Source organism: Camellia sinensis, chromosome 7 (genome assembly GCF_055761805.1).
Source record: "Camellia sinensis isolate YWXY chromosome 7, ASM5576180v1, whole genome shotgun sequence".
NCBI lineage: Eukaryota > Viridiplantae > Streptophyta > Magnoliopsida > Ericales > Theaceae > Camellia > Camellia sinensis.
Window position 1 is genome coordinate 189,705,671 of NC_138967.1, and position 133,769 is coordinate 189,839,439.

Sequence of the window (133,769 nt, forward strand, 5' to 3'; positions counted from 1 at the left end):
TGTACTAAATGTAAGGTTTGTGGTTATGGATTGGTACGCATTTGCTTTAAAATGAGGGTTTTGGAGATTCAGTTGAATATTTTATGGTTTTATACATTGTTTGTGAAGTGAATTGCTTGTAACTATGACTGTTGTGTTGTTAACCCGGAGATCTTGTGCTTAATGGTGCTTTTTTTGTTAATGGAAGTTTAATTTTGGATTTAATGCTATTTCTTGGTAAATTTAGTGGGATTGGGTGCACATGAGTATATTACTGTAGTGTGGCTTTAAGTCCGGTGTCTCTTGATTCAAGTTAAGAATAATGTTTGAGATCTGAAATGGATTTGAATCTTTACATGAGAAAGTATGAGCATGTTTGGTTGTGTTTTCGTTTTTAGTTAAAAGATTAATAAACTTGTTTGGTGAATTGTTTCTGAAAACAAATTTTGAATTTTTTTTCTGGAAACGACCAATTTTTTGGAAGCCAAAAAAGGGTTGTTTTCAAATTTTTTAAAATTGTTTTTGCACAAAATTTAAAAGGATAAATGGTGTTGATGATGTCGCCTATTTAATGGAAAATGTTTTGTTTTGTTTTCGTTTTTGTCCTGCTTGAAGTTAGGTTGCTCTAATAGATCAGCAAATGTGACCATATCCACGTTGAATTATATTTGTATATTCTTTATTTCTTTTCCCATTTATTTAGTTGTATTTTCTAAGCACATATGAGATGAGACAATTAATTAAGATTGACTTTTTGAATACCATGTGTGGTGCAGAGTAGGTTCTGGCAATAGCGTGAATGGCGGAAGTGGATGCACAGAATCCTCTTCTTGGTGAAACTACCTGTGGTTCTCTGCTGCAGCAATTGCAGGCAATCCATTTTAAATTCCTTGATTTTCTGTATTCTGTTCAGTTTTAGTTTATTAGACATCTTGTTAGTTGTTCTATTGTTATAAGCAGAACTAATAAGTTGTGATTTGTGAACGGTATAACTGGCTAATAGTAAAGTAATCCGTGTTTTTAATGCAGCAAATTTGGGATGAGGTCGGGGAATGTGATGTGGAACGGGACAAGATGCTTCTTCAGTTAGAGCAGGAGTGCTTGGATGTCTACAAGAGGAAGGTTGACCTGGCTGCAAAGTCGAGGTCACAACTTCTTCAGGCCTTGGCAGATGCCAAAGTTGAACTGTCCAGTCTTCTATCTGCTCTCGGGGAGAAAACTTTTGTAGGAATTGTTAGTAGCCACTTTTCTTTAATGTGGAACAGTATAAAAGAAGTTCTTAATGTCGTGTAGATATAAGTACAGCTTTCTCAAGTCTTTTGTGGGAGTTTTTGAACTGGGTCCTCATAGTTTTCGTTGCCTTGTTTTGCAGCCCGAGAAGACTTCGGGAACGATAAAGGAGCAACTTGCGTCCATTGCACCAGCACTGGAACAGCTGTGGAAACAGAAAGAGGAGAGGATAAATGAGTTTTTTGATGTACAATCACAGATACAAAAGATATGTGGAGAAATAATGGGGACTAACGAGCAGGTGGGAAATCCTGTAGTTGATGAGACTGACCTATCACTGAAGAAGTTGGATGAGTTTCAATCTCAACTCCAAGAACTGCAAAAGGAAAAGGTAAATTCTTTACCTCATAAAAAGTTGTTCAGTTAATAGGAGTTTGACTATCTTCTATCACTCACTGGATGATTGTTGATTGTTTCTTTGGTCTGGCAGAGTGAGAGATTGCACAAAGTCCTTGAATTTGTAAGTACTGTGCATGATCTCTGTGCTGTCCTGGGGATGGACTTCTTCAGTACAGTTACTGAAGTCCATCCAAGCTTAAATGACTCAACTGGTGTGCAATCCAAAAGCATTAGCAATGACACCCTATCTAGACTTGCTAAGACGGTCTTAGCACTAAAAGAAGATAAAAAGCGGAGGTTGCATAAGGTATTTGTTTGTTTTATTTTTATTTTTAACAATTCAGCCCTTGATACTTGTAAGAGAAGTTCAAGAAAAAAAAATCACTATGTTCGTTTCCAGTTTTTTGAAAACACATTTCAGAAAATTCTACTTTTTTGTTTTTTTTATTTTTTTGTTTTTACTGAATTTGTTTAATATTTTAAGTATTTTTTTTTAATTTTTAGACACACCTAACATAAATACACTTAAAAAATATAATTTTTATGAAAAAAATCTTTAAAAATTCACTAAATACCAAAAATACGAAAAAAATACAAAAAATAGTATATTTTTCGTATTTTTGTGTATTTATTATTTTTTTAAAATATTTTTTTCACAAATATTTTATTTTTTAGATATATCTAAGTAAGGTGCATCTAAAAAAGTAAAAAAAATGCTTAAAATTTTAAAAATATTCACTAAAAACAAAAAAAACACGAAAAACAAAAAAATCAATATTCAGAAAACTGAATTTAGAAAACTGAAACCAAACAAACTGAAGGACTTTTTCCCCCTACACTTTTGCTGCACGTAGTGTACATATGCTGCTTTGAATCACAGGCTTTAGACTGTGTGCCTGCTGTTGTTTTGTCATGCATATTACATGCTGTTAGAATATACGAGCTTTTTATGTAACTTCTTAAGCACCATCTCTTGGAAAGTATCTTTTCCATTCTCCATGTATCCTGCTAGCTTTTCTTGCCACTTCTCCAATTAACAAGTTTTTATTTCAATTCATCATTGTTTTAAAATTTGAGCATTTTTCTTTTACTTTCTTTATATATGTCTCTTCCGTGCACTATCTTATGTTAAAACATGAATTGGTGCATATAGCGAGGACAACTTATTGATTGAAGTTATTTAGTTATTTGTCTACAGTATGTTACTTTGAGCATTGCCTATATCTGCTATATGTTCCAACAACCTGAATAGTCTTCTAATTTGCATCTTGCCTCAACAGCTTCAAGAGTTAGCGACTCAGCTAATTGACCTTTGGAACTTAATGGATACGCCCGAAGAAGACCGGAGTTTGTTTGATCATGTTACCTGTAACATATCGGCTTCGGTAGATGAAGTGACCATCCCTGGGGCTCTTGCTCTGGATTTGATAGAACAGGTACTTGAAGTCCACTACCTCACAGAAATTTAATTAGTTTAATATACCGTGCTGTTTATTGATTAACTTGGTTTTTGTTGTCAAGGCTGAGGTGGAAGTTGAAAGACTTGATCAGCTAAAAGCTAGCAGGATGAAGGAAATTGCTTTCAAAAAGCAAGCTGAGCTTGAAGATATTTTTGCTCACGCCCATATTGAGATTGATCCAGAGGCTGCTCGAGAGAAGATTATGGGTCTGATTGATTCTGGGAATGTTGAGCCTTCTGAATTACTTGCTGACATGGATAACCAGATAGTAAACGCAAAGGAAGAGGCTCTCAGCAGGAAAGACATATTGGATAAGGTTGAGAAATGGATGTCAGCTTGTGAAGAAGAGAGTTGGCTTGAAGACTACAATAGGGTATTTTTGCTTTCACTTTCTCCTTGTGTGTTTGTTATTCTGTTTTTCAGTGAAAGTGTAGCATGTGTTGTCTGCGGTATTACTCTTCTTCCACCAACTTGAGACAACGATATTCTTTGCCCACCTTCAATTCAGTCATGCAACTGATTCCAGTGTCTCATTGTTAAAGAAATTTTTGATTACGTAATTGGCTTAGCCCTATTTTTGCTAAAAATATGATTCGTCATGCTTCTGATAATGCACTTGGAACTCATACCCCCCTAATCTCTTTGTTACCTGTCAACATGAATGTTAGTTGGACATACTGACTGGGTACAGTATAGCCCATATATATCAATATTATGGTTTGGGGGTTACTTTTTGGGAAGTTTTGTGCCAGAAGTTTCCAATAGCTATTTTGTAATTTACCCTCTGCTTGCTTGTCAAAGTATTGTACATGTATGGGATTTAGACCAAGTTTGGGGACTTCAAAAAAAGCCAAAAAGTTACTCAAAAAGTTAAAAAGTTAACACTATTCACCAAAAGTAAACAATTACGGCTGCACAACTCCCAATTCAAATTTTTCCCTACAAATCAATTTTTACAATTTTTTATTACACATTTTTCAATAAAAAGTCAAAAAGTTAACCCAAACATCCATATTTTCAACCTCAATTTTTTAGTCCAAAAATACAAAAAGTGCACTTTTTTAGTCTTCCCAAACTTGGCCTTAGTGGGTGTTTGGGAAGTTGCTGTTTTAGTAGGCTAAAATTTGTGTATTTGAAAAGATAGTTGGATTTTTTTGTAGTTGGATATGATGTTTGTGAGAGAAAAAGTGAAATGATTTTGGGTTTGATGTGACATTTTGTCTTATTGGCTATTTTAGTCTATTTTGTCATCTTGTGAATTTTAGCCCAAACAGCCAAAAAAAAGCCTTTACCAAACACCCCTTTAGTTAGAATAATCCTGTCAAACCATCATATGATAGCCATTGGCCACACCATGGATTGTTCTGTTTGTGTTATACATAAAAATACATTGATGAGTAGATTGTTCTGTTCATGATATTGCATGCAAACTGTGTATTACATTAGTAAGTTGCATGCATGGACTTTCCAATGCATATAGTCCTCTTCTTCCTTATGTGATTTTCTTCTGCATATCATTTAGTTGTCAAGGAACCAGATTGAAAATTGTAAAAATGAATCCAGAACAAGAAGGAAATATAAATCTAAGCATGAGTATTGGAAAAAAGGAGTAGTTTTTGGTAAGGGAGGGCATGAAATTTATAATTGTCTGATCCATCTATATACCTCTTCTTGGTAGTGAATAACTGGGGGCACCCTTCTGCTCTCTTTCTACATCTACTGGCACCATTCTGTTGCAGCATTGATCAGACATGATTCTGTGTTATCTATGGTCCTCTCTGTCAATTATCAACTGTTAATCTCTTGCAATTTAACATGCTTTACATAGTTCATTGATCTGTTTTTGCCTAACAAATCTTTTCTTTAATTTCATCATGTCAACTGCCAGCACAAAATTCTTCTTATTTGGTCATTTTGTTTCTCCTAACTTTGTATGTATACAATATGCATACATCCCACCATTTCCTATTGATCTGTGAAGATTTGATCTCTGCATTGGAAATGGGTATGTAAATCATCAAAACAATATGCTTTGTGGCAGTGTCTTCCCTTTATGTTACCATGTCTGATATTATGTCTATGAATCAGGATGATAACAGGTATAACGCGAGTAGAGGTGCACACTTAAATCTCAAGCGGGCTGAAAAAGCCCGTATTCTAGTAAGCAAAATTCCAGGTATGTCCAGAATCTGAGGACAACCATCGTATACAATTTTATATTGGTACAGCACTTCACATGCACACATCAAAGGTGACATATGTATGCTATGCTTGCTTACTTTCACATGTTAGGATCTCTATTTTTGCAATTCTCTCTTTACAACGTTTATATTAAATTACCTTGGTCTTAGAGCTATCTTGTGATTTACATTAATGTGACTTTCTTTTGAGGACTTCATCATTCTGTTCACTCTTCTTTAAAACCCATTGTATGGATCACAAATGACTTTTGCTTGTAGAGGAGGTTTTAATTTTGTTTTTATAGTTTCTTATGCGTAAACAGACTTCAATTTGACATCAAATCAGTAGGTAATGGGCTTCACTGTTGGTTGGTTTCAATAATCATTTCCTTTTATTGAAGGGGGACTTACTTGTAGGTCCTACTAAGTGGACTTATTGTCCAATAGGTCCTATGATAATTAATGATATTTTCATACATTATTAAAAAACGTCACTAATTGTTAATTTTCAACGATAGTTTGAAAATTGTCACAAAAAATGTCACTAATTTTAAGTTTTTGCGATGTCAGAAAAAGTCACTAATTTTTAACTTTTAACGACAGGTTGAAAAATTCGTCATAGAAAAATGTCACTAATTGTAAGTTTTGCGACAATTTATAAAAACCGTGACACAAATTGTCAATTTTTAGCGACATGTAAAAAAGCGTTACAAAAAATTATTTTTAGCGACGATCGTATTAGGACTTATTTTTAAGTCTTACTATTAAGACCTATTTGGTAGGTTGCTCTTTATTAAGTACTCATATTTTAAAGGCCATTAAGGTTATGTCACGGAGTTTGAACTAGTATTAATGTATGTACTCCGACAATTTGTGGAAATAGTTGTGAACTTGAAGATGCAAATAACTATTGCTAGTTGTCTTATGCAAAGATCTGTTGTAAATAATAGCTATTAATTGGTTTTCATGTCATGTAGCTCTGTGGACACACATTGGTTGCCAAAACTATAAACAGAGTTCAGTCTAAAGTAAAGTCAGTAGGTAATGCATTACCCAAAAAATCAGTAGGTAAATGGCCTTCGATGGTGGTCATGGTTTCAGTTTTTATCGACTACCATTTAATTACTCATATTTTAAAGGTCATGAAGGTTATGTAATGGAGTTTCAACTAGAAGATACAACCTTAGCCATTTTTTGCTTATTGGGATAAATATCATTTATGGAAATTTTGAGCTAATAGATTCAAACAACTATTGGGCTAATTACAAATTAACAGCTATTAATTGGCTTTGTGTCATGTAGCTCTTGTGGACACATTGGTTGCCAAAACTCGGGCGTGGGAAGAAGATCGTGGCGGATCATTTACTTATGACGGTGTTCCTCTACTTGCAATGCTGGATGAATATGCAATGCTCAGGCATGACAGAGAAGAAGAGAAGCGAAGGATGAGAGTAAGTCCAAATTGATTGCAAGTGATGATTACATACTTAATAGTGCATGTGATAATTGCCCTCTGTTTGTTTGGATGGATCATGTTTTCTGTAGTTTATAGTGTTTGGACAACAAAAAACAAAAATCAATGGAAAACATTTTTCATGATTAACAAAGACAAGCTTATTTTTATGAATAATGTTTTCCACTTTTGAGAAGTGGAAAATATTTTTTTGACTAAAGTTTTACCAATGCCACCATACTACACTACCGTTACCCTTACCATACCGCCACTACCACTACTACTACCACCTCCACCTGTACTACGGCACCGCCACTACCACCATCACCCACCACTATCACCACCACCAATACAATTGCTAATACATTAATTGCAAGGATGTAACCAAACATTGGAAAAAGTTCTCTATCAGAAAATGTTTTCTGCTGAAACAAATGGAGCATTAGTCATCTGGCACAGCCTCAATTTTGTTTGAGCTAAGCGCTAGCTGGTTGCTAGTTTGGGAAATCTTTCTTATCCTAAACATGGATTCGCATCTTTGGACTTGACAGGACCAGAAAAAGTTCCATGAACAGTTCAACACAGAACAAGAATCCATCTTTGGTTCAAGGCCAAGCCCGAGCCCTGGTCGACCGAGTCTCGGTAACAAAAAGGTGGTGGGCCCACGTGCAAATGGAGGTGCCAATGGGACTCCCAACCGACGGTTGTCTCTTAATGTTCATCAAAACGGTGGGAAGTCTGTAAGCAAGGAGGGGAAGAGGGACAATACAAGGCCTGTTGCTCCGGTGAACTATGTTGCCATATCAAAAGAGGATGCTGCCTCCCATGTTTCTGGCACTGAGCCTGTTCCAACTTCACCGTGACACAATTGAATCCGATCCGTAGGTTTTAACTCTCCTGTGATATTAATACTGTTATATTACTAACTTAGTTGCTGCAGTAGGGACACTTGTTTGAACAGTGAGTGATGGAAAGTCGAGACGGGATTGTTTGCGTGTTGTATTGGCATTCATAAGTTTTCTTTTTTAATTATTATTTTATTTATATTGCTTTTGTAGCATTTTGCTTGAGATCTATGTTTGTATGCACGGGGTCTTGTTCCAAGTATTAAGTTTTTATACCATTGTGAGATTTATCAAGAAAAGTGAAGCAACATCTATATATGTCATTGTACTATGTCTAGTAGGGTAAATTACACTTTTAAATATTGTAGTTTGATTTAAATCTTTTTTTTTGCTCTTATTGTTTTAAATTGAATAACTTGATATTTACATTTTAAAGTTAGTTTGAATTTGGTCTTTTTGTTGAAGTTGAGGTTAAAGTTAACAATTTTAGGTACTTGCCAGTCTCACTTTCATTAGTCGCTAGCTAGTGTTTAAGGCTGCACGTTTCTTATAAAATATTTTCATTTGAGATCCTAGCCTATTGAAGGGGATCATGTAGGTCGTCTCAAATCATTGACATTGTAGTGAGGTGTAGGAAGGGGGATGAGTAGATTTTTCAGATCTTTTATGCTATATTTGGTTGGGGGATTTGGGGGAGGGATTTGGAAAGGGAAAAGGAAAAGGTGTGTGAAATTATGTGAAATATAGGTATATTTATTCACATTTCACTTAGCTTTTTTATTTTCCTTTCTAAATCTCTCTTCAAATCTCTCAACCATACACCGCATTAAAGTTGCTCATCTTATTAATCAGAATATTAGTTCGTGGAGAGACCTATTTGTTCGGACTTTTTTTCCAGAACATATGGTTAATCATATGTTGAGGCTTCATTTGAGAACAGACTAATTTAGTAATTTTTTGATTAGGTTAAAATATGAGTTAAAAAAAATTAGTATGTGGGATGATTTTTTGGCTTTTTACGAAAAGATGTGCAAAAAATAGAGAGAAAAGAGAATCTTTGACTTTTTGATATGAGTTATTGACTTTTTAACTAATTTAATAACTTTTTGATTTTTTGATTAAAAGAAAGGGTTCCCAAACGAGACCTGAATATACATCTCTCCCAAGTTAGTAAATCAGTTAGTGTGGACGCTGACTAAGGATGGACAATATTCGATTTAGTTTGGATTATTTCTAGATATGAAAGGGGGACAGATGGTGCATCTTTCGGGTATTTGGGACTCTAGTGGGTGTTGGAAGAAGCTATGGAAATTAAAGGTGCCTCCAAAATGAATTCTTTTTATTTGAAAGCTTTTACATAGAATCTTATTTGTTAAAAATCTTATTGTGCGTTGGGGCGTTCTGTTAGACCCTGTGTGTTCAAGGTGTGGTGTGGAAGAGGAACCATTAGAATATTTTTGTTTTCAATGTATTTTCTCTAGGCATGTGTGGAGGGGGTCTGGTCTTGGGCTTAATTTTGATGACGAAGAGGAATGTATGATTCATGAATGGTTGGGGCAATGGTTCTAAAAAGCGCCAGATGATGATGCAATCATCGAATCCATTTAGGTTTTGTGGGGAATTTGGCATGACAGAAATAAAGCAACATCTGAGTATGGGGTGGAAGACCCTGTTTATGTATTGAGATATATTAACTCTCTCCATGTGGTGACTGAGCAAATTTGGATATTTACTATTAATGATGTGCCATTGGACAGCAGAAATGTGGGTGGTGATCCTTCTGAAAATTAATTTGTAATATCTAATTCTGTAAATTGGTGTCCACATGACAGGTTTGTCATTGATGGAGCATAGAAGGAAAATACATCCAAGGCGGGAGCAGCATGGGTTGGAATGGATAACAAAGGAAATCAAATTTTATGGAAGAAGTTCGCCTTTGTTGCATTGTCTGCTTTGGTTGCTGAAGTCCGAGCTTGTTTAGAAGTAGAGAAGTGGTGTGCGAAGATTAATGTGAGAGTAGTTTATATTCTCATGAACTCTTTATTGCTCATTCAAAGATTATAGAATAGTGTGGGTACTTGTATCAAGCTCAATACGTGGCAAGCCCACATCACCAAAACCCCACCCACGTGGCAGACCAATAAGGCACCACGTCGGGCATGTCGTATGTTTACTACATGGCGAGCCCTACGGGCGTCATGTGCCAAGGCAACCAAAACTATATGCTTAGCCTAAGCGGGAGCATATATACAAGCCCAAATATATCTAGATATGAAGAGCCCTGCAACAGGCAGCACCATGGCCCCGCAGGGCCCATGGTCCTTCATACCTAGCTCCAAGGCCAAACAACAATACAATCAGCCCCCGGCTCACTTGTACTTGGATTGATAAACAATAGCCCCTCTCTTAAACATTGAGCTAAGCCCGCGGCCCATTCTCCTACTTGGTCACTTGGAAGCGAGCCCTTGGCTCTCTTAAACACTAAGGTGGGCCCTGGCCCATTTATCTACTTGGATGCCTGGGTTGGGAGCAGGACCCAGGCACTACTGCTCGGGATCATCAGAGGATACTGGACTGGCGGCTGAGGTCATGGGATCGTCGAGATAGTTGTCTTCTTGCTAAGACAACTCTATCTTGACCAGGCTTGGAGAAGAGGTAACAATGACCTTACGTTCATGTCATCTGATGCATATACGAAACGTTACTTTCTGCCTGCCACGAAACGTTGCTCTCCGCCTGCCGGCAAGCCACAGACGGCAGAAGGGCTTATATCAGTTCTGGCAGAGTTGAGGAGAACGAGCCACCTGTCCAACAGTTTGCTTGGGCTCCAATACTCCTGCGGCCTATATAACGTATCGTATATGCAGCGAGACACAACAACAACAATACAACCAAGTTCCATGCTAAAACACTCCCTCATACTTTATATTAGTGTTCAAAGGTCTATCACTGCCAACCTCTCCCTCTCCAAGCTTGCCTTGACCTCCTCCTCTCCACCTCCGGTGATCCCAAGCCATCGAAGTGCCCGCCATCTTCCCGGACTACCTCTAACCACACCTCTCACCCACATTATACTCTGCTGGGGAAGAGTGGTGCTCGCTTCGCATGGCACCCAAAAAGAACACTGGAACTGGAGTAGCGACGTCCCAAGGTGGCGGTAGGGAGATCCTGGCGGAGACCTCGGAACACAACTCCGGTGGCTCTCCGGAAGAACAATCCTCCCAACCGGTTATAACAAATCAGCTACGTGTATTGACTGAGAGCGTCACCTCCCTTCAACAGAACCAACAACTCTTAATGGACGCCCTGCTGGCCTTACAAAGGGCACCTACGCTCCCATCATCATCTAACCCTCCTACATCATCTCAAAATGGCGTTCTGCCATTACCCCAAAATGGCTCAGAAGCCAACCTCGCTACGCAAAACGACTCGCGAACCCAAGCGGGAGGACAAACAGCCCCCCCGCTCCCTCCATTAGCTCCCAGCCAGACATCCCCACCACAAGTTGGGTCCATTAGTGGAGCTCCCATCGCGGTGGCTTCGACTGGCTTTCCAGCTCTTCCGGCAAATCAGAACCCTTCCCAGCCATTAACATTGGAGGTCGTAAAAGAGCACATACATAGCCTACTTCAGACAAACAAAGGTCACATCCCTGCCTCCCCAGAATTGGATCTCCGTCCTCCTTACCCTATTCACATCGCAAGTCTTCCATATCCGGCGGGATATACAGTACCCAAGTTTGTTCGCTTCGACGGACGAAAAGGGAACGCCAGGGAGCATGTTTCACGCTTTCTTGACGCCCTTGGAGCTCACCGAGAAGACCGAAACCTCCGCATGAGAGAATTCTCCAAATCTCTCACAGATCGAGCATTCTCGTGGTATGCTAACCTCGCTGCTGGCTCTATTTCTTCATGGGAAGACTTGGTAAAAAAGTTTTACATCAAGTTCTTCTATGTTGAAGAGAGGTTAACCACCCTTCATCTTATGAGGGAAACACAACGACTTGGGGAGGACATCCTCGTTTACGTGCGCCGTTTCAGGGAAAAAGCAGTAGACATTCAAGACCCAATGGAAGAACACCAGCTGGTATCATTGTGCATTGAAGGAATGATCACGACTTATAAACTCCAGCTGGTTAACCACCACTTCCCTGACTTTTCCGCTTTATGTGCTGCGGCCCGAAACATAAGTGAAACAGTAAGAGCAGGGGCACGAATGACAGCACCGCAACCCCACTCATGGCGACCAACAGTACCTCAACCTTCCTCATGGAGGCCTAACCGACGCAACCACGCTGTGTATGCAGCCAAGGGCTCCTCTTGGGGAAGAGAAGACCCGCAGGCAAAAAAGAGAAAGTTCGATCAAATTCCCCCACCATTACCTATCTCAGTGAATGAGGCACAGGCACTCCTCAATGCTTGGGTGGAAGATGGAAAAGTTCACCTTCCCGAGCCAAGGCAACCTGTTAACAAAAAGGATCAAGCGCGGGCAGACTATTGCATATACCATCGTTCTGTTAAACATCCTACTACGGAATGCTGGGCACTCAGATCCTTAGTTCGAAAGATGATGTCTGAAGACGCTTTGGAGTTACCTCGCCAAACAGAAGATGTCTTGAAAGATCCTCTCCCGCGCCATAAGGATAATGGCAAGACAGTCATGATGCTTTCGCATTATGACGAGATGGAAGAGCCAATGGTGTGCGAGCTCTCTGAACTCCCAGCTCCCACTTGTCCGGATTTTGAGACTAGACGTGTGATAGCACTTAAGAAATCGACAAAGTTCAAATGGTTCTTCGACCAATTCGGCCTGTCTGAAGCAACACGCTTTGAAGCCACCAAGGCCTTTTTAAGACTTGCAGAGCAGAATGGTGAAACGTGCATGAGCGTAAGCGGATCAGTGAGAAAAGCATTTCGGGATAACTCCTTGGCAATAACCTTTACCGAGGCCGACAAACAAGTACCATTTCCACATAACCGTCCCCTATACGTCCCAGTATTCATCAATGGGATGGAGTTTCAAAGAGGATTCATGGATGGAGGAGCTTCACTCAATGTGATGCCTTATTCTACTTTCCAGACGGCCGGGATCCCACAAAAGCACTTAGTCAGACAACCCATCTCCATCACCGGTTTTGGAAGCCAAAAAATTAAAACCATGGGTCATGTCCAGTTAGACTTAGTAGTGGGACCGATTCGCTCTACTACTAAGTTTCATGTTATAGAAGCAGAGACGACCTATCAGGCTCTCCTAGGGAGAACTTGGCTTCATAGATATGCTGCGATTCCGTCCACCTACCATCAATGTGTCAAAGCAATCTACAACAATGAAGTAGTAGCCGTAACTGGCTCTCAAAAGCCTTTTCGAGTAGATGAAGCTCACATGGCAGATGCAGTATTTTACAATCATGTCGACGAAAACGAACCTCCCCTGCCACTTCGAGGAACTCCTGTACCTGACTGGGATGACTTCTCTGAAGAAGGTTCATCACCACCTCGTAGAAAGACGTTCACCAAATCAGAGCCCTCAAGAAAGCTCCCTAGAGTCACCAGGATTCAAACAAAAGATGGTAGAGTGATATACCGTTTATGACGGTGCGAGGGGTTGGCAACTGTTACCAATGCCGACCCCCAATGACGAAGTAGCAATTGTCCATCGTGAACTAAGTGGAGAAGATCACTGTTGCTACACCTTGTCTGCGCTGGCCCAACGCTCGCCAATGGAAAAGAAGAAAAAAAGTAAAGACAAGAAGAGCAGAAAGAGAAAAAAAGTTGTGGCTTTCCCAGCAACGGATAAACACTCTGACAAATCCCATTGTCCTGCGGTAACTCATTTGGATGGAGCCGAAGGCTCAAAAGTTAAACCCCTCAAGGCAGCCATTTCATCTCCTAACCAAGTCCCCGCCAAGCAAGATGGATTGCAAGAAGTCCGACCTGCTCCAGAGTGTTTACAGGATGGCCCTAGGCCCCAAAAACAAGAACTGGAAGAAATCAACATAGCCTCTGAAGGAGAACCCAGGCGTCCCATCTTCATTTGCAAAGATCTCCCAGCAGAACAGAGGGGGCCCCTCATCGAGTTGATTAGAAAATATTCGGACGTTTTCGCATGGACATATAAAGAAATGCCAGGATTAGACAAAGATGTTACCATGCACCGTCTGAACGTCATCCCCCTGGCTCGCCCAGTCAAGCAAGGAGTAAGATTTTATAAGCCCGAGGTGGAGCTCAACATCAAGGACGAAGTGGTGAAGCTGCTTGGAGCAGGGTTCATCAAACCCATCCAACATCCCACTTGGCTTTCTAGTATCGTCCCAGTTATCAAAAAGAACGGTCAAATTCGAGTGTGTGTCGATTTCAGAGATCTAAACAAATCTTGCCCCAAAGATGAGTTCCCACTCCCAAACATAGACACCTTGATTGATTCAGCGGCGGGTCATCATATGTTCTCATTCATGGATGGCTTCAGCGGCTATAACCAGATCAAGATGGCTCCAGAGGATGCCCCAAAGACAGCATTTCGCACTCCTATAGGCAACTTTTTCTATACTGTAATGCCTTTTGGGCTGAAAAATGCGGGAGCAACATACCAGAGAGCTATGACAGCCATTTTCCATGATATGTTGCACAAGTCCTTGGAATGTTACATTGATGATTTGGTGGTGAAATCCAAAGAGGAGACTAGTCACCTCAAAGACCTCCAAAGAGTTTTTGAACGTTGTAAGAAATACAGACTCAGAATGAATCCGCTTAAGTGCGCATTCGGAGTCACCGCCGGCAAGTTCCTTGGCTGTATCGTTCATCGCCATGGGATAGACCCCGACCCAGCAAAGGTCGCCGCCATCAAAAATATGCCACGGCCAACCAGTCTAGACGAGTTGAGAACCTTCTTTGGTCGGGCATCCTACTTGAGACGGTTTATCCCAGCTATGGCCGAAATAACACAACCCTTCAATTCATTACTGAAGAAGGATGTCAGGTTCATTTGGAATGAGGAACACCAACAAGCATTCGAGGGAGTGAAATCAGCCTTAACATCCCCTCTCTCCATGACTCCTCCTCAGCCGGCGAGGCCCTTACTCCTCTACATCACTTCCACGCCGAAATCAGTCGGCGCTCTGCTCGCCCAGGAAATTGACGGACTTGAACGGCCCGTGTACTACATAAGCAGAGTCATCCAAGGGGCTGAGGTCCGATATTCCCCCATTGAACGACACTGCCTCGCCCTAGTGTTCGCAGCCAAGAAGCTCCGTCATTACCTTCTTTCTTACCCCATCCATCTCATGACCAGGAGTGATCCTATCCGCTTTCTCCTCACTAGACCAGCGCTTTCCGGCAGGCCAGCTCGCTGGCTCCTATCATTAGCAGAATACGACATCACTTGCAAAGCTCCCAAGGCCATCAAGAGTCAAGCGCTTGCCGACCTCTTAGCTCACTTCCCTAGTGGAGAACATGAACCGCCTTCGGACGAATTGCCAGGTGATGAGTTCCAAGCAGCTGAAGTAAACACCGAAGGAGAATGGAGTTTGAGTTTCGATGGATCGTCCACCTCTAAAGGGGGAGGAGCTGGAATAGTCCTTGTTTCCCCAAATCAAACCGAAGTCAATTTGTCATATAAACTAGATTTTAAATGCTCTAACAACGAAGCAGAATACGAAGCCTTGATATTAGGACTTATGGCAGCACTCGACCTAGAAGTAAGTCTTTTATGTATCAAAGGCGACTCTAATTTGGTGGTCAAGCAGACCAATGGAGACTATTCTATCAAAGAGCCGCCTTTAGCTTCGTACAGAACCATTGTCCAAAGGTTGACAGACAAATTCGACAGGGTAAGGATAGAACACGCTCCTCGCTCCAACAATCGACACCCAGACGCCCTCGCTACCTTGGCTTCTAAAGTAGAATTTGCGGAAGAGTCAACTAAGATAGAAGTACTGAAGCGCTCCATGCCGTGCTCGGTAACAACTATTTTTCCTGAAAAAGAACCCGCCGACTGGAGAGCCCCAATCATCGATGAGCTCCGCGCCCCCTCAGGTAAATTACCTTTGTGCGAAATCAAACACTTCACAATTTACCAAGGAGTCCTCTACTACAGAGGGCCTGGGGGTCTGCTAGCACGATGCATCGACCTTGCCGAAGCCAAGTCTAAGCTAGAAGGGGTTCACGATCGTTCTTGCGGAACAGGAGACGTGAGCCTCTATAGGAGGCTACAACGACAGGGATATTATTGGCCTACTATGGCCAAAGAAGCAAACGACCTTCAGGGAAAATGCACCAAATGCCAGGAATTCCCTCCAAAAGCTGAATGCAATTTCGCAGAAATCACCTCCGACTGGCGTCAGGTGTATATAGATTACCTCAAAGAAGCATCATTGCCGCCAGATCGCTCTGCAGCTGCAATAATCAAGAAGCGAGCCTCGAAATTCTTTTTGCAAGAAGGGCAACTTTTCAGGCATGGATTTGACGGGAAGCCTTTACGTTGCTTATCGGGAGCAGAAATCCATAAAGTTTTAGAACTTGCTCATGGGCCGGAGCACCAAGGCGGAGCCAAGCTATTCCAACATCTTTTGCATATAGGCTATTATTGGCCTACCATGGAAGCAGACGCCAAAATATATGCCAAACGCTGCAAACCCTGTCAACTCCATGGTAACCTTATTCATGCACCAGCCACCGATCTGCATAGTTCGAGCTCACCATGGCCTTTCCACACATGGGCTATGGATCTTATTGGCCCCATCTCTCCACCGTCAAAGGGACACATATGGATCGTAGCGGCCACGGAGACTTACACTAAGTGGGTAGAAGCCATCCCCCTGAAGAAGGCAACAGGAGCCGCCGTCTCCAATTTCATTCGAGAATTCATTATATGTCGTTTTGGTATTCCTAGAGTAATCCTGTCAGATAACGGGACCCCTTTTGTCAACTGCCAAGTGGGGAAACTCTTAGTCTCCTACGACATCACACACCACAAATCAACGCCTTACTACCCCCAGGGCAATGGACAAGCTGAAGCAACCAACAAAACACTCCTTAGAATCCTTTCAAGGACTCTCAAGGATTATCAAAGGGACTGGGCACATGTGCTTCCAATGGCGCTCTGGGCGTACAGAACATCCAAAAGAAGACCAACTCAAATGACCCCATTTTCGTTGGTATATGGCACGGAAGCCATCCTTCCAGTGGAAATTACCATACCATCAGCTCGCATGGCCCTCCGAAGCGGAATTAGCCCGTACTCCAGGCCGTCAGAACTGGAAGTCCTTGATGAAAGAAGGGACAAGGCCCAAACTAATCTTAGAGTTTACCAGAGCCGTATAGCTAAAGCTTATGATACTCTGGTACGACCAAGACAGTTCCAAGAAGGTGATTTAGTGTTGCGGGCTGCACCTCACGTCATGAGGGGAACATCAACTCACAAGTTCACACCCAAGTGGCAAGGTCCTTTTATAGTAAGGGAAGCCAATGAAAATGGCTATTACAGAATTTCCGAGCCTGATTCTCAAACCCTCTTAAGCCCCATCAATGCGAAATGGTTGAAGGCTTACTATCCTTAGAAATTACCCATATAATGTACTACACCAAGATGTATTATTTGGGCTTCTTCAATGAATATCGTCCTTTTTCACACTTATTCTAACTATAATCACAAATAATAAAAGATGACGCTTTAACTCGAAAGTCAGCTCCATTAAGTAGTCGAAGATTTTCAATTACAAAAAAAAGGGAGGCCCAAATCTCCAACATACAAAAAAAAGTTTTAGGCTATAAAGCTATCATATGCTACAAAGCTATGATCCAACTAAATCAAGACTCTGGAAGCTTGATCTTCTTCATCTTCACCCGCCAATCTTGCTTCAAGAATCGCTTTCTTTTCTGTTAAGCTAGAAGTCGCCAATTCTGCTTCATTCAAAGCTCTCTTACGTTCCTCCTCCACTCGTATAGCAGCAGCCAAAGCCTTATCTACCTCGCCTAGCTCAGCCTCAATCATCCTCCTCCTGACCTTGGATTCAAGAAGAGATAACCAATCATCTAACCAACCCACCTCCAATCTGTTAATCCGGCATCTCGAAATTCGCCCAAAACAACACGTTGGGCCAACACCTCATCAAGAGAAGCTGTCTCCGGGGATAACTTGTAAAGCTCCTTAAGGAATTCTCCAAAACCAGCAACACAAAACTTACAAATCAAAAAAGGGCATTCACCATTAAAGTGCATTTTTCAAAAAAAAAAAAAAAAAAACCTCCCCTCGCTAAGGCACTATTTGAGTTAGGCCTTTCCCTCGCATGAAGTGACCCTTCCCTCGCATGAAGTGACCCTTCCCTCGCCTTCCAGGTATGTTTCTATTCCTCGCCTAAATTTATGTTTCTATTCCTTGCCTAAATTTCTAACCCTTCCCAAAAAAAAATAAAATAATAATAATAATAATAAAATAATAATAATAATAATAATAATAAAATAAAAAAATAAAAAATAAAAAAAAAAATATTTTGAGTTAGGCCTCTTCCCCTCGCTAGGCCTCTATCCCTCGCTCGAAGTACGCCTTTGCTCCAATTTCCCTTTCCCTCGCTTTCCACATATGTTTCTATCCCTCGCAAATTTTCTAACTATATCCACTGAAGTTTTAAAAAAAAAAAAAAAAAAAAAAAAAAATTGAGTTAGGCCTCTTCCCCTCGCTAGGCCTCTATCCCTCGCTCGAAGTACGCCTTTGCTCCAATTCCCCTTTCCCTCGCTTTCCACATATGTTTCTATCCCTCGCAAATTTTCTAACTATTTCCACCGAAGTTAAAAAAAAAAATAAAAAAAAAAAAATAAAAAAAAAAATAAATAAATAAAATTTGGAGTTAGGCCTCTTCCCCTTGCTAGGCCTCTATCCCTCGCAGCTCCCCCCATCCCTCGCATTAATCTTTACTTCCCCTCGCACCACTTCTCCCTCGCTTCATTTTTCTTTATTTCACCAAATTCTTTTGTTAAAAAAAAAAAAAAATCATATTTTTAGCTAGCCCCTTTCCCTTGCACAACCAAGCCCATCCCTCGCAACTCTCCTCACCCCTCGCATGTAACCTTTCCCACCGAAGTTAAAAAAAAAAAAAAAAAAAAAAAAAAAAAAAAAAAAAAATGCTGCACCCCCCTACCCCTCGCACTCATCTTCATTTCCCTCACACAACATAATCCATCCCTCGCATAGCCCCTTCCCCTTGCATAACCCTTCCCACCACAAAAAAAAAAAAAAAGAAAAAAAAAAAAAGAAAACCTCTTTCCCTCGCTAAGGCTAAGGCACTATTTTGAGAGAGCCCCTTTCTCTCACATAACAAAACCCATATGTTGTTTAGCCCCTTTCCCTCGCATAACTTTTCTATAAAGAAAAAAAAAAAAAAAAAAAAAAAATCATATTTTGAGTTAGGCTCTCTCCCTCGCATAACCAAACCCACATGTTGGTTAGCCCCTTCCCCTCGCATAACTTCTCCATCAAAAAAAAAAAAAAAAAAAACAACTTTTGAGATAGCCTCTCTCCCTCGCATAACAAAACCCATATGTTGTTTAGCCCCTTCCCCTCGCATAACTTTTCTATAAAAAAATAAAAAAATAAAAAAATAAAAAAAAAAAAATTCATATTTTGAGTTAGGCTCTCTCCCTCGCATAACCAAACCCACATGTTGGTTAGCCCCTTCCCCTCGCATAACTTCTCCATCAAAAAAAAAAAAAAAAAAAAACAACTTTTGAGATAGCCTCTCTCCCTCGCATAACAAAACCCATATGTTGTTTAGCTCCTTCCCCTCGCATAACTTTTCCATCAAAAAAAAAAAAAAAAAAAAATCATATTTTGAGATAGGCTCTCTCCCTCGCATAACCAAAACCCATATGTTGTTTAGCCCCTTCCCCTCGCATAACTTTTCCATCAAAAAAAAAAAAAAAAAAAAAAAAATTCATATTTTGAGATAGGCTCTCTCCCTCACATAACCAAACCCACATGTTGGTTAGCTCCTTCCCCTCGCATAACTTCTCCATCAAAAAAAAAAAAAAAAAAAAAAAAAAAAAAAACATATTTTGAGATAGGCTCTCTCCCTCGCATAACCAAACCCACATGTTGGTTAGCCCTTTCCCCTCGCATAACTTCTCCATCAAAAAAAAAAAAAAAAAAAAAAAAAAACAACTTTTGAGATAGCCTCTCCCCCTCGCATAACAAAACCCATATGTTGTTTAGCTCCTTCCCCTCGCATAACTTTTCCATCAAAAAAAAAAAAAAAAAAAAATTCATATTTTGAGATAGCCTCTCTCCCTCGCATAACAAAACCCATATGTTGTTTAGTCCCTTCCCCTCGCATAACTTTTCCATAAAAAAAAAAAAAAAAAAAAAAAAATCATATTTTGAGATAGGCTCTCTCCCTCGCATAACCAAAACCCATATGTTGTTTAGCCCCTTTCCCTCGCATAACTTTTCCATCAAAAAAAAAAAAAAAAAAAAAAAATTCATATTTTGAGATAGTCTCTCTCCCTCGCATAACCAAACCCACATGTTGGTTAGCCCCTTCCCCTCGCATAACTTTTTCATCAAAAAAAAAAAAAAAAAAAAAAAAAAATTCATATTTTGAGATAGTCTCTCTCCCTCGCATAACCAAACCCACATGTTGGTTAGCCCCTTTCCCTCGCATAACTTCTCCATCAAAAAAAAAAAAAAAAAAAGAAAAAATCATTTAATTACCGTTTTTTTTTTTTTTTTTCTTTCCTCCCTCGCCTCATTTTCTTATACTACCCGAATTTGTTTCATGGGCTTCATCTTTATAGCTCCCTTTTATTTACAGTCCTCTATTACCTCATCAATTTAAAAATAAAATAACATAAAATAAAATACAATAAAATAAAATTATATTAAATCGCCCCTTCATTATTTCATTTGTTTACCTTATTTTTATATTTCTCCAAATTCTTTTAGAGCTTCCCTCGGTTCAGCTTTTCTGTTTACAACCTATAAATTATAAAACAATAAAACTCCTTAACTCGCAATACAATACTAAATTTGGGCAAAAAGCTCTCCGATATTTATTCCGACAGTTCTTTTTATTCAGCATACACTTCTCCATTATTCGTTATTAATTACTTTCCAACATTTTCTCTTTTTACCTAATTAACAATTTCATTATAGACCTCTCCACTTCTCCATAATACAACCCTCTTTTATTGATCTGCCTCTTGCTCCAAAAAAAAAAAAAAAAAAAAAAACAACAACAACAACAAACAAAAAAACAAAAAATTTATATACATTTTTAAATAAAATATATATATATATTTAAAAAAAAAAAACAAAAAAAACAAAAAAAAAAATTATTTCGGGGCTTATATATGAATCTATACATGAAAACATAATTCAATTCAACTATGCACAGACCCATACCTTTACAACATTAGGAAGCCCCAATCGCGACGAGCGTCTGCCGTCCTTCTTCCCTCCCCTTCCCGCAGCTCTTCTTTTTCCCCTTCCTGGTTCGTTTCCTGGTTCGTTGCTCCTCTCAGAATCCACCCATAGCAATAACCTTTAGAAACCCAACTTTACCGAATCAAACAGATCGAAACCCAACCCTTGTTGCTGATGGCTCACGCACGGGTCCTTCGATCAAGACCCAAACAGAACCCAGCCCTAGTAACCGAACCAGAATCACAATTCAACTCCCAACAGCCCAATCGACCGCCCCACAGCACCCCCGCGGCTCACCTAACAGCACCTTCTGTGACTCGCAGCATTCTTTTTCCCTCCTTTCTCTCTCTGCCTAACTCGTCTCTCTCCTCCTTTCGCGACTTCGAGGTTCGATTCCCCACCCTCAAACAAACAACACAAAAATCTAGCCCCTCACCATTCGATCCCGTAACAACAGTGTGAGAAAAGCTGTGATGCCTTCGTACCACACAGGCGCTGTCGGGTCTCACTTTGGAGCTCGCCGGCGGCAACCCTTTCCCTCCTTCGTAGCTGTCAACCTTCCTCTCCCAACTATATTCTGGATTCTATAGTCTTTCCCACTAAGTTGAATTCTAGGTCTTTAGAAAGAGAACAGAAAAGTCTATCCAAACACAAACTTGCCTAGCCCCTCCCTTAATGGTATAAGAAACCCAGCTACGGGTAACCAAATCCATCACACACCCTTCTGTACAATGGGTAAAAGGAACAACTAGAGATCCTGATTCAAAAAAAAAAAAAAAAATAATAATAATAATAATAATAATAATAACAATAATAAAAAAATAAAAAAATAAAAATGTATATATATCTATATATATCTGTATATGTAGAGTCCTTATCTCATTTTTCGAGAATGGTTCCAACAAGTTCAAGATTATTTTTCTAAAACGGCAAGCTCATTTTTTTGAGAATGGTTCCAACAAGTTCAAGATATACCCAAAATATACACAATCTTTTTACGTGGCAATAATGCAACGTTCAAGCAGGGCAAGAGTTTTAAAATAAAAATAAAAAAATAATAATAATAAAAAAATAAAAAAATTTATATACATACTAAGGTCGTACCTTCCCAAGGAAAATCTTTAAACCAATCAAAAATTCTCTTTGCCTGTTACAAATATTAAAAGCAAACTGCAACAACCTTAGACTCTTCAAACAAATCGCTCAAGCTATCACACACTACCAAGCAGCTCCAAATCAGCTACTATTAGTAGTCTGCTCTAAACCTATAAGTCCAATTGATGGGTCGTCTTCTCCATAGATCGCTCTTCCCAACAAAAAGCTGCAAAAAGTCAATGAATTCACACCTCTTCCCCGTCTTTATAAGAGAGCACAAATGCAGGACAAAATTCATATCCAATTACTAACACTCTCCTTTCAACCCATCCTCTCTAAATGGCTTCCGGCGGCCAGCGGCACCGAGATAACACCGTTTGGCGGCCGGTGAACAAGGCTCTAAACCCAAGAGGTCCAAGCTATAGAGCTTCATGCTCTAGCTCTAAAGTTTGGAGCTCCACTCCTACTCACCGCCGCCCTGTGTGTGAGTTTTTTTCGAAAAATGCTCTCTATGCCTCCATGGCAATTCCAAGATCAACTATTCGAATCCCCTTGGATCCAACACCCAATATCTGCTCATACAGTAGTAGAGGTGCCAGAAGAATTCCAGGGTAAAATAAGAGGATGGTACAAGGCACTAACCATTCCAGAACTTTACACAATACCACTGTCCCATACTTGGTTTTTGCTAAACCAAGAAATCAACCTCACTCTCCAGGGATCCACCTGCCAGGCAAATCAGGTGTTAGTCCCACATTTCGAGAGGATCCGTATCAACATCCTCTCACAAAGACCAACAGAAAGAGATCTAGACCACCACATCTCTATCATGTCAGCGCCATTGGTAAACCCAAATGAAGATTTGGGACTTGGATGGGACATAGAGAGCCTTGCAGATCTCAACATAGGAGAAGAGAGCGTTTCCCGTAGTGCCCAGCCAAACATCCCGCTCAACATTTCACTTAACATCCTCTTCTTCAACACTGAGGGTGTTGCTCGCCCCAACTTCCTCCAACACTACATGCACCTACACTCTAGCAGACGCTTCCACCTCGTCATCATCACAAACACGAAAAAAGAAGGAAGCGAGGCCCAGTTCATGAGCCAAATCATGGGCTTTCCTAACACCAAGACCATTGCCCCCCCTCCTAGCGGTATGGAAAGGGTGAGAGGCGGAATCTGGTGCCTATGGAATGAAGCCGAAATCTCCTGTGAAGTAGTGGAAATTCCCCGGAATCAAGCCATCGCCCAACAAGCCCACATCTTTATCCGGCCGGCTCGCACCGGATGAAATTTAAGATGTAAACTCTCCATAAGCAATCCAAATGCCCCTATTATATCAAAAGCTTAATTTTAGACATCTCTATCTGAATACTTGTCTGCATGAGTTAATATTTTCCAAAACTTTCTAACATAGTCATGCACAAATACTCTCATCAGCTATAAGAGTATCTGTACAGGGGGGCATTATTGTGGGTACTTGTATCAAGCTCAATACGTGGCAAGCCCACATCACCAAAACCCCACCCACGTGGCAGACCAATAAGGCACCACGTCGGGCATGTCGTATGTTTACTACATGGCGAGCCCTACGGGCGTCATGTGCCAAGGCAACCAAAACTATATGCTTAGCCTAAGCGGGAGCATATATACAAGCCCAAATATATCTAGATATGAAGAGCCCTGCAACAGGCAGCACCATGGCCCCGCAGGGCCCATGGTCCTTCATACCTAGCTCCAAGGCCAAACAACAATACAATCAGCCCCCGGCTCACTTGTACTTGGATTGATAAACAATAGCCCCTCTCTTAAACATTGAGCTAAGCCCGCGGCCCATTCTCCTACTTGGTCACTTGGAAGCGAGCCCTTGGCTCTCTTAAACACTAAGGTGGGCCCTGGCCCATTTATCTACTTGGATGCCTGGGTTGGGAGCAGGACCCAGGCACTACTGCTCGGGATCATCAGAGGATACTGGACTGGCGGCTGAGGTCATGGGATCGTCGAGATAGTTGTCTTCTTGCTAAGACAACTCTATCTTGACCAGGCTTGGAGAAGAGGTAACAATGACCTTACGTTCATGTCATCTGATGCATATACGAAACGTTACTTTCTGCCTGCCACGAAACGTTGCTCTCCGCCTGCCGGCAAGCCACAGACGGCAGAAGGGCTTATATCACTTCTGGCAGAGTTGAGGAGAACGAGCCACCTGTCCAACAGTTTGCTTGGGCTCCAATACTCCTGCGGCCTATATAACGTATCGTATATGCAGCGAGACACAACAACAACAATACAACCAAGTTCCATGCTAAAACACTCCCTCATACTTTATATTAGTGTTCAAAGGTCTATCACTGCCAACCTCTCCCTCTCCAAGCTTGCCTTGACCTCCTCCTCTCCACCTCCGGTGATCCCAAGCCATTGAAGTGCCCGCCATCTTCCCGGACTACCTCTAACCACACCTCTCACCCACAAATAGTAGTAAGAAGGAATAGGACCTGACAAACCTTTTGTAGGATTCATGTTATTTTTGTACTAAGCTAGATTATGTTTATATTACTAAAGTGTTTAGGAGTTGGAATTTTTAAAAGCTAGAGCTGACTTAACACTTGTTGAAATTTTTAGAAAAATTTACAAGTTGAAGTTAAGCCGAGGTAATATTGCAAGAAGTACATACGTACTTGCCGAGATGACCAGGTTGCCCAACTTGGGGAGTATAAAAGACAGAAGTTTTGATGAGTAAGAGTAAAGTGACAAGTTTAAAAAAACACTTGTAAAAATATTTTTATAAAGTTTTCAAGTGTTAAGGTAAGGCCGAGATAAACAATTAAGAGGATATGTCCGAGGTATTGTACTCTGAAGAAGTTATACAGATAAAAGTATACTTTGAAGACATGCAAAATTATTCTAAGTATGGAATGACAAACATACATAGAAGAAAAGAAGACATACATTTAACACTTGAAAGAAAATATAAGACTTGCATTCAGAAAAGAAATTTGTTCAGATACAAAAAGGCATTTCGGCCTGGCATAGGAGATTACTCGTTCATCTACAAAGACAAGAGGGGCACATCGGCCAAATATAACGCTAACATTATTCAAACAAAATATTACAGTTATCCAAAAGTAAAAGCTTATAAGGAAAAGCTTCTAAATAGACTTTTCGACGTCACCGATTGGCTGTGTTGCGGCCTCGGCAGACAATTGAGAAGTTTTCTTAACAGTCTTCTCAGCTTGAATCTCGGTGTCAATCTCAAGAAGAGTTTGATCAAGGCTCTTCTCAACAGTATGCACCTCAGACGTGCTCTTCTTGGGAGAAGCACTTTTAGAGACTTCGTCCTCCTCATCCTGAATCAAGTCTAAGACTTGCTCATTTAGAGTTGGGGACTTGGCCCTAGCAAAACATTCATTACCAGCTTCATCCTCTGCTTCTTCTTCTTCTTCCCCCTCAGCCTTACCAGCAGATTGGCTTGGAGGGGGCGAATGGCAGGACAAGTCGGCTATCATCTCGGACGGGTGAGTCCTCGGGGACAGCCAGCTCTTTTAGAGCAGCCATCCAACCAAGGGTGTAACCCCTGTTGCATGCCTATCTGACTTGCTTTTTGTAGTCCTCGCGGTCATCGGCTGCCTCTTCGGCATAAGCCTTCCCGTCCGCTGTTTTGATTTCAGCCTCTTTTGTGGCCAGAGCATCTCGGAGCTCTGCTTGAGCTTTGGCAGTTTTTGTTTCGGTCTCTTTTATTTCAGCTTTGAGAACCTCAACAACAGCCTCTGCAACATCTGCCTTTTCCCCAGCTTGATCTTGGGCTCACTTGGCTGCCTTGGCCTGATCCAGCAGAACTTCCATCTTGGCCTCGGCGTTGTTTAAGGATTTAAGCAAGCCAGCAGCCTCCTTGGTCTTGTGGACTAGCTCCTTCTTCAAATCCTCAGCCTTCATCGCAAAGGAGTGGGTGTGCTGGATCGCCCAGGAAAAGCAGAATGAACAAAAGTTAGTAAACTTTTTTAGTATGAAGAACTGAAAAACAGAGTACCAAGTGTTGGGAATTTACCAATACGGAGTGCTGCACCATCAGAGTGAAATTTTCATATTCGTTGACCTCGATCATACGGTTGAGGTCATTGGGAAGGAGCAATACAGTGGAGAGGGCAATATCGACCTCAATGCTGTCAATAGCACTATCGTTGGCTCTGACTGGTTTATCCTTAATCGTGATAGATGGGGCCCAGAGGTCATCAGGTTTAAGTAAACCCGAGGTGGTTGTAGACTCAGATCTCGGCTTCTTTGATTGAACGGTTTCAGAAGGATCAGCCTCAGCATGCCTCTTCTTGACGGCGCTTCTATCAACTTCGGCTAGTTTGGATATAGGCAAAGTATCCTCAGAGTTGATCTGAGTCACTGTTGTCTTGTCTTTGGCCTTTTTCACCCTCTTCAGCTTGGCCTTTGGTTGGGATTGCGATGGGGAGGATTGAACTATCACAACACCAGGGATGTCTGCCAAAAGGTCTTCGGTGACAGCCTTATTGTGTCCCATCTCGTTGGCGGTAGCAGCGACAGTGACTTTGGTGCCGAAATGGATTGCTAGTAGTGCAGTAGGTGGGTTGACTGGATCGTAAGCCAACGCCTCAATACTTTGGCGTTTTCGGTTACGAGTTCTACCGGCAGGGACAGAGATTGGAACTCGGCGACGGCATTGGCGCTGGGTAGGGGAATCAGTTGTTGAGCAGATGTTGATGGCTGCTCCGCTGGATCAGAAGTTGAGGCTTGGTTAGGCCGTAGTGATGAAGCGATAGGGGGAGTTATTGCTGAAGGAGGAGACTTGCTTTTCTTGGAGACGTTGGGCAGCGCAAATTTGTAGATTGTGATGTAGTTGAGCAGCAGAAGGGCTTTCTGCTGGTCAACCGGCAAACCCAACAGCTTCTTGAAGTCTTTGCTGGGATAAAAGGTTTTTCGGAAGTCTTTTGGTGGCTGCAGAAGAGTTGCAAGTAAAAAACAGACAACATATAGAGGAATAAAGTAAAAAAGACTTAAGAACATGTAAAGTGACACTTGATTCTTACTATTACCTTCTTTAAACACAGTTCGGCTCAAAGGATAGAGGTGGATATCATTATCAAATGGGAACTCCCAGCTGCCCGAGATGATAAAATAATCATCTCCAGCACGTTTGTTGGAGTCTGGAAGGTCGGCTATGAGTTTGTACTCAGTGGATCTCGGCTTGAGGTAATAGATGTAGCCTTTTTCGGATTTCAGGCCATACATAGTGTAAAAGTACTAGATTCAGCTAGTGTTATCCTAGCATTCTCTCGGCTAGCTAGGGCAATTATACCGTTAATAACTCTGTAAGAGTTAATGACCAGCTGCATTGGGTTAAGTTTGTAATAATGAAGGACTTGGCAGAAAAGGATGTTCAGAGGGAACCTAAGTCCACGCTCTATGAAGGCCACTACGGGAAAAGGCATAGAGTCCCCATTAAGCATGATGAAGTCCTCATCCCCTGCCAGCCTAAGGTGAACATTGGCTGGGATAGAGAACTCTGTCCTAAAGTACTCTAGTTTGGCTAGGGTATCCACCCTTCACCTAAACATACCCATGGCGTCGGCTAAAGGAAGAAGGTGCAAGATTTTAGAGGAAAATAGTTGGTATGGGTTTAACGGACCTCGGCTAAAGCCCTAAATAGAAACTGGGGCAAGGGCTTTTCAAGATCTAGGGAAATTTGTTCCAATTTCCTAAGGATAGTAATTTCTATCAAAACCCAAGCCTAAATCTATGTGGAAACACAGAATTGAAGGCAAGAATATGGCAAATGTAACAAGAAAACAGAAAAAAGAACCTGATTTAGACTTAGGAAAGAAACAGAAATTCAAGAACACTGAATAAAGTGTGTACAGATGTGCACAGGCCAAGGGCAGTGGCAAATTGCAAGAACATCAAGTGTATGAGCAATTTGTGTGTGCATGTGTAAGACCTAGAGGCAGATTGGACAAACACAAATTACAAGTAAACATGCTCAATGTGCGAATGATGAAATTCAAAACACAGACAAAGATTCAAGAATACGAACAGATTCGCAATAATGCAACAAAATTTTGAAATAAATTAAGGACTGAAAAGGGTTAAAACAGCGACACATCGAAGAAAATGACGCTGGTATGAGGTCATCGGAGTTAGACAATGACAGTGAATGGTGCAGAACAGTGATTGCTTCGCCCAAGGGGACGAGCAGGGCAGGATGCAGAGCTTGAAAACTTAAAACAATGGCGATTTTTAGAGAAAATCTTTAAAGGGAGAAAAACTTGAAAACAAGGGAAAAATAAAGAATGCAAAAGTGAAGAGACGGAGAGAGAATGTGATGTTTTGTTAAAACACGAAAATGCGGCAAAGCTTAAATGATATGCCTTGGATTACATGTCTGTCAGGCAGCGTGTGCAGAAGCAACGCAACCTGATGACGCGTGTCAGGTACGAATCAATGAGAAAATGACGCGTGGATAAAACGGTTGAGAAAACCGTGCGTAACGGCACATGAGCAGATGGAACTCTTGAAATTCTTGATTTAATGAAGCAAGAACCTTGGCTATGGGAACGGTTCTGAAGAACTTGGTTCTTGGTCGTTGATCAAGTGGCCTGCAGAATCTTGGTCATATTAAGTCGATGTGTAATGATATCGGCCATAAAGGTTAGAGTAAGCCGACGTACTATGTGGACAAATGGAGTAGGTTCCATCACCTCAAGATGACGAGGTAATAGAACCTAGGGGGCAGTTATGGAGATATATTTTTGTGAAAACGTGGCCAAGGTGGCACCGAAGTGCCAGCCGAGGTGCCACGTATCTTGGTTATGACGCTGAGGTTATCTCGACCAGGCTGAGGTTATCTACGGAGATACCGGAATCCGAGATGAACGGATAAGGGACAAGAGTCCTAGAATGGGGGAGAACCTTAGTCTAGATAAAGATAAGCCTCTTAGGGAGTTTATCTCTATCTGGTTGGTAGTCCAGGATAAGCATTGAACTAGAGTCCGTTGAAGTTAGGTTACTACAGGGATCAGGTTAGTGCAGACTATAAAAGTAAGGCACTTTCGTGGTTCTAAGGTATGCTTTTTATATTCTGTCTAGTGAGTTAAGCACTATTTGTTATCTTTGAAAGTTATTGATTACTGACTTGATCGTCGGAGTGCTCCTGGGTGGATGAACCATCACCGGATTCTTATCTTTCTGTGACAGGTTGTTTGGGCTTAATCAATTCTTCCAGTGCTCTTTAGTTGAATTTCTCTTTTGGTTGTGTGGTCGGAAATCAACACCCACAACAGCCTTAGCAGAAGACTGAACAATGTGTAATTCTAGTGTGATATATATGCTATTTTTTCCTTTTTCTTAAAAAATAAAAATAAAATCAAAATACTTTAAATTGTTTTTGTTGCAAAAGTTTTCAGGAAACATACTTGTGGTTTTGTTTGTTTTGAAAATAAATTTTTATTTCTTCAAATTGGTTTCGTTGCAAAATATTGCATCAATCATTTTTCATTATTCCCTCTCCACCTCACTTCGACAAATATTATCCTCCTGAGTAACCCTTCCGACGACTCCCCTCAGACCACTCCCAACAAGTTGGATGCTTGAATAACTCACCAAATTTCTTTTTATTTTTATTTTTTTATTAATTGTAAAAACATTTTTATATTTAGCATCATTTTAATAGGGAATTTTTTTTAAGGTCCCTGGTATTAACATTTTATAGTATAAAGGACACTCAATATTTTCATAATGTCTAAGGTCCCTCAACATTGATCCAGAGAAAACTCGATGCAGAGAAATTTCATTCTAGAGAAATTTCAAAATTTCTCTGGACTCCCTAGACCCAGAGAAATTCTCAGACAAACATTTTCAAAGATTCTCTCACCCAGAGAATTCCTCTGGACTCCACAACCCAGAGAAAATCCAGGAGCTTGCTTAATCCACCGAATAATTTCTCGTTGAAGAAAATCTGAGTAATCAAACCTCAAACATGACTAGTCTCTTACCAGGAGGAGGAGAACCCAGCAAATGGCGTCACTGGCCATCTTCTCTATTCCAAAATACCATGCAAAACCAGATCCTCATACATGACTTCATTTTCTACACAAATGCAAAGCTTTGTTTAACAGCCTACTCGGGTTGAAGATTCCAACCAAATTCGCTCAGTATACTGTTATCTCTATCGTTGCTGAAGAAGTAAACGCTGTCCGAGTCAGCACCGAATGTCCAGCTCGACTCGATAATCGTTGGATCGACTCTGTCCTTATCATCATCATCCATGTCTTTGTAGCCACCACGATCTATATATACATATATAAAGATATGTGTATAATGTAAATTGAGAGGTGAATTGGGCGAATCGAGAACAGAGAAATGGAATCGCGAGCGATCGAGAGTTCCGGAACAGTATTACAAATTGAACTTTACGATCCCAAGCAACGTGATGGTGATGTTGGCGCAGTATTGATGCGAGCCTGCGAGAACGGATGAGGTGTGTCACCGGTGGCGCCGGAACTGAGAATGGAGAAGTTTAGAGAGAGAGAGAGATGAGTTTTGATTTGGTAAGGTCAAATTTCTCTGTGATATGTTTAGGGACCTTAGACATCAAAAAATAATTTTGTGAATCTCTTCCATTACGAAAAGTGAAAGAAGGACCCTAGATTAATTTTCCCCATTTTAATTTGGATAAATTACATTAACCTCTTCTAAAATTTTAAAAAAAATATATAATAAATTTTATAAATTTGACGTAATTATACTAAACTCTCTAAATGTTTTAATTCGTATAATGCTTGATTCCTATTTTTACCAAAAGCTCATTAATGGTATAAATGAAAAAATAATAATATTATCATACCTTTTATATTGAAATATATATTCTATGTTATATATCTTTATATCTTCCTATCATTTTTTAGTTTAGATTTTTTAACTTTACTTAAAGAGAGCTTTTATAATTATATTAAAATTAAGAAATTTGTAATTTTTTTCAAACTCAGAGTGAAGTCAGTGTAATTTAATTTTTTTTTTTGTTTTTAATTTGAAAAAAATTGATCTCGGCTCTCTTTCTCTCACACTGAAACAATGGCGAACGAAAATGAGCCAGCAAAGCTTCTTCTACCGTACCTTCAACGCGCCGATGAGTTGCAGAAACACGAACCACTCGTCGCCTACTACTGTAGGCTTCTCTCGCTCTCTCTGTGGAAAACATTCAAAATCTTTACCATCAAGTAACTCTAAAACCCTAATTTCTTCTCGTTTGAGTTGAATTTTCCTTATCTTCATCTCAGGTCGATTGTGTGCGATGCAACGAGGGTTGAAGATTCCAACGTGCGATCGTACTAAAACCACTAATGCACTTCTTGTTTCCCTCATGAATCAACTTGAAAAGGTCCCCCAATTTTATTTTTCTTGATATATGTTTTCTAGTGTAGTTGTGATTTTCAAGCGGAAGAGTTTAGTGATTTTGATGGCTCTTGTATGATTTCTGTTTGCTTTTTCTGATTTAAATTTTGGATTTGATGATTGATTAGGTTCTGCTGAGAAATAAAAACTGAGTAACCCCATTTGGAAACCAGTTATTTGCAGTATATTGGTAATAATTTGAGGTTTTTAAGTTATTTGTTTTTCAGCTCAAGATAAGTTTAAAAATTATTTTTTTAAGCTGCAAATATGTTTTGTGGAACAGGCTCTATAAATGTATGTATGTATGTGTGTATGTTTTCCTTGTACCATCTCCAACCCTTCACCCATTTTTTCATTTCATTTGATTTCAAATTTGAGTAAAAAACTTGATTTGATATGAACTACTACAATTTTTTTCGTCAAAATCTTTTTAAAAATTCCCCTTTTATCCCAAATTTCATTTTTCATCAAATTTGATTATAAAAAAAAAAAATCTCCAATACTTCATCTTTTTAAATTTTCATCGGATTCAAATTTGTTGACTTCTCAATTTGATGGAAAAATTACACCCCCTTGATTTGATGAATATTTGATAAAAGGATTGAAGATGATTATTGAACACTTTTTCATTTAAATTTAAATTCGATGAAAGAAATGGTGAAGGATTGGAGATGCTCAGACTGTGAGAGACTAATGCTGTGTTTGATTGGGGGATTTGGGAAATGATTTTTGGAAAGGGAAAAGGAAAAGATAAGTGAAATGTAAATAAAATATACCTACATTTCACCTAGTTTTACATGCCTTTTCCTTTTCTCTTTCCAAATCTTGAAACCAAACATAGCGTAAAGTTTTGAATTTGAGTAATATGTGTCTATACTTGTGTAAAGCAAAAACTCATTTCAAGGGAGCAAAGAACATTGTAGTGAAGCTTGAAATAATTAAAATCTATGATTTGGGTTCTTATCATCTTTTCAACAGCAATAAAATATATGTTTTTTTTCTTTCTAACTTTTTCTCACTTTGAATATGAAGATGTTTCTATTTGCTTATTTCATTGACATTTCTGGTCTTGAGGGTTGTTAAACCATGGGTTATTTATTGGGCTAAGTTGGGCATTTCGTGATGGTAATAACATTTTGCTTACACTTGGGCTTTGTTTGGATCATGAATTTAGGTAGGAATTTGGAAAGAGAAAGCGAGAAGGTGGATGAATTCCCTTTCCAAATTCCTATCTCTATCCATGATCCAAACACAACATTAATGTCTTGTTTTTGTGGAGTTGAACCTCTGCCAATGCTGGCTACTAATGTAAAACATAATTTAAGGCTCTGATTAGCATTTGTCTGAAATTCATTTGCTGTGTACATCTCTTCTCATGATTAGTATCTGCCCTGTTTGGTTCTTTTACAGGACAAGAAGTCACTGAAATTGGGGCCTGATGACCATTTGCACCTTGAGGGATTTGCCTCAAATGTTTTTGCAAAGGCAGACAAGCAAGATAGGGCTGGGAGAGCAGATTTGTACGGCGTGTTCTTTTTTAAAAATACATTTTTTTAGTGATAATTTTCTAGAAAGGTATTTTTAAACTCATGCCCTGAGGCATGCATCTAGTTGTGATTGAAAGAATTTCTGATGACTCAAGGTCTCCATCTCATTGTGTGAGATGCATTTAGAAAACACACCCCGTGCCTTGAGATCGATTTATGTTTGTGACGTATGTATCATGCTTCAACTGAATTTTTTTGTTACGAAGTCCGAAACTAAGAACTCACTCCTTCGGTCTGTCACCTTGATTCTTTATATGTCAAGATTTATGTGTTTTTGCCAAGTGTCCTAAAACTAGTATACTTCAGTAGGTGCACTACTATAGTTTTATTGCTTTCTTTCCAAACAAAGGAAAAACCTATGAATACTCTACATGTCAAGATTTTTGTGTCTTTATTATATGCCTTTAAAAGCATAATGTGTCTTGTATTTACATTGTTACTCAAGATGCATCTTGTGCTTTTCTGTTTTGCAAAAGATATTGCATTAGTATGCAGCTTACACTGTTAGGTTATCATTTATCTTTCCATGTTATATATGATCATAACCCTGTGAAGAGAAAAAAGTCCGATCTTCTTTGAAATCTAGTTTACCTCTCTCTCTCTCTCTCTCTGAAGTTGATTCTTAGTAATTATTTGAGGGCAATAAATTGTTGCTTTCTTACAGGAATACTGCAAAGACATTTTATGCAGCAAGCATCTTTTTTGAGATTCGTAATCAATTTGGTGACTTGCAGCCTGATGTGAGTTTTCGATTACATAAATAATTTTCACATATGGTTAACCTTTTTCGAATTCTATTGAACCTCTGGGAAGGCTTGGTTTGGTTTGGTTTATTGAACCTCTGGGCAAGGTTGATTAGTGATTTTAAGAATATTCACTTGGCCCGATTGGGTTAGTATTTATGTTTATGATTCTTTGCTCTAACAGCTTGAGCAGAAACAGAAGTATGCAGCGTGGAAAGCCGCGGATATAAGGAAAGCTTTGAAAGAAGGAAGGAAGCCTATACCAGGGCCTGCTGATGGTGATAAAGATTTATCAATACTGTCAAGCACATCAAGTGGTGAATATGTATGATCTTAAACTTAATGAACATAGTTGAGTAGAATGATTTGGTTTGCAAAAAATTTTTTATTGCAGATATACAAATTATGGAAAACTTTGCAGATAAAATAGATAAATAAATAAAAATAAATTTCATCCTCAATTGGCATTTGCTGCATGTGTGGTTCTCTTCTCTATATTGCATTTGTTGGTGAAAAATGTGATAATCTCAGCATCATAGGGTCCTTGAAGCTCGTAAGTACTCTGCAAGTGTAAAAAACATTCAATTAATGTATAGAATTGACGGTATTTTCAGGCTTCATGATAAATTATATGATTTCAGAAGTATCGTAGGAACTTGATAGCAAAAGAGTTTATTCAGATATTACATTTTTTTTAAGGAATTTATGACAAGCTATCTTCTTTGCAGGATCTTGAGCCGAGCAGATCTGACCCAGCTATCAAACCTGCACTAGAACCTGATCAATCACATCAGTCCTATGATGAAATTCCATCATCACCTTCAAATAATTCGCCGTCACTACCTTCTTACCCTACTGCAAGTTATCCTTCACATGATTTCCATCCACCGCCTTCGACCAACAGATCGGAAAATTCTACATATTCACAGCCATATCACCATCAACCTTACCCACAAGAACCTCAGCAACATTTTCCACAAAATTACCCGTCTCATGAAATTTCCTCTACCTCGTATCCCAATTTCCAATCTTACCCTAGTTTTACAGAGACTAGCCTCCCTGAAGCCCCATCTAATCATCATTCATACCATCAAGGCTCTGATGCTACTTACTCTACTCTGTCTGCTTCAACCACGACGAACTACCCATCAACTGCTCAATACAATTCAAGCAGCAGAAATGGAACTGTTTTAGAAGCTGCACCGACTTCTGTTCAAATGTATCAATATGACAACAATTACCAGCCACCACCTGAGAAAATTGCCGAGGCACACAAGGCTGCGAGGTTTGCAGTTGGGGCTCTGGCTTTTGATGATATCTCTGTTGCAGTGGACCACCTTAAAAAATCACTGGAGTTACTGACAAATCCATCAGCCAGTCAGTAAGTTTGTTGTTGGCAGTATTTTTATCCTGGTTTATTTTTCTGATTTGGTAGTTTGTTAGTGAAGTTCATTTGAATTTTCCCCCCCCCTTTTGATGGGAATTGCTGTATAGTTTAACCCCCCATATTACCATGTTGAGTGATTTATTGCAATTCTACAAGGGTTGGGGATTTTCTGTCCCCAAAATCTTTGTTTCCCTTTTCAATGCACAAGATTGTGCTGGTGAACTGGATTGGGTGCAAGAGAACAATTTTTTTTTGAATAAAGAGTATTCCGTGGCTTATAAGACCGAAAATTAATAAATAGATTTTCTTCGTTGATGTGATTGACCCATATATCAGGGTGATTTCATTGCAAAGAAGAGAAGAGAATTTATTTTGTGATCTTGAAGCAATGTTTTACATAACTCATGTTGTGATACTTGTCCTTTTGTCCTTTTCAATGGTAAGATTTGCACCTAATGGGCTTTAACAAAACAGCCTGGCCGTGGTCTAAATCTTTTCAAAAAACCTTTTAATTTTATAAGTAACTGAAATAACTACTACTTTCCAAACACCTTCCCCCACCTGACATAATTCAAAAAAAAGTGAATAATTAAGTATATAAAATATAATAAAGTAAAAGAAAGAAATGAGATGTGGTTTAAATCTTTTCAAAAAGAACTTTTAATTTTACTAGTAACTGAAATAACTACTACATTCCAAACACCTTCCCCCACCTCACCTGACATAATTAAAAAAAAAAGAAGTGAATAATTAAGTATATAAAATATAATAAAGTAAAAGAAAGAAATGAGAAAGAAGTGATTTAAAAGTCAAAAATCAAAAGACAATTCCATGTTATACAAAAGCAACCAACCCATGCTCATATGACTTTCAAAAAAAGAAAACACAATTAACAAGGCTAAAAAGAAAGTGAAATCATGAAGAGGTTTTATAGCTTTATTTACTCCTTTTGGGGAAAAAAAAAACACAAAAACAAGTATATAGGTAACTACAGTTAGTAATAACTCACAACACACAAAAGAGAGAAAAAAAAGTGAGTGAGTGAGCCTCTTTTTTCCCCTCTCCTGAGTGTTTGGTTGAAACTTTCAATCTCACTTTCTCTATATGCATAAAAATCATGATAGAGAAGCCTTTTTTCCTTCCTTTTTGTCTTTTTTTTTTTTTTTTTTAAGCAAGAGAAAGCGATGCGACTATGTGAAAGAATTGTAGCTGATCTAACAACTCTTCAGCATGGTTTGTGGCTCGGTGCTCAACCCGTGAGAATAACTCCTCGCTAAGCCAATCACCTATGTGTGCATCGACCAAGACCCCGCTCACGGCCCTGCAACTATTAGCTAGGGCTCGACCAACCTCGGTTGCGTCGTCAGGACAGTTGACCACAAGTGGACTTCCTCCTTTGAACACCTCAAGCTTGTTGATAGTAAATGAGCCGTTAGCTTCAACTACCTCTTTGAAATCTTGTAGGCTTGGTGCATACACCGGAATGTTGAAGTTGTCACGTTGCTCACAAGTAATAAGACCCTGTAATGTAGTGATTCCAATGTATAATCAATAGAGTGGACACATTACATTAAATTTTGTAGTTCATCAAACTTATAGAAAATATAATGTGTGTATCTTTTAATCACAAGATACAATTGTTTTGCCATTTATTTCTTGGATTACATAGTCATGTGCCCTAGGTGGGCATAAAGCAGACCAACAATGGCCCAACTATTGTTAACCATAATTTAGAAGTATTTTGTGACTTACCCTACATCACAATTGTCCTAAAAATAAAAAATAAAATAAAATAAATTAGATGGGATTTCTTTGTGTACTTGTTCATATAAGCAATCTAATCCTGAAAACATTGTAATCATAGCCGTTCATCCTAACTAGAGATGTTGATTGAGGAACAAGATAATACAGTACATCCACTGGCAAAGTCATGTATGAGAGAGCAATTATTGCATATACAAGAAAGTATTTTTTTGACATATTCATCATTATTTGATCAAGGATCAACAATCTAACGCATGAAAAATAATTAAAATTTTGGGCTTCTTATCCAAACCAAGGTTATGATAGAGTGCCCACCTGAATGATGGTCAACAAATGGAAGGCCATATATTAATCAAGAACAAAATGGGGGGATCCATCTGACGGCCACAATTGATGGTGAATTTTTTTAATAATGACCTCTAACATTTTCAAGATTATGTGTTACATATAAACCAAAACTTCATCATATCTCCATTTCTTTTCTTTTATGAAAAAGATGTAAGAACCTTAAAAAAAATATTTCATAATTTTTATCTAAATCACATGACGAGTAATGTGTTAATTTTTTTTTATTTGTTTTAAATTTAACTATGTGAGACCTGACTCCCTTATGATATATATTATTGTGAATAAATTTTAAATTTTAAATTGTGAATATCTAGTATTCTAATGATTAAGTGACTGTAAGTATTTTGAGAAAATAAATTGGGAACAAATGATCCTTGACTCCCATTAGATCCACTCTTAAATTGTAAATATTTGAATAACACGCAATTACGTGTATCAATTAAGATCAAATATAATATTAAAAGTCGAACATATCTTATTTCAGTTTTTTTTAGTGTATAGAATTCAACACAACTTTCTCATGAGATAAGATTTATACATTTTGTAACTCTCACCTCAAAAAAAAATTATGTTCCAATTCTATATTTCATGAGTTTACAAAATTATGCTCACATTTTGTAAATCTCAACTAAACAAAAAATTATATTTAATTCTGTGATCTAATTCTGTATTTCATGCAAGTTTACAATTCATTTGAAGACTAGCTCTTTTATATCTAGGTTGGTTAATATCTCCCTTTCCATTGTAGACTTTTGTTGCTCCTTTAAAGGGTCATGATTTCCACTAAAACTCTTGGTCTTTGGACAACATAAGTTGCACAACTATTCAAAACACTAAGTTGAAAGTTAGAATCATATGGTATGAAAGTTACCTAAAAGTATTAAAGTATAATCTAAATTCATTGTGTATGGACCCCAAAAAACATTCATTGAATCTCTACCATACCTTCCAAAACTTGGGCAACTTTCTTGGTAATTTTTCTAAGATAGTAGTTTTATTGAATCAATAATACTACAAACTCAATTTTTACTTACAAATTTACTTAAAAATATTAATGTGTGGTCCAAATTCATTAATACACAAATCCCACAACACATCAATTTAATCTCATCAGCATTGCAAATTTCTAGGCCAAATTCTAATCCCTCGTTTTGGGACAATAACAGTATAAAGATCCAGACTTACAATTCTAAATTTGTGTCAAGAATAAGAAAATGCGGTAGAGATTAAAATATATATTATAAGATTGTTATATAGAATGAACAGAGACATATTAAAAATTTTAAACTTCTTTTTGGCTAGTGTAAGAATTTTTAAACAATTTTTGATTTTTGTAATATTAGTGTAACTACTATTGGATATAATTACCTCTTGGACAAGATCATCCCAAGCATCCTGAAAGTGGGTCCCAAAGAGTAACCCTGCCCCACCTTGGTCAGTGGGGTCCAGAGAAGTTCTACCCAAGCAGACCAAGAACATGGACCCACCTCTCTTCATCTCCTGTGATCTTGATCTCAGAAACCCTGCTAAGTCTGTCTTGAATTGCTTCTTGTATGCATTTGCTGTGATCGCATTTGCACCGTGGATGAAAACCCTTCCTTCGTTGTACGCCGTTGATCTCTTGTCTACCACCTTATCTGGCACCTTCATTACCATTAACAAACTATGATTCAGTGCAAATGCTACACCGAGTAACTTTTTTTAAGGGTAAAAATTAGAAAAAAATTACTTGAAAATTGGCCTTAAAAATGAAAATTTTAGATAAGAACACTATAAATAATTAGATCTATTATGGCACGGGATTATAAGAACACTATATCAATATTTATTTCAGTGTCCACCCATCATTTACATTAAAGAGGTCAATATAATTATATAAAAAAATATGAAATTCATTATATTTACTAAAATAAATTTACAATGATAAATTTACTAATAGCATTTAATGAATAATAAATTCCAAAAGGAGAATCTATTGATAATTTACCTAAAAAAATTCAAATTTATGCATCATGCCTAATTTGTCCATTAAACCAACCTCTTCATCTTCACCTATCCTAGTTTACACTCTTCTTTTGGGAATAAAATAAATCAAAAAAAAAAAGAAGTCAATTTATTAGTTTATAGGTTTATTTGGATCACATATCCTATCTATTTTTTTTTGTAAATTTTTTCACAAAAATGTCAACAAACTAACTTTTTTTTTTTACTTCTCAAAACATGCCAATAATTTTTTTTTTTTCCTACTTCCCAAAAATAAGCCAATATAGGGATTGAAAGCCTATCAAAATGGGTCCTACATTTTTCTATGGGCAATAAGTATGGTTAATTTGGATTTTCCATGGCTTTGTAACATGCTCTGGATGATGATGATTCCTACTCAAAACATATTGCCAAAACATGCCTCCCTTTATTCATGTGTGCATGCTATATACATATCTAATGAGACTTGTCATGTCAAAATTTATCTATATCCATCAAAATTATTCGATATCAAGTTATCTATAATTGTATTATCAATATTATTATTCAAAACTATGCATACATCAATACATAAATTACCAAAGAAAAAAAAATAACAATTATTTTAGTGTATATTGACCTTAATGGTAATTTGGTTTTGATTTACGTGCAATCAATCAAATGGTGTAATGATTAAAGTTTGTACTATTAAGCATCATAACCTCATTTTAATCTTCTATGTAAATAATGTATGTAAAAAGGTAGATTTAGTAATGGAACATATTAACATTAATGTCCTCTAACTAAGTTGTTGGTTTCTATTTACTTTTTACTTAAAACTCAAAAAGCAGTCACTGAATCAATTGGTGCTTAGCTTTAGGATGTAGAAATTGTCCCCTCTCTCTCTTTCTCTCTCTCTCTCTCTCTCTCTCCACAGTTTTCTTTCTGTGAATCCAAGGCCATGAATTGAGGACAAAACTTTGACCTTTTGCAATATACAAGCAGTTGAAGATCTCTCTCTATGTATTCACACGGCATGACTTGAGGAGACTACATTTTTTTAGGGCACCTACCAACAATATATATTTTAAAAAATATTTACAAAATTAAGTAAACTAGATAGGATGTGAGACACACACATAGAATGTATCTGTTCCACTCATTTTATTTTTTGAACTTTTTTCTATGTTATCTTTTCTTGTTCTTTTTTTTTTTTTTTTTTTATCGGCTTTTCTATGTCATCTTTGTAATTGCATTTTGGAGTATATCATCCATATGGCAATACAAAAAGTGGCAAATAGCTCCATAACGATAAGAACACTAATAAACAAGGGTCGACATCAGCCTAGTCCTACCCACTTAGACCCAAGCCTTGCTTAACTAGTTTGGCCATGGACTAAGCTCGGCTTCAAACCCTACCCCTAAGCTCATTCCAAGCTTCATTCTGAGCGGGTTAGCCCGCTCGGATTCAGTCTTGGTTTAGGTCAAGCCACACACCTTCAACCAAATAATGACCCTCACGGCAAGCATACCAATTAAGACACAAAACTTGCCTTTGGATTTTACTACTTATGTAGACCACCAAGCATTCTGTCTAGATGATATGTTTGTTGGTACTACAAAAAATGATTAATTTAACATGTGTGTACTTTATAAAGCATTTAATAATTTCAATATAAGGGTCCAAAAATAACCTGGGAGAGCCAGTGCAAAGAAAATGCAGAGTAGAAAATATCAACAGATCTCGCTGGAAACAGCCGCCGGTGAAAGGACCCAGGAACTCCGGCGGCAAAGTACGAGCGGTGGCTGCTGGTGGTGAGGCACTCCTCCATGCTGCTCCCACCATTGTTGGCCAACGGTGGGATTAGCTGGAAGAGAGTGTTGAAGTCATTGGATGGGAGGTCGGAGAAGAAAGCTGAGAACTCCGGTGGATCATACCCCAACGCCTCGTACCGCTTGATCATGTGATTGATGATCACATCGACGATGTAGATCGTGTTGGTACCAGAGGAGCACCCTAAGTCAGCCACAGCGAATGGAACTTCCGGCGAGTGTAGTTGTACTATGTCTAGGGTTTCTTCAAGAAGATGAAGCATTGATCGAGCATGTATTGCCTGCATAGATAGATAGATAGATATCATAGCATGAAACATAAATATTTTTGTGAAAACTAAGATGAAACCAAAGAAGAAAGTCAAGAATCTTTGTTTTCAGACTCCATCTCTATTCTTTTATTCTAAAACTTGTAATTGTTGGATCATGTGATAAGTTTAAGTGCAAAAATTTTGAGACATGTTGTAAGTGTTTTGGATAGGGAACAGATAACATTCACAGTTGTCAGATCAGGTGGTAATTTCAAGAGAGAGTAATTTCAAGACATGATAAGAGTGTTTTGAAACATGAAACGAAAAATTATGTTGTGCTTCTATTCTCAAGCTATGTCTCTCTATTTTTCTGTTTTGAAACATTTATAATTATTAAATCATATGAAAATTTTAAAATATGAGAATCTTGAGACATAATTTAATTGTCTATTATGTAGTGTTTGGTTGGAGGATTTGAGGAGGGATTTGAAAAAGGAAAGGAAAAAGGTGTGTGAAACTAGGTGAAATATATTTATATTTTATTTACATTTCACCTAACTTTTTCCTTTTCCTTTCCAATTCTCTACTAAAATTCCTCAACCAAACACCGCGTTAATGTTTTGGAATAGAGAATGATAAAATTTGAGACAAATGATATATACTGTGCTTTTATTTTCAAACTCTCTTTTTCTATATATTTTTGTTCCAAAATATTCACCATTGTTGAATCATGTGAGAATTTTCAAAATGTAGTAATTTGCAGACGTGATTTAACAACTATGAGTGTTTTAGAACAAGACACAGAAAGATTTTGAAACAGAGAATATTGCACAAAGGGAAATTGAAGAGCAACCTACCTGAGCTTGAGAGTTGTTGGCATAGCTAGACTCTCCTTTGCCTCCTTTCATGCTAAGCATCCTCTCAAGCTTCATACTTGAAACAACTACATTGTCTCCTGTTGCAGCCATTTTGATATGTTTCATAAAATGAGAATGGTGTTCTATAGAAACAGAGGTATCTCACTCACAAAGAGAGAGGAGTGTTGTATCTGTATATATAGAGAGAGACACTTGGATATACACAGAGAGAGGAGTGTTGTATCTGTATATATAGAGAGAGAAAAGCAACGTTGTGTTTGTGTTGAATGCGGCACAATAAATAAGTTATTTTTCATGGGCCTGCATTCTTTAAAGTTGGCCATTTTAATTTACGAAAGTGTGTGGGTATAGTAGGCATATTTTGGAATCGATTTCAGTGATTTAAATCGTTTATTTTTTAGTAATACTCATAAAAAAATAATAAGATATCGGTAATTATATATTTAATCACACTTGTATTATAAAAAATGAATGGCTACTCTTAAAATTATAATTATCATTTATTTTTTTAAAACAATTATGATTCAAATATATAATATCCAATAATATTAATTTTTTACTTGAATGTTAAACTCAAAACTTTTAAAAAGTGAACAATTTAAATTACTTAATTTGGCCCTAAAATAGGCCATTAAACCAACCACTCTCTCAAGTTGAATGACCAATTTGAAATAATCCAATCTCATTCTCTAAGATCTTAACAATTAAAGTTTTGTTCCAAATATACCCCTAGGTTTTTTGGATTATTCCCATTTATTTAATCTAAATGAAGATTTCATGTTGGTAATTTCATCAGTATCATATCATACAAAAATTAAATTTAGACCACATCACTTTTATAAATAAAATTTTAAATTATTTTTGTGAGTTGTTATTTGTTTTTGTTTCTATGGGTCCACACATTTAACAATAAAACAAGACCAAGATTGACGCCGAACTTTATTTTTTTTTGGCGCAACTTTGGTGTGTTTTGTCTCCCTCCGGCCAATTTTGCCGCCGGATTCCGAACCGGAGATTGGGAAGGTAAAAAAAAAAATAAAAAAAATAAAAAAAAATCAAACAATAGGATTACAGATACAGAACTAACCACAGAACTAATTATATAAAATAATATTGACTATAACTGACCACAGAGCTAATTATATAAAATAATATTGACTATACATATCACATGATAAGACTTATCATAAAAGATACAGTTTCACTCAAATTGTCTTCCGTCTACTTTATGTGATTAGTTGTGTAGCCAATTTTGTGTCCATAAGCTTATTGTAAATCAAATGAAAGAAAAATGGAGCACATAGGTAGGGTAGACTTGTTTGGTTATGTTTTTATTTTTTGTGTTTTACTGAAAATGTAACGATAGATTCGATGTGAAATGTCAGCTTAGCATTACACTTTATATGAAAATGGAAGACAATATTATTTAGGCTTAAAGTATTTTGTTTGATAAAGTAGCTGTAACATACAATTATGATTGGGAAAATAATTAAGTAGGTTTAGTAATAATATTTCAATTAATATTATTCTTTCTGCCTAATCTAGTTTTGTTTGCTACCTTTGCAGTTAACAGTTATTAAACAAAGAAAACAAAACAATAAAATACAGGACTTTTTAAATAAATAACTAACAATTTGTGGGTCCAAATTTACTTAAAATAATAACCTAATTCAAAAGCCATCCTAACCAGAGAATAGTATTAAGAAAATATCCTCATTATTTTGGTCAGAGATAGATGGATCCTATATTGATTGATTAACATAGATTCTTAATTTTTTTGTGGTTTAATTTTATATTTATGGACTTACTATATTTATTTATTTTTATATACAAAGCATAACTGTAAATACTGTTCCTCTTTTTTTTCTTTTTTTCTTTTTCCTAGAATGTCTTTCACATTTAGTAATTATTAGGGTAAATTATGCAAATGGTCTCTATAATTTACATAATGTGTCAATTTGGTCCCTGTATTTTTAATTTGCTCGATTTTGTCCCTTAATTTAACGGATTGTATCATATTGATTTAATAAATAATGACTGTTAAGTTTGGTTGACGGAAACTCAAACGATGTATCAATTTAGTCATTATAGTTGACATGATATGTCAATTTGGTCCTTATCAAAATCAAGCAAACTAAAACAACAATGACCAAATTGACACATCATATAAACTATAAGGATCAAATTGACACATTGTTTGAGTAAGTGACAACTTTCCATCAACCAAACCTAATGACCATTATTTATTAGACCAATGTGACACAATCTGTTAAATTAAGAGGTAAAATTGAGCAATTTAAAACAATAAAGACCAAATTAATACATCATATAAACTACATGGACCATTTTCATAATTTATCCTGATTATTATATTCAATAAGTAAGGAACGTTTTTTTTTTTAATTCACCAAGTTGCACCAAACTACTAAACAGTTTCTTCAAATATCAATTTCTCCCTCAATTATTAAATTATTTAAAAATTTAAATATAAAATTATAAATATATCGCATCTGCACTGCACTAATATATATATATATATATATATATAAGATATACTTTTTTACGTGATCCTGATTTTATCAAAAGCAAATCATTGACTACTAACCTTCTCTACCTTACAATATAAATCTATATCTACATTTATATTAATATTCATACGTAGGTCTCATTTGACAATCTTCAATTTTAGTTAAAAAATCAATATAAATTATCACATCACTTTCACTATTTTTCTCCACATCTTTTTTTAAGAAGTTAAAAAAATTACTAAAATAACATATTCACAAACAAAGCATTATTGTTATATAAAATTAACTTTTGAGGTGGCGTAGATGTCACATGTTTTGTTTTTTTTTCCAAAACATCATTTACTATATAGAGATGATTTCAAAAGTTGGTTAAAAATTAACTTTTTGACTTTTTTTATCCTTTTGTGTGTAAAAAATGTGAGAAGTAATGTTACCTAAAATAGGTTAAAAGGTAAAAATTAACTTTTAACTTGGTTGTCAAATTGCCCCATAATTATTATCTAATTGCTTCAAATAACTTTCATTATTAGGTTCAGTTGTTTCAAATTCAATTCTTTTAGATAACTGTCAACACACACCCACTTCTTGTTAATATATAAAACAAATGTTGGTATAGATGTTACATTTTTTTTCTCAAAAATGTCCCCAAATATGATTATTGTTATAAACTGTTTCAATTCTCTTTAATTATTTTAAATAACTATCATAATTATTACATGTAAATTGTAATTACAAATTATACACATATTTTATGCCCACTTCTAAGATATATATATATATACACATAAAGACAACCACCAACTGATGCACAAAAGAAAACCATCATGCATGTTACTTTGAGCTCTTTTTTAATAAATAAATATATATATATATATATATATATATATATATCATAATTTATAAAGCTTATCTCTTTAAGGGAAGTGATTATTAGAAGTTGCTGTTGAAGCAGTTTTAGCCATAATTAACCCAATTTCTAATCCAAATTGATTGATTGATTTATTTATTTATATACTGTTAGTATAATGATATTAGTCAACAAGAGAGGACTGATCGAGATAATGAAGATTAAAAGTTATTTTATATCTATTACAAAGCCAAAATGATGATGATTGATTATTATTCTTTTAAACGATCATCCCAGAAATCAAGGTTTAATTAGCACCTAACACCTTAAACTAGTAATTAATTAACTACTAGAGTTTGTTGGAGTAATGTACTACAAATTATCAAGTAGTATCAATTAGTTTTTTTATTGTTATTACCATTCTCTTATGTGTGGATAAATGGTGAAGATGCGAGAAATGAATATTTAATTCACATTTTTGTATTTTTAAATTTTTATTTAAATTCACAATTCAAACAGATTAAGGATCTTAATCTCATCCAAACTAACCTCATGGGTTTTTTTTTTTCTTTTTTTTATGGGATAAAATTCACTATTGTGGACTCAATCGTGCTGGTATATGAGTTCACTGTGAGTTCTATTTTGATTATTCAATTTATTTATATTTTAAATTTTTGTGTGTAGATCATTTATGAAAAAATTCAAACTAATTTGATGATTGTAGTGAAATCAAGATTTTTTTTTTTTTTTTTGGTTCAGAACAGTGTTGCATTCATGGACATTATGTTTATTGAGCGAATTAAAAAGGATTTCAAAAAAAGATCATGATCATTAAGATTAAAGAGGTTTTAATTAATCCAATTAACAAAGAGGGCCATTTTTAGTGTAATCTTCGTCTTTGTCCAAACACTAAAAGTTGTTGCTTTGCATTGAAAGTCCATAGGCCGTGATAGTCGCCGGTTCACGTGATAGTATGCCGGTCCATTTGCTTCTTTCCTATCCCTACTCTTTTTATCTTTAACCCCCTATCCCTATGTTTGGATGGCAAGAATCAAATAGAGGGAATAGGAGTCACATTAACTACCAATCATATTATTAGAAATAGAATTTCTAAAGGAAGGGTGGGGGTTCAATTCCTGCTTAGGGGTTGTTTGGCATGATGAATATAAAAACACTTATTTAGATAAGTGTATTTATTTGAGTCATATTATTCTTTTACTTTTTTACATATTTTTTCATAAAAAATTAAAAAGTATACTTATTTAAATCATTCCAAATAACCCCTTAAGTAATGTGATTTCGGGTGTATGTAATCAAAAATCACATTCCCATAAATCATATTCTTATTCTATTATGTTTCAAATATCAAAATTATGAGGATCTAAAATGATATTTTCATTCTGCTTCAGCATTACTAACCATCCAAACGTAATCTATTGTTAAGTTTGGATGATAAAATTTTTGAAAAAGAATGTGAACATGATTTGGGATCCAGTGATTCCAGTGTTTAGAACAAACCGAAATAAGAAAGTGATTGTTGATTATGAAATCCAACACAAATTACATCCCAAACTAAACAGAGAACTTATTCCACCACTCCTTTTCTTTTTTTCTTTTTTTAATAAAAATCTCACATTTTTAAAATTAAAAAAAAAATGTTAGTCTAAGAATAAAAAATAATAACTATACTTACAATATTTAAATTTGTTTGGGTTGGGTCTACAACCCTTAGGTTATGTAGTCATTAGCTTTGAATAGATTGAACATATTCATAAGCTTTGTCTGTTTGACATTATAGGGTTAAAAAGGCTTCCAACTGATAAAAGTGATAGGTTGAGGGGGGTGGTGGTGGAGTGGTCAAAAAAGATGTTTAGTTATGCCTTTGTATCACCATGTCTTGTCCAACCCTACCATTTATGGCCCCCCCACCCCCCCTTCTTAGATTTCCTTTGCTTGATCATCAAGATACTAACAAATTATTTTTAAAAAAAATTATACAATTCTTTTATTTATATAGAAATTTTAAAATTGGACTTAATTTTTTTTTATATGAGTGTGGATTTCATAAATTTGTAAAATTTTATATCCAATTTTGCTTTCGTTTGGCATGCCTAACTTTTTGACTATTTTAGTCACAAAAAAACAAAATAAACTTTATAATCCTCCAAACTATAATCATTTTATTTTCTCTCTGATAAAAGTTAAAAAATTTAAAAAATCTGTCACAAATGAGGCTTTTTAACCCAACTACAATGGCCAAGAAATCAAAAAGGCAAACCATATCCTTGATTAATATTCGTATTCTTGAAAATTTTCTTTTTTAAGAGTTGGGAGAGAATGCTTTATACTATTACTACTTTGTCTCTAAAGGTAAGAGAGGTTAGCTTTCAACCAAAGTCGTAAAACATTGGTAAAAGGTGTTGTCGGTATGACACTGAGCAATTATTTACTTCTACCACAATGTCTAAAACTTATTTAATATTATATAATTGTGTGAGGCTCGTAGTGTTCTATTTGTTTACCAGATTAAATTAGATGAGATTATTAGTAAAGTAAGATTGAATGGAAAAATTAATAATGTGATGGTATTAATATAAATTATGTTTGTTTATGAAGTAGAATGTTAATATTAGTTTGTTGAAATTAAATATATGAAATTACGTAAAAGTTCTCATCATGTAGAAGGTGACTTTGTTGCTTTTGTAAAATGAGAGGCGAAACAATTATTTATCACCTCCTCTATGGAATTGCTAGTCCCCTCACTAAAAGGTATTTCTAATTTCATGAGATTATTAGAGCACCTCCAGCAGATACTTCAAATATAATGTGGCACCCCAACAGTCATATTTTGACATCAAGTATCAACTTCACCCGATGTGTCAAAGTTGATGTGACATTTGACATCACCTCTTCAAATCAATTTTGACATATTCCTACTTCATGCCTTTTTTTTAAAAATAAAAGAGCTTCCTCGTGAATAAAAGAGTTAAAATTTATAGAATAATAAATTTGACATATTAAATGGAAAGCTTTCATATCAATTTGACATGTGCCAATTTGCCACCTAAACTTCCAAAAAAAAAAAAATTTAACATATTAAATTTTAAATATTTGAATGAAAATGCTCTTGGTCTATTTCTCTAAATAAATATGATTATTGTGGGTTTCCGGGATTAAAAGCTACGGAGGAAAACAACAGGGCTTAGAATTTACATTTAAATAATTCAACTTATATGGGCTGTTGTTTTAAACTTTGGATAACAATGGACTACAAGTTTGTATCAATAGACTAGAAGTATTTATTATATTCAAAAAATGAACCATTGAAGCCTAACACTAAGTCCAATATTGTAAGACATACAAGGAACAAACTTCCACTAATTATTCAAGTTGGTTGAATAGTTTGGTTTTGGATTCATCAGGCAAAACTAAATCACATGACCAACTCTTGTTCATTTATTGATGACAAAAGAGATTTATTATATATGGATATGCTACCACCAACAAATCTTCACTAGGTTATAGCCTCTATTCTTTTTGCATATTAAATTTTTTCACATAAACTTAGAAACTTGCACCTAAGAAAAACAAAGGATGGGTAAACTTTTTGTTGTTTTGGTAAGAAATTTGAGAAGCCCACAAACTCAATAATAACAATATGGTCTCATTTAAGATATCGTAAGCAACAAATCCGTTCGGCCTATTAAGACTCGTTCATTTTTATTTTGATTTGATGTAAGACTTTAAATTTTATCCATAAATCATCATTATTCATTAGCTATGATTTCACTTCCATCCAATGCCTACTATGCGTCATCCATCAATTTTGATATCAGTTATTGGAGAACCTAAGAATTGAGGAGTTCACAATATATATTATCTTAGAACTCATGCTTACTTAAAAATCTAAACATGGAAGTAGTGAGTCTATCCGATCTATATTAAGTATCACTCATTCTTATCTTTTATCAAATGTAAGACTCTAATTTTACATATGTTTCAATATTTTTCACATAAACTAACACAGTTTCTATACAAGTTCTGTGAAAATTTACGTACAAATTTGTTCCGTTTATTGTAATACCTTTAAATATGAAAAATTCAAAGTGCATAGAATTTAATTACAAAATCGGACATAACTCTCTCATAAGTAGAGACCTACAAATTATGTAACACTATGTTTGGATTGAGTGATTTGGAGAGAAAAGAAAAGAAATGGAAAGATATGTATTTCTCTTACTTATTTGAATAACTTAAGTGAAGAAAAATATGGAGAAATGGAGATAAACCCATTTTTCTTATAACCCTCATTTTCAATCTTCCCAAAAGTAGAGAGATTGGGAGAGAAAATAAACTAATAGATTCTTATATTTTTATAATACCAATTTTGTCCCAGTAGAAATAAAATAATTGACAAAATATAAAAAGATTATTTGGATAATATAACATAAAACAGTTTCTTTTCTTTTCTCTTATGAAATCTAACCAAATAAGAAGGAGAGAAATTACAATCATTTCTTTTCTCTTATAACTTAAGTAATCATTGTTTTTTTTTTTCTCTTGTAGGTTCCCAAACATAATGTAAAGTCTACGTATCTAATTCTATGACTAGATTATATAAAAAAGTTTTTTAAATATATGTATAAATAAATCTATTAGTAATGAAGCTAAAGTTCCGGGAGGATTGGGTCAATGGTTGGAGGCATATGGATCCCTAGGTGGTCGGTTCTAATTTCTTCAAACATCATAATTACAAAGAAATTGTTAACTTATATGGAAATTATGATATGATAACCCAAAGAATCTAAACATATTGTTTTATCTACAAGAAACTTCCTTAGACTTAAGCCATAGCTTGTTTATATATTAACAATAATTAAAATAGTGTGCTATCCAATTTCATACCAAGAAAAAGGGTGGTTGGCAAAAGGTAATTGTTAATGGTCAAAAGTGATGAGATGTAGCTGGAAGTGGTGTGGACTTATGAAAAGCGAATGCAGACAATCAAATGTGGTGTACGGAGGTGAAGGGACTTGCCGGAGACAGTGGCCAGAAAGAGTAGGGAGGCGAGAATAAAAAATTCATTACAAAATATGAGAAATCACATTTTTATGCTTAGTAGAATTTAGTAAAATTATGAATATTATTTCTATTTTTTAAAAAAACTAATCAAACAAATTCTTGTTTCAATTTTTTTTTTAATATAAATAGAAAACTGTAAAAATAAAATGTTACATCCACCGGACACCCTAATTATTTTGTCTAGATTGATGTTATGTTAGATGTAGGCAGGCCCTTCATTCTGGTGGATTCTATCAGACGTAAAAACAGAGCTTATAGATAGGGATAGAGTTATTCATTGGCCTTAAAAGTAGTAGAAATTTGAGTTCAATGGTATTGGGAATGATAAATATGCATGAAATTTAGGGTTCTACATTATTCTAATGACATAAATAAAGTGATTAAATCAAGATATCAAGGCCACAATTAATTTAGTTTTGTGCTCTACAGGTTACTTCAATAGTTTCTTCATTAGACTATAGTTGATCTACATATTTTGAAAGATTGTCTTCCACACTATTCTATAATGTTAAGAGTTTCTTTATGTATTTTTGAGTTCCGTTGCGTAGAACTCTGGTTCTTAACCCAGAACTCTCGACAAATCATCAATGTACAACAGGGCAACATGAACATTGTGTCCAGTTGGTGCAGTGTAGTAAAGCGAAATTGACACAAAATTCAGAATTGAAGCATGAGAAACATCCAAAAAAGAAATTGCATCTTGTATTGAATAAATATTTCAATGTTAAGTGAGCAAAGCGGAAAACATGTCGTTCATGTTCCACTTGCTGACAGTGTAACATAAGCTTTCAGCAACCAAAAAAATAGATGGAAGGGCGACAATTTTGTACCGGGATTAAAAATTTGAATTACGATTAGGAAGATGATACAGACTAGGGCTACAGCTACAGCTACATATTGTACAAAGGAACTGACGATGAGTATTGGAAGCTCCACTAATTGTCTGACGGGGCCTCCCAAAATAGGCTACCTGTTTGGAACGAGAGAACAAATCTCAGTTATGATCCTTAATGGATACTTGACAAGGAACAACATTCTAATAAACATGCTCAAAGCCTAAAAAAAAGAGTAATGCTAGGGACCCAAATAATTTATCAAATATTTTATCAAATCTCTCACGTGGGTGTGGGACCCACACACATGTGGATTTGTATGGGTCCCACATCCATGTGAGAGATCTGATAAAACATTTGAGATTCGTAACATTTTCCTAAAAACAAAGAGTGAGCCATACATAACCAGATCATGAAGAGTGTTATAAATGATTACGAGTTCACCATCGATAATCCACTTTATGTTCTAGTTTCATCAAAACTTTTTGGTTACTGCAAGCGCATATATGCAATGTGTCAATTCTGGATCCTAAAGTTTTCAACCTACACAACCATACTAAAGCAGAAAACCAAAAATAGCAATGGGATCAAAACAGCAAGAGCAGCATTTACGGAAACAAAAAGCATATATACATAAAAAGCATAAAATATGTAAATGTTGGCCTGCTTCCTGAAATTGATAAGAACATTTTTTTTTTCCCCAGCTATTGAAGTGGTTATAATACAGTACATAGTAAGCTAATTAGCATTTCTACGGGCATGACTTCAAGGCATCATATGCGGATATTGGTACAAGGAAAAAGGACATTATATACCCTTCTGTGAGCTAATGATTTGTGATCTCAAGAGTCAAATTTGCCAATTGGTGGCATATCCACTCTCAACACATTACATATGAATATGATGAACTAAAGGAAAAATGACAACCTTGACACAAAATTTGAAGTGCTAAACCACTTGCATTACAATGACTCAATGCTAATTTTTTAACCCACAACACAATTATTCATGAATGAAAACACTGTCAAAGCATTTGCCTCTGAACATCCCTATTCAATTGTTTTTTTTATATTTTATGGGTAAAAACAAATAAAATAAAATATAATTGTTGTTTCAATCCAAATAAGTAAAAGAAAAAGGTACTATCCAATGTTGATCAGATCCCAATAACCAGTCAATAAACCCACTAAAAAGCCACTATTCCTTCAGCATTATCTGTATACCACATCCACATGGTTGCCCGAAACTTGAACTCATGTTCTCATGCTCAAAAATTAATTGGAAATTTTTCAAAACAAAGACTAATTGCAAATATTATATAACATGCATCTGAATAAAGCTATTCTTTAAAAGTAATTTTTAAAATGTCAACCTCACAAGAAATAAAGAATAATGGGATTCGTAAAACAGTGCGAACCAAGGACGACCATAGTGTTGCTAAAGGAATATACGTAAATTAAAAAGCCTAAAACAAATATCATCAACCATTATTTTAGCCATACAGCCCAAAATGTAAGTGTAATTAGTGAGACATAATTGACTCTATATTCTTGCTATGAGAAACAGAACCTTAATATAAAGGTTAACTTGGCATATAAATTCTACCTGATCAAAGGGGATCCATCGTCTTCCAGCAATGAAAGCACAGATATGACAATGACACCTAAAAATATATTTCTGACTGCAACTAACTCGAAACATCTCTGAATACACCTTTTGATTCATCATAAAACCATCTGCAAAACAATTTCATTCCCCAATAAATAAAAGCCACAATAAGACAATTCATCTCCACCTGACTGAAGATTAGAAAAAATAAATGATAAACACACTCTTGAACCATAAGACGACCAAACACAAGTGCAATGCAAAAACACAACCATAAACACGCACAGGAGGCTTCTCTAAACCATGCAAATTTCATAGAAAAGGAATTTGTAGGCAGCAATAGAAATACAAGGAACAGATTTGAGAAACAAGGAAACGCACTTGAACAGGAAAAGTGGTTGATCATTTGCCCCAGTCCCCAAACGTGATCTCCTCTCATTTTCTTCAATAAACTTCCCTGGCGGAAGAACTTCACATGGACCTCGAATCAAGCCAGCCATTATGGTGCTACCATGATTAGACTCGTAAACCTACAATGGACCAACAAGGAGTTCATACAAGCCCTACAATGTTGTTAAACATGGATTTTTTGCTTAAACCCCAAATCAGAAAGGATTGAAAATACTTGGTCATGGCATCATCAGTGAGCAGTAAATTGTAGGATAACATTTTGAGTAAGTTACTGTTTCAACAAAACCTAAATGTGTAACCAATTTGGCCAAGACCTGGGTCTAGAAACCAGTAATTGGAATGACAACCTTACAAAAAACCCATTGTCACTTTTTTACATTATCACCCTAACTCATTGACATTCGCAGCACTAATCAGGACGGGAACTTTCTAAATTTAAGCTTGTTGACATGCACGTAGACAACAAAATTAAATTAAATTAAACAATGGATATAACAATTACCTCATTGCTTTCAGGGTAACACGGTCGGCCAACTGCCTCTGGCAAGTCATCAGGGAAGTAGCATCGATTGACGATAACCCACTTTGATCTAGTTTTGTTATCCTCCCACATGGCCTGCAATAGGAACGCAACGCTTCTCCATATAAAGACACTATCATAGAATTGAAATGAAAAAAATGTTTCTTCTCGACAAAGAAGAAGTTCAGTGATTCCTACGAGCAGCTACACTACAGGAATAAATCTACACTTTACATGGCTTAGAACCTAGACTGAACATTGTGTGCAAGTCAGGCTAGGACAGCCATGGAAAAAAACAAGGTTAAAGCAGTCTCCTAGGCTCATTGGATTGCATTATAAGCCCAGCAGGTGTGTGCTGGTATAGAAGGGTTCCAGCACACCTGAAGTGCCATTATACCTCTTATAATGCAAACCACTATGAGCTAAAACTGGACAAGGTTCACACCCTGGCTGCAGGCAGTAACTAAAAAATCAAAAACAAAATAAATATTGAAGGTATCAAGAGTACACTTGTACAAGAGTAATTGCCACAATATCCTTGGAATGTGCAACAACTTGCTTACCTGAAGCTTAGAAGGCATCAGTTTGTCATTTTTAGAATGAAAAAGTGCATGATCCTGCACTTCGTACACAACTCCGTTGATGCAACATGATTGATAATATGTCTTTTCATCCACAACTTGAAGTATATCACCAATCCAATCAACATCATGTGAACCATCTGATGAAGGCCTAGCATGCTCACTAGCCAGAGTGATGGTTCCAGAAATTTCGACAGGTTCAGATCGTACAACTCCTTGCTCCTTTTGCTTAATCTCGTCATTTGGATTGCCATCAAAATTTTTGCTACTATGAGATTTCCCTGAATATTTGACAGTATCATTGCTGTCATGGCATTGCATTAAAGGAATTTCGGCACTGTTTAGAAGCCCTTTTTGGTCATTATCTTGGGGGTCACTAGAGGCATGCAAGTGATCCAACATCTTCGAACCTATCTCAGATGGTTTTGAAGCAGACTGTCCTTTTAACTCCAGAGCCAATTTCTCTTCAATTGGTCTTTCAACTGATGAGCCAGCAGCAGAAGAAACACAAGCGGGCCCTGGGGTTCTAATTTTGTCATTTGGACAAGTTTCGAAATGACGCTTGTCATCCATTTTTTCTCTACTTGATAAAATATCATTCCCTTGCAGTTCTATTGCATTTAGCTGATTAAGACTATTGCCCATGCTACCAGCAGGAGCACTTTGTAACCCAGAGCTTCCATTTGCTGTTATTTTTTGCTGATTTCCCTTCTCACCTAATGTTGCCACTTTCTTCTCTGGAGACGACTGAACCGTTGCAGCAATGGACAGCACTTTTGGTGCATTTATATTTCTCGTGACACGACCGTATTTAGGGGGCAAAGTTTTCCCATTGCTTAATGACAAACACTTAAAGCAGTGCCACTCACCTCTAGGAACTCCTTTTTGATTGTGAGACTGGAGACATTTTAGGTGATACCCCTTCTCACAAGCATCACAAATGAGAACATTTTCCACCTCATTAATGGTAAGCTTGCACACTTGACAAGTCAGAGCCTTACTCATGTAATCTCTTGAAGGAGGAGTCCATGTGGGTTGCCCTGGAAGCTTTGGTTGTAACAACTTCTGAACAATTTTACTAATTTCACTGTGGCCATTGCTAAGCAAAGGAGCTTGAACAAAGTGTATGCCTTGCACATGGTGATGCATAGTCGGCATATGTCCAGATGTGGTCTGAGTGATCAACGGTTTAGATGTTGCTGCCTGAGGAGCTACTCTTGATGCAGTTAAATCCGCAGTTCTGTCCACCTTAACTGAAGGATGCGGCAGCACCTTATTATCTGGTCCAGTTTTACCCGATGACACAGTTAGGGATTGTTGAGACCAAGCTGGAGTTTTTACCGGTGTGTGATCTCCAGAAGAATTTACTGCACATGGATGGTATGTCAATGATTATTAAACAAATAAAAAATCATCACAAAAAATAGAATGCTGACAAACAAATATAGAAATATGAAGAAGAAGAAGATGGTAACTTTGCATGCCAAAGTTGATTTTTACATATTTTGATTGATGATAATCTCCTACAAACACCCAAGCCCCTTCCCAGCACCCCCTGTCCCATAAAACAAAAACAAAAACAAAAACAAAAACAAAACAGAACAAAAAAGCATACGGACAAACAAACAAAATACACACCAAGAGCGGTAGGAAGTATTAACAACTGTCAGAAAGTTAGAAAACCAGCCGAATATTTGGATTCAAGCAAATAACAGTATGCAATGAAGCAAACCTTACAAAGGAGATACCCAATCATAATAATGATGGTGGTGGTCATGTTCATTTTTGGTACCATCCAATGACGTTCACAATTTGTAAAGAGAACCCTTATTTTATATATAATGGCCTTTCCTGAAAGGAGAACACCGTTTACACTTTGAATTTTGTGCACAACTATTCTCTAGATAAGCTATCCATGATTTGCCAAACAGATCTTCAACTGTTAAATGAGGTTGAGAAAGCAAAGGAAGGGTTACCTTGAATTTGTGACATATAAGATGAACCATTTGATCTTGGATCCAACCTGACATGTGGTCTGTCAACTCTAGGCAACACTGAAGATGAAGAATCCCTTCCTAGAAGACTAGTAGGTAATCCACTGGAAACCACAGATGTTCTTACTTCACTCGCGGGCAACTGATACGGTAAAGATGTAGAATTTGCAGCTTTAACATGAACTAAAGGTGAAGCAGGTTGGAAACCTCCAGAAGAATTCAGTGCAGGACTTGGCTTATCTGATGGAAACATTTTAGTAGTATGCAATGCCCCACGGCTTTCAGCTGCTGTACCCAAGTTCGTTTGCACCCGCTGAGATGAATGTGTAGCGGTACGTACAGAAAATTCTTCAGATTTTTCCATCTAAAAGGGAAGGTCAAAAACATTGGTAAACATCAGTAAGAAAACAAGTGGCATAATTTAAAAGCAACTTGGTCATACATCATAATCAATACATGCAGAACAAATACGAGTTCATAGAGCAAAGCATTAACCAGTAGAAGTCATCCAGAGAAAAAAGCCCCCACATTTGAACAACTTTCAACCAGCCAGAAACTAAGTTCACACCCAAAGCTTGTGCCAAACTACTATAAATTTTTAGCATCTAATTATACTGTCTTGGGACAAAGAGGCTGGAGTGAAGAAAACATCTCTCTAACAATCAATGGAAAGAAATTGAATTCCTGAGGTACCCATTTGTTCACTGATAACTAATATAATATTATAAACAACCCCTTTACAAAAATTAGTTGCCCATTTGCAATACAAGGAAAACTGATATTTAACTAATTATATTCTGATGGACATGGATGGTTTTAAATATAAAATATATATTCCCACTTGACAACATAAACCTGCTTGCTTATCAACTATTTAGCTAAGTTTGAGAGAGAGAGAGAGAGAGAGAGAGAGAATCCCATAGCATCGCGAGCAGCAGCCTGCGTAAAAAATTAATAAATGAGTGAAACTTCAAAACACAGCACATTATGAATATTTGTGTTTTCTTTTTCTCTTCTACAACATACATACTATAAGTGCACATATATATATATTGATAAATACATACCATAAGTGCATATATTAATATGAAAGCCGATGCCTAGGTTTACGGCTGTTGGCATGAATTCGCAACTTTTTACGCTCTTTCCTCCCATATCCTGCCTCCAAAAGAAGAAGAAGAAAAGAACCCAACATTCTATCATGTCCTATTATCATCTCTCAAACTAGTAGCCTGTTCTTGAATTCCTTGATTTTCCCCTAACCTTAAGGCCTCTATTTGATGGATTTACTTCATTATTTATGTTCATTCCTAATTTTAAGGTGTCATTAATATCAAAATTTTAAACAAGGTCCTAAGAGGATACAAGAATCCTAAAAAGACATTAAGGAGCTCGCGAACAACAGCATCCACAGAGGGGAGAGGAGATCGGTGAAGGATGCCACCACAGATAGCCTCATATTGAGGAGAGAGAGCCGTTAAGAACTGCACTAAACGACATTGCTCCCGAAACTCAACATAAGCATCTAGTGTCTTCAGGTTAGATGATTCCATGAGGGCCAACTAATCCCAGAGGCCTATCATCTCAATGTAGAAATCTTGAATAGACAGATCCCGTTGACGAGCTCCCTGAATAGCTGTTTCCAACTCATACCGTTTGGCAAAGTTCGACTGCTGATTTGGGTGTCTCTCAGTCTTCTCCAACCTCTCTCTATTGCGACAACCGTAGTGTTGTTCAGATTGCCCATAATACTGTCTTCCATGAGCGGACTCAACACAGTGAGATTGATTGTCACTTTGTTCGCCAGCATCTGCAGTCTGCCTCTATCTCGCTTCCTTTCATCCCTTCGGCTTTGCAACTTGCAAATTTCTTCACCAAGATTCACACTACCGCTCGGTTTCAATTTCTTCTTAGCAAACTCTCAGTATTTTCTGCTAAACCACCTTGAGTTTGAGCGGGGGTGTGAGAATATATTATTGTGTAGAGTCCTATTAGAAGCATGATTGTATTAGAGTCCTAGAGTCCTTCTTGGTTTAGGAGTTAGGGCTATATAATCTAAGGTCTAATTGTAATCAAAATACAATTGAATATACAGAAATACAGAAATCTTACAGAGAGATGCATAAAATTCAGAATTAGTCGCTCCACGTACTCTCTCTGGGTTTCTACTACTACTTTTATACATTGTAATCAAAAAAGAAGGAACTGCAAATTACCTATTGAAATGTCATCAAATATTGCAAACATGTGTAAAGATGTATAGTAATATAATTGTCATTTACCACATATAATGTCATAACCGGAAAAAAAGTGTTTCTAAGAGGTGAAGGCCAAAACTTAAGACACTAGAAGTGTAAACCTCATGAAAGGAAGCATACAAGATGCCAAAAACTCACCTCACCTTTCCTTTGACCATCAGCCTACATAGCGATGCACAAGGCATGAGCCCGAAGGCTTTCCAAAACTGTGTGTGGAGGTAATTCATAAAAAATTATAATCAACTATGATGCTTTAGTACTTTTCACTTTCTTTTTGTTTGAAATATTCCTAATCTCCCATACATGCCAGTGTTTCATTGACTGTTAGAATCTCAAATCAACAGCATTAAATTATTGACAATATTACCTTAAACTACATCTTCTAAATTAATTAGTGGGGAAAATAAATCTGCTTCCTTAATTATAAATAAAAATAAGTTTTTTCCATATAATATTAAAAGAAATTTCTCTACAATTTTAATATAAATTTTACTTATACTTCAACGGGTGACGTTTTTGTTTTTAGGGTTTTATTAGTTCACACCTATTGTCTTTGGAAGATATTTGGTTCACTTGTTGTTTTGAAATTGAAAATGCCCCCTTAATTATCCCTCCAAACACTTTTTAAAGACTATTTAAAAGATAGATCCAAACTGCAAGTTTTCTGCCATCAAAGCAATGATACACGTGTCATCTACGAAAGTAAATAACTTATACATGATAAACAACCTATTCCAATCAAATTTCAGAGCAATGGCATTTTTCCAAATAACAACCCTCATACCAAAACTACATTTCAAAAACCCAAGGCCATGATGCAGATAATCAGTCTCGAATTTTAACCAATCCGGCAGTATAAAACTTTATCATACGGTATCTCCACATGAATCTATCTTAACTAAAAAACAAAATTGTACTCTAAATAAATCTTCCCCGCTGGAGACACGTGTCTAAATCCAACCTAACAGGTCCACATAAACATATGGCTTGTTACAATTGCTAAACAAAACAATAAATAAAAAAAATACTTAGTGTCTTCTAAATGCATAGTAAATTTGACTGATGAAAACATAAATACTAAATGAATTGTAGAGTGAAAAAAAATTAATCAAAAACACAAGACCATGATGCAGATAATCAATCTCGAATTTTAACCTATCTGGCAGTACAAAAGTTTATCATACCTCCACATGAATCTATCTTAACTAAAAAATAAAATTGTACTTGAAATAAATCTTCCCCGCCGGAGACACATGTCTAAATTCAACCTAACAGGTCCACATAAACATCTGGCTTGTAACAATTGCTAAACAAAACAATTAAAAAAAAAAAAAAAAACCATTAATGGACAGAACAGCAGTTCCTAATACTTCATGTCTTCTTTCTTTCTTTTTTTGGTTCAACAGTAAGGGGTGTACAGGCCAGCTTGTGCGCACCTCACCTCGACTAATTCCCTCCCCGGTCTGGTCAAAGGCAGGCCATCCAAGCTGGGACTAGGGAATTCACAAGAAATTTCTTTCTTGTGACCTGGCCCCAAGAGTTCACCCCTCAACAATTATGTGGGGAGCATACCTACCAACCATTCTGGACAACTCTCAAGGTCATACTTCCTGTCTTCTAAATTCATTGTAAATTTGACTAATAATCTAATTGAATGAACTAATTGAATATAAATTGCACAATAAACTTAAACTCCATTTCAAACCTCACCTTTTGCTTGGTGAACAACAACTTCTCAGCAATCGAAACCTTCGGAGGCCGAAACCCTAACCTCTGTTCCTTCAACTTATTAAGACCGAGATCCTCAATAACCGCCCCAAACGCATCCCTTGGGAAAACATCCTTGGGAGCAAACTCCTCACACACTTCCACCAACTTCTCCCTCGCCTCCACCATCATCTCCTTCTCCGCCGCCGTAGGACTCCTCCCTCCCCTCATCTTCCCCATCGCCGCCAACACCAACACTATCTCCGCCACTTTCTTCACATTCCTCGCCTTCTTCGCCGCCGGAACCCCCAATTCACCGTTCTCCGCCGTCCTCTTTTCCCCAACCGCCGCCTCCAAATCATCCGATCTCGTCGCCTCCAGCGGATCAAGAGATCCAGAATCCTCCGCAGAATGATTCGAATCCATCTCTCACTCCATACACGAAGAAGGCCTCGAAAGACGAGACTTCTGCTGAGAAACCTGCAAAGGAGAGAAGGGTGAGAAGACATGGGAACCCTAGAGAGAGAAAACAGGGGTTGGAGAGAGAGGGGAAGGGGGGGAGGGAGAGAGAGAGAGACGTTAAAAGATGGATTTATTTGAAAATATGAAATTTAGATCCGTTAAAATATACCTTTTTGGCGGGTAATTGAAGAATGAGGTGGTTTGTGTTTGTGCGTAAGTTAGATATATGGTGAGGTCTTGTTGTTATGAGAGAGAAGGGAAGGGGGGTTTGGGCAAATCTGTGCAGAGCGATATATAGAGAGAGAAAGAGCGTATTTTAGAGAGAGAGAAAAGAGGATTTTATTTTGAAGTGTTAATAGTACTACTGGTGTTATAATAACCAGGGTGTACTCTTCTTTTATGCAACTCCTCTCCGTTTTCCCTCTCTCTTTTTTCTTTTCTTTTTTTTTTTAATTTTAATTTTGAAAAAATTTATTCAAATCCAACATCAAACAAATATTGCACTTAAGTTGAGGTATCCAACAAAAAAAAAAAAAATCAACATATATGAAATCTTCAAAAAAAAATGTAAATTGTATTATTTCTACTGAGATTTTGAAAAAAAATATAATAAGTTGCATAGTTTTTACATAGTTATATTAAATTTTTTTATAATTTTAATTTATGTAACATTTAATCTTCTTTTTATCAATAATTTATTAATTATATAAATGAAAAGTGATATTGCCGGCTCTAACATTTCTCTTTTATAAATAGGTGGAGTGATGTTGAGAAATTTAGTTTTTTTTTTTTTTTGGAACAATATAATGATGGTATTATTGCAATAGTGTATTATGTATGTTAAAATTTGATTACCAAATCAAATAGAATTTTCTCAAAGATTCAAGGACCAAAGTTGAAGAACATGTGCATTAGACTCTGACAGTCAAATTACGTCAATAACAATTTCTCTCCAGGTGTGTTTGATTGAGGGGATAAGGAAGGGATTATTCACTATTGAGATTGTAATCCGGGGGAGGCTCTTTATTTAGCGTTTGTTTTTTTTTTACTCCGCCAGATATGGAGTCTAGCCGGACTCCTTATCCCTCATATGGGGGACTATTGTATCTTAGGAGGGGTATGGGACAATTTTCGAGAGACTATCCACTGTTGGGATTAGGTGATGAGATGATCATTTTGACCCTCTACTATTTAATTATGTATTATATTTAGTAAAATTCAATAAAATTTAAATGTCTCAATTTAAAAATAAAATAATTTTGTTTAACTTGTTATTGATGTTTTATTTATTTAATTTTTAAAAATAATTTTTTATAGATATTTTATTGATGTTTTATTTTAAAATTTTGTTTATAATTTATTGAATTTCATTATTTAAATTTTAATAGATGTTTTATTTAATTTCATTATTTAATTATTATTATTTTTAAAAATAAATTTATTTAAAATTTTAATTAAAAAAAATAACATATATTTTTATTGATATTTTATTTATTTAATTTTAAAAAAATAAATTTATTTAATTATGTAAAAAATAAAATAAAATAAGATTTTATTTAATCTAGCTAAAATATTAAAGATATGTTTAATATTGCTATTACTTAGTAAACAATTAAAAAAGGGTAAAATAGTTCTTTGTTCATTTATCCTATCCAGTCCGTCCAACCAAACGTTGGATTCACTAAAAATAGTTCTTTCCAAACATCTAATCCCATGAAAAAACAAACACATGATACATATCCAATCTATCCAATCCAACCAAATAATCTGGGGGATCCAATCTATCCAATCCAACCAAATAGTCTGGGGGATTCACAGTCGCAGGACTTAAGTTCGATAGATTCTAATACCCCTTATCCAATCCATCCAATCAAACACACCCTTAAAGATAATCAAATAATAACAAACTCAACAATTATTAACTCACAAATAAAAAAGTATCTCCGATTCACGAGATGTCTACCTTATATAATAAGTCGTGCCCTCTTCATCCTAAAAGACTTAGGGGCACTTACCAGCCGGTCTCATGCAAACAAATTAATACCCACCAAGTCCTGCCCTATTTCAGTTTCCAATTTTACCCCTGAATGTCACACCACACGCGTGAATCAAAGAGCATATCACGAGGTCTACCCTGTGCGCGTGAAACACACGCTCCTTCTCAAATGTTCTGATTTGGAAACTATTCTGAGGCGATTTGGAAACCATTCTGAGGCGATTTGCGATTTGAAAATCAAAACAAACGAAGAGATTTTCCCTGTATCTCCCATCGTTTCCAAAGAAATCACCTCTGTTTCGATCAATAATCCGATTCCGAACAGATTTTCAGCAAATCCTTCACCGTTTCGATCTACATTCCCTGTTTCGTTCATCTTCAACAAACATGCGAATGAAACGTGATTCGTATTCATCTTCCGTTCTTCTTTTATAACTATAATTAAGTGATATTGAACTTCATAATAATCACATCTTCATGTTCATTTGCTATACAATAACAGATTTGCTTATTTTGCCCAATTCAGTGAGAAAATTTGCTATAAGAATGATAGATTTGCTTAATTTTCTTAATTGAGTCATAAAATTTGTTATAATGATGGATTTGCTTCCCTTCTTCGTTCATAACTGTAATTGAGTTATAAAATTCGCTATACAATGATGAATTTGCTTACTTTTGCTAATTCAGTGATAAAATTTGATATACAATAACAGATTTCATTACTTTGCCCCAATTCTGTGAGAAAAATTGCTATAAGAATGATAGGTTTGCTTAATTTTCCTAGTTGAGTGATAAAATTTGTTATAATGATGGATTTGCTTCTCTTCTTATTTCATAACTACGGATTTGCTTCCCTTCTTCTTTCATAGCTATAATTGAGTAATAAAATTCGACTTGAAACTATTTTCAATAATAATCACATCTTCATGTTCATTTGTTATACAATGATAGATTTGCTTACTTTTGCTAATTCAGTGATAAAATTTGATATACAACAACATATTTGCTTACTTTGCCCAATTCAATGATAAAATTTGCTACAACAATAATAGATTTGCTTAATTTTCCTAATTTAGTGATAAAATTTGTTATAATGATAGATTTGCCTCCCTTCTTCTCTCATAACTATAATTGAGTGATATAATTCGACTTGAAGCTATTTCCAATTTGTACCATACAGTATTAATTTATGAGCGATATTCAACTTCATAATAATTATATTTTCATGTTCATTTTTCTATACAACGATGGATTTGCTTACTTTTGCTAATTCAGTGATAAATTTTGCTATACAATGCTAGATTTGCTTACTTTGCCCAAATCAGTGAGAAAATTTGCTATAAGATTGACAGATTTGCTTAATTTTCCTAATTGAGTGATAAAATTTGTTATAACGATGGATTTGCTTTCCTTCTTCTTTCATAACTATAATTGAGCGATAAAATTCGACCTGAAGCTATTTTAAATCTGTACCATACAGTATTAATTTATGAGTAATATTGAACATCATAACAATCATACATTTATGTTCATTTGCTATACAATGATGCATTTTCTTACTTTTGCTAATTCAGTGATAAAATTTGCTATACAATTGTTCTCATCTTCATCATGATACTTCATGTTCTTTTGCAATTTGGAATCTAAACTTTGCTACATAGTTATATATTTGCTTAATTTGCATAATAGATTGATAAATTCTACTTAGTTTGCCTAGTTCAGTGATAAAATTCTTCTTAATTTTCAATGTTCATGCTCAATGTTTTTGTACAGATGTTGCCAGCCATCATAAAAGATTACGTCGTCGAGAAACAAGTTTCTCAAAGAAGAAAAAGATTGAAAAAGTTGAGTTTGTTATAGAGCCAACAACACATGAAAGTGAAAATCAACTAAAAGTTAAACCTGAATCTAACATTGACAATGAGGAGCCCAAACAGGAACAACTGAAACAACCTACAGAGCTCCACAAACCAAGAGGGAAGAAAAAAATTGATGGAAGAAAAACTAGGACTGAACAGATACATGATAATGAAGCAAAGTATGTCTACCGTTCCAACATTCAATCTCTTATCAAAATTTTCAAGACAACAAAACTCAAAGAGGAGCATTTGACAGTATTGAGAAAGACACCTTTTTCACTTCTGGTTGATACATTGAGTGAAAACAAGGTTAAAAGAAAAGATTCAATTAAATATGATGATGTGGTTGCAAAAATTTTACAAACTTACCAAATGGATGGAACCACATTTGAAATTGCTAGGAAGAAGCTGAAGTTGAAAAGAAATGACTTCAAATTAATTTTTGGGATTGCATGTGGACAGAAGAAGATGAACCTTGCATACGGAAGAAAAAATGAGGTAGCTATGGTGCAAAGAAGGAAAATAACCGAGAGCAGAATGACAAGTGCTTCAATCCAAAAGTTGATAACGAAACTTCTGAGAAGCAACAACAATGAAGATGTAGAAGATGTCGTTAGGCTTGTGTGCCTTTTGGTTTGTTTGCTTTTATTGTATCCAGGTACTGGGACAACAATTGGTTAGGGGTTCATGAAATACCTCGAGAATATTGATGAAATGAAGTCTTATGATTGGTGTGGCGCAGCAAAACAATATCTTACAAGATCAATAGCACGCAATATCAACCAAATTGATAGAGTCTGCGGATGTGTGATCATCTTATTGGTAAGTAAATACCTCACTTACAACTTGTAAACTATAATATTTACATTTACTAAATACTAATTTATACATTTTTTTTTGTCCTCAACAGAATTGGATATGTGAGTATGCAAAGATCATCAAACCAAATGACAAGAACCCAATCCCAAGATTTGCAAGATGGAACATTACACATCTGGGAGAACAATTGGCAAAGTCATCCTTGCATGATCTGAAACATATTGAGGTATCCGTTCATATCCTTTGTTTTCTTTAAACAAATATTAGATTTTGTTATGCAGTGATAAATTTTAGCAAGACTGATAAATTCTTCTTAATCTTCATGGTGTCACATTTGTGGTAGAAAAATTATTTAGGCATTTCATCTGTGCTAGGAAATTATTCAATAAACAAGTTTTATCAGTGTATAACCTTTATTTCTTTAATTGAGTGATGAATTTTGCTATGCAGCGATAAATTTTCATATGGACTGATAACTTTTTGCTCACAGTTATAAATTTTCTTCGTAAGCTTCATTGGGTGATAAATTTTGCTTAATGTTTCTAATTCACTGATAAAACTTGTTATCATGAAGCAAAATCAAATGATAAATTATTATTATACATTTGAATCACCGAATGATAAATTATTACTTAACTTTGCATCATATCATTCTTTTTAATAATTTTCATTCATGTAGGAAAGCAATTTGATAGACACAATTGAATAATAGAACATATACAGACAATTGCAACCACAAACAAATGATCAGCATGAAGATGGAGAATGTAACTTTGAGGAACAAGAGGAGATTGAATTATCTGAAAAGGAAGAAGAACTAATTATCACAAAGATATTCAGTCTCAGTCCAGGAAGAAATTCACCGAATCCAAAGCATCAAACAGGTGCTCGAAAAAAGAGGAAATCAACAACATTGCAATCAAAAAAGAATGCAAGAAGGAAAGCCAACTTTCAGCATGAAACTGAAGAAGGTCCAGTTCATGTGCAAAGAAATGAGCTTTCTTTTGACAACCTAGAAAATGATGAAGAAGAAACAATGATCAAACAGAAAGTTGGTCCAACAACTTCCCTGCGATTCAAGCATCAAACACCGGCTGAAAAAAGGAAAGCAAAAAGGAAACTTGCCTATAAAACAAATATCTACCATGTGAAAAATAATGAACATACCTTTCAGAAACTAGAAGAGAATGTCCTGATAATCCAAAGGCTAGAAATGGAGAAGGCAATAATCCAAGCAGAAAATGATGAGCTTAAGGACCAACTCATGAAGCTCAGTAAACAAATGGAAGAACAGAGCAAGAAACCAAAGACACGGATGGAAGTCAAAGATGTGGAAATGGTGCTACTTAATGAGAGAATTGCATTGTTAGTTGAATCAAATCTCTACCTGGACAGTGAAGAAGAACAAATCGTAGTTGAAGTTGAAGCCACCACTCCCAAAACATCGCCTCTTGTGAGCTCAATGATAAAAAGGGTAAAAAATAGATAAACAAGAAAAGAGCACAAAGATCCAGATTTTTGGTACGTAACGAAAAGACAACCAAAGCAGAACAAGACAGTTGATGAACTAGAACCAATGGTTGAAGAAAGTGCAAAGACCAGAAAAGAAGAGCAGACACAACATCAACGTCCAACAAAACAAATTGACACTTCCTATCCAGTGTTTCACAAATTGCCAAAGAAATCAAGGATGAAACTCACTAGTCATTGGGCAACAAATATCAGCAGGTAAGAACATGATTTGGTCCTAAAATTTTCAAATTTGGAATCTAAATTTTAGTATATGGTCATGCATTTATCAATGTATAACCTTTGTTTACTTCATTCATTGATAAATTTTGATATACAGTGATAAAATTTGCTACATAGTGATAAATTTTACTTAATTTGTTTGGTGGAGTAATATATTTTGCTAATCTTCATCGTGTCTCATCTATGGTATCAAATTATTTAGGCATTTGAGTTTATGTTCTCTATTTCATTTCATTGTTCAGATTTGATACATCAACTAAAATTTGATGCTCAATTTGTTCCCCTAACCTTTGTTCCATTAATTGAGCAACAAATTTTGGTATACAGTGATAAATTTTGTTTTCACATTTGCAGTTATCCAATCTTACAAGGAAATGAAGTAGGCAGCTATTTGTACTTGGATGATATTGACAAAATAGTCAAATGCGAAGATCTTTCTGGAAATGTAAAATCAAATCCCTATTTGTGCATATATCAATTATAATACCAAATAATAATTCTCTCATTAACCTTGTTTACTTTTGTTTTTACAACAGGCAATAAATGCATACAAGGAAATCTTAATGACAGAAAAGCAACTGAAACCAAAGTTCAGCCTCAGCTCGCAAACAGGAACAACATATATATTTACTACATCATGCCATGTAAGTAAATTACATATATATATGTATATATACTTCATTACGATATCAACCATTTCCCTTGTCTAAGTGCATAAGTTCTCATTCATCCAGTCTTATAGTGATAAAATTACCATTAATGAATTACATTGTAACCAAAACTAATATATTTGCAAAACACGGTATTTGTTCACCACAAAGGATGAGGTAGAAACAAATCAATTGTTGAACAACATGATGTTAGAAGCTGTCAAGGAAAGATATCTTCTTTTCCCAATTTTCAATGAAAAGCATTGGACGTTGTTGGTACTTGATACTGAAAATGGCTCATGGAAGTTTTACAATTCAATGAGACCAAGCACAAAAACAGATAACCATTTAAATGAGGCAAACAAAGTGGTAAAACACCAATTAATTATGATATCATCCATTCCCCTTGTCTATATCAAATTTTATTATGCATTTATTTGTCAAACACCAATTAATTATTAATATATTTTGCAGAGAAAGGTTATTGAAAAATACCTTCAACATCACAATCCCAAACTCATTGAAGGTAACAAGTTTCATGAAGAAACATAAATTGCAATGAATTGTCCCCAACAAGTTGATCATTCGTAAGTTTCTAAAAACCAAAACACATTACATTGATAAAATTATCATTGATGACTACTAACTTTGTTTTTCCAATGTCATCGTAGACTTGATTGTGGCGTCATAGTTTGTTACCTCATCATGAGAGAATATGTCTGTAACAAAGACATCTTTCCCAGCTTAACAAAGGAGGAGTGCCACCAAATCAGAGCAGATATCATAGATGCTTTGTTGACTAACCAACAGACAGACACCCAGCAAATTGTTGATGAGGCAATAGAAGCGGTGCTTGAAGACAAGGAGTTTTGGGACACAATACACAATGACAACCATGCTTGAATAATTTTGGACAAACATTATAATCATTTTGGTTCTTACTTTGCTTCAATGAATATTACAATGCTTGGTTGTTATAATGTCAAATTTGATTCAATGAAACATTCGGTCTTTTTTAACCAGATTGTTACCAGATATGACTATTGATATAGGTCTTGTTTTATGCAAATTTCATTCAAAAAATTAATTATGATCTGATTATTTGTGTCAAATTTAAAGCTTAATAATAGGTTTGGAGTCACTATACTGATAATTTTTTTTTTTTATAGTGTTTTGTTTTCACTCATAAATTTATCCCTGTTTCAACAAAACAGTGATAAATTTTTCACTGTAAACACTGATAAATTTTTCACTGTTTAAACAAAAAAATCAGCACCGCTCTCTCTCATTCTTTTTTCCAAACTAAATTAAACAAAACGCTATAAATAAATAAAAAAAATTACCTAAATTGAAAATTAAAACACAAACCCTATTACTTTGTTTTGATAATTTTGGTTCTTCATTTGCTTCAATGAAACATTTTTTTTTTATCCATATTGTTAACATATCTAGCTTTGGATATCAGTCTGGTTTTATGCAAATTTCATTCAAAAAATTGATTATAATCTGATTATTTGTGTCAAATTTAAAGGTTAATAACAGGTTTGGAATCACTATACTGATAAAATTATTTTCTTATAGTGTTTTGTTTACACTGATAAATTTATCACTGTTTTAACAAATTTATCAACCACTGACATAAATGTAATAAACCATCAACTCTTCCCACACAATAAGTGATAAATTTATCATTCTTCAAAATAACAAAATTCAAGAACCACATTAATGGTACATTTATCATTCTTACAAAAAAATAATCCATCAACTTATCTAAACCAACCAGTGATAAATTTATCACTTTATAAAACACCAAAAAACAGCAACTACATTTAACCCAAATCAAATAACATAAATATGTGAAACTTAATCCTGTAAAAATATCAGCAAAAAATATAATTTTTGATCAACAAATTCCTCAATCATTCAATGCGAGTACCAAAATGATACATCTTTCAAAAAATACTCAATCATTCAATACAAGTAACACCTCTCAACTCTCAAACAAAGTAATTCAATTAAAATCAATACAACTAAAGCAAAGCTTGTTTACATGTCTTCCGATTATGAGTTCCCATCTTTCCACACCTACTGCATCTAATTCTCTTGATTTTGCCCTTAGAAGGTATTCTCTCCGTTCTTAGACGTCCAGCTGGTCTCTTACAAAGAGGAGGTAAAACAACGTCATCATCAACAACTACATTTGGCTTTCACATACTAGGAACTGGATAGATAGAATGTGAATAAGAATCACAATAACTACTAACACGGTAGTAATCATCAAGAAAGCAATTCAGATCCTTCTCACTCCTCTTTATAGCACAAAAACCATGTCTGCAAGGAAAATAATCAATTTCCCACAATCGACAAGAACAACAACGTTTCCCAATATCAACCATAACTGAATGATTCAATTGGATTTCATAAATGCCATCGCTACATTTCTTAACTATCCATGCTTTTGTATCATTAAAAGTTTCTTCCAACTTTTTCTCTGCAAAAGGACAAACAATACGATTCCACTTATTCCTAACTTCTCTCTTTCTTGAAAATTGCTCCATTAGTTTCACCCGTATAGCATCAACAAGACTAGTTGAAAACAAATGGCGTTCATCTCTAATCCATGAATTAAAAGATTCCGCAGCATTTGTGCACATTTCACCATACCTCTTGCCTTGAAAATAAGCGTTACACCAACACTCATTAGGCAAATCCTCAATAAACCTCTCAACACTACGACCACAACGACCCTTAAATTCTTCAAATAGCTCATTAAACAACTCAATAGTAGGAGCATATGCACATCTACTAAAAAGAGTAAGCAAATACTCTTTTGATTCACGACTCTTCACTGACAAATAAGTTTTCAAGTTTGTCTTCAAATGCATTAGACAAAAAGAATGACAAGAAAACGGAAATACCTCAGCTAAAGCTTTCAGCAAACCTCCATGTCGATCAGTAACAAACGCAATATCCCTCTCCGGAGTCAAAATACCTAATAACTTTGACAAGAACCAATGCCAACTGTCATAACTTTCACCATTAACAATCGCAAAACATAACGAATACAAACCTACAAACAAAATATATATAAACAAGTTATCAGTAACAAATTAAAAAGATTACAAAAAGAAAATCAAAACACAAAGTATATAACATATAGCACCAGCCATAGATAAATTTATCACTGTATAAATATAAAAATTTAACAAAAAGTATACAGCATAAATTTATCACTAATAGATTGACCATACTCAATTATCAGCACTCTCCAATAACAAAAATGATAGAATTATCACTATTTCAATAATAATAACACATAAACACAAAATATACCTTGGTTACCATCTTTCGCCGTAGCAGCCAATAAACAACCTTTGTGTCTTCCTTTCAAAAAACTTCCATCAAGCATCAACACAGGCCTACAATACTTGAAACCATAAATACATGCCTCAAAAGCGAAAAACAAGCATTTGAAATGTCTTCCATATCAAATGCCATATCAAAAACACTCCCCGGATTGCAAGCATTAGCGGCATCAACATACCAACGAAGATCGTCAAATGATGATGAATAGTCACCAAAAACAAGACCCCTTGCTTTTTCAACACCCATCCAAGCTCGCCAATAAGAAACTTATGTTCCATAATAGTCCTTGAAATCACAAACCACCTCACTAACCGATGTCAAAGCCTTGTTACGAATATCACTAGAAATTAGCCCACCAATCATACTTGAAGTCATCCTAAAATGTTTAATTCTACGAAAAGAAGATCCACGAGTATTAACATCATCAAATTGTTTAATAACAAAAGCTTTATTATAATTTTTCACTCTAGCATGCACGCTCCATAAATATCCCAAATCAGCCCTTCTCTTACAATGAACAGTGACACGATCCTTATCGTTCTTAACAAAATCAAAATTAAAATCGGAATGAATAGAATACTTTGACAACGTATCTCGAAATTCAACAACTCCTTGAGCAAACCTTTGTTCCACTCCTTTCATACAATTAACCCACCCATCAGAGAGCAAAGGTTTCCGTTGATTTGAATAAAATGAAGGCAAAAAATCAGTTTCACAAACAACACTACTACTACTACTACTACTAGCTTCACCATTACAAATCATATAACCTTTACCTAAAGAACAACACTTTACAAAAACATCAATACGATGAATATCACAAGAAAGTGCCAGTCCAACCATAACCTCCAAATCCTCTTCACTTTCTAGACCACAAGAAGAATGTCCAGCTATTGAATACTATATATTCAAAGAACGACCAACTAACTCACTGTAATAACCCTCGTCACTGTTTACCGAATAACCACTGATTACCGTTGAACTGAACTGATTATGACTGATAACTGAACTGATTATGACTAATAACTGAACTGATTTAAATATTGAACTGATTGACTGAAAAACTGGAACTGACTTGACGGAGCATATCTGTTTAAATGTAATTCTATCTGTTTGGTTATTTGATTATCTGTTCATGTCTTTGTGTTTAAATTGCTAATTGAAGGCCTTATCGGCGGCCAAACCGGAAACCGATTAGTGTTTTATGATCATCGTAATTTATGTAATTTTATGGTATAATTATCTGAAAACTAGTTAGGTATGATTAAATTAGATTGAAATGAGTTAAATTGCATAGTTGGCCTTATTTACCATTTTGCCACTTAAATGCCCCACTACTTGAACCTTTTTGATCTTCTCATACACTCAAACAAAACATTTCTTCAGTCCATTCCCCTTATTCAACCGGCCATAGAGAGAGGGGAAGTGAGAGAATTGAGTTCACTTGTAGAATTGCTTGATGAATTGAAGATTGATTTCATAATTGAGCTCCTAAACCTTGAATACAAGACTAAGGTAGGAAACTCATATTCTTATTGTTGTCATTGAGCTAGTTCTTGCATGATTCATACTTCATTATAGGACTAAGTCATGATTTAGTTCATTAATGTTGAATTGGAGCTCATTCCATGCATGCATGTTTGAATTGTTGAATATTTGAGTTGATTCCATGAAGAATTGTCTCATGCATGCTCATGGTTATGTTAAGTCCATGTTTTCATCTTGTTTTTGGAACAATTGGCTCCCTAGAGCATGTAATTGAAGCTTTGAATGGTTTAAATTCATGCATGTTTGCATGTTCTTCATATTCATGGAAATTGGTTTGAATTGGATTTATTTGAAACACCCTTGGGCTTTGATTTTACAAATTGAGCTTTGAATCATGTTAAAGTATGAGTTTTGATGTGTTTTCTGGAAAATTGGCCCAAGAGGATCGAAATTTATGGTTTAAAACTTGGTTTTGAGCTTGAGGTTCAAATCTGGAATTTCCAGAATTTGGACTCACGCTCGATCGGGGTGACTGGCGCTCGAGCGTGGAAATCGTGCTCCTAGCATTTTGTTCTGTTTTGAAGTCCGCTGAGCGGAACAATTGACGCTCGAGCGGGGCATTGTGTCTCATGCTCGAGCGGGTGTCGAGCGCCCAATCGAGCGTGATTTTTGCCTATCCAGCACTTTTGACTGTTTTACAGTACGCTCGAGCGGGTAAGTATACGCTCGAGCGGAAACCTTTGTCTGCATGTCCGCTCGAGCGGAGTAACCTACGCTCGAGCGTGACCCCTGTTTTCTGAAAATATTTTTAAAGTGCATCTTTGCATCCCCATCTCATCTTAGGCATTATTAGGCCTAGTTTAAGGCATCTTAACGAGGATATAGATGTAGAACACACCGAGGCAAATTAGGGATTAAGTTATTATCTTTCCCAACTGTGTAGCTTAGTGTGTGTTCAATTTGTAACTATGTAGGGTTGGCGACTGGGGACGCGCTCTAGCTTTACTGTAGCCCAGAACTCTGTGAGTAACAACTGTGTAAAGATATGTTCAAAATGATTATCTTCTGAACAATCGAACTGCACTGCTTTCTGAACTGTTATTGTTAATTGAATGAATGTATGTCCTATATTCTAAACTGTATTGTGGCATCCTTAGCAACTACTGTTTACTGTTACTGTTACAGAGATCTCTGTCGGTTCCCTTGTTGGAACCACTACTGTTTACTGACTGATGGCCATCATTTACTGTTCGGTCTTTTAAGACCTACTGTTTACTGTATTGTTATGCTAATGGATGTACCACATATGACTGTATCGACTGAACGACTGAAATACTGATTTAATGAACTGTTTTCATCACTGTAAGGACATTCATTCTTAACCCCTTTACGCATTGTGTTATTCACTGGGCTTTAGCTCACTGCTCATATATATATGTAGGTGTACAGGCACCAGACCGCAGCTAGGAGCGTCGGGGTAAACTCCAGTTTTGTCGAGCCAACCTATGTGCCTCAATGCGAGGTTCCGAGCCTGTCAAGCTACGGCTTAGGGGTGTTTTTAATTTCCCCGTCTGTCTCTGTATCTGTTTTGTGCGACTGTATAGACTGTTACGGCACTGTTTAATAGGGATTAGATCCCTGAACTGAATGATTGTATATATGTACATACTGTTTTGTCTGACTGTATATATTTGAATGAAAAGTCTTTTTGCATGCAGACTGTCACAGCTCATTGGACATAGTCTATTTACTGTATTGGCTTCCGCTAGCCCCTGTACTCTGTATTACTGTATTACTGTTAAGCAGGCCTTCGGTAATCTCGGATTACTGGCTAGTTACGGTGCTAAACCCATAGGGACGGGTCTGGGTCGTGACACTCACTCCACTTTGCACACAATTTATATACTAAATCCTTGAAATTAAATCCATCATTATACTTGATAACCAATGTCACACCTCTAAACTTGCACATAAGAAACAAACAATTCTCCATCACTATAAATCCTGCAACAAACAACAATTACATTTCAGAAAACAACTCAAACACCCTAAAAACAAAATCAAATACAGTGATAAAATTATCTCATATTCCTATACTCACTCATAAATTTATCACTGTTGAAAAAGTTAATCCAACATCATCCCCAAAATACACAGTGATAAAATTATCACTGTATAAAATAACAAACCAACACCTGTGTTCAATCAACACAATTTCTTAACCAAAAAAAATAAAAATCTAAAATTCAATCAACAAATACATATCTCAAAACTTTCAATATCATGATCAAAACACAAATTCAATCGCAACAGAAACAACAGAGTAACAACAATATCACCACAAAATCAAAATCACCAACTCAAACTAAAAAGAACCAAAACATTGAAAATGAAATCAAAATCAAACATACCAGTTGACCTAACTCCACAACACCACAAATCAGAAAATGTAGCTATACACCAAACGCGAAATCACAAATAGGAAGAATCACCAAACACACAATCGCAAATCACAAATCGCGAAGATACACCAAGCGCGAAATCAGAAATCACGAAGCTCCACAAATCGCGCAATTAGAAATCACGAAGCTCCACTAATCGCGAAAATCAAAAATTACGAAGCTCCACAAATTGCGAAGATACAGCAGCAAATCGTGAAGTTCCACAGAAATCCAAATCACAAACACAATATTTTGATGGAAAATCCAAACAAAAACGCGCCAGGATAGAGGAGGGGTAAAACGGTACAAAAAGTCTCAGGACCTGTTGGTGCACAAGATCAAAAGTCAGGACTAAGAGGGGAACAAGTGAAAAACTCAGGACCGGCTAGTAAAAAACCCAAAGACTTACCCTTGCCCATAATAAAAGATAACACTAATCCTGAAATTTTCTTTCCTAGTTGGAATGGAATAAACCTCTCCACAAGAGTCCCAACTTCTCAAAATAAAGAGTCTTCCATCATTTAGGACTCAAATTGCACTCTCTGAATATGTCAAATTCTAGTGTAATTCGGATCACACCTTACCTCAGCTAACAACAAAATCATGTGAACAACTCAAAAATTATGTCTCCACATGTATTGTTGAAACAAATCTGATAATTTATTTAATTACTATTGATTTAAATTTATTTTATTTGCTAAATTTGACACTGAAAAATTAATGCTACTTATATATATTATGCTATAAAGAGGACACTTAATTTGAAAAAATAATTAAATAATTAAAGATTATTATTGATTAAGAACCTCACGTATGTGTGCGGTAGTTTAGGAATAATTGCTCATTTATTAACAAAAAATGGGTCATTTAAAAATTGTGCACAAGTTATGACATTTGTAATATTGATTATCATAAATATTATAATTAAAAAAATATAATGAGCCATAATAAAATATCACATAAAATATAATAATATATATATATATATATATATTTTATGACTAAGTGTTCAAACCAACTTACACGCATTCCAATTAATCCCTAAGTTGAACATGAGATTTGGAGGAAACACTCTCTTAGGCCTAAACTACACCCACTAGGCCAACTCTTTAGAGTTAACTAAAGTTATTTTTTTTTATCATAACTAAAATAATATTCACTCTATGTCCTAACTAATATCACAATAAATCATGAGTAATACTACAATGGGTCATAATCAAATATTATAAATGTTATAACTGAGCATATCGTGTACACCTCAAAATGCAGTGTGTATTATAAAATTTTTAGATAAAAAAAAAAGAATGAAAATATGTGTAAGGCTAACTTTTATCACAAAATTATAAAGTAAAAATGTATTTTTACAAAATTTTAAGCTATTCTCATTAGTAATTGTTTAAAAAAGAAAGGAAAAATTAGGGAGAAAAAAAAAAAAATACCAACAAATGCTTACACCCCATAAATTTTCACTTGTACCCTACTATAAAATCACTTACACTCTCTATGGGTGTGTTTGGTAACGTTTACGTTTTCAATTTATATTTACAAAAATTTTATAAACTGCTTTTTGTTTATTTTTTGTTTATTTTTAGAAAAACATAAACTACAAACGCGTTTGGTAATTGACAAAATGTTTAAAAATTTTAAAAATATAAAAAAGAGTGAAAAATGACAAGTGGTGGCAAGTGGCGGCGAAAGACGGTGGTGGAAAGTGGTGATGGTGGGTGGTGGGTAGCTGGTGGTGGGTGATGGTGGGAGGTGGGTGGGTGACGATGCGGGTGGTAGCGAGTGGGTGGTGGTGGCGGTGGCGGGTGGTGGTGGCAGGTGGGTGGCGGATGGCGGGTGGTGGTGGGTGGTGATGGTGGTTGGGTGAGTGACGGTAGCGGGTGGTGGGTGGTAACGAGTGGGTAGTGGTGGTGATGGCGGCGGCAGCGGGTGGTGAGTGGTGGTTGCAAGTGGGTGGCGGATGGTAGGTGGTGGTGGGTGGTGGCGGGTGGTGGTGGTGGTGGGTGAGTGGGTGAGTGACGGTGGCGGGTGGTAGTGAGTGGGTGGTGGTGAGTAGTGGTGGTAGGTAGGTGGCGAGTGGGTGATGGTGGTGGTGGTGGCGGGTGGCGGGTGGTGGTGGTGGTGGTGGCGGGCGGGTGGGTGGTGAGTGGTGATGGCAAGTAGATGGTGGTTAGTGGTGGCAGGCGGTGGATGGTAGTGGCGGGTGGTGGATGGCAGGTGAGTGGTGGGTGGTAGTGGTGGTGGTGGTAGTAGTGGCAAGGGGTGGGTAGTGGTGGCGGGTGGTGGGTGGTGGTGGCAGGTGGGTGGTGAGTGGTGGTGGCAGGTGGTGGTGGGGGTTGGGTGGTGGTGGAAAATGGTGGCGGTGGTGGGTGGTGGTGGCGGAAGACGGTGGTGGAAAATGGTGGCGGGTGGTGGCTAGTGTTGGGTGATAAAAAAAAAAAAAACTAAAAACTCAAAATGGAAACACATTTTTTGTGTTTTCATTTTTTGGCAAAATTTATAAATTAAGACCACTGATTTATAAATCAAAAATTTTACCAAACAAGTTTTTATTTGAATTTTTTAAATTTTTATAAATATAAACAGAAAATTAAAAACGTAAGTGTTACTAAACAACACCTATGTATTTGTAATTTTGTTTCTATCTCCTACTAGTATGTAATTTTCCAAAAAGAAAAAGGTAAGAAAACCACAACCAAAATAATAATAAAAATAAAAAAAAATTCACAATCCTAATGGGAGAAGATGGGGGAGAATGCGGAGGTGGCCAAACAAGGCATTAGCATGGTTACTGGGATGCTTTGAACTAGTGCAGAATAAAAACCTATCCACATTCAAGAGTGCTAACTTCCACGTAGCCAAACAGTTGTTCACACCGCCTCTAAATACTATAAAACACAGGGACTTCATTCAAAATTCCACTTATTCCATCACCACCCACCACACAAGAAAAGCTAGGGTTAGGGTTTCGATCACACCTCTCTCTCTCTCCCCGCAACTCTCTTTCTCCCTCTAGAATCAACAACAGCAGCAACCATGCCTAAGAACAAAGGTAAGGGAGGCAAAAACCGCAAGAGAGGCAAGAACGAGGCCGATGATGAGAAGCGCGAGCTGGTTTTCAAGGAAGACGGCCAAGAATACGCTCAGGTCCTCCGAATGCTCGGAAACGGTCGCTGCGAAGCCATGTGCATCGATGGAACCAAGCGGCTCGGCCACATCCGAGGCAAGATGCACAAGAAGGTCTGGATCGCAGCTGGCGATATCATCCTCGTCGGACTCAGAGACTATCAGGATGATAAGGCCGATGTGATTCTCAAATACATGCCTGATGAAGCTAGGCTCTTGAAGGCTTACGGTGAATTGCCAGAGAATACGAGGCTCAATGAGGGTATTGCTGGTGGGCTCGATGAGGAGGACGATGGTGCTGGTGATGATTATATTGAGTTCGAGGATGAGGATATTGACAAGATCTGAATTATGGTTTGTGTTTGTTAAATAAATCAATCGACTCCTCCCTTTTTTTTTCTTTTTTTCTTTTGGATGTGTTAGTTATGATTGTGATGATGGTTTATTATGAGATATATAGTTGAAAGGTTTGCTTATTTAGTGTTGTTGTGATATGGGTTTGGGTTTCTTGGTTGAATTTGATTGAATTTATAGTAGATTAGCCTAGAATACTACTTTCTTCTCTTTACTTTGAAGTGCTTTGATGGTGTGGGTAATTATTAATTTTTGTAGTATAGTAATTCATTGATAATATATCAAATTTGATGGTTTGTTGATTGGAAACTCTCTGTTCTTGATCCTTGATGGTTTATGGAATAGGTGTTTGCGAGTATTTTGTTGTCTTCACATCGAATTGCTTTGATGGTATTGAAATTTTTTAATTTTTCTGGTATATTAATTCATTGATATTTATATTGAGTTTGACAGTTTGGAGATCTGGGGTTTGTCGAAACTCTCTTTTCTTGATCGATGATGGTTTAGTTTATGGAATAAGTGTTTGCATGAAATTGAGTATTTTTATTGTCCCTATTTAATTAAAATTTGATAATTTGAAAAGTTTTATTCCAACTTACATAAGAACAAACCAGAAAGAAGTGAACTTTGGATATACTTTTCATCAGTTTTATTCATGTTTACAATACATTGATTTCATGTATTTGGAGTCTAAGGCTATCTAATGTAAGACCAGGAGTTGCTAACTTTTGTTATGCTTTCTTTCCCATATTATGCCATGCTTTATGTTTTTACTATTGTATTTTGTGTAAAGATATTGACTTGCTAAGAATTCAGTGGAGCATGCACTGTTGTGTTATTGAACATCTTGTGGAGATTAACCTGAGCATGTTCCCATGGCATTAATATGTAGTTGTGTGCACTGGTTTTTGGATTTCCTTTTGTGCTTGAACTTGTATGTCGTCAATTGAACAAAATATGTCTAGACACCACGTTTTAACTAGACCTAACACTCTGGCACCCTCGGGTGTTCCCCGATGATGAGAATGTTGCATTCATAGTGTGGCGCTCCTCATGAGCTGTTGATAGACTTTCTGGATTGATGCCATATTTTTTAGTATTTAGGCATATTCTTCATTATTAGCATATCTTTACTTGTCATATGTGTATATTTGATAGAAATGAATGATTGGAGATTATACTTATTAATTAGAATGCTTATTTTTTGTTTATTTTAGAAAGTTTCCATTTTTAGAATGCTTCCCATTTTGGCAAGTTTCTTAACTTGGGTTCAACAAAGATTTATAAGCCTAAAAGCATTCTAATGAAGTTAGTATAATCTATATTGTGTGAATCACATAGAAGGTAGGTTAGTTTAAAAGAAATAGGTGAATAACAATGAGTGTGTGGAATTAAATATAGAAATTGATCTCATAAAAAGGAACTAGTGGAGCCCAATATTTTAGTTTGGGTGAAAAGGGTGCTCACAATCAATGACTTTTCCTTTTGTACATAAACTCCCAAACCAAAATTTTTGGTAATAACAGATCAGTTTAGTGACTCAGCCTCTTTTTGGCAATACTTGGGTTAACTCATTTAGTCATTCGGATATCCATAGTCCCTCAGTATGTCCCTTGATAAAAATGGAATCCGATGACTTGTGGGAAAGATTTCGATATATTGCTAAATTTAGACTTTGATAATTCACGACTGAGTATGTAAAGTCAAATCTGGCATGTGAATGCACCGCTCAAAAAGGCGGGGGTGTCTATGTGTTTTCTATTAGAGTAATAATGGCTGCAGTGGAAGCTGTTTACCATGGAGTTTAATCCAAGTTTCTTATTTCTTGGATTGAAATTCAGTAACATCTTCTGACTACCGGATTATATGTTCTATGGAAATTTGAAATTCATGAACATCTTTAGACTACTGGATTATGTGTTTTGTGGAAGTTTAACTGATAGTAGGCAAACTGAAAACTTCTTACTTTTTGCTTGAGCACCTGATTAATCGTTATTGATGGTCTGCAAGTTTCTCTTAGGTTTGTTTAAAAATCTTAATGGACCCAATGCCCTTCCAGCAAAAGAGCCAGGGTCTCTCTGGTTGTATTATCTACAGTGTTGAACCTGTCATGATGGCTTGTACACCTTTTGAATGAAATTCAGCTTCAAGGATTCCAAGAGAGGATTTGAATATCTTGTGGTCTAGACTTATTATGTATTGGATACAGGAAGTGATATAACATGTGCCAAAAGGTTTTTGCAATATGAATTTACAACGCCAATACATATTCCTGCATGCCTTGCTTTGAATTTCATGGAGCTAAAGTTCTGCTGCATTTGTTGCATACAAATTAAACGGTGATAATGATTATGAACTGCCCGCTTTTTTACCTTTTACAAGATGTGTGAAAGATTTAAACTGCCTGTTTAATGAAGTTGAATCTCATGCCAAGATATTGTCCAGGCGAGCACATTGAAAGCTCAATTGAAACGATGAAAAATCAATCATGTTCGCACAGGGAAATCTATATAAAATTAAAAAAATGGGTTGGTAACTGTTGCTTTTGAAGTTTATTATAGCAATGGCATGAAAGGAGTGAAACAAAGTGTTGCTTTGTAAAATAGGCATTGAAAATTTTAAAAACTCTACCAAGATAACAGAGCCTGTCGTGGCTTGGGCGTCTCTACAAAGCTTCAAGTAACCAAATATAAACTGTAACCACGGGCACTTCGCTAGTGACAGAGGCAAAAAAAAAGCAATCGATAGAAAGATTTGGCGCTGCTCGCCAAATTCTATGGTTAGTAAGATCTGTAAATTGGTGGTTCGTTTCTGTATGGAGCTGATTTGCCCCAATCTAGTCAATACATTGTTCATTGAAAGAGCTCATGGATGGTGCTGTCAATGGATTATTTACCTGCTCTCAATTTTTGCCACTTCTACTTCCGCAGATTGGGAGCCAGGTTTCATCTTACATGAGTTTATTGGCACATGACATACTACGTAACACGCTATTATTACCAGCAATAAAAAGTCAAAACATACAAATGAGTTCAAATGACAAAGCAACCTATCAGACAAAACTGATCAAAAACCCAACAGAGGTTATATTCTTAGACCAGCAAAAAAAAAAAAAAAAGAGGTTATCCTCACATGGCACAACTTTATAATCATGTTGACGAATTCAAGCATATTGGATGACAAACAGGTAAAGCTGAATCAACCCAATTTCATAGAAAGTAATCTGGTGCCGGTTTTCTGACAGGAGGAGCCCCTCTGGATTCCTGCATTTTACAGTAATCTCTTAATGCACCAAAATAAGTCATAAAGGAAGAATGCAAGGCAAAAATGCAATAAGAGCCTCTCAATTTGACTAGCCAAATATATTCAGGAGTCAAGCCATTCAAGAATTGTGCAATCATAGATCATGTCAATGAGTGCTTAAAACCTATCCTTGGGAGCATTGCCAGTTTCCTATTTTACAAAGGAAACAACTATTACAAAAAATTTCATACGGAACGATCTGACAGTGGTAATTTTGCAATTAATAGTCATCTTGATGGGTTTTTTGTTTTGAAATGATAGGCCCACGATGCAACTATATCATTTTGTACAAGTTTTCTGAATGTTTTTCTTGTTTGTGTGGCATTTCTCATAATACAAATTCTGTGATACAGATTGTGCAATTTTCTTTCCCCCTCTTTTCATCCATTGAATGCATCCAATAGCCACCTCCTCAGTAATTTTTAAGAGTAACATGCAGCCAACACGAATAAAGTTCTACTCTCCTATTATTATTCATCATCATCATCGCTAGTTTGTTTTGATAAGTAACTTGTACCAAAGAAAATAGACAAAATCCTGTGCACATGGTGTAGGTTCTCCAGTTCCTGTAGGCCATGATATGTAGATAACAGAAAATGCAATCAATTTTACAATCCAGACATAAACAAACCTGCGGTGCTGCTTCAAACACGCGAAACTCTTTGTCAAGATTCTCATCCAGCTTGAGAATCGCAGCTACATTACCACATCTGCAACGTAACGGAGAATTAATATATATATATATATATAAAAACTCTTGAACAAGAGAGACAGAAAATAGTCCAAATCAGTAGTCACCTGTAACAATAATTTGGAGCAGACCACACAGTAACTATCTGGTTGTTGAACATCCATTTAAAACCTTCCATTACCAACTGATGGGCACGACATATATAGTCAATGTTATTTGCATGGTTAAAAATATCAACAACATTGCCACCAAATAAGAAACCAGCACCACGGGGACTCAACGCCCAACCATCAACTATATCTTCTGGATCTGACCATAGGAGGTCACACATGGCACCATCATGGGGTACTTCTTGCTTTCGATCAATTGATCGGATCTGGCCGAGTGGTTCATGTTAACAACCAAAAAGAAGTTTGATTGGCAATAGAAAAATGCAAATAAAATAGGAACAAAATATAATTTAAGAGAACAAACCAACCAAATTATATGGGATGAGTTATCAGACCTGGTCCAATGTGGAAATGTTATGAGAAAGGCCCCCATGAACACCAAAAATCTTGTTCTCAATAAGAGCAGACAGACTGTAGAGAATCACCATTGGAATTCAAAAATCACAAGTGAAGACAAAAAAATTGAACCTAAATCAAGGTTGTGTTTGGAAGCAACCTAAACAAAGCCTCAAGAGTAATGATAATGTCCCCTTTTAGATGCAATTTTAAGGAGATGTTGTGAATGTTACAGAGATAATATTGACCATGAAAGAACTAACTCATGGCTTCCTTCTGTTTCTCAAAGAAAGGTGTCATCGCCTTCTTTTAAGAATTGCTTAGTAGCAAAACTTCTAAACCCATGACAGTACAACATGGCACAAACAGGAGAGTACTAAAATTTCAAAGCAAAAAGTTCAGTTGAAAGTTAGGCTTACGTGCTTCCAAACACACCATAATAAGGAAAATTGAAAATCAGGGCACCTGTTCTGTTGGCACAAACAGGGGTATTGATATCAATGGACACAAACACGGGTTTTATTTGTCAACTAAAATATGAGTAACCTACCAAGGCTATACAGAAAAAGTAGGGAGTTCCCTTGGTACAAAGTAGTCATCAAGTTTCACCAGCATGAATGAGAGTCATTCAATTGCTCTCATGGTCTAAAATTTCTTAATTGAAGCACCAACTCAAGTTTTTGATGCTAAATATCTAACTGAATAACATATGGACCACATTCTTTTCTGTCTGACCACTCAGAAGGCAAAGAATGATTAGGCAACAAGATAGTGAACACTTGGATTGCCATAGCTCCAACAGTCACTAACAAATGTAACCCCAATCACTCGCTGTTGCCAAAAATTATCTATGGTTTTTACGACAGGTGCCCCATGTCCATGAACGGAACTCAACAAACCTTAAGTAGTCAAATATATCTGTACAATATCGCCACACATTCACCGAACCATACTTGCGTAGGCACTCATCATAGAATCCATATACCTGGCAAGAGAGGAAGGCCAATAAGTTACCTACACATACAAGTATTTAAACAATAGAAATCAATTAGTAAGGCTTAACCTGTGTAATCTGGCGACTCTCATGGTTCCCCCTTATGAGTGTTATTCGATCTGGATACCTGACCTGGAAGAGGGAAACAATAAGAAAGAAGAATAAACAAATAAGACAAACATTACAACTAGATCAACAAGCTCATACATACGTGTTAACTGTAAGCAAATAATGCTTTGCAATCTTACATGTGCCAGTTAGGGTGGACATTGTCTCCCTATATCCAGTATTTGGTTGCTCCGGATATCATATCCCTCAAAAGGGAGGATATGCAATACCACCCCCACCACCCATTTAGTCTTCATCCAACAGTCAAAACAGTGATTCTCTTCTTATCTCATACTATATCCTACCATAACCAAGCATAATAAAAGTAATCTCACAATATATATAATTCATATCATATCCTAAACATATTATATCCCATCCAATAGACTATATCTTTAAGTATTACATATCCTCCTCAAATCCTTATATTCAATCCAAACAATCAAACAAGGCCTTAGTACGGTGACATAATGTTCACTAGGTAATCTTAGAAATGGTAAAGAATTAAAAGACGATAATGATAAGGCTTAAAAAATATGATGAATAATACCTTCAGGGCTAGTAGAAGCAGAAATGTCTCAACAGAATTAAATCCTCTATCAACAAAATCTCCAAGAAACAAGTAGTTAGTCTTTGGGCAATCACCTCCCACTTTGAAAAGTTCTTTCATGTCATAAAACTGTCCATGGATGTCACCACATATCTATAAGAAAACAGAGTCAAATATTACCTATAAGCCGAAATTGTGAACATCAATTCAATAATAAAAACAACATAACACAATTATCTAGCCAATGGAGTAACATTAGGGAATGCAAGATCTTCAAAGACCACCCAAAAATCACTATTAGGCACGTGAAGCAATTTCAAATTTATTAACTACATAACAAGGAAATCACCAAATAAATGCCTTTTTGTTGCTTACTTAAGAAATAGATAAGAGAGAACATAACAAACTTAGAAATATTGTAACTGAAGTCTTTATCATTAATGGATAGGAGGTCCTGTTTTCTGAGCCTACATTCTCAGGGTTCACGTGCATGTTACATAATCAAAACCTCCATCACGAAATGCCACATCAAGTAAGCTCTATAAGTTCGTAATATCAATCCAATCCAATCATGTACTTGTGGCACAAGATCTGTAAATATGTGGTTTTAAACAAGAAGTTGGAAATTGGAAACTGAAATTAACAATGTAATCAATTGAGTGTTCAAATTTTTTTGTATACTCCTAGTCAATATAACAAATTCTAACAAGTCTACTATAATGAACAATAGCATTGTCACCTTAGTTTGGCTAAGTGTGTGGAACACAAAATAGGAAATGCCATAATTCTTTTTCCTACGCATGCAAAAAATTACTTCTTGTCCTAACCTTTTACCAACCACTTTCCTAAAACCTGCAAACAGCCCTCTTAAAAATCAACCCAAATCTTACCTATTCATCTCGAATCTTTAGAAACTTTCTACTTGTAGAACCCAAACTCTTTCCATGACTAAAAGTCTAGAACGGTGTAACCCACCAGAAAATTTGGTTGTATGCAATATTAGCGTAGTTTCCTAATCTATCCTACATTGAGTCTTTCAGGTCTATGGTGTATACTTGGGCTACTTGTCGGTTAAAATTTTTAGGTTCCACTATATTTCTCCACTTACTTGAAAGTGTTGTATTGAGGTCTATGTTAACATGATAACTTCTGAATATTGATTTCCAATATCCTAAATATTCAAAATTCAATTACAAAAGAAACAACAAGCATAAAAAGGAGAAAATTACACATCAATAGCATAGAGTTTTGATCATTCAACTAAAAACTATGACATTCTCTTCCTATCAGACCCTATGAACTTTACTTGTTTTTACTTGAAACAATTATAAGTTATAACCAAATAGCCACTGTATTCTTGCAGTTCATTTAAGTCCAATTAAATATCAGCCCCATCAAAAAGATATTCTGCATTTTCAGACACCCATTCCCCGCTAAACAAGTTGCTCCGGAGGATTGGGGGAGGAGGGTTTCAACTACCACATTTTCAAGAAAAGGATATTTTACAGAAACCCAATTCCCAATCCCAATAAAAACTCCAATTCTTCCTTTTCTTTTCTTTTTATTAAGTTCTTAACAAAAATCTCCAAAATTAATACATAAATCTTGATCGATTCCGAAAACATAATCAACACAAATCAAATGATTAAATGCTAAATCACTACTAGCCCAACTACAATAAGCCAAACAGAACAAAACCCATTTAAGATTTAAGGGCAATTAACATATATACACGAGCAGAGTATAAAAAAGAGCATGTTTTTTATCACCCTTACAGTGACAGGTGCGTCGACCCTTTGAACATTGCTCTCTTCGACAAGGATTTCCATGGCTTTGAGGCAAAGGGACTTGACTTCGGACTCTTTCAAAGGCTCGCACTTCTTCAGCCGCTCAATTTGACTGTCTAGGTCTGACATCTTCGTCTTCGTTTGGTCTCCTCTGTTACACCTTTCTCTCTCTCTCTCTCTCTCTCTAGTTTCTCTCACTACCCCTCTCTTCCTGGGAGAGTATAGAAACCAGCCCAGTTGGATTTCAAGCCATTTTTTTTCCACAGCCATTGCATATATACTCTCAGGTTTTCGCAACCCGCGCTCTCTAGCCCGCGCTGTGGTGTCTTTTTTTTTTTTTTCTTTTTTTTTGGTAAATTACATTTTCCACCCTAAAGTATAGTCTATTTTTCATTTTGGTCCTTAAACAAAACATTGATCCTAATGTAGTTTCTCACTTTATCCAATAGTTTTTAAAAATTATGTTTCTCATATGAGAGCATCCCAGCAGTGTACCTAAATTTTACCCTAAAATATTATTAAAAAATTCATTCTCTATTTTAAGAATTACTTTTTCATTTATTTTTTCCATCAAACTCCATATTCTTTCTCTAAAATATTATTAAAATATTCTTTCCCTATTCTTTCGCTTTTTCATCTTCTTATTGAATTTACTGGGGATGGTGTTCACCTATCTATGAAAATGGAAATGATGGACAGAACAGAGAAAAATAAGACATTCAAAGTTTGAGGAGAGAGAGATAAGATATTCAAGAGAAGACCTTCCAATTCTGGAATTGTCATATATGTACAAATATGTATATATATATATATATAGGGAGAGAGAGAGAGAAGACATTCAAGGATTGAGAATGGACAGAGGAGACAAAGCAGGATAGGAGCGGTCGACCGGCCGGATGTTTAGGTGGTCAACCGGCCAGATATCCGGGTGAACGATCAGGGAAGCAAGTTTTGCCCAAATTACTTATCTAGGACATCGAGGTAGACGACCACTGTTAGGTATAAGGGACCTACAGTGACTCCCTACAAATAAGGAGTAACTGTAGCAAATATTAGTTTATGGTGGCTTATAAAGGAGCCGATAGGATGGTATAAAGAGAGATCCAACCCCTAAAATAGGTAAGGAAATGATTTAAGGACTTTGCTGGGGATGCTCTTAGTCCTTAAGCATTTTTTTATTTATTTATTTAAATACTTTGCTCCTTAATTCGTGCCTATCTCAAAATTATCCTAAAACAATATCAAAGCCCAACCAATATAAAAAATAAACTTCAATTTTTGGAATGAAAATAAATAATTATAATGAGTATGCGTCGTTGGTGTGGTGGGGAGGTTATTTGTAAAATGAATGCGAGTAAAAACTATGCGAATGAGAATATAATGGATCGTGAGAATGTAGTAGTAGTTTATGGTATAGATGAATGGTAGAAAATAAGTATGGGTCATGAGAGGTAGTAATTGTTAAAGACATATGACAATTGTAAGGAAATATAGTGATTGAGATAGTATGCTATGAATTGTAAGGAGTGAAGAGCAGTTTGAGATAAAATGATAGGTCGTGAGAGGTGGTCAATGTCAATGGTTTACGGTATGTGAAATAAGGAAAAGTGAATAGAAATATGGTGGGCCATGATTTGTGACATGTGATAGTAGTTTACCTGAATAATTATGTGTTGGAAATATTTTGTGTTAGGTTTTTATTCTTGGCAATCCCGTTTGACAAAACTCCTTTCAGTTGTCTTTATTTTCGTACTTTTTATTTCAGTAAGGCTATGAGTTTTTAGATGCGAATCCAACCCGAATTGTGCTTTGTAGAGCAGTTTGTGATGTTAATACTTTCAAGATTGCCACTTTGCTGATTATGACGGGGATTGAGCCACCTGGTCAGTTCGCGGGGGTCGAAGGGGCAGCGCCCCTTGGCGGGTCCGAGGCAGCACCACGGCGGGGTCGAGGGGCAGCGCCCCCGAAGCAAAATACAAAAATGCATTCCAAGTTACCTGTCTGCTCGAGCGGAGAATGCTGAGTTCCAGAAGTTTATTCGCCTGCAAAAATACTGGATGTTGTTTTTTCCCGCTCGAGCGGAACTTTCCACGCTCAAGCGTAGGTTAGCTCGAGCGGAGATTGCGGGACAGTTTTCTATAAATACGTGTTTCAGTCCAAATCTAGGATAACTTCTCCAGATCTTCTTCTTGGGTTCTAGGGTTTATATCTGGAGATATTTTCTAGTTTTCTTTGATGTTTCATTGAGTATTCAACTCATGGTTTAAAAAGCATACATCAAAGGTTTGTTTGTTTATTCTACACAAAAGAGAGAGTTGTTCTTCGGTGGATTCTGAAGAATTCAAGCCTGAAGCTTTGGTGGATTCCGGAGTGGCTCATCGTCAAGACAATTCCGAGGCGAAGACGGGGTTTGAAGAGATACATAGAGGTTGGTTCAATTCGGGCGTGGATTCGCTAGGTAATTGAGAGTATACATGTGTAATTCCTTTATATCTTCTTAGTGGATTGTTTTGTGACTGTTGCCCATGGTTTTTTTTCACAATTTGAGGTGTCCAATTGTGGTTTTTTTCACGTAAAATCGTTGTGTCGATTTGTCTTGATTGTTTGATTGGGATTGTTATATACTGCTTAAAATTGATACATAATCACAAATCAACATCTAGGGGATTTCTAGATTTTCATTTTGAAAGAATGAAAAACCAATAATCGTGAGCTATAATAGGGAAGGTGGTTCAACTATATGGTGGAAGATAATGGGTGGTCGATAGTGGAGACAAGGTGTGACAGTATGAAAAAAATAAATTGAAAGAAAAACGAAGATTCAAATATTATATAAGATTGTATTTTAGTAAATGAAGTAGTAAGCTAAATTGTGGGAATTTTTTTATCTTTTCCAAGTTTATTAATTGGACAATGGTTGTGGTACTGGTGATTGAGGGTAATAACAATATCGTATTGGAGGTTGATCAAATATTTTATGTTTGTGGAATATAAAAAGTAAAGGTTGGTTACACAAACAATTTTTTTTATGTATATCTATAGGGTTTTAAATGAATAGTAATAATAGTATCATTTAGAGAGACAAAATTATGTTAGCGAGTTAATAATATGAAAAGGTTAGAGAATGAGTAATCAGGTGAGAGTGGAGCAAGTGATTCAGGAAAAAAATGTGACAGTGCAAATGAGCAACATATCCTTCCAAATCCCAAGAAGTTCTTTCATTAGATCTTGGGAATTAGGTTATATTTATAGACTTTTGCCTAGTGCCAGAATATACCAAGTGGTCAAGCAGTGCAACAACACGTGTTGCAGGATATTCTGTCCTAAATCACTAGGCCTTGGTAGACATGTGTCCTTTGATATGTACTATCTACTTGGCACAAAATCTCAACAAGTGCCACTGTACTATTTGTTTGACACGAGCCTCAACATATATATTTTTGGTATAAACCTCGATAGGTGTTACTGTTGCTGCGGAACTTGCCTTCTCAATTTGGTTACCTAATACATGCATTTTCAGGGTTTATGACCTGCTATCAACCATATTTGTGTCTATCTTAATGGCTCCTTCACCCTTAGTCACCTAATCACAAACTCCCCAGCTTCCCAGGGTATGGACCAAGGGTTACGTCTCGTACCAAGTCCAAGAGGGCTTCATTGGTTTTGCCTGTGCAATTAAGGCAAGTCTTTGACCTAGGTAAATGGAAATGAAGTCTCTTACTTTCAGGCTACCCTGCTTTCATTTTCGCGGGGTCGCTGCAATATACTGGTACCTCTAACGTTTGCTATCAACTCCAACCAATAAGCATTGGGACCTACTATCAGTGCCAAGCTATACATGCTTCGGGTCTATTATAATCTCTAGGCACTACAACAAAAAGCACCAATGGCGACTAAAAAAATGAATTTCGTCGCTGAAAGTTGCACAAATGGCGACTAAATCCATTTTAGTCGCCAAAAATGAAGACTTTTGGCGACTAAAACCATTTAGTAGCCAAATGTATATGTATTGGCGACTAAAAATCAGTTTGGTCGCCTATTATATGGGTTTCAGCGACTAACACAATTTTCGTCGCCAAAAGTGATGGTTTTTGCCGACTAAAACAATTTAGTAGCCAAAGGTGCTCGTTTTAGCGACTAAAAAACAGGTTAGTCGCTGAATGTGCAGGTTTTTGGCTACAAAAAAAAAATTAGTAGCTAAAAACTGACAATTGCCGACTAAAATAGGTTTAGTAGCCAAAAAGTGACATTTTTGGCGACTAAAAACAGATTTAGTCGCCAAAACTGCTTTATTTTTAAATGGAACTTAATTTTTTAGCGACAAAAAATAATTAGTAGCCGATAATTATAGCATTGGCGACTAAAAATTGATTTTAGTCGCCAAAAGTGGCCCAAATTTTTTTTAATAAATCATTTATTTTTTACATAAATTATATTTGAATAAAAATAATTATATTTATAAATATTGTTTTGTATTAATATCGGATAATATACTATATAAGTAATATATATTTCATATATATTCATGTGATGTGTAGTGGCATAGTGGAGGGAGTGTGTTGTTAAAGGTTTGGAATGTTGGATGGCTGCGGTTTGAAACTCAGAAACAGCAAGAAAATGGGATTTTTTTTTTTTTTTTGACGGAAACACCTTCGGCGACTAAAAAGTTAGTCGGTAAATGTATGATTTTCAAAAGTGTAAAACACTATTGGCGACTAAATTATTGGTCGCTAAAAGGGCTCCTTTTTGCCGACTAAAATAGGTTTAGTCGCCAATACCTCCCGCGACCATTTATTGGCGACAAAGGCAACGACTAAAAGTTTTAGTCGGGGAAACCCAAAACTTGATTTTTAGCGACTAAAAATGGACCTTTGGCGACTAAAAATTTAGTCGCCAAAGGTGATTTTTCTTGTAGTGAGGCTACTAATGCCTTAGGTCTGTGATCAATGGCAATTATCTGTACATTACTTTGTATAGAGGAGATCTCCCTTAAAGGTTGCTATCACCGCGGAGAACTACACTTCAATAGGTAGTTGCAGAGGTTGAAGTTGCTTCGGCTCTCTTCCTCTCAATAAGTGTAAAAGGTGGCGCTATAACAAAAATGGCGGTACTGAGGTGGAGTTGGCCTCAGTAATTGGGCCTTGGTAAGTAGTGCCTCAGCGAGTTCTCTTTGATACTTTGCTCTTGGCCCATTTGGCCCAAAGCATGTCGGATTTGGTTTGATTTTCTAGTTGACTTATTTTCCTTACGCTTTGACCCATGTCCATTTAATGACAAAATTTGCCTAACTGAGGGACTTTAATAATTAAGTTAGTGTCTTAATTTCTCCCCCCTCTACAATATTGAAAACAATTTATATGGATTGACATATATTAAAAAAGGTCTAAAATTAACTTCACATTTTTTTGGGGAAGTAAATTGAGTTTTTAAATATCAATTTTGATTATTGTTTACTTGATTTCATATTTAAAATTAGAAAAATTTAGCCAAAATCCCTTCATTGGACATTTGTTTGGTGAAAATGACAGTCCAATTTATTTTGTTTCATAAACTCTCCTAAAGAGAAAACACATAATTAAGGATAAAGTAAAATATATATATATTTTTTGTTAGAGAATATTGTCAGAGTAACATGTTACTATTTACATCAATTTTGACGGTAATATTTTTTTTTTTTTAAGAATTTCATAGTCAATATGGATCTTATTTGATAGATCTTAATGAAAGAATTTTAGAAATATTAATTTTATAACATCTATATCAAAAGTTATATTATTTTAAAATTTAATATTTTGATAATATGGTATGTGTTGGACTTTTCAAGAATTTTTTTTTGTACTTATTCTTGATACATTAAAATTTTATTATGAGAATGTTTTGACCAAATTTTCCTTAAAATTATAACGATTTTGATATGAAAATTTGGAAAGCCTTGTGATTGTGATTAGTCTCAGTGACATTGAAATTTTATTATTTAAACTAGTGTTAACATAACCAAATTTATGTGTTAAAATTTCATTTATTTATTTTTAAAAATTTCATAGAGTATCTACATTAAAAAATAAGTTATAATTTTTTTTTTAAAAAGGTATATTTTCACCAGCAGCGTTGTCCTTGTTGAAGAAGGGGGAAAAAAGGATGTCCAATTTGTATTAAAATTTTGAATAAATTGCACTAATCTCTTTTTAAGGTTTAAAGAAAATATAAAACGTTTCATAATTTTAATATAATTATCTTGATCTCTCTTTTAGTAAGGATAAAACAACCGAAACTAATACAATTTGTGTGAATATACAACAATAAACACTAAAAAATCTACATTTGAGTGTAAAAATATGATAATATTAATTTTCTATCTATATAACTAACAAATGTGTGATGAAAAATAAATATTTTGTGAATTAAAATTGTAAGAGAACTTAATGTAATTTCTCTAAATTTTAGAAAAAAAAAATTGATTATCTTGTTTTGTTTAACTTAGTTTTTAGAATTTTTTTTTTTTTTCGTGATTTTTTTTTTGTTTTCAATTATTATTTTTATTTTAAATTGTGTATAAATTATATATATATATATATATATATATTAAGTAAATCAAAATTAAATGAACCTAAAAAATAAAAATAAAATGATTAAAATATTTTAAAAATTTATAAAAAAATGAAAAAATATAAATTTAAAACTAAAAACAACTTTTGAAAACTTTAAAAAAATTCCCAAGACTATAATCCTATTTACTATTAGAGAAATAATTTATCCACCGAATTTATTGTCGTTTGAATTGTCCGAATTTATGCTAAACAAATTATGGTTGTCACCTTTACTTACCTTGGTCAACACCCTGTCATACAGACCACCGATTGGACGATAGACTAGTCAACTTGTCGGATGGCCGGCATGAACAAATTCAAGTAATTAAAGTCGTACCAAATTTGATGAATGTAGCATTCAGTGTGTTTGGTTTCAGTTTTCTGAAAATTGAGTTTTTTATTTTTCGTGCTTTTTTGTTTTTAGTTAATATTTTTAAATTTTTAAGCATTTTTTTAAATTCAACTTACTTAGATGCATCTAAAAAGTAAAATATTTGTGATTTTTTTTTAAAAATAATAATAAATACACAAAAATATGAAAAATATATTGAATTGTCGTTTTTTTTATTTTTATTTTTTATATTTTTGGTATTTAGTGAATTTTTTAAAAATTTTGTCACAAAAATTATACCTTTTAAGCCTCTGTTTGGCAAGTTGATTTTTAGGTTTTTTTGGCTATTTTAGCCACAAAAAACAAAATAGGCTATTTTAGTCATAACAAACAAAACATCACATCCAACCTATAATCATTACATTCTTCTTTCACAAAAAAAGTCAAAAAAGCCAAAAAGCCAAAAAGTCCTTCCCAAACCAAGCTTTTTAGCCCAGGCTAAAATAGCCAAAAAAGTCAAAAAGCCAAAAAGCCAACCTACTTCCCAAACCAAGCCTAAGTGTATTTATGTTAGGTGTGTCTAAAAATTTAAAAAATTGTTTAAAATATCAAAAAAAATTCAATAAAAAAAATATGAAAAACAAAAAAATAAAATGTTTTAAAAATATTTTCAAAAAATTAAAAACAAACATGGTGATTGTTATTATTATTCAGCTTTCTTTTTTTTATTTTTCAGAAAACATTTTTCAAAAAATCCTACCTTCTTATTTTTTGTGTTTTTTTGTTTTTACTGAATTTTTTTATTATTTTAAGCAATTTTTTTACTTTTTAGATACACCTAACATAAATACACCTAAAAAGTAAAAAAATTGTAAAAAAAATCTTTTAAAAATTTACTAAATACAAAAAATACAAGAATTCAGTACATTTTTTATATTTTTATGTATTTATTATTTTTTAAAATATTTTTTCATAAATTTTTTACTTTTTAAATATATCTAAGGTGCATCTAAAAAAATAAAAATAAAATTTAAAATTTTAAAAATATTCACAAAAAATAAAAAAAATATGAAAATTAAAAAATTCAATTTTTAAAAAATTTAATCTAAAAAACTTAAACCATTAGATAGAAGTCTGATCCCATGCTATTATTATTACTACAGTACTATTTTAGATACTATAAAAGTCTAATCCTATTTTTTATTGGATTTGGAGTATTATAATGATTGTTATTTATTTACTAGAAGACAAGGTGTCCGGACAAACTCCGCCTGTTAATAGTGGCGCCGTGTTGTCACCTCCGTCCTAATCCTCCTTTTCTGAAAATTCAGTTTCAAAACGTAACCACCCCAATCTTCTCAAACCCTAGTTCGATCCTCATCAATTCCCAATTTTCACTATTCAAATTGTTGTTGATTCGAATCAAAGAGGTAACGATCTATTCTTCATCAATATTTATCGTACAATTTCAAGGTATAGGTTGATGCTAGCTTGATTGTGAATGTAATTGGTATGTGAATTGATGAAACCTAGGTTTAGATTGTGTATCTGTTTGTTTATCTTGTTTTTGGTTGGTGGATAAGTTTGATTTGCTCTGTTTCAGAGCTAAATTCTATATCTTGTCAGCTGTAATTTGTGTTAATAGAAGTTTGAATTGGGATCCCAATTTGGGTTAAAGCTAGTGGGTTGTATTTGTTGGTGAATTATCTTGTTTGGTTCTTAATTTTCTTGTTGTGTTGCTTTGCAGTGAAGTCATTATTAGATATTCAAAATCAAATACAAAGGCATTGATTTTATAAAGGAATCATGCAAATATATGTGTATGGATATGTATATATGCACACTTGTATTTTGATAAAATAAGAACAGGAAAAATGCATGTAAAGATTTTTACATCAGGTTATTATGATGTCTGAATTGGCCAGATTACAATTGACAAATACTCTTGAATTCTGTTCCATTATTGTTTTACATGTTATTTGCTTCATCTTATTTTAGTTTTGGAGTAGTTACACTGGGCTTATGTCCTACTTTTTCTTTGTTCTTTTTGTTTGTTTGGTTGAAGTTATTGTGTTTATTCTTTATTTACTTTTGGCTATGCGAAAATTGAACCTAAGACCTGCCTCCACTTTTATCACCTGAGCCAAGATCCACTGGTTAGTGTTTAATATTTTCATATAACCTTTTTCATGACTGTATAAAGGAGAAGGGCTGTGTTAGGTAACCATAGCCAATTAAACTGGTTTTTCTCTTTTCAAGCCTGACAAAAAAGGAAAAAGAAAAGGTTAATATATTTGAGGTACTTCCAATTAAATCAGATGTAGACTAATTTTTCTTGTCTCTTTCAGATCAATGGCATCTTCTGCAGACCCATGGGTCAGGGAATATAATGAAGCAGCAAGACTTGCGGATGATATAAATGGCATGATTTCCGAAAGGAGTTCTTTATCTGCATCAGGACCAGAAGGGCAACGTTATGCATCTGCTATACGGAGAAAAATTACAATATTGGGAACTAGACTTGACAGCTTGCAGTCCCTTCTTGGAAAGCTTCCTGGAAAACAGCCTCTGTAAGTTGCCTTCAATCTATAATTGCATCGGCATAGTTAAGGGAAGACCTGATACTACAACCCAATAGAGCAAGGATTTTATCCACCTTAGTTTCCTTCAGGAACTTTAATATATTCAGTCATTTTGTCTACATACCTTTGCTTCTACTTTATTTATTTATTTATTTGATAAATATACCTTTGCTTCTCCTTTGAGCTGCTGGTTTTTTATGTGATCCTCCATTGTGTCAGGTGTTGGTTGAGCAGTTTTTTTAATCTGCTGCTGGTTTTTGTTTATATACCTGTGGAGGTTTCAAGAATTTGATGCTTTGGAATCTATGTACTTTGCAAATGGATTTTTTAAAATATTTTACAAATCACTCAGGAAAATGAGGCCCTACTTTGCCAACAAATTAAGTATCTCTTATTTCGTTAGGCTCCTCCACTATAGGTAGTTTAATGTTGAGAGAATCATTTTATGAACACTGTCGATTGTTTATCTTTATTTTTTTGTTCATTATATGTTATACAACTATATGTACTTTTAAGTATTTTGGGCTGTTTTTATGGATATTGGTCCTTAGATGGGTTGAAACTACTTAACTACTGATGATATTTTGATGTATAATAATTTGAAAGATTAGATTGGCACTCTCCTTCTGAAAAAACCTTTAAAGTAATCAGCATGCTACACTTCATTTGCTATGTTTATATTCTGTTGATCAAATTAGGTGATTGTATAATAATGTCTAGTTATTGTTGCTTCTATTGTTGCCTTTGGATCTTTGTTGAATCTTCATATTGTTGTACACAGAACAGAGAAAGAGATGAATCGCCGTAAGGATATGCTTGCAAACTTGAGATCAAAAGTAAATCAGATGGCCTCCACATTGAACATGTCAAATTTTGCAAACAGAGACAGCTTGCTTGGGCCAGATAGTAAGGCAGCTGATGCAATGAGCAGAACAACTGGCTTGGATAACCATGGCGTTGTTGGACTTCAAAGGCAAATAATGAAAGGCAAGTTGTTGTAACTTACTTTATAATCAAATTTGTTGGATATTTTATTTGGCTTTTGTATCATGGAGATTTTTGTTGGTATGTCTTCCAAGCAGAACAAGATGAGGGCCTTGATAAATTGGAGGAGACGGTGATAAGTACAAAACATATTGCTTTGGCGGTCAATGAGGAACTTGACCTACACACTAGACTAATTGTATGTTTCTCTATTATTTGCTCATTTATGTACATGCCTCTTTTCATCCATGACCTCCCCTCAGAAGTGATTTGTTAATAAAATGAAATGAACTGTGATCTTGAAGTTGATACTTGCTATCCCATCATGCAGGATAACCTGGACCAACATGTGGATGTTACAGATTCCCGATTAAAGGTAATACTCATCCTAGTGATGTACTTTCTGAATATCATGCTAACCTTGTTTAGCATGCGTATCCTTTCTGTTTAGAGATGCACTTCCTAGGTGAAATTTTGTTAGCATCTTTAGTAGTTCAATGTATGGTAATGGAATTGGGACTTTATAAGTTCAATTCGGCAGGGAGAGTGTTGGAAATTGGGAATAGATTGAATTGATATCATGAGCAGTACTGGAATACATGAAAACAAATCCTAGTGGAGAAAAACAATTGCCTTCAGCATAAAAATGAAGAATAATCATATTTTATAAGTGATTTAAGTAAACTTGTGATCTTATGAATAATTCAGATTTTTTTATAATATTTATCATAGCAGCTAACAGTTTGGGAAGACTATAGAATGACTTCTGAAACAATCAGGCTATGCATACTCCATTTGGTTGAAAAAATGAAGGGGAACAAAAACAAATTATACTTATTGGAATCATGACTTGCATCTTGATGAGCATTGCTTTATTTTCTTATGAAGTAAAAATATTCCATTTGGGAACTTACTTTTTCTTTTTGATCATGGAAACAGCGAGTACAGAAGAACCTGGCAATTTTAAATAAACGCACCAAAGGTGGTTGCTCGTGTCTGTGCCTCCTTTTATCAGTTGCTGGGATTGTGGGTCTGATCGCCACCATATATTTGCTGGTCAAATACTTGTAATACAAACAATACACAAACATCTTTCCCATGATGTGTTTGTGCGTCTTGGTGTGGAGGGTGGCTTTTGTGATTGCATTGTTAAAAACTTTTTTATTATGTGTTTTCTGATTTCCTTTGCTGGTGCAATATTTATGTTCTGGTGTTTTATCAAATGAATTTGTTACAACAAATGACGAAGTGTCACTTGAACACTGAACTATTTATCTTGTTCCAATTTGCTTCTCATTCTCGATTGCAATTTCTTAAAATGTCCAAGCACACAATCATATATTGACTGCCAAACTTAACTGCTTAGGTTTCTAAAGCTTGTAATCAAGTAATTTTGTTCAGTTGTTCCCCCACTTCAATCAGATCTTGAATTTGATACCGGACTATGTAGCAAAATTTCATGTTAGATACATATTGATGGGAGAGATTTTTCCAAGTATTTCATGTTAGATACATATTGATGGGAGAGATTTTTCGAAGTTCACTTATATTCTATCCAAAACAGCTCAATTAGTACAACTAACTTTTCAAAGTTGACTATTGTTCTATCCAAAACAGCTCCATAGTACAACTCACTGCTACACGATAACCCTCTGAATTCAATACACATCAATGTTCTCCTCCATCCCTTATTTTCTCTCTTCCCGTTGTCTACCTTTTTTTGGGCGAGTATTTTTCCCACCTTTTAGCATTGGGAGCCTTGCGTGATTTAGCTCAATGTTTCAAAGGTGACACTTTCAGAACACCAATTTTCAATCTTCCTAAAATGGTGGGCTCTAACAAAATAAGATCTCATGCTTCATTTTTGCTAATTTGGCAGATCATGATTTAAGACCAAAAGTTGATATGGTGGTCTAGGAGAATTATCTAAAATTTTGATCTTCATTAAGGTTGTGCTCGAACGCAGTTAGGGAGCCCCTACATTGAAGAAACAAACAACTCTACAAACAAAAACAAAAAAACAAAAGCAAAAAGACATCTAACACAGGAATCAAGATCATTACACAGCCAAATGCAGCAACACCCCAAACTGGAAATCAAAGTAACTGCCAAAAAAAAAAAAAATAAGAAGTTAAAACAGGAGCTTTCTTGTAGCTGGTCGAGACGGAACTACAAACGGTGAGGTTGATGACTTGTGGTTGGCAGATAATTTCTGACCTTCTTGGCTTCCTGTTCCTTTCTCCACCAGCTTTGCTCCCCTGGGGTCTGTTAGAAGTGTCTTCTGAAACGATTGTGTGAAACCAGTTGCGATGATAGTCACATGAATCTCCCCACTGTAGCGCTCATCCACAACAGCTCCAAATATAATGTTAGCAGAAGGATCTGCCAAACTCGTAACAACCTGGGGGGGGGGGGGGAGAGCAATCACATGAACAAACTTTTGACAAGCATGATTCAAAACACTGGCGGTATGCTCTGAATTATTATGATTGTTTTTGAAATTGGATCTGCATTCAAGTAAAACCATCAAAGTTTCACTGGTGCTATATAGAAAAACTATACATCTCCGATTAGCTTATTGAGGCGTTGAATTTGCTTTTCTTGTTTTGCAATTCAAAGATTGAAAATTATGGTCTACAGCTACAAACAGGCAAAAGTAGTTACGTATAAAAAATGAAAAGCTTTAGTGTAACTTGTTTGATCAACAAATCTATAGTGCTATGTTTGGTAAAGGGAAAAGAAGGGGAAGGACAGAGAATAAAAGGGTTGGTTGGGAAGGAAGAAAAGAGAAGAAGATGAGGTTTCTTTTCTTTTATTTGGCTGCAAGAGAAAGGTAGAGAAAAAGCAAAGGGGGCGATTTTTAAATTTGTTGTACCTCAATTCAAAATTCAAATTTAAAATTTCCATCCAAAATTTCGTGTAACGAGAATTTTGAGATGAGGGAAATATTATTAAAAACTTTCTTTCCTAAATTCTTTTCTTTTCTTTACAACCAAACAAGAGAAATTTTGTTCTATAAAATTCTTCTCTTCTTCCTTTGTTTTCCCCCTCCTACCAAACATGCCAAAAGTGAGAAGAAATGGAAATAGAAATCTCAGAAAAATTTAGAGTACCTGAGACACCCTATTCACTTCTTGCAAAGTTATGTCCTTTCCACCAGTAATATTATACACAACTCCAGTAGCAGATTGAATTGATGATCCTATCAGAGGTGCCAGAGTTGCTTGTTCAGCCGCTTCTTCAGCACGATTCTTGCTAGACGAAACACCCACTCCAAGCATTGCAGTTCCGGAATCCTTCATGACTGCCTTTACGTCTGCAAAATCCACATTCACCAGCCCGGGTATCTGCAAAACAAGAAACAAAAAATAATTGTCAGTTTAGGTGTCGTTTGATAATGTTGTCAGTTTCCTATTTTTTAAACAAAAAAAATCTTGTTTGGTGTACAAAACTATTTTGAAAGCAAAGATACATAAACATGTTTGGTGAGTTGCTAAAGGTGGAGGGTGGACAGATGTGGTGGTTGGCAGTGGGGGTGGGGTGGCTGGATGTCTTCGGCAATGACCATCCAGTCAGTGGCAGTCGCTTGGTCGGTGGCTGGCGGTGCAGCTAAGTGGTGGCCGGTGGTGGTGGTGGCGGTAGTGGTAGAGGGTACTTGGAGGAGAGTGAAAACACCTTTTTTTCATTTTCAAATATTTTGGAATCAATTTTACTTCTTTGAAAACTAAAACAATATACTAAACAAGTTTTCGCTTTGAGTTTGCAAAAAAAATACCAACCAAACCAAGCCTTAAGTCTCATCAAATCGAGTCGGCATGGATCTTTTTTCTCCACTCGACTCTATCCAAGGCCATTTCGTTAGTCAAATTAAGGAGGTTCATATCTCTATTTACTACACTAGTCCACGCCAATCTAAGTGTGTCCCTTCCCCTAACACTTCCTTCTACCGTTACTATATCGCATCTTTTCACTACTGCCTCTGTTGGTCTTCGTTGTATATGGGCAAACCATCTCAATCTATTCTCTCTCAACTTATCTTCTATTGGTACTACTACTCCTACCCATTCTCGAATATACTCAATCCTAACTATATCTTTTCTAATCTTGCCACACATCCATCTTAGTATCTTCGTCTCAACAACACTCATCTCATTTACATGTTATCTTTTAGTTGTCTAACATTCCAACCCGTATAATATCGCTGGTCTAATAGCTGGTCTATAGAACTTCCCTCACCATATACAAATTTTGGAATTTGAAGATATAGTAGGGAATTTATAAACATAAATCGAAATTGTAGGGTTGCGGCCTAAGAAGCATGGACACAGACATGTGACACAATACGGATACGACACGAACATGTAGACAAGTTAATTTTTAAAAAATACAGGATAAGACACGTGGGGGACACGCATGAAATATATAATTTTATATATTTATTATATATAATATCTATTATATATATAAATATATCATTCAAAGATAATAAAAAATACAATATGACACTAATTCCTCTAAATTTATATGATTTTTGTTTTATTATTATATCTTAAATTATTTTGTTCAAACTTATAACTAGTTTCACATGTGTCTAATCGATAGACACGTGTGTTTAAGTAATTGACACATGTGTCCTCAAAGTGTCCAAAGAATATCCAGGTCTTTAAAAAAAATTAAAAAATAAAACATGTTTTGAAGAGTGTCGGACACGTGTCCCAAGAGTGTCCAAAGAGTCGGTGTCGGTGTCTGACACGAACACGATATGGATATGTCACCTTCTTAGAAGTGTCTGTGCTTCTTAGGTTGTGGCACATTCCCACTGTGGCATTTCCAATGTGAGGCCCGCACCCCAAACGTGATCTGAACTAAACTTTGTGATTGTATTCAAATCCAACCATAGAGAAAGTGAGTGTATCAGGAAGACATGAAAAACATTGAAAGACAAACAATATTAAAAAAAAAAAAGAAGCCCAATTAGTATACATTAATGTGTGTTTGGGAGGGGAAAAATCCATGTACAAAAGACAAACAACATGTACTGGAAAAATCCATGTCGGGGGGGGGGGGGGGGTGTTGTAGTACAGCAATTGAGTTAAATAAGAAATAGAAGGAGATGTGTCATATTAAGATGGCACGGACCATGGCTAACACATAAACAAATATAGTTCAGAGTTTCACAAGCACTCACTGTGATTATGTCTGAAATTCCTTGCACCCCTTGGCGAAGAACATCATCAGCAAGAAGGAAAGCATCCTGAAGGGGTGTTTGCTCATCAGCAATATCCAGCAGACGGTCATTGGGAATCACTATAAGAGTATCAACATTTTTTTGCAACTTCTCAATAGCCTCCAATGCCTGAAAAAGAAGCAATGCAAGACATAACCTTCTGAAATTTACGATGATGTGATATTGTTGGGAGATTCTAAGCATATGTGAATGATAAACAGAACATGTTATCTCAACCATACATCATACAACCCACTACATATGCTCATCCTAAAGTACTACCCCCAGCAACGGACAATCCTAATGAATCCCATTACCCTAGAACAGATCAAGTGCTCATTTGTTATCTAACTCTTAGCAATAGTTCCAATCAGACAAATGACACTACTTTAGATAACACAAGGTTTAACATATTTGTCTGACATTAAAAACCACTGATTGAACACTGGTCCAGCTTTTAAGAGGGCAGAAAGCAATTACAAACACCAACAGAAAGCATGGCCAAGTTGCAAAATAGTGAAATTTCTCAAAGTTACCAAGCTTCACATGTGATGATTTGGACTTGACTTCCTACAGTAATGCACCTAGCATATTCTTCTTTTTTCCGATAACCACACCTAAACTATTCAACAACTGCAAATCCAAGTGAGACTCAATCGTCTTTCATACCAAAATACAAATATTGCACCACATTCTCCCTTACCTTTTCCCTCAAGATCTTTATAGACTATAAGTTCAACTATCTTTCTTTAACCTTAGTTCACTTGTATAATCAATTAGTAAATGACAGCAGACTAATAATGAATCTTTCTCGTGTCCTTCGAAACCACTATGGTTTGTCCTCTAGCTCACACGAGTGCAGTTCCTGTTAGAATTTACCATCACCTACCACCACTACCACCTCACCTACTCCACTAAACCTAACCCACTACACCACTACCACCTCACCTACTCCACTAAACCTAACCCACTACACCACTATCACCATCCACTACACACCACTACCACCTCACCTACTCCACTAAACCTAACCCACTACACCACTACCACCTCACCTACTCTACTAAACCTAACCCACTACACCACTATCACCATCCACTACACACCATCCACTACACCTACATCTATATAAGGAACCATTTTGTAATAGACAGTATATATCAAAAATACATCAATCAATAATACAATCAATATCTATACAATTCTCTATTTCTCTTTATACATTCAATTTTTCTACATGGTATCAGAGCAGGTTTAGAACCTAGTATTTTCGCTTCCCCGGCGGGCGGCAACCTCACCTTAGCCGCCCGCCGGACCTCAACCTATTCCGCTGTCATCTCTATCAATACATATAGCTTCCAGTTCGCTGCCACCAGAGGCGACTTCTCTACATACAAAGATCAACCATTCTCATCTCTCTCTAAGATGAAGAGGCCAACCTCTCTCTCTCGGCAACTCTCTCTTCGGTTTCTCTCTACACCACCTTCTCAACCTTTTAGTTCTACTACTGTGACCCTCTCTATGATGGTTTTGGTGTCTCTGCAATGTGGGCTGTTCTTACTATTGTTGTTGTCTTTGACTTCTCTGTGGGTGCAACACTTGGAAGGGGTGTAAATAGGGGTTTTGCAACACTGCTTGCTGGTACTCTTGGCGTTGGAGCTCATCGAATTGCTAGTTTTTCTGGAGAAATATGTGAGCCCATACTACTTGGGCTTTTCGTCTTCATACTAGCTGCAGTAGTGACATTCATAAGATTTTTTCCAAGAATGAAAGCAAGATACGATTATGGGCTGCTGATATTTATATTAACATTCTGTTTAATATCAGTATCTGGTTATAGAGATGATGAGGTGTTAGAGATGGCCCACAGGAGGCTATCCACCATACTCATCGGTGGTGCCAGGGCTGTGATTGTGTGTGTATGCATTTGTCCATATGTGGTGCTGGTGTTGTCAAGGGCTTCCAGCCATCTATCTATCAGGCAAATAATGGTGGGGCCAATTTTGTGGCACATGGTTAGAACCTTTTCAGAGGATTACAATGATTTGAATGTTGAGCCTTCGTTTGGAGAGACCAATCTCGACTTTGAAGGCAGAGAGAGGAGCACTAAGGAAAGCACACCCATTCTTCTTTTATTTATTTAATCACACTCACCAAGTTTGTTTCACTCTCATTATCACATCCATACACACCGGTATCATGTTGTCTTCAACTTTCTTTTATTTATCATTTTAAAATACACCCTTATCATGTTGTTCCCCACCTTCTTTACTTTATATATATATATATATCTCTTTTTATTATATTCTATTACTCAAACTCTCCTCCATTTGATTTTAAAATCACTTATTTTTTATTTATTTTTTCCAAATCACTTTATTTTTGAAACAATCACCCTGATATTTTTCATATAATCCATCTATACATATTTTTTTATCTATTTTCTTTCTCCCTTGTTTTCTTTCATTTTATTTTTATTTTTTCAACACAACACTCCCAAAAAAAAAAAAAAAAAAAAAAAAAAAAAAACATTTTACAAACTTGTCATTTCTTCATGCCGGGGATCAACCCCGATCAGCATTTTACACCCAAAAAAAAAAAAAAAAAAAAAAAACAACCACATCCACAGGCGGGATTTTGCTTCTCTACTCTGCAGCCGGTCTCTTCTTCTTGCCTCCGTCCTGGGCGGCCCTTGACGGTGTTGCCTCCGTGTTTCCCATTCCACTGGGCACGATCACTCCACCCTGCTCCTCCACTACAGCATATGGCGGCCCTCCAAATCGGAACATCACGGTGGCCTTCCGCTTCAACTCCCTGTTTTCCGCCTTTAGCACACTTATCTCTGCTCGCGCATCCTTATACATGCGTTGGAGCAGAGCCAGCTGGGAGTTTAACTGCTGCACCTCATTTGCCCTACTCTGCAGCCGGTTCGACAAGTTTGTCACCGCAGTCATGGTTTCCACGCATGACTTCAGAGTATACTGATTGGCCTCAATATCAGTTTGCACCACCATTTTTTGCTCCACCGACCGCATCGGAAAGTTCAACGGAGTAAACACAGAGGTGTTTGGTTGAGGTTCACTGGCCACCGCACCAGTTATTTCTCTTGTGGACTCGTTAAGGTCTGGAAAGAGAGTGAGCAGACCACGGGAAGATGAAGCCATTTTCTGGGCAACAGAGTGTTACAGAATATCTCTCGCAACAGAGTGTTACAGACTCTCTCAGGAATCTCTCTCAGAAAACGAAGAGTTTTTCAGAGTGTTACAGAATATCTCTCGCAACAGAGTGTCTCTCTCAGGAATCTCTCTCAGAAAACGAAGCGTTTTTCAGAGTTTTTCTAGCAAGTTTTTTTGTCTCTGCTTCCAAGCCTCAGCCTCAGTTTATAAAGACCCTGACGAAGAGGCAGACACGCGCATCATGCGCCTCTCGGTGCTCACCGACAACTTGGGCGCGCCTTTTGATGGCACGTCTTTTGATGGCACGCCTTTTGATGGCACGCCTTTTTATGAATTGGGCACACCTTTTGAGGGTGCGACTTTTTAAGGGTCCGACAAGACTCTGTAAACTGTCCCGACATAGATTCCGGTTAGTTTCTACAAGGGTCCGACAAGACTCTGTAAACTGTCCCGACATTGATTCCGGTTAGTTTCTACAAGGGTCCGACAAGACTCTGTAAACTGTCCCGACATAGATTCCGGTTAGTTTCTACAAGGGTCCGACAAGACTCTGTAAACTGTCCCGACATTGATTCCGGTTAGTTTCTACAAGGGTCCAGCAAGACTCCGTAAACTGTCACAACAACTGTCACAAAATTGTCTGTTACAACGGTCCGACATGACCCCATAAACTGTCTTCTACAACGGTCCGACATGACCCCATAAACTGTCTTCTACAACGGTCCGACATGACCCCATAAACTGTCTTCTACAACGGTCCGACATGACCCCATAAACTGTCTTCTAAATCGGTCTGACACCACCATACAGTGTCCTCTACAACGTTATGACACCACCATACAGTGTCTTCACCAACGGTCTGACACGACCATACAGTGTCTCCTATCATTTTTTTATGTATTTTCTTGTTTTGTTCCTCTCTTCAAACTCAAGTTGGTTAGTTTCTATCCTCCTTGAGTTTGCGGGGGGCTGTTAGAATTTACCATCACCTACCACCACTACCACCTCACCTACTCCACTAAACCTAACCCACTACACCACTACCACCTCACCTACTCCACTAAACCTAACCCACTACACCACTATCACCATCCACTACACACCACTACCACCTCACCTACTCCACTAAACCTAACCCACTACACCACTACCACCTAACCTACTCCACTAAACCTAACCCACTACACCACTATCACCATCCACTACACACCATCCACTACACCTACATCTATATAAGGAACCATTTTGTAATAGACAGTATATATCAAAAATACATCAATCAATAATACAATCAATATCTATACAATTCTCTATTTCTCTTTATACATTAAATTTTTCTACAGTTCCCTATATAGCAAACCAGAAGGAAGATCAATGTAGTTTCTGAAACATTAGCAGAGGTAATTGTGATTGTCAAAAAACCTCAAGTTGACGAGTGTAATTTGCCCTTTAATTGAAAGAAACATTTTTATCCAGATTATCACTTCTCTCATTAATATATCATAAAAAAACTGTAGTGCAGCATCTAACATATGAAAATTGAAAAGAAGCATACACAAGGAATAAATATTGGAACTGAACCATTTAAGAATGAAATAATACAAAAGCAACATGAAACATAGTCCTTTAAAAACTTCAATAAATGTTCACAAAGGGTCACTAGGATGAGTTTGTCTGACTTTGACTTAGAAGTTCATGGGCTGCAGATGGTATATAACAAACATGCAAGCAGGGTATTTTCAAAAAATTTAAAAGCAAGACCAAACGGGCACCTGCCTGCATGGATCTTTTACGTCCTTCAAAGCTGAATGGGTAGGTGACCACGCCAACCGTCAAATAACCTGCTTCCTTTGAAATCTGGGCCACAACTGGAGCAGCACCAGACCCTGTACCCCCACCCATACCCGCAGTTATAAACACAAGATCTGAGCCTTTAAGAGCAGCTGCAATGGCTTCCTTTGATTCCTCTGCAGCCTGTTCCCCCAAAAGTGGGTTCCCACCGGTACCTGGATCTCTATTAAGTGATTCAAATCAGAGAAGAAAAAACAGCACAGCAAAAAAATTAGATTAGAGAACGTGTGATTTTGTGATTCCGCTGGATCGCCGGCCTAGTTATCCAATCATATGGGTAAAGTACTGATTTACTAGATTGGAGAATGTGAAACATGCATAAAATAAAAAGTTGGTTAGAGTGGACACTTCATAATAGAAACTCAAGATCATAGTGAGAGTGCCAGACCGAGTCCACGAGTCAAAAGCTCTCCAATTTGAAGTGGGTTCTCAGCAGCAGACTGCAACAGTGCTTGAGCATCAGTGTTTATGGCATAGAAATCGACTCCCTAACATTAAACAGTCAACATCAAGATTGTCAGCCCTCCTGTGCAAGTCGCATTAAGGTGAAAATGATGTAGGGAAACAAAAGGCAGAAGAGTTTCATGTTACTTAAAACAGAAATATAAATTACGAAGTGGAAACTACAAACATAATAGACTAGGGGGATGCAAATGCAACCCTAGAAAGGGAAATCCTATTTCTCATATACAATCTTATAAATGGAAAACATCTCAAACACAGTATAACAGTAACATAATATTAGTAATACTCATATTGTCATGCTAACTGCCTTAAAATTCAAAACCCACTTCAATTTGAGCAATTTCTTCAAACACGTTACAAGCCAAATTAGCTTTATATAAACTAAAGATCCATTTATATTTGAATAATAGCCTATTCATATACAATTCAAAACTCATTTCAATTAAAGCAATTTCTTCAAAAAAAGTTACAAGCCAAATCAGCCAATATCAACTAAAATCCATTTATATTCCAATAATAGTCTATGTATATTCAATTGTCTAGATTGAAGAAGTCGATTTAATGTAGTATTTTTAGGAAACATTTGAAATGTAGAATAATCCTAGAGAACAACTTGATTTACTTCCTAACACCGGTCGAAATTTATCATTTTACCTAAACAAATTTTATGTAAAATTCATCAAATTCCAAAATTAGGGAACACAAAAGAAGAAGAAGATAAAGTAACACAAGTTCATCATACAAAAGTACCACACTACACCAAAAAACAGAAAAATTAACCCTTTGGAACTTTCAGAACAATGAACTAGATAGAAAGCAAAACCCACATTGCCATTGAAAACAATAATTATGTACAGAACCCAGTTCTATAACCAGAACCAATAAGAATGTATATAAATGTATTACTATATGAAATAGGGGTCAAATTTGGATCTGAACCATCAAAATGCAAGAAAAACCCACATGTAATCCACTGCCAATCATGCGATTAACGGCATTGTTGCCACCTCCACCTACTCCGAGGACCTTGATCTTGGCCACGTCCATTGGAGTAAACGAGCTACTACAAGTACAGTAACGCTTCGAGGGACTTCGACGACGAGCCTGGAAGGAGAAACATGCTTTTGAGACGAATGGAGAGAAGGTTTTGTGGTTAACTCCACTGAAAATTGAGGAGGAAGAAGAAGAACACATTATTAACTCAGCTGGGTTTGTGAGTTGAAAGGTAGCCATTTGTGCCACTGTTTGGTTTCCAAGAAAATGAGGACAGAGAGTGGGAATGAGAATTTGTTTTCTCTACTGAGAGACCGAGAGAGAGAGAGAGAGTAATCGGAGGTCTAGGGTTTTAGAATTTGACGGCTTCGAAAATTTTTCCGCAAAAACGTTAAAAGGTCTCGCGTGGGCCAAATTCATTTTCTCAGGGGTTTTTTTACACCGACAATTTATGATATTTGATACAATTACATCTCCGACGTTTTAAAAATTACATTTCTACTTCTGTAATTAATAATTTTATTTTATAAACTCACTACTTATATAAGAGATAAAAATTTCTAATAAAAAAATTAAAGAAATCACATTGAAAAAAAGTAAAGTAAAGTAAAGTAAAGTAAAGTAAACGTAAAATAAAAAAACAAATGAAGTAAAACAAAATAAGAAAAGAGAGAGTGTATGAGTTTAATATTTTTATTCTATCTAAATAATTACAATAGTAAGGGGTTAGTATAATTTTTCAAACAGTAAAAGTGATATGTATTAAACTCAAATATCAGGGGTGTAAGTGTAATTTATCCAAAAAATAAAAATAAAAATAAAATAAAATAAAATCTCAAATAGAAAAAAAAAAAAAAAAATCTAGACGCACAAACGACCGAACGCAGAAACTATGCATCCAGACGACTGCCCAAACGATCTGCCAGACGAGCCAGAGCTTGTTGACCATGATTGTCATAGTGCCTTCTGATCGTCTGAGCAATCGTTTGGTGGAACAATTTCTATATTTGATTCTCTGTATGCATAGCATTGTTGAAAAAAATTATATTAAGAGCATCCACATTAAGCTTTTCAAATTTTTAGTCAAATTAAAACTATTTCATTATTGCTACTCACCTTTTAGCACCTACTGCATCAAACTCTTTATTCTAACTTATTTTTATTAAATATTATTTTCTTATTGTGTTTGTTAGTTTTTTTTTTTTTTATTAAATTGATAAGTTACCAGCTAAACAATTCTTAAAAAAAAAAAAAAAGATTTGCCGTTGACCGGCCGGACTTCCGGTAACACACAAATAGCGATGAACAGTGCTTTGTTTGTTGTAACGAGTTACTGTAGCCATCGTAAATTTTGACGAACTGTAAGCGAGTTTGATGGAGTTGATTTTTTTTAATTTTTAGCTAAAAAATGATTTTGAAGAGTTTGATGCACATGCTTTAATAACCAGTTTTAAGTTCTCATTTTTATTATTAATTTTTAGGCTTTTTTAACCGGGTATCAAATGAGATCTTAATATAATAATAATACAGATGTCTCTCCTTAATCTTTATTTTATAATCTTTTTAATAATTGGTAAAATTTTAATTCTCTACAATAATTTTCATATTATTATTGAAGCAAGACACTAATCTCTCTCATCAATCTTGATGTGTCAAAATGTATTAATAATAGGGACAATTACACAAAGTCAGAAAAAATAAATTACATATTAATTAAAAAATTTATAATTTTTATGGGTAATGCTAGGGATGCAATATTTTTTACCAAATGAATGAACAAATATCTCACATAGGTGTTGTGAGACATTCATGATCATTCATTTGATAGAAAATTTAGGATCTAAACCATTTTCCAATTTTTATTATTAATATTTATATAAATTTTCATTGATTTCAAATTTGTTTTGGAAAACTTCACTGATGTGTAGTTTCCCTTAATAATACTTGCAAAGCCATAATTGTAAGATAAATCTTCAAAAATAAAGGGCCTTCAAAATTCTCTCCGAAGGCAATGCTCTAACCTTGTTTTTTTGGAAGTTTGTTTAAGGAAAAACTACCATTCAATGTATTATTAGAAAAATAATTACATATTCATTGAAAAACTTATGATTTTATAATTAACATTAATAAAATTTGCCACTAATATATATTTACTTTTGTAAAAAACCAATGGTACTTTTCCTATGTTTAACACATTTCTTGAGCCTAAATAATCATAAAAGAAATACGTATTAAACATGTAAATAATAAATAGGTGTATTACATACATTCGTCAAAAATATGAACAATTTGATTTGCCACAAATAAAGATTTAAAAATGCATCAACAATTTCCCCATATCATATAAGTGATTCCAATAGGATTTCCCAACTTAAGATTTAAAAATGCATCAACAATTTCCCCATATCATATAAGTGATTCCAATAGGATTTCCCAACTTCCTCTAGGAAAACTTTGAGGTAAACAACAATCCACATAAAGAAAGACACAATATTACTGAAATTCTTGATGATGAGATTCTCATTTCTTTCTTTATTCCTGCCATCCAAACGGTGTATGGAACGAAAATCTGATGTTCTACCCATCACTCTACAATGTGTACTGCAAGCGTCGAAACAAAACGTTTTTTTTTTTTTTTTTGGTTACTTCATGTTCTTCAATAACGACTTTAGTTGATTTTTTATTTTCAATTTTCTCTCGTATCAAGCACAAGAAAATGTTTCCAACTAAAACAACACGGTGTAAACATTCAAACATTTATCAGTATGTGGCATTGTTTACTTTCAGATCTCAAATTTGAATAAGACATTAATGATAGTTTTACAGCTAGTAGAGTCAACCACAATATGCAAAAACCAATCCAAAATTATTCGCACCAATAAGAAATTACATACAAATATGAGATGAGAAGATTTTGGGTACTTCATATTCTTCAATAAGATAAATCTTCATTCCCATTAAACCCTCTACAATGCTTGCTTTCCACATAGCTTCTCACTCCCCTTAATTCAAAATTGGGACTATCAGCGGTTTCATCTGCGCAAGATACACAATTGCCCACCTACACCAGAAAAAGAAATACACAATTCAATTGGATAAAACATATAGAGACAATGAAGCATTGACGGCATTAATCTGTTCATGCCTAAGATCATAATTCAATAAAAATGCAAACCAAAAATGTAGAATAAGTTAAAAAAACTGATCATTGTAAGAGCAACATTTCAATATTGAAAATTAAGTCAAATCCGTACCGTTCCATGAAATGAGATAATAGCATAACAAATGAGTTCACAATATGGGAATCCGAAAGTTTATAGTTGGACAACAATACATTAATCTTGTGGTTTCAATGGTAATGCCCAAAAAACCTCTTTGCTTACTAATTCAAAATTGAGCTTCAACTACGGAGAAACATAATAATAAAGGAAGAAACAAAGTTCACTAAGAAAGAAAGAAAAATGTGTACATTGAACTAGAAGAGTGGAGGAAAGAAGATGGCATAAAGATGGAGCCTTGAGGATGAAAGCTTGTCAAAGGGAAAAAGAAAGAAAAAAAAAGATAAGCAAAGGCAGAAATTAAAACAAAGATCAGAAGATTAATGGTGCACAAACAGCAGCATAGAAACAGGAAACCCTCCAGTCAAATACCTGTTTGTTTCCAATCAGGGAATAAAAATGATAGAAGATCTACCACCTATCTGTGAATGTGCTGTACACGCTATGGACCATAAGAATGTATTACAACCTATTAAACTAATAAACTCACCCTCTTCCTTGAGCACTTGCCCAGCACCTGGATGACATCAGTACCCAACCCCCTTGACTTGGGAATAAAATGATGTGAGGAACTGAAAGATCTACTGCCAAAACACCCATTTATACATGCCAAAGTGTTGTATTAATTTCTAATATAGACTATAAGATGGTTGAAGTTATACCACGTCTGTAAAGGTGGTGTACAAGCCCAAGACCAGAAGAATGTTTCACAACCTATTTAAACTAGTCCTCTTCCATAAGAACTTGTTTAGGATATTGGTAACGTTATTAACCTGTCCCAACCCCAATAAAACAAATAATACATGCCACCTGATGTGAGGAACCAAAAGACGTTACTAATGCGCTAAAACTCTTATCACATTGGTCTGAATACCACAGAGAAAAGATTTTAACTCATATACTCATCAAGATTTCATTCTCTCTCATCATGTTGATCCTAATACATCGGATAAAAAGTACAAGTTCAACAGTAGATAGAAAAACCAACTATGATCACTTATTCACTAGTAGTTCCAATACTGAGTGACTGAGAGGAAGGCACATTCTGTTGAACTCCCTACTGTAAAACAGTAAAGTTCCAACAGTGAAAGATGTGGCAACATAACCTCATGTCATTTGGAATAACCACAGCTCCTATGGTTTGTGGATTCAAAGGCACTGTCACAATCTCTATTGAAATTAACGCGAATCAAGGGGCAGATTTTGGAATGTTGGACAACTAATAAACAACACATTCATGAAATGAGTGCAACTAAAATGCGGATGTTTAGATGAATGTGTGGTGAGGTTAAGAAAGAGAAATAGAAATGGACAATATATCCATGAAATAGCATAAGTAGCACCAATGGAAGATAAGTTAAGAAAGAACATGCCAAAATGGATTGATTATGAACAACAAAGAATGGTAGACGAAAATGCTAGAAAGTGCGATATGATCACCATAAACGGAAATGTTGGGTGGGGAGGAGAATATCTAAACTGACATAGGATGCGGTAAAAAAGTTTAGTATATAGCCCTTGACACAATGGAATGCCAAAAAAGGATTCATGCAGCCAACCATAACTTACAGGGGCATAAGGTTAATTTGGTTTGATTTAAGAGGTAGATCTCATTCTAGCAGGTTCATCTCCAAACCTTACTCTGGCAGGTTCATATCCAACTTGGATATAAATCTGCTAGAATAAGATCTACACTCTCTGCAACCAGCCTGCCATGTCAAAATTCTGTTTTGTATTGTTTGTTTTCAGATGTTTTGTATGGATCAATTATATGATGAAATGCTCATAGTAAAATATCTGTTCCTAAAATGTCTAGACAAAACACCAAAAAACAGAATGATAACAATTATTTTTTGACATTGGATGATGTCATGCAGTATAATTTGTATAAAAGATAATATACACTTGGATTTTGCTGCCAGAAAAAAGAGGAAATTCAACTAAAAATAAGACTTACATCATCCAACAGCATACTGTTGCAGTAATAACCAACGTTAGGTGGAACCTGCAAAACAAAAAAAAAAAAGAATACAAAATTACTTAAACAAAAAGCAAATTCTAGGAAGAACTTGCATCACATAATATACATTAGCCATAAGTAGGTGAGGAGGGAAAAACTTTAACATAATTCAACAGCAGCTGAAATAAATTGTCCAAAAGCAAGGCAAATAAGATGGCTTCACAAATCTTGTTAATCAGCTCAATGAAACATATGAATCAAAACATACATTTTTCATGATTTCAAGAACCAATAGACATTAAGGCTCCAATTTGGTGGGTGGATTTTAAATGGAAGGATTTGAAGTTGAATTTTATAATATTATAAGAAGATAGTTATTGAAGGTAGATGATAACTCTAAAGTGGATGTTTGAATATAGGTATATTTCATGTATTTTGTTAAGATTTTTGTACAAGTACAATCTTTTATGTAAGGATTTCAAATAACTATCCATCATTATAAAACTCTCAAATCCCTTCTTCATAACTAAACCTAAATGTTACATTAACTTAAAGGCTATACTCCTCAAATTATTCATGTCAAATCCATTCATTTCAAATCCATAAATCCAAAGGGAGCCTAAGAGATACCAACACATGTACAACGAATTCCAATCAACTCATCAGAACAAAAATATATGCCATTATACTAGCTCACCTTCACTAGAAAAGAAAAAAATAAAAATAAATAAATAAATAAATCCTTGTCAGCCCAGTCAGACCAATTGCTAGTTCAACATCACAGTATATGCATTAAAAGTCCAATTTAAACATTAAAGCCTCGTTTGGGAGCATACTATTTTAGTAACTTTTTATTTTTTGGCTAAAATATGAGGTAAAATAAAATTAGTATGTTTGTAATGACTTTTTAATTTTTTACAAAAAGATATGCAAAAATTAGAGAGAAAAAGAAATCTTTGACTTTTTGGTATAGGTTGTTGGCTTTTTAATTTTTTTAATAACTTTTTAACTTTTAAGCTAAAATATTGAGTTGCCAAATGAGGCCGAGTACATTCCACATCTCTATATTAGTTTTGCAGGATCTTATGAAAGAAGTAAGAAGCATCTCTCAAATCTAGCAGTTCACTAGTTCCTTTTGGGAAAGGAGAACAAAAAAAAAAAAAAAAAAAAATTGTATTTTGAGAAAACAAATAGAAACATTGCTTCAACACTGAACCAAAGGATTGGCTGAGCGTTAAAAACTTGAGGATAAGATCTAAGGTCTCGAGTTCGAGTCACTGCAAGGGCACTTAGGGTTTGCTCGGTCAGTAACTTCAGGACGCCGTGATTAGTCGAGGTGCGTGTAAGTTATCACAAAATTAGGTTCTTCGAGTGATTCTAAATGCAGTTCATTGGAAAATCTAGGACCCAATACCAAATTATGGCCTTTCTATGCGGACAAATGCAAAACTTACCAGAATCCAATTATGACATATTAATTGAGTCAACTAACATCTACATCAAACAAAGTATTTAGCTTAAAACTAAAATCACCAAATGGGGTTTGCTAAAGATGAAATTTTCAATACACAAATCTGAAAATAATTAAGAAGACATTGGAAGGAGGTTGAATTGAAACATACAGATTTGCAGAAGGCCCTCTATTGCAGCAGATTCTGGTACAGAGACATGCAATAACTCCGATCACAACAAAAATTAGGGTTGTCACCAAAAACCCCATTTTGATTTGATTTCACCAATTGAAACCTCTCTGCAAACAAAAAAACATTAAATTCAAGTTCGATCTAAACTAAAGAAATCAAAATCATGATTCGATCTGAAACTACAATATCAAATCCTAAACCCTCGTAATTTTAATTTCGTCTGCAAAATCTAAATCCGAATGATTCAACAGAATTGGAACAACAACAAAAGAAGATTACAAATAGGACATTACACACATACAGATTAGAGAAGATAACCTTGAATCTCTAGAAGCTTGTTGTCGATTCGAGCTTCGATTTCGTAAATCGTTAATCAACGAAAGTCTATGGGACTAGAGAGAGAGAGAGAGAGAGAGACTGCAATAAACTCGTCCGATAATGAATTTGGATTTCTCTATCTTGAAAAAACTTGCTGATGGTCCAGCCCAATAGTATAATAGTGATTCCACTTTTTAAGTCAATTAACAAACATGGCCTCAACAATAATAAAATCAAATATAATCCACTTACATATTAGTAAACTGTGCACTATAACTAGTACCCACTTTAAAAACAGAAGCGAGAGTAGTGACATGTGAAACCCACACATTTAGTGGTACTATCTAATGTAAAGTCATTGTGTCTAGTTTTATAATTATATTTTATATACTTAGAATTATTCGTTTGAACATTTCATAAAGAAATATTCTCATATATTTTCATAATTATTTCACTTTAGAGTGATAATACAATATGGCAAGGAAATATAAAAATGAATTTATTACCAATATATATATATATATATATATATTTACGGTATGATATTAGAGAGTTTGTAAGTTAGATTGTAATGAAAAAGTCGTAATCGCTCTATTGATTGGAATTTTTTGACTTTCTCACTATCTCAAAAAATAGTTATGTAAATTACTGAACGAACTATACTATTAAAAAAAAAAAAACTTTCATTTACAAGTCCTTCTATGGAAGTCCATTTGAGGAAGTTCATTTCGATTTTCCAAACGTTCCGCTAAACAATACCTAGACCATAGAGAAAAGAATTTGTAAACAAAATTTTGTATAAAAAAATCAATAAAATAACAATGTTAGCTCATTTTAACTTTTGCTACTTTTACTCTTAAACTAATAATAGAATGTATAGTCGAGATCAAATTTTTGTAGTTTGTGATTCACATATAAAATAAGTTTGAATTATAAGATAATAATTTTAGATAATTTTTAAATAGTAAAATCTAAATTTGAGGTATTATTGGTCCATTTAAGACATTCAACCTCTCCGGCCTACATTTGTGGACTGTATTGCCTAGTTAGGCTCATGTGCCCATACAGGCCCAATTTCAATAATTTATTTTGTTCAAGTCTTTATATGTAGATTATATATGAAGAAAAAATAGATTAATCTAATAATTATAACTATAAATATATGTTTTGCCATATTTTTCTTTAAAAAAAAAAGATGTTAAAAATAATTTTAAAAATATATATATTTCTTTTCATAAAGACAAAATGTAACAAAATAATATGACTAAAATTATCAGATTCATCAACGATTTACACATAAAGACTTGTAAAATGAAAGAATTTCATGAAAATATGATTAGGTCAAACAAATAATATTAATTTTTTTATACTTTAACTAGTGAAAAATGAAAAATGAAAAATGAAAAACAGTGTTAGAGTTGCTCTTATGAGGTAGAAATAGCCTACATAATTTTTTTTAAAACTAATTATTTAGAAATTAAAAAAGAGATACTTTTAGTTGATATTTTATGAGATTATCAACTTTAAATTTATAAGTAATTATATCAAATAAGACTAGAAGTCCTTATTATCATAAATATGTTACCTATTTCTGGGTATCACATGTACAGAATATTTTCAATCAATGAAAAATTGCTATAAGCTAGTTAAACTATTATTTTTTCTAATTAATTATCTAATAAAAGTGAATTAATTTATTCACTCACAAATTTTTTACCAACTAATTAATTTGAAACACTACATAAATTATACTACAAAATGTAGGAGGACTACTAAATAATTGACCTACACCATTTTGGTTGGTACAGTCGACCATCACTCTGCTCTTCTAAGTTCCTAAACACATTGATGAAATATGGTTCTTCGGTGGTGGTTTTTTTTTTTGGTCATTTTTCTTGACACGTCATAGGTTATATAATTAATACATGGCCCAATATGGATGAAATATGATTATTTGGATATTTTTTTTTTTGGATTTTTTGTTGATTTGTTTTCATTTTTTGTGAACTGTTTTTAAAACTTTATAATATATTTCAAGTTTCTAAATTTTACTAGACAGACCAACTAGAAAATTACATATTTAAAAAAAAAAAAAAAACGTTTATAAAAGACAAAATGGAGGGGTAACGGTATCCAATATCAACCCACAGAGATAAAATCTTCATTCCTCTCCTACCAAGCCAATCCGATCGTTGGAGTGCTCACCCGGAAACACAACCCCACTAGGTTTAGTTGTCCTTGGCCCCGTTTAGAAACTTGACTATTTTTGTTAGTTAGTTGGTTGTTTTAGTTGATTATTTGATTATTTTAGCATGGCTAAATAAGTCATGTTTAGAATGATAGTTGATTTTTTTTTATATAATTGATTTGATAGTTGTGAGAGAAAAAATAAAATCATTATAATTTGTGACATTTTATTTTATTGATTATTTTAATTTATTTTATTTTATTTACCTAAAAAAAATACATATTTTATTTTTATTAACTATTGTAGTAAAAAACACTAAAAAAATCATATCTCAAACAGGCTTTGTATCGTGCAGGATAAATCATCATCTAACTGACGTCAACTCGAGCAAATAATTGATTTTTTCTTACACGAAAGGAGGGACATAAAGGATACAAGAGGATAAAAATGATGCAAATTTGAGACATTTTGCCTCGGAAAATGTGTGGGAGTTTTAATTAGAACTACCACTAATGATGTGATAGTGAGTCCCACCCACTGCCACACCATGTGTTGTGTCTGTTTTCTTTTTCTTTTTTTCTTTTTTTGCTTTGCTACCTCATTAGTGGTGGGTTTAGAGCCACTAAATTAGTGGTATCTAACACCACCATTTTGCCTCTTCTATAATAATCGATTAACAGTCTCGTCTTTGTGTCTACTTTCATCGCAAGAAATTATAAAATAATCTCAGAATATTATATATTCGTATTTTTAATTAATTATTATTTATTATGTTTTTTTATATCTCTCAATCACTCAACATAATATTTAACTTATTTATTTTTTTTATCAATTACAATATTATAAAATATTAAGTGTTTATATTTTGATATCACTAAGAGCATCTCCAACGGTGAACCTAATGTTTCACCAAATTTGAGTAAAAAAATGGCCATTTCCTCAATTTGATACTTCATGCTCCAACGGTTCATCAAATCTCGTATCAATTCATCAAAAGACTCTTCAGTACCCAATTCATCAATTGTGTTTGCTGATGGGTGACCGGGTGGTTGACCGGCCGGTCAACTGGTAAGGCAAAAATAATTTTTTTTTTTAAAACTGTTTGAACCTTTTTTGACCGGTTTGAACCTACCTAATTTCAAGGAAATCAGTCGACCGGTTGGTCAACCGGCCGGGCAACCGGCTGGTTGACCGGTGTACCTCTTTCAACGGTCAGTAACAGTGATTTGGTAAAATCTGTGTCTCGTTCTCAGTTTGATACTTTTTTTGCTGAAATCTCATTTTGATATCAATCTAGTGCAACGGTTGGAGCATAAAAAAGTGCCTTTTTCATCAAAATTTGAATCTGATACCAACTTTGATTCACCGTTGGAGATGGTCTAAAGATAGTTGTATCACTAGACCCCTCTCGCTCCTCTTCTCTCTCTCCAAGTCTTTAAATAGAGGGGAGTCGCAAAGCTCTTGACATCATCCCTTAGATAGCAAAGTGAGTTGTTATATTTATTAGTGTGTTGCAAAGTTCATTTTGTTTGTGTGAGGGGTAAAAATGGCAAACTCCAAAACTTCTTGTTAATTGTTGGAATGATGATATCCATCATTTGTTATCAAATATTTTTTTCTTGCTAGATATAAAAATACCGAGTTCACATAAAATAAAAATAAAAATGCAAGATTGATTATTGTTGTGTCTATTTTATTTTATTTTATTTTAAATGATGGAAAACCGCTTCAAAGCAGGGCCTTTTTGACCCATCATTCGAGAGAAACTTGAGATATATGCGAATAATCCCACAAACGTACATAAGACGAAATTAAAAAACCTTAAATTCAAGACTTCCTATTTCATTGGCACAAATCTCACCCTATTATATTCAGTTATGAAAAAATCTTATTAGAAATTCGTTTATTTTTATAATTCTATTCATCCACACTTTTTTTTAATTAGATGCACTCCGTATTTTTTGTTTTAGTTGACAAATTATAATAAAACCCTTCATACTTTTGTCAATTACCTCTCTTAAAACTTTACACTTAAAATTGGATAGTAAGAACAAATTGCAAAGTGATTTTGGTAATTAAAAAAAGAGAAAAGAGAAGAAAAATGGTATGAATCCCGCTCACAAAGCTTGAATGTATCTCGAATGAGAGTTATGTGGATGAAATTGAATTTGTATAATGTTAGGTTTTATGTGTAGAATAAATCTAAATTACAAAATGAAATAATTAAGTCTGTGTTTGTAGTATTACTGTTTAAAAAATAAAAATAAAACTACTAATAGCACTCCCATTACTAATTGTTATATTACCTTTGTCATAATATTTACTTGAAAATATCATATTATGACCTAAAGATTTTTTTATTTTTTTTATCGAGGAAAACATGCAAATGAGAAGTGTAGAAGAGGCCAAGTATGGTGGCCACGGGTGTAGTCATGGTCACGATCACAATCACAATTGCAATTGCAGCTGTAGTTACGGTTACGGTTATAATCATGGTTGCGGTTATGGTCACAAACATGAACATGAACATGGACACGAAAAACTTGGCCACAGTAGCCACCTTAGACATGGTGCTGGTGAGACAAAAGATGTGGAAATCTTGTCCGATCAGAACTAGATGATCTCTAGAAAGCATATGCATGTTTTGTGTGTGCAAATAAAATAAATATGTAAATGAAATGAAAATTGGATTCACGTAGATTTCTCATTCCTTAGTCAGAATTATATGTAGCCATGAAAGAAAGATTAAGTGGAACAGAATTAACTGGGTGGTCGAGTCATGGAAACACTTCTTTCTTCCATATTTTGGACCTTAGCTCCATAGAACAATATAATACTGCTGAAACATAGAAGAATTGAAATCTTAGATCAAAACACTATGTATGGATGGTTAGGGGTGGGCGCGGGTTGGTTGCGGCCACGGAACCTCCAATCCGCCATCCGTCTGCCAGATTGGCGGATTGGAGAAAATCAATCCGCATCCGTCCGCCAATCCGGCAGATGTGGATTGAGCGGTTTGGCAGTTTGGCGGTTTGGCGGATGGATGCGAATCGGTTTGGCGGTTTAAAATTTTATAAATTTTCAACATAATTCAACTTGTGTACTTTCTCAAAAAAAAAAAAAAGTATTAGAGTCAATGACTTAAAAAAATATTACAATCACTGCATGCCTCAACCAAAGTAAGAAAGTTTGAAACTTTAGAATATCACAATCACTGCATGCCTCATCCACATACTACAATCATAGCATGCCTCATTCACATAAAGTATTACAATCTGTGGCTCTTAAAATATAAAAACAATTCAAACCACCAAAACCATGAACAGAGCAATAGTAGAGATTGTATATCTCTGTATTGTTACATCTATATCTGTTTTTGAAAACAAAAACCAACTAGCATATATCATATTTTCTATTTATTATTTTTAGAGATAGATTTAAAAATCAAAAAATATATTTAAGTTGAAAACTTTTTTTCAACAGAATATTTAAACTCTTTTTTAATTGAAAACACAAATAGAATATTTAAACAAACTGAAAATACAAAGTCTTTTGGCGGTTTGGCGGTTTGGCGGTTCGGTTGCGGCCAAAGGAATCTCAAATCCGCCATCCGTCCGCCAGATTGGCGGATTGGAGAAAATCAATGTGCAACCGTCCGCTCGTCATCGCGCATCCGTCTAAAATGCGACGGATCGATTCGGTTCGGTCGGTTTTGACGAATCGGTATATCCGCTGCTCACCCCTATGGATGGTAGAATAAGGCATAAGGTGAGCGTGTGCCACAAGTAATAAAGATGTATTAGACGTATGATATCATTGTCAACACTTTCATATCTGTTTCTTATTCATGTGTTTTTTATGTTGTGTTGCAAGACATTTTAATATGTTTAACTATAATCTTAAGCCAAGGGCAATACTTTTTGGACAATGTTGATATCAAAAATTAAGTAAAAGGAAAAAAAAAATGATACAAATTCAACTTATATTTTATTTTATTTTTCCATTTTCTTTTTATTCACAAATTCCTTCTTAAACCTTAAACCAACCACAACCTTAGGACCTGGATCATCAAATAATGTTGCTTGGGTGTGCTATCTTTCGGGTTAAAGCAAAATTTTTTGATAAACTATTTCAAATTCATCTCTATTAACATGTTGTCTTTCATATCAAATTATGACAATGTCAAATTTGACATAAAATTTAACGAGTTTTTTTTAAGAAAAGAGAGTGTGGGCTATTTGGAAAGTGTTAAGACCTTATTTGGTGCAACTTATTGAAAATTAAAAATTGATAATCACAAAACAGAAAAGCTTGAATCTCTAGAAGTTTGTTGTCGAGCATCGATTTTGTTTATTAGATTTAATCTTTAAAATGACTAAAGAGAGAGAGAGTCTGCAATAAAATTGTACAAGAATGAATTTGGATTTCTCTCTATATTCAAAAACTTGCTAAATGGCCCAACCCAACACAATAGAAGACTCAGCCGACAAATCAAGTCAATAAAGGTGTAGATTTAGACTGGCCCATCCCATATTTTAGTTTTAAGTGGATATTGAACCTAGCCCATTTTAAGTTAAAAAATGCCCATTTTAATTTTCTTTATTGCTCAACCCTATTAAGAATTTAAAATGGGTTAGCTGGGTTAGTCAGAATTTGTAACTGTAGGGAAGTATTTTGTAAGTGATAGCACGTGGCTAAAGTGACGCCTAAATGTCAGTTGAGGTGCCACGTGGTTTGATCATGCTTGCCGAGATAATCTCAGCTAAGTCGAGGTTATTTGCGGAGATGCCGAAATCCGAGATAAGTGGATAAGGGACAAGAATTCTAGACGAAAGAGGGCTTTAGCTTGGATAAAGATAAAACTCTTAGGGAGTTTTTCCCTATATAGCTAAGAGTCCAAGGTAAGCATTATGTGCTTGAGCCCTCTGAAGTGAGGCGTCTAGGGAATTTGGGTATTAATGGCTATAAAAGAGAGGCAGCCTCGTGGGTCTCAAGTATGTGTAATGTACTTTGAGCAGTGACTTGTGAGTTATACTTTAATTTGATATCTTTGAGAGATTACTAACTTGATCGTCGAAGTGCCCCCGAGTGGCGAACCACCGCAGTATTCTTATCTTCTTGTTACAGGTTGTTGGGCTTAATCTATTTTGCTGGTACTCTCCAGCTGAGTTCTTCCTTTTGGTTGTGTGGTCAAAAATCAACACCCACAATTTGGCGCCGTCTATGGGAACTTAAGAAGAATAGATGGCTAACAGCGGACAGGAAAAAACAGATTGAGGACGACATCCACAGTGAGAATGATGAGCGTGTGGATCCTAATGTAAGGGAGAAAAACCGTAACGAAGGAGTACAAGAACCGAATCTTGGAAAAAAGGATGTCGGCAAAGAGCATAACATCTCGAAGAAAGAATGGAGAGAACAGCAATTCAGCTAGGGGCATACCAACAGCAACTTTTTAGGGCCTACAACAAAAAGGTCAATCCAAAGGAGTTTCAGGTTGGGAACCTTGTCCTTAGAAAAGTTGTTGGCAATAAGAAGGATCCAAGAGAGGGTAAGCTTAGCCTAAACTGGGAAGGACCATATCGAATCATTTCGGTTACCGGCAATAGCGTATATCGGCTGGATGATAATGATGGCAAGGAGCTGCCAAGACCTTGGAACACAAGCAATTTGAAGTTTTTATACCATTAATTTCTGTTTTTTTATGTAAAGATTTTATTAGCCGAAGTATTAATAAAACTGCTAGCTTGATTTTGTTTTTATGAAATGTTGTTGAAACTTGTGCGATAAGACTAAACAGTCTTATGATGATGTTCCCATGGTGAACATGACGAATAATTTAGACTTGCTATGGTAGTAGAGTTGAACTCAGTTGGCGATGTTCCTGAATGAAATATGACGAATAACTTAGACTTGCCATGATGGTTGAGTTGAATTAAGTTTGCGATGTTTCCGAATGAAACATGACGAATAACTTAGACTTGCAATGATGGTAGAGTTGAACTAAAACAATGATGTTTTCGAATGAAACATGATGAGTAACTTAGACTTGCTATGATGGTAGAGTTAAACTAAGTTTGTGATGTTTCTGAATGAAACATGACGAATAACTTAGACTTGCCATGATAGTAGAGTTGAACTAAGTTTGCGATATTTTACATGACGAATAACTTAGACTTGTCATGATAGTAGAGTTGAACTAAGTTGGCGATGTTTCCGAATAAAACATGACGAATAACTTAGACTTGCTATGCTGGTAGAGTTAAACTAAGTTTACAGTGTTTCGGCATGAAAACGAAACCGGCCATGACTTGGTCAGTTTGTTAAAGCCGAGGAGTATGGCACTCTTGGTGCACTAAGGTTAAGCCTTAAGTGCTTCGTTTAGATGAGCCGAACATGATGACCTCGGTCAAAAATGTCTACAAAAGACTTGGGTGATAACCATGTGATGCGTCCTTAATGTGAACATAAGTGGTACTCAGGTTCACATTAGGGGACATGAAGTGAGAATGAGCATAACACTTGTAAAATTTTTGAAATAATTTTGCAAGTTAAAGTTATTCGAGATCATTGATAGGTGGAACTATTCGAGATGAGTTAATCCGAGATGAGAGTACTGTATTGTACCCAAAGTGTAATTGTCTGAGATATCCAGCCAAGGTGCTAGACTTAGAAGGGTGAAGTCTTGCCAGAAGACAACAAGTACAAGTGAAAAAACAGCACTTGAAAAAATTTGATGAAATATTTTTAAGTGTTGTTTGGCCGAGATAAATAGTAATTGTTGTTATTCAAGGTGATTAGTATGTTCAACTCCAAGCTGTGAATGTATCCGAGGTCTGGGGATCTGAGATGGGGATCCAAGTTACTAGACTTAAAAGGATCAAAAAAATTCTAAGTATGAAACAATATACAAGGCATAAAGCAAAGACAATAAGCATACAAGGAAAATATCCAACACTTAGAGGAAAAAAGAATATTTGTATTCACAGAAGCAACTTGTTCAAACACAAAAAGGCACATCGGTGTGGTATAAAAGATAACTTGTTCAGTTACAAAAGATGGCACCTCGGCCTGACAAAACAGAAAATTGTTCAACACAAGGGATTACAATTACTGAAAAGAGAAAGTTCAAAGAAAAGAAAATATCTAAGTGCTGGGATCTTGGGCAATGTTTTCGGGCTGTAAAACCTCGGTTGTTGGTAGCATCATAGCCTCGACAAACAGTTGAGCAGACTTCTCGGCAGCCACCTCAACGTCAATTTCAAGAAGAGTTGCCTACAGGCTCTTCTTGGCTACCCTGACCTCGACATCAGTATTGGCAGCTGAGGTACTCTTGGAAACCTCATCCCCATCCTTCTGAGTCAAGTCCAGGACTTGATCATTTAGAGTAGGGAACTTGCCCCCAACAGTAACCCTTGCCTTTTCGTCGACTTCCTTTTCGTCAAATTTGTTAAGAGAAAAAGAAAAATGCACGTTGAGACGACTGATGTCTCGGAGGGGCGAATCTTTGGGCACGGATAGTTCCTTGAGAGCTGTCATCCAGCCGAGATAGTAACCTTTGTTGCAGGTTAGATTCACTTGCTCTTTGTACTGGTGTCGAACATCGGCTTGCCCCTCTGCATAAGTTTTCTCATCGGCGGCCTTTATCTCGACCTCTGTAGTCTCGAGGGCTTTGGCAAGCTTGGCTTTGGCATCAGTAGCCCTAATGTCGGCAGCCTGAGCATTAGCCTTGGCAGCTTTGTTAACGACCTCAGCGGTTTTGACTTTAGCCTCCACCTTGCTTTGAGCAGTCTGGTAGTGTCACACCCCAAACTCGCCCCTAAAAGTTTGGGCATGACCGGCCCGTTGATGGCCTCAAACTAAATAATTAAATAGTGTATGAACATCATTTATAACATTGGGGCCTAAAATGGAAGCAATTAATAATCCAATATAACATCCATTGAGTAGTGTTTAAATGCCAGGATCACAAAACGTTTCATTACACAGTGTAGCATATACATAGGTCGCATCTATATACATATATATACAAACCCCGCCTAGTAAATGGGGGTGTAACCAGAACATTTAAGAGTGGAAATTTATACATATTAATCAACGTTTGACAAAAGTACTAGTGACCTAACATATGTGCCATGATAGGAACCCTACAAACAAAAGGCTTCACTTTAGTCGAACTAATAGGCGGGTCGACAAAAGAGCTGCTAAAGCTGGACTAGAACTGGCCTCCAGGCTGATTACCTACATAGATATACATAATACAGAGCGAACGAAGCTCAGTGAATAATAACAATGGAAAATAGTTCATATGAATAAGCTTAAGTCACACAGAATGTAAACACTTAATTCACGTTCTTGTCTTTACTTTGCATTTATTCCCAAAACGGCCTCAGGCCCAACATTATACAGAACGGCCTTAGGCCCAACATATCAATAGCTGTTTGAAACATTGGATGGTAGGTAGAACATCGATATGTACACTACCTCTCTCGGCCTTAGGCCATGAGTCATAAACGGTTCACACTATATTAGGGTCAGTGAGACATCGACATATCCCCACCACCCTCGGCCTTAGGGCCGCCAATAGTTATTAGCTCACATCAGAACAGCCTCAGGCCCATTGATAGCAAGACAGAACGACCTCGGGTCCGTAATAATACCGTTGTTCAAATCTTACAAAACAAGAATTCCGATTATCCACCATATCAAGAACACAACTCATTCATGAGTAACGATATATCAACGATAATTATTAAAAGTAAATGGAACACAAGACTACACTACTATTACTCATAGTGCTGTGAAGGAGTAATAGTCCCTTCCTGTACGTGACCTACACACAGCATGCAATCCACAAGTCAGTTACTTTTCCTTAGACAATATTTAATTCGTTCAACTTTTATTTATTTTCAAGCAGCGTAGAAAGTTCAAATGCACATTTAGCAATCCCAGAGGGTTTAACAGAAGAAAAGAAGCACACATAATTTTTCCCCTTGGGCCGCACGTGTGGAAATCCTTCGCCGCACGTGTGAGAAAGTGGGTCGCACGTGCGTCCCGCACGTGTTTTTATTTCAGAACCTCAAGTCTACCCTCCCTTGTTTTCCCTGTTTTCCGTACGTGCGACTATGAGCCCCGCACGTGCGGTGGTACCTCCCACATGTGCAGCCATGAACCCTGCACATGCGGTTGTAACCCCTGTTTTGAGCAATCCGAACCAAAGCAAAAACCCAACAAGGCAACCACATCATAAAGGAGAAAAATAGGGAAATCAACTCAATATTATGATACAATAACACAATGACATGAATCATAAATTTATAACACCACAATAAACATAAATCACAGCTTATCTAGATCATAACCCCCTTCAAATTCATATACACAACTCAATTCTCTTAGATTTCTAGCTTTATATTTGTTTTATCAAATATATATATATATATATATATATAACCTTCTAGATGCATAGGTGAGTTCAAACATGAAAAACTAAATAACAAGTTGTAATTCTCTTCTACATAGCTCAAAATAGCTCAAAACAACTAAAATACAAGAATCTTCCTTCCAATTAACCAATTATCATACACTTGATTTTAATTATAAACCCTAACTTACATGAATGTAAAAGAAGTTCCAACTCAAGCCAATTAAAGAGGTTACTCTAGGTGGGTTATACCTTTCTTGAGCTCAAATCTCTACAATTCTTCTTAATTCCTTCAATCTTCCTTCTTGTTGAAGCCTCATTTCTCTTCTCTCTCTCTCTCTAGCACTCTTTCCTTCTCAGGAGATATTTTCTTAGTTATGATGAGAATTTGTTAAATCAAGAGTCTAAAAGGACTTTTTAAGGTTTGACTCCAAATTAATCAGTTTAATCATTACGAATCAAATTTTTACAAAAATTCATATTATGATCTAAAAATCATGCTCATCACAATTTTAAAGTCAATTTCAGGTTATGGCACTTCTAAGGCTTCCAATTATTAATCTAAACGTCACAATTGTAATAGATTTTTTACACAACTGACAGATATAAATCCATAGTCATATAATTTACACAATTAAACTTGATTTCACATGAAATTTCACATTTAGCATATAGTTACACATATAATGAGAGGCTGAAAGCATATAAGAGGGTCAGGTTATTACAGGTAGCCTTGGCCTTATCCATCAGATTCCGGTTGCTGGTCTCGGCCTTGTTGAGTGAAGAAAGGAGATTTGTAGCTTCCTAGGTATTCTTCACCAAATCCTTCTTTATCAACTCGACCTTGACAGCATGAGAATGAGCATGCTGGATAGCCTGTAAGAGAAAAGAACAAGTTAGAAAATTTTGGCTAAGTGTTAGAAAGCTAAATGGAAACAGTAAAGAAGAAGTTGAAGAAACTTACCAAGACTAAGTGCTGCATCATTAGGGTAAAGTTCTCGTATTTGTTAAGCTCGACCATTTGGTTCATATCGGCGGGAAAGAGCACGACCGTAGGCATAGCAGCGCCGACCTCCATGCTTTCAATCACACTGTTACCGGCTTTCAGAGGCCGGTCTCCAACCATGACCTCTGGGGCCCAGGTCTGGTCGCGGGGAAAGCTGCTCCCATCCTTTGGACATTTGGGCATCGGCTTCTTGGTAGGGGGCCTCCGATGATCTCAATCGGCCTCTTCTTGACTTCGGCCAATTTGGATATGGAGAATGAGTCTTCTGGATCCCTCTCAGAATCAAAATGGATCACAGTAACAGTGGCCTTGGTCTTTTTGACCTGTTTCTGCTTCAGCTTAGGTTAGGAAGGTGACGTGGACTGCAGAGATACAACGTCGGGCAAACCAGCCAATAAAACCCCCGCTACAGTAGGTTTACGACCCATCTCTTCGACGATTGCTACAATTGTAACTCTGGTGCCAAAGTTGATGGTAGGAAGAGCAATTTGGGGGTTAATTGGATCGTAAGCTGATGCCTCTTAATCTCGGTGCTTGCGACTTCAGGTTCGTCCGGTAGGGGCGTTGGGAACTCGGTGACGGCGTTGACGCTGTGATGGCGGAATGAGTTAAGCTGAAATTAAAGTAGATGGCTAGTCCACTGGATCCGATAAAGGGGCTTGGTCTGGCCATGGTGAGGAGGTGGCTAGTTGAGTGGCTGCTAAAGTGTTGCTCATTTTGGGAATGTCGGGAAAAGGACTTCAGTAGGTTGATATGTAGTTAAGCAGTAGTGAAGCTTTGTGTTTCTCAATTGGTAGGTCCAAAAGCCACTTGAGATCTCGGCTGTGTATGTAAGATTCCTGAAATGACTTGCTCGGCTGAGGAAGAACTGCAAAAACAGAAAAAATTACACCAAGCTTCAAAACAAATATACAAAGCAGATGCAGAAGCTCAAAAGAATTACATTTGTACTGAGTTCTTACCTTCATCCTCTTTAAAAACTCCTCGGCGTAGAGGAAAGAGATGAAGATTATCATCAAGTGCAAATTCCCAATTGCCCGTGACAATCAGGCAGTCATCTCCTGCACCTTTGTTAGAGTCTGGGAGGTCAGCTATAAGTTTGAAGGCAATGGATCTGGGCTTGAGGTAGTACATGTAACCACTAGCAAACTTGAGGCTACACATGGTATAACAATATTGGATGTCAGCGAGGGTAATCCTAGCATTTTCTCGGCGGGCCAACTCGACAATACCGTTGATAACCCTGAACGAATTGACAGCTAATTGCATGGGGTTGAGTTTGTAGAAGTGCAGGACTTCCCTGAAGAGGATGTCTAAAGGGAACCGAAGTCCATGCTCAATGATGGAGACTACAGGGAATGACATGTAGTCCTTCTCAGGTATAATGGAGTCTTCCTTCCTAGCCAACTTGAGTTGAACGTCGGTTGGGATAGAGAACTCCTGGCGAAAATATTCTAGTTTGGTTGAGGTGTCTACCTTCCACCTAAACATCCCCATGATGTCGGCTTGAAGTACTTGGTTACTAGATCTCAGAGAAAAGAGTTGACAAAGGTGTGAAGACCTCGGCAAAACCCTAGACGAGCACTACGGTAACGGCTTTCGAAGATCTAAAGGGGGAAATTTGTTTTAGTTTCCCTAAATGATTCCTAAATCAAATCCCAAACCTAATTCTATGGAAGAACAAGATGCAAAGGCAAGAAATCCTGAAAATAGACACAGAAAACAAAAGAAACAAAGATTTAAAATCACCATCTCAGTGACTGAAATGTAGAGAGCACAGAAACAAGCAAGGATACATTCATAAACATCTAAATGACGGTGTATAAAGTAGTGGTGCACAATCAAGAACACAATCGAAACAAGAAATAGAGATTCAAGATCCAGACAAAAATACAGATACAATGTAAGGCAATGTGACGAAAACAGTACAGACCATTCAAGAATACACCACGATCAGTACAGTATAAAACAGATTCAAGAATGAGAATTGATTTACAATGTCTAAACATGAAAAAAGGCAACCAAAATCGGGGAGTGAATGAAGAAATTGAACAGCGAGAAATGCATAAACATTTTACAACAACGTCATACTCAAAGATAGTGGGAGGTTGAAATTAAAAAGAAGAAACTGAGAACTTACCAAGTAAGGCCGAGGAAACGACCCCAGAACAAAGCTCGCCGAAGTCAGACAGTGCATTTGGTCGGAACGGAACAGTTGAAAGGCTTGCTGGAGATGGAGAACAGAGCAGTTGCAGAGCTTCAAAAGGATGAAAATGGCGAAGCAAGGAAAACACAGAAAGAGAATGTGTGAGAATAGAGAGAGAATGAGAATTGATAGTGAAGAGACGGAAGGAGAAGAAAAAGTTTTGTTGAAAATGCAAAAATGCGGCAAAGGCATAATGTAACCACCTAGGGTGAAGTGCTTGTGTCAGACGACATGGGATAGAATCGATGTGACTTAATGGCACGTGCCAGGTACGAGCCAGTAAGAATGGGACACGCGGAAGAAACGGTTGAAATGATTGTGCGTGATAATTTACGTATAGCTGAAACTCTTGCAATTCTTGAAATAATGAGGCAATAACCTCGGCTAGAGAAGCGATTTCGGATGAGATGCTTAGAGAATTTGATTCTTGGTTCTTGATTCTCGACAAAATGGGCAACTAAGTCCTGGTTACTTGAAGTCTACAAGTCATGATCTCGATTGGAATAGTATGTGAGTTTTTAGCCGACATGTTGGTTGGACAAACGATGTAGGTTCCATCACTTCAAATTGCAGAGGTAATAGAACCTAGGGGACAGTTGTAGAGAAGTATTTTGTGAGTGACAACACATGACTAAAGTGACGCTGAAGTGTCAGCCGAGGTGCCACATGGCCTGGTTAAGCTTGCTGAGATAATCTCGGCTGCTGGAGATGCCAGAATCCGAGATAAGCGGATAAGGGACAAGAATCCTAGACGAAAGAGGGCTTTAGCTTGGATAAGGATAAAACACTTAGGGAGTTTGTCCCTATCTAATTGAGAGTCCATGGTAAGCATTATGTGCTTGAGCCCTCTGAAGTGAGGCGTCTAGAGGATTTAGGCACTAATGGCTATAAAAGAAAGGTACCCCCGTGGGTCTCAGGTATGTGTGATATACTTTGAGCAGTGACTTGTGAGTTATACTTGATCGTTAGAGTGCTCCTGGGTGGCGAACCACCGCGGTATTCTCATGTTCTTGTTACAGGTTGTTGGGTTTAATCTATTCTGCCGGTGCTTTCGAGCTGAGTTCTCCCTCTTGGTTATGTGGTTAAAAATCAACATCCAGAATAACCTTTAACGTTATGTTTGAATTATAAATTTAGATAAAAAATTTGTAAAATGCAATTATATTTCAATTATATATATATTATTTCTTTTTCAATTTCTATCAAAATCCATAATTTAAACACAAATTTACTCTTCATTGTTTGCAATACTTACTCTTAGCAGTTAGTTTGGTTAGTGAGAATTTGTACCTTTTAGTTATGATTTGAAATCCAAAAAAATGAATTAATAGCTTAAATAGTATTTTTCACTTTATTTTCAAGTCACTTAGGGTGTGTTTGGTAATGTTTACGTTTTCAGTTTATATTTACAAAAATTTTATAAACTGGTTTTTGTTTATTTTTTGTTTACTTTTACAAAAACATAAACAACAAACGCGTTTGGTAATCGACAAAATGTTTAAAAAAAAATTAAAATATAAAAAAGAGTGAGAAATGGCGAGTGGTGGCAAGTAGCGACGAAAGACGGTGGTGGAAAGTGGTGACGGTGTGGGTGGTGGGTAGTTGGTGGCGGTGGTGGTGGGTGGGTGGGTGATAGTAGCGGGTGGTAGCGAGTGGGTGGTGGTGGTGGTGGTGGCGAGTGGTGGTGGTAGGTGGGTGGTGGTGGCGGGTGGTGGTAGTGAGTGGATGGGTGACGGTGGTGGGTGGTGGGTGGCAGATGGCGGGTGGTGATGGTGGGTGGGTGGGTGACGGTGGCGGGTGGTGGTGGTGGTGGCGGGTGGCGGGTTGTGGGTGGTGGTGGGTAGTGGTGGTAGGTGGGCGGCGGATGGCAGGTGGTTGTGGGTGGTGGCGGGTAGGTGGCGGATGGTGGTGGTGGTGGGTGGGTTTGATGGGTGGGTGGGTGACGGTGGCAGGTGGTAGGTGGTAACGAGTGGGTGGTGGCGGGTGGTGGTGGCAGGTGGGTGGCGGGTAGGTAGTGGGTGATGGTGGTGGTGCTGGTCGGTGGTGGTGGCGGGTGAGTGGCAGGTGGGTGGTGGTGGTGGTGGTGGTGGGTGGCTGGTGGTGGCAGGTGGTGGATGGTGGTGGTGGCAAGTGGGTGGTGAGTGGTGGTGGCAAGTAGGTGGTGGTGGCGGGCGGTGGATGGTAGTGGCGAGCGGTGGGTGGTGGCGGGTGGATGGCAGGTGGGTGGTGGGTGGTGGTGGCGGAAAATGGTGATGGAAAATGGTGGCGGGTGGTGGCTAGTGTTGGGTGGTAAAAAAAAAAAAAAAAAAACTGAAAACTCAAAATGGAAACACATTTTTTGGCCAAATTTATAAACTGAGACCACTGATTTATAAATCAAAAATTTTACCAAACAAGTTTTTATTTGAGTTTTTTAAATTTTTGTAAATATAAACAGAAAACTGAAAACGTAAGTGTTACCAAACGGCACCTTAAGATTCATAGTTAATAACTACTAAGAATTTAATACAGTTAAAGATTAAAATTAGAATGAAATTTCGAACCAAAAAAAAAACTATTAAATCAGTGAAAAATAAAAAGTCAATAGCACCGACGAGAATTACATGTGAAGCATTTCATTGTTTGCACCTGCCATTATTTAGTAGATCTTTGTTTGTACTCCTAATTTTGTGAAAAGTTATTTGGTGGTGTTGTGGATGGCCACGTGGTTATGATTGGTAGAAGAAAGATGAGAAATTTACAAAT

At 35.9% G+C, this 133,769-nt stretch overlaps 9 protein-coding genes and 1 long non-coding RNA gene across 19 annotated transcripts in view; 5 read left to right on the forward strand and 5 right to left on the reverse strand.

Moving 5' to 3' along the window:
• MAP65-1 (microtubule-associated proteins 65-1) overlaps positions 1 to 7,845 on the forward strand; it is an 8,307-nt gene extending 462 nt beyond the window's left edge. The window contains exons 1-10 of one of the 5 annotated variants that reach the window (XM_082881637.1): positions 1 to 10; positions 756 to 850; positions 1,009 to 1,212; positions 1,352 to 1,600; positions 1,700 to 1,915; positions 2,889 to 3,044; positions 3,130 to 3,441; positions 5,157 to 5,244; positions 6,551 to 6,699; positions 7,253 to 7,845. The exon at positions 1 to 10 is cut by the window's left edge and continues 286 nt beyond it. In XM_082881637.1, coding sequence (XP_082737763.1) covers positions 779 to 850; positions 1,009 to 1,212; positions 1,352 to 1,600; positions 1,700 to 1,915; positions 2,889 to 3,044; positions 3,130 to 3,441; positions 5,157 to 5,244; positions 6,551 to 6,699; positions 7,253 to 7,564 — 1,758 coding nt within the window. In that variant the 5' untranslated portion in view covers positions 1 to 10; positions 756 to 778 and the 3' untranslated portion in view covers positions 7,565 to 7,845. The remainder of the gene's footprint in view (positions 11 to 755; positions 851 to 1,008; positions 1,213 to 1,351; positions 1,601 to 1,699; positions 1,916 to 2,888; positions 3,045 to 3,129; positions 3,442 to 5,156; positions 5,245 to 6,550; positions 6,700 to 7,252) is intronic. The other 4 variants (XM_082881638.1, XM_028222429.2, XM_082881639.1 and 1 more) reach the window with 4 other exon arrangements.
• A 23,131-nt stretch (positions 7,846 to 30,976) lies between these two features.
• On the forward strand, positions 30,977 to 35,440 carry LOC114280094 (protein HOMOLOG OF MAMMALIAN LYST-INTERACTING PROTEIN 5). 5 transcript variants are annotated; one of them, XM_028222425.2, is made up of 7 exons: positions 31,113 to 31,238; positions 31,351 to 31,451; positions 31,594 to 31,655; positions 32,876 to 33,040; positions 33,677 to 33,752; positions 33,940 to 34,080; positions 34,484 to 35,440. In XM_028222425.2, exons 4-7 carry the CDS (start codon positions 32,904 to 32,906, stop codon positions 35,138 to 35,140), a joined length of 1,011 nt encoding a protein of 336 aa, XP_028078226.1. In that variant the 5' UTR covers positions 31,113 to 31,238; positions 31,351 to 31,451; positions 31,594 to 31,655; positions 32,876 to 32,903; the 3' UTR covers positions 35,141 to 35,440. The 5 variants fall into 5 exon arrangements, with proteins under 5 accessions (XP_028078224.1, XP_028078225.1, XP_028078226.1 ...); XM_028222423.2 differs by lacking the exon at positions 31,594 to 31,655 and having other exon boundaries at positions 30,977 to 31,238; positions 32,876 to 32,985; XM_028222424.2 differs by lacking the exon at positions 31,594 to 31,655 and having other exon boundaries at positions 31,093 to 31,238.
• A 612-nt stretch (positions 35,441 to 36,052) lies between these two features.
• LOC114280095 (indole-3-acetate O-methyltransferase 1) lies at positions 36,053 to 42,431 on the reverse strand. The gene is made up of 4 exons (XM_028222428.2): positions 42,158 to 42,431; positions 40,911 to 41,330; positions 38,623 to 38,898; positions 36,053 to 36,663 (listed from the first exon to the last, which is right to left on the reverse strand). The coding sequence occupies exons 1-4, from the start codon at positions 42,281 to 42,283 to the stop codon at positions 36,310 to 36,312; spliced, it is 1,176 nt and encodes a 391-aa protein (XP_028078229.2). The 5' UTR covers positions 42,284 to 42,431; the 3' UTR covers positions 36,053 to 36,309.
• Positions 42,432 to 51,319: 8,888 nt separating this feature from the next.
• Positions 51,320 to 61,391, reverse strand: LOC114280093 (uncharacterized). Its single transcript, XM_028222421.2, has 8 exons — positions 61,179 to 61,391; positions 60,551 to 61,027; positions 56,565 to 56,946; positions 54,571 to 55,955; positions 53,990 to 54,103; positions 53,458 to 53,606; positions 53,074 to 53,204; positions 51,320 to 51,605 (listed from the first exon to the last, which is right to left on the reverse strand). The coding sequence occupies exons 2-7, from the start codon at positions 60,971 to 60,973 to the stop codon at positions 53,156 to 53,158; spliced, it is 2,502 nt and encodes an 833-aa protein (XP_028078222.2). The 5' UTR covers positions 60,974 to 61,027; positions 61,179 to 61,391; the 3' UTR covers positions 51,320 to 51,605; positions 53,074 to 53,155.
• Positions 61,392 to 70,292: 8,901 nt separating this feature from the next.
• LOC114280080 (uncharacterized) lies at positions 70,293 to 71,697 on the reverse strand. The gene is made up of 3 exons (XM_082881500.1): positions 71,514 to 71,697; positions 71,004 to 71,155; positions 70,293 to 70,958 (listed from the first exon to the last, which is right to left on the reverse strand). The coding sequence occupies exons 1-3, from the start codon at positions 71,695 to 71,697 to the stop codon at positions 70,293 to 70,295; spliced, it is 1,002 nt and encodes a 333-aa protein (XP_082737626.1).
• Positions 71,698 to 73,910: 2,213 nt separating this feature from the next.
• On the forward strand, positions 73,911 to 74,653 carry LOC145794880 (uncharacterized). Its single transcript, XR_014334846.1, has 2 exons — positions 73,911 to 73,961; positions 74,381 to 74,653. It is a non-coding gene; the product is annotated as an uncharacterized LOC145794880 (long non-coding RNA).
• Positions 74,654 to 78,139: 3,486 nt separating this feature from the next.
• LOC114280092 (eukaryotic translation initiation factor 1A) lies at positions 78,140 to 78,988 on the forward strand. Its single transcript, XM_028222420.2, has one exon. The coding sequence runs from the start codon at positions 78,423 to 78,425 to the stop codon at positions 78,858 to 78,860; it is 438 nt and encodes a 145-aa protein (XP_028078221.1). The 5' UTR covers positions 78,140 to 78,422; the 3' UTR covers positions 78,861 to 78,988.
• A 2,854-nt stretch (positions 78,989 to 81,842) lies between these two features.
• LOC114280089 (serine/threonine-protein phosphatase PP-X isozyme 2) lies at positions 81,843 to 87,209 on the reverse strand. Its single transcript, XM_028222418.2, has 8 exons — positions 86,794 to 87,209; positions 85,019 to 85,171; positions 84,430 to 84,492; positions 84,266 to 84,351; positions 83,366 to 83,441; positions 82,968 to 83,236; positions 82,801 to 82,879; positions 81,843 to 82,129 (listed from the first exon to the last, which is right to left on the reverse strand). Exons 1-8 carry the CDS (start codon positions 87,073 to 87,075, stop codon positions 82,076 to 82,078), a joined length of 1,062 nt encoding a protein of 353 aa, XP_028078219.2. The 5' UTR covers positions 87,076 to 87,209; the 3' UTR covers positions 81,843 to 82,075.
• Positions 87,210 to 94,912: 7,703 nt separating this feature from the next.
• Positions 94,913 to 98,585, forward strand: LOC114280088 (syntaxin-52). Of its 2 annotated transcripts, none has more exons than XM_028222416.2 (6): positions 94,913 to 95,153; positions 96,072 to 96,293; positions 97,087 to 97,292; positions 97,388 to 97,488; positions 97,621 to 97,665; positions 98,229 to 98,585. In XM_028222416.2, exons 2-6 carry the CDS (start codon positions 96,076 to 96,078, stop codon positions 98,358 to 98,360), a joined length of 702 nt encoding a protein of 233 aa, XP_028078217.1. In that variant the 5' UTR covers positions 94,913 to 95,153; positions 96,072 to 96,075; the 3' UTR covers positions 98,361 to 98,585. The 2 variants fall into 2 exon arrangements, with proteins under 2 accessions (XP_028078217.1, XP_082737767.1); XM_082881641.1 differs by lacking the exon at positions 94,913 to 95,153 and adding an exon at positions 95,841 to 95,879.
• Positions 98,586 to 99,211: 626 nt separating this feature from the next.
• Positions 99,212 to 109,452, reverse strand: FTSZ1-1 (homolog of bacterial cytokinesis Z-ring protein FTSZ 1-1). The gene is made up of 6 exons (XM_082881640.1): positions 108,972 to 109,452; positions 107,932 to 108,031; positions 107,469 to 107,698; positions 102,478 to 102,645; positions 100,403 to 100,636; positions 99,212 to 99,690 (listed from the first exon to the last, which is right to left on the reverse strand). Exons 1-6 carry the CDS (start codon positions 109,239 to 109,241, stop codon positions 99,421 to 99,423), a joined length of 1,272 nt encoding a protein of 423 aa, XP_082737766.1. The 5' UTR covers positions 109,242 to 109,452; the 3' UTR covers positions 99,212 to 99,420.
• Positions 109,453 to 133,769: the final 24,317 nt, after the last annotated feature.

Coding starts and splice junctions, on each gene's coding strand:
- LOC114280094 (XM_028222423.2), top strand. CDS start 31,145: ATGGCGAACGAAAATGAGCCAGCAAAGCTTCTTCTACCGTACCTTCAA. Junction 31,239..31,350: donor ACCACTCGTCGCCTACTACT/GTAGGCTTCTCT, acceptor TCTTCATCTCAG/GTCGATTGTGTGCGATGCAA. Junction 31,452..32,875: donor TCATGAATCAACTTGAAAAG/GTCCCCCAATTT, acceptor GTTCTTTTACAG/GACAAGAAGTCACTGAAATT.
- LOC114280095 (XM_028222428.2), bottom strand. CDS start 42,283: ATGAAACATATCAAAATGGCTGCAACAGGAGACAATGTAGTTGTTTCA. Junction 41,331..42,157: donor CCAACAACTCTCAAGCTCAG/GTAGGTTGCTCT, acceptor CTATCTATGCAG/GCAATACATGCTCGATCAAT. Junction 38,899..40,910: donor CTTTGCACTGGCTCTCCCAG/GTTATTTTTGGA, acceptor ATGGTAATGAAG/GTGCCAGATAAGGTGGTAGA.
- LOC114280093 (XM_028222421.2), bottom strand. CDS start 60,973: ATGGATTCGAATCATTCTGCGGAGGATTCTGGATCTCTTGATCCGCTG. Junction 54,104..54,570: donor TGATGCCTTCTAAGCTTCAG/GTAAGCAAGTTG, acceptor TTCCTATTGCAG/GCCATGTGGGAGGATAACAA. Junction 53,205..53,457: donor CAACCACTTTTCCTGTTCAA/GTGCGTTTCCTT, acceptor ATTGTTTTGCAG/ATGGTTTTATGATGAATCAA.
- LOC114280080 (XM_082881500.1), bottom strand. CDS start 71,697: ATGGGTGTTGAAAAAGCAAGGGGTCTTGTTTTTGGTGACTATTCATCA. Junction 71,156..71,513: donor GCATGTATTTATGGTTTCAA/GTATTGTAGGCC, acceptor TTTTGTTTGTAG/GTTTGTATTCGTTATGTTTT. Junction 70,959..71,003: donor TGCTGAAAGCTTTAGCTGAG/GTATTTCCGTTT, acceptor ATGCATTTGAAG/ACAAACTTGAAAACTTATTT.
- LOC114280092 (XM_028222420.2), top strand. CDS start 78,423: ATGCCTAAGAACAAAGGTAAGGGAGGCAAAAACCGCAAGAGAGGCAAG.
- LOC114280089 (XM_028222418.2), bottom strand. CDS start 87,075: ATGGCTGTGGAAAAAAAATGGCTTGAAATCCAACTGGGCTGGTTTCTA. Junction 84,493..85,018: donor TGCTTCTACTAGCCCTGAAG/GTATTATTCATC, acceptor TCCCTCTTCCAG/GTCAGGTATCCAGATCGAAT. Junction 82,130..82,800: donor TGTTTGAAGCAGCACCGCAG/GTTTGTTTATGT, acceptor TGTAAAATGCAG/GAATCCAGAGGGGCTCCTCC.
- LOC114280088 (XM_028222416.2), top strand. CDS start 96,076: ATGGCATCTTCTGCAGACCCATGGGTCAGGGAATATAATGAAGCAGCA. Junction 96,294..97,086: donor CTTCCTGGAAAACAGCCTCT/GTAAGTTGCCTT, acceptor TGTTGTACACAG/AACAGAGAAAGAGATGAATC. Junction 97,293..97,387: donor TCAAAGGCAAATAATGAAAG/GCAAGTTGTTGT, acceptor TCTTCCAAGCAG/AACAAGATGAGGGCCTTGAT.
- FTSZ1-1 (XM_082881640.1), bottom strand. CDS start 109,241: ATGGCTACCTTTCAACTCACAAACCCAGCTGAGTTAATAATGTGTTCT. Junction 107,699..107,931: donor GCTTTTGACTCGTGGACTCG/GTCTGGCACTCT, acceptor ATAGAGATCCAG/GTACCGGTGGGAACCCACTT. Junction 100,637..102,477: donor GAATTTCAGACATAATCACA/GTGAGTGCTTGT, acceptor CTTGTTTTGCAG/ATACCCGGGCTGGTGAATGT.